The sequence below is a fragment of the Macaca thibetana genome, chromosome 1 (assembly GCF_024542745.1).
Source record: "Macaca thibetana thibetana isolate TM-01 chromosome 1, ASM2454274v1, whole genome shotgun sequence".
NCBI classification, from domain to species: Eukaryota; Metazoa; Chordata; class Mammalia; order Primates; family Cercopithecidae; genus Macaca; species Macaca thibetana.
This window is the reverse complement of record NC_065578.1, coordinates 220,181,610-220,324,157: the sequence shown is the minus strand read 5'-3', so window position 1 is coordinate 220,324,157 and position 142,548 is coordinate 220,181,610. Positions and strand designations below refer to the sequence as shown.

At 46.7% G+C, this 142,548-nt stretch overlaps 4 protein-coding genes and 3 non-coding genes across 7 annotated transcripts in view; 3 read left to right on the top strand and 4 right to left on the bottom strand.

Annotated features, from left to right (window-relative positions):
* PGBD2 (piggyBac transposable element derived 2) overlaps nt 1–3,507 on the bottom strand; it is a 5,191-nt gene extending 1,684 nt beyond the window's left edge. The window contains exons 1-2 of the mRNA XM_050771705.1: nt 3,441–3,507; nt 1–854 (exon numbers count right to left, since the gene is read on the bottom strand). The exon at nt 1–854 is cut by the window's left edge and continues 1,684 nt beyond it. Coding sequence (XP_050627662.1) covers nt 1–854; nt 3,441–3,457 — 871 coding nt within the window. The 5' untranslated portion in view covers nt 3,458–3,507. The remainder of the gene's footprint in view (nt 855–3,440) is intronic.
* A 709-nt stretch (nt 3,508–4,216) lies between these two features.
* Nucleotides 4,217–4,319, top strand: LOC126944909 (U6 spliceosomal RNA). Its single transcript, XR_007722222.1, has one exon. It is a non-coding gene; the product is annotated as a U6 spliceosomal RNA (small nuclear RNA).
* A 44,000-nt stretch (nt 4,320–48,319) lies between these two features.
* TRNAE-CUC (transfer RNA glutamic acid (anticodon CUC)) lies at nt 48,320–48,391 on the bottom strand. The gene has a single exon. It is a non-coding gene; the product is annotated as a tRNA-Glu (tRNA).
* Nucleotides 48,392–48,671: 280 nt separating this feature from the next.
* TRNAL-CAA (transfer RNA leucine (anticodon CAA)) lies at nt 48,672–48,777 on the bottom strand. The gene is made up of 2 exons: nt 48,740–48,777; nt 48,672–48,717 (listed from the first exon to the last, which is right to left on the bottom strand). It is a non-coding gene; the product is annotated as a tRNA-Leu (tRNA).
* Nucleotides 48,778–63,682: 14,905 nt separating this feature from the next.
* ZNF692 (zinc finger protein 692) lies at nt 63,683–72,813 on the top strand. The gene is made up of 12 exons (XM_050771778.1): nt 63,683–63,801; nt 64,414–64,604; nt 64,876–64,907; nt 65,235–65,498; nt 66,177–66,225; nt 66,317–66,451; nt 66,796–67,017; nt 67,107–67,184; nt 67,284–67,362; nt 68,855–68,969; nt 72,048–72,147; nt 72,311–72,813. The coding sequence occupies exons 2-12, from the start codon at nt 64,426–64,428 to the stop codon at nt 72,615–72,617; spliced, it is 1,560 nt and encodes a 519-aa protein (XP_050627735.1). The 5' UTR covers nt 63,683–63,801; nt 64,414–64,425; the 3' UTR covers nt 72,618–72,813.
* A 450-nt stretch (nt 72,814–73,263) lies between these two features.
* ZNF672 (zinc finger protein 672) lies at nt 73,264–83,715 on the bottom strand. Its single transcript, XM_050771858.1, has 4 exons — nt 83,400–83,715; nt 78,153–78,306; nt 77,123–77,220; nt 73,264–75,737 (listed from the first exon to the last, which is right to left on the bottom strand). Exon 4 carries the CDS (start codon nt 75,512–75,514, stop codon nt 74,147–74,149), a length of 1,368 nt encoding a protein of 455 aa, XP_050627815.1. The 5' UTR covers nt 75,515–75,737; nt 77,123–77,220; nt 78,153–78,306; nt 83,400–83,715; the 3' UTR covers nt 73,264–74,146.
* Nucleotides 83,716–93,843: 10,128 nt separating this feature from the next.
* Nucleotides 93,844–109,889, top strand: SH3BP5L (SH3 binding domain protein 5 like). The gene is made up of 7 exons (XM_050771972.1): nt 93,844–94,772; nt 95,239–95,852; nt 103,654–103,716; nt 103,872–104,000; nt 105,788–105,949; nt 107,228–107,401; nt 107,979–109,889. The coding sequence occupies exons 2-7, from the start codon at nt 95,670–95,672 to the stop codon at nt 108,447–108,449; spliced, it is 1,182 nt and encodes a 393-aa protein (XP_050627929.1). The 5' UTR covers nt 93,844–94,772; nt 95,239–95,669; the 3' UTR covers nt 108,450–109,889.
* Nucleotides 109,890–142,548: the final 32,659 nt, after the last annotated feature.

Genomic DNA, 142,548 nt, shown 5'->3' with positions numbered 1-142,548 from the left:
GCACAGGCTTCCCCCTGTGCAGCTGCTTGGACCCCCGGTGCCCAAAGTACTCACACATAGACTCGCCAAAGCTGTAGAACTCTTCCAAGGGTGCGTGCTTCTGGAAATTGCAGTTCATCCGGATGATAAGAGGTCTGACCTTGGCAAACCTATCACCTGCATCAAGTTCGTTGTTATCTGCAAAATGTAAGTATGAGAAGATTAGTTCGAATCTGTCCCTTCTAATTGCATCGGCCACAAGATGATGATGTGAGTCAGGAGAGGTTTCCCAGAACATCCTTCTCCTTGGGTAAGAGATGTACCCACTTAAAATCAAAATGCCTAAAACACACTTCAATTCCTGAGCCGTAAGACTCAGATTGACATTTTTCTGCCAAGCATAACGATTGGTTTCATTAACAATGAAATTAATTGTTCCTTCATAAAAAAACAACTCAAAAAGGCCCACAGGACTCAGCTCTTGGCTTTTCAGATCCTCAATATGAGGATCTGATGCCGTCCAACTGCCAAAGTCTGGACGAATATCTCTTTTTGTCCAAATGCGCTGAGGTTTCACAACTGCTTTCTGCCTCTTCTTGGCCGGCTGCAGCTCCAGGTCGTCATTATCCTCGCCGGTGCCAGAGTCCTCACACAGGACTGAAGCATGCAGCACACTGCCAGGCAGGTGAGCACCTCGCTGGCCGTCTTCATCACCTGAGTCCTCATCAGTGAATTCCCCCGCAGCATTGTCGGGAGGTGCAATGAAAATCTCTTCCCTGTTGCTGTTGGACTCTTCCTCTTCCATAGCATTCAGAACCTCGAGCAGCTTTGCAGACTTCACCTTTGAGTGGATACCTCTCCCAGCAATGACATCTCTGTTACGACAGGAAACAGAATCAGGAAGAGGCCACGCCAGAAAGCCAATGCTTCAGCAGAAAAGAGGAGGATGCTCTCTCTCTATAAAACACTTTCATTTGATTGGCTTCACAGATCTGGCACCACAAGGCACAGCATTCAGTAAGTAAATTTTCCAGCTAAACACAGATTCTGCTTTTTGTTATTTTTTTTGAAACGGTGTCATACTCTGTCACTCAGGCTGGAGTGCAGGAGTGCGATCTCAACTCACTGCAACCTCCACCTCCCAGGTTCAAGCGATTCTCCTGCCTCAGCCTCCCGAGTACCTGGGACTATAGGTGCACGCCACCACACCACGCTAACTTTTTTTCTTTTTAGTAGAGATGGGGTTTCACCATGTTAGTCAGGATGGTCTTGATCTCCTGACCTCGTGATCCGCCCGCCTCAGTCTCCCAAAGTGCTGGGATTACAGGTGTGAGCCATGGCACCCAGCCCACAGATGATGCTTTTAAGTGCAGAAGTATTTTGACAATGGGAGACAGAATAAAGAGGTCTTACCTACTTACTTTCCTTCTTAAATGATGTGTTCTAAAACAGAGGATCCTCTTTAGTGATGAATCCAGATGCTGCTGTCATCACCCCAGATAACAGAAACTGGCAACAGGGAGCCCTGGTCAGCTGGAGTGACACCCACTCCTGTCCCCTCAGACTCAAAAGCCCTAGGAGCTCTGCAATTACATTTGTCTTACTATACCTTCCCTCTCTTATTGACAAATGGAAGTTTCCCTCATTCCCCAAATTCTCAAACTCTCCCTACTTGAACTCTCACTACCCAAATTCAAGAACTGAGCAGATGTGGATTTTCAGATAGCTCCCTTGTGGCTATCCTACTGTATGCTAACTGCAATTCAGAAGCCAAATCAATTTGGAAAACATGGAAACTCCGGATACTCTCTGGCCCTGTGGACACAGGAACCAAATGGATGGTGAGTGATATAGGTGCTCCTCGACTTACAATCAGGTTACATCCCAATAAACCCCTCATGAGTTAAAAACGTCATAAGTCGAAAATGCATTTAATACACCTAACCTACCAAACATCGTAGCTTAGCCTAGCTTACCTTAAACATGCTCAGAACCCTATAGTTGGGAAAAAAAGTCATCTAACACAAAGCCTATTTTATAATTAAGTATTAAATAGCTCATATAATTTATTGACTACTGGACTGAAAGTGAAAAACAGAGTGACTGTATGGATACTCAAAGTACAGTTCCTACAGAATGTATCTGGCTTTTACACCATCTTACGTTGAACCATGCTAAGTGGGAGACTCTCTGTACTTGCATTTGAGCACAGACAGTAAGCAGGTGCTGCTCAGGGACAATGCAACAAAGGGGTAGAGCCGGGGGTGCTATTTTGGACAGAATGGTGAGAGAAGGCTCACAGGGTGGGACGCCTGAAGGAGATGAGAGAATGAGCCCTGCACACAGCTGGAGACAAGATGTCCCAGGCAGACAGAAAGAACCACAGGCACATGGCCCTGACACTGAAGGGATTCGACATCTGCAGAACGGCAAGGAGGTCAGCGAGGCTGCAGGTGCAATGAGGACAAGAGAGCAGAGCAGAGCCAGAGAGAACTAGCCGCACAGGACTCCACAGGCCCTGGCCAGGACTTCCAGTGTTCAGCTACCATAGGTAGCCCCAAGGGTGGGGGTAAACCATGGAACAGGGCAGTGAGGAGTCACATCTAGGCTGTAAACACATCGCCCTGGCTGTGAGAATGGACTCAGCAGGGAGGGTAGGCACAGAGGTCCCTGCAGCTTCCCTGTGCCCCTTTGCAGACCCCAACCTCCACGTGAGGACCCTCCATCCCAAAGGAAGGCAACAGGATTTACCACAGAGGCGACATCAGCGCAGACCTGCCCGTGGACTCTGGAGTTCAGGCTGCATTAGAAATTCACTCTAACCTCACTGCCTGGAGACTGACTGTCAGCCGCCATGCTCACCTCCACGAGGTGAGGTATTCACTCATTCCCCCTCTGCATGGGCCAGGACAAGAGACCAGTTTGAAGGGAAAGGAAATTCAAAGCCCATCTCATGGGCCTTGGAGTAAGGTTCTCAGGGGACAGCAGCCATCTTCACACTCTCCTGACCTGGCCTCACCCAGTTCACAGGGGTAGATCCAGGGCTGCAAGCTCAAGGTCTCTACCAGTTTTGACTGCCCAAGCTCCTCCTCACCCCCAAACCCTCAAACAACTTCTGCACATGACTGTTCAAACCCCAGGCATGAGAAAGCCTGCAGGGACTGAGGTGGCCCCAGGAGTAACCATCTGGTGTCTTTATCTTGAAAGATGAGGAAAGTGAAGTCATGGTTTTCTATCGAGTGTACACATTAGTGCTACATGACCACACCCATACCACACAACCATCGGCCTTTTCCCATTTTCCCCATTCTTCTCCCATCTCCTCTCCCTTCTACCTTTATACTTCCTGGACACCAACTGTTATACTGAGGCCGAGAGCTAAAAATGTCATGGACTTGGCCTTTCAAAAACATAGGGGAATAAATTCTTCAATAAAACATTTGATCAAACAGCACTCCTACCTGGATGTTGAAGCCATGATGAACTGGGAAGAGGAAGCTGTCTTTACTCACAGAGTCTAAGAACCTGTAAGACAAGAAAGGTCAATTTAAAAAAATTGTATCTTAAGAAGCAAGGCAACAGGATCTTTTCTACCATTTAAGGGAAAAATATCTCTGACTTAAAATTCACTACCTTAACAGTGTGTGGGTCGACTCGTTATTCAGAGGGAAAAAGAACAAATCCTTCATCTCAAAACTCACACCAAAATACATTCTAAACTAGATGACATTTGGGGCTACATGAGTCTTTGCTTGTGGGGTGGCAGAGGGCCTTCCACTGCATTCTAGGATGTTTATGGCATCCCTGGCTTCTACTAATAGATGCCAGTAGAACATCCCGCTGCACTGTCCATAACAGCTAAACATCAGAAAAACCTAAAAGACTACCAACTGGGAAATGAATATAATTATATTATATAGAAGTTTAAACAAATGAACAACCAAGAAAGCATAAGGATCCTGAAAACAACACTTAATGAAACAAAGCTGCAGAGAGAAAGTGTAGAACACCACTTACGTAACTACAAATACCCACAAGAAATTCCCTGTGTTGTCAACAGATACTATGTGCAGGATAGGAGTATAAAACCAGAACTGGAAAGCTACATGCTAGCTCTTCACAGAAGGGGGTACCCACAGGGGAGGGAGGGAAACTGGAGTGAGGAAGTGGAAGATGGGATGGGGTCGCGGGGAGAGAAAGGCCCACCAGATCTGTTAGTTCTTTTTACACAATCTGAGTGCTCACTTCGGCAGCACATGTACTAAAACTGGACCAATACCGAGATTAGCATAGCCTGTCCACAAAGATGACATGAAAATTCGTAAGTGCTCCATATTAAAAAAAAAATCTGAATCAAATATGGCAAAATGTGTTAATATGTGTTAAATCTGGGAGGTGGGGACATGGATATTGATATATTTTTCTCTGTATTTTCTGTATGTTTGAAATATTTTGGAGTAAAGACATTAGAAACCCTTTTAGCAAGTGAGCATTTAAGTGTGGAGTACTGTTTTAAGCATTTTTACTGATGTCAATGCATTTAATTCCCTTCATAACTTCTTGAGGTTGTAATAACCCCCATTTAACCATTGAGGAAACTGAGGCCTGGAAAGAAGTGACTTGCCTAGCGATGCAGAACAAAATCACGACAGATTTGGCAAGTGTTAGTGTCCAAGGGCATCTACTTAGTTTTCCAGGAGATTAGACAGTCACGCTTGAAACATTTAATGGAAAACCAGTCACCCTGACCCTGTCAACAAACTGATAAAATGCAGTAATACTGGGGGGAAATGCAAACCGAAGTCAGGAGGCATCCCTGTTTATCCAGAGCTCACAGAAATTAATTATAGGAGTAGGGGATTTGCATTTGCACACAATGATGATGTGAGTTCCACAAGGATTCAGGCTATGGAAATATCTCAGCACCACAGGGACCCCATGCCAGTATTTTCAAAATGGTGTGACTGCCGGCAAACCACCTGGACAGCTGATTCAAGTTAACTTCTCATTTTAAGATGTTAACCTTTCTATGCATTTTAATGTGTCTGGACAACTCACTCTGGGCCACTTTTACAACAGCAAGAATAGACCAACAACCCCACTCTGCACGTCTCCAACAGCTCTCCCGCCTGGCGTCATATCCTTCTCGGTCTCCCTGCAGACCCAGAACAGCGGTGGTTAGCGGAGGGAGGAAGCAGAGCACCCAGAAGGTGCTTTAAAATTTGTTGGGGGAGAAGGTTGGTTGTCACAATGGCAGAAGGGGTGGAAAGGGTTACAGCGATCCCACACGTGTGGGTCAGTCCCACAACCACACCTGTCTCATACCCTCACAACTTCCATCTGTCCTGCCAAAACCTATGTGCAATGATTTAACTTGGGCTTAGAACCAAACTCAGATTTACATAAATATAAAACACCTTTTGCACAATTTTAATATAGTATAGTAAACATACTAATAGTAGAGAAAACGAAGATCTTTTTATCAGAACTTTACCAACGCCTGTTGACCATTTTGAAAAATTACGTCACCAATAGTATCAGTCTTTGTGACACAAGTCATCATCAATGCAACACACATAGGTCCTTTTGTACCTGCAGTCATCGCATTCACGGTGGCTTGACATATGCATATGTAACCCTTCCATAAAAATGCCAAATACAAAGAACAAGTGTCAGCACTATTCAGGTGAATGTGGCCTTACTTGTCTAAAATTCATTTTAATTCCTACCTCACCCCCACCAAATGAAGCCCCACCTGGCCCTGAAGTCAGCTCAGTCACACTGCTTCTGACCAGTTCTCGATAACTCAGCCAAGGCTCCCTTTGTCAGCTACTCAGAGCACGCCCTTCACAAACCAGTCTCCTTTTATTGTTTGTGAGACCATTTCATGAATACTATCTGCTCTAGTCTCGGTCTGATCTCCACTATATATCCAAAGCACACTCAGGGAGGCTGAGCCTGATCACAACTGTATATACAACACTTACATAGTAGCTGGGTGTGATCTACATTATACATACACACAGTGCTTGCTTACAGGGTCCAGCGGACACAAGAGCTGGGCCAGTACCGTCAGGAGAGGACTTGAGAATTTTTTTTTCCTATGAGAATCCAAAGGCCTCTCCTGAAGGCTAAAATAAAACCTTCAGCATCATCTTCCTAATCTTCCCCAGGTCTGCTTCCTAATTTTCTCTAACATATTAGACACAACAGGTCTCTGCCCCCTCTGCTATCCCCTAGCTGAGACCGTTTCAGGCAGGTACCACCAAAGGGTCACTTGCCCCTATCCTTAAGACTCAACTACAGAGCCCAGGGCCTTGAATGCAAAAATACTCAGTAAAGTAGCTCCTCGAGTCCATTTCCTCCCATAACAGGGACAGAGCAGGGGAACATTAATGCCTCCAGCCTTTTCTCCTCCATCCACCAGCTCAGTGGGCTGTTCTCAGGGGCCAACCAACAGCTCCCAAACCACAAGGCACATAGACAGTGATAAAGTGAAAATGCTATGTGGCCAGGAAAAAGAGTGTTAGGAGTTGTTTAGTACCCTACACGCAAACCATGGCCCAAATGACCCCATCATCAACTGGTTGTCCTGGTCACCTGAAAATACAATTTCAATGTTGTGTGGCCAGAGCCCTTACCAAAGGACTAATCCCACAGACTCCCCATGCTATCTCAGGCAGCTTTTAAGCCCAGTCTCTCCAATGAACTTCTACCCTGCCAGTCTGCCAGGAAGCTCACTGAACTGTCTACCTACAAACCCATAAAAGCAAACCACACTCAGCAAATTCTGACTCCGTCTGCCCCTTTGCAGCCAATTCTAAGAGTTATGCATGCACATACATACAATCAATCTTGCCCCAACACACCTCCTATGCCCCCTTAGCGCTCCAGAAAGGATGACAAATATTTTTTCCTCTTGATGTTATTCTACCTTCCTCTCCCCAACTACCCAATTTCTAGTCTCTGTAGGTTCACTCTCAAGCTTTTGTGGTCAGGCAGTAACCGTGGCTGGCACGTCCTGGGGGGTGGATCCTGGCCTGGGTTCTGCAGACACAGAAGATAAGAGAACATGTAACTCCTGCAATCAGTGACCTCCACTCCTACGGGCCCCTCGATTCTGCCTCAAGGTGGCTCTCAGCAGTAAGGGGAAGTAGGAAAGACACCCATCAAATGAGACGCCTAAATTCCATTTCCAGAAGTATGGCAGACCACAGACCCCAAAAAAACTCTCCTGATGAAAACTTAAAAGAGCTGGATAAAATTTTAAGTGCTGCATTGACCTGACAAGAAAATATGGAATCTCACTGGGTCAAAAAACAAAATCAATCTGGGAGCCCTAAGGAGCAAGGGAGTCTTCAGTTAGCTTTCACTCTGAGGCATTCTCATGAATTGTGGTGACATTAATCCTCCTATTCTGAACTATATGGAGTATAAAAACTAGAGGAAACTAAAGGCAGGCCAGCACAAAGGGCTAGGAAAATAGGCCTGCACAAAGGGCCTACCAAAGGGCTGCACCCAAGAGACAAGGACAAACGAAAAGTAACCCAACTCTGAAGAAGAGACCAGAAAATAAACATGCTTAACCATACCACTGGATAAAAGTCAGGGGGGTAGTGTCTCCGAAGAATCTGTAACTATGAAGGTTTACGAGGCCAACTGATACTGCTTAATGGGCTCAATAACCTCAAGCAAAAATTTTAACCCAAAGTCCCCTTCATTAGCAGTGCTTCCCCAGGAATAGTGAAAACAGATAAAACCTCTCTGGAGGAATATATCCCCAACAAAAACATTGAAGAGCTCCACTGATAACAGTTCCAAAGATGAATTCACATTATGGAAAAAAAAAAGTCATAAAGTAAACAAGGAAATAAAACAGTAAACAAGGAAATAAAGCACCATGAATGGGAGTCAGCAGAAACAGTGGACAGCATAATCAGACCCACGGACTATAAATGTCATAATTATCATAGAATACAAAATATATATGTTTAATATATTCTAAGAAACAATATGAACAAGAAACATAAAATCTGAAACGAAAAAAAAAGGTCAAGCACACTTAAAAAGAACCAAATACAACAAATAAGAATAAAAACTAAACTACCTAAGAAAAGTTTTAAAAGTCATACTTATAAGGGAAATACAAATCAAAACCATGAGATATCACATTACACCCATTACGCTGGACACTATCAAGAAAACAGAGAATGGTATCAGCAAGGATGTAGAAAAATTAGAACCTTTGGGCCAGATGTGGTGGCTCACGCCTGTAATCCCAGCACTTCGGGAGGCTGAGGCGGGCAGATCAGGAGGTCAGGAGCTCGAGACCATCCTGGCTAACACAGTGAAACCCCGTCTCTACTAAAAATACAAACAATTAGCCAGACATTGTGGGCAGGCGCCTGTAGTCCCAGCTACTCGGGAGGCTGAGGCAGGAGAATGGCGTAAACCCGGGAGGCGGAGCTTGCAGTGAGCCGAGATCGCGCCACTCACTCCAGCCTGGGTGACAGAGCGAGACTCCACCTCAAAAAAACAAAAAAACAGAAAAATTAGAACCTTTGTACACTGTTGATAGCATTTAAAAATAATGCACCCACTATGGAAAAAGTGTGGTAATTTCTACATTTTCTTTTAAACATTTTTTTTCTTTTTTCATATTTAAAAAAAACCACAATTTTTTTTTTTTTTTTTTTTTTTTTTTTTTTTTTTTTTAAGACAGGGTCTCACTCTGTTGACCAGCCTGGAATACGGTGGGACAATTGATTTAAGAGTTAAAAATAAATTACTCAAGCAGTTAGTGAGGGTACAGAAGTCCTCAGTAAGGTTTTTCTTTTAATAAAAAGCAGCTCCCAAATCCTTTCTTTTCTAACAAAAAGCAGCCTGAAAAATCAAGCCTCAAGCACAGATAAGCAAGCTGGAAGCTTGCACAGGTGAATGCCTGCAGGTGTGCCAGAAGCCAGGTATATCCAGCGTGGAAGTTTTCTCCTCCCTTCTCTTTGTCAAAGTCACATGTGTGGGTGTCACAGCCCCAGCAAGGCCGAGACGCCATTTGCCTAATAAAAGATTAGGGTGAGATGGCCAGCCTCTTCGTGGGCGTGGGCTACGTAAGTGGCACACCTGGCCCAACCAATCCCCGAGGCCCTATGTAAATTAGACACCACCGCCGGGCGCGGTGGCTCACGCCTGTAATCCCAGCACTTTGGGAGGCCGAGGTGGGCGGATCACAAGGTCAGGAGATCGAGACCACGGTGAAACCCCGTCTCTACTAAAAATACAAAAAATTAGTCGGGCGCGGTTGTGGGCGCCTGTAGTCCCAGCTACTCGGGAGGCTGAGGCAGGAGAATGGCGTGAACCCGGGAGGCGGAGCTTGCAGTGAGCCGAGATCGCGCCACTGCACTCCAGCCTGGGCGACAGAGCGAGACTCCTTCTCAAAAAAAAAAAAAAAAAAAAAAAAAAAAAATTAGACACCACCTCCTTAAGCCCCTCTGTAAAGTCAAATACATCCCACTGTGAACAGGGAGTTCCATCTGGAACCTCTCTCCCTCTATATGGGGGAGCTTTGCTCTTGTTTATCTTGTCTATTAAACTTTCCGCTCTTAAATGCACACCTCGTGCGTCTACATCTTCGTTTTCCTTAGCGTGAGACAACGAACCTTGGGTATTTCCCAAGACAAGCGACCCCACTTCACAATCATGGCTCACTGCAGCCTCTACCACTCCAGGCTCAGGTGATCCTGCCACCTCAGCCTCCTAAGTAGCTGGAACTACAGGTACATGCCACCATGCCAGCTAATTTTTCTATGTTTTGTTGAGATGGCGTTTCTCCATGTTGCCCAGGCTGGTCTCAAACTCTTGGGCTCAAGTAATCTGCCTGCCTTGGCCTCCCAAAATGCTGGGATTGTAGGTGTGAGGCACTGTGCCTGGCTGCAACTGATTTTTGCGTGTTTATTTTGTATCCTGCAACTGTGCTGTATTCAGCAAATACAATTTGCTGTGAATTTTGCTGCAAATACAAATTGCTGCAATTCTGCAATTGTGGAATCTTTAGAGTTTCCTACATATGAGATCATGTCATCTGCAAACACAGATAGTTGTAATTACTGCTTTCCAATTTGGATGGCTTTAACTTTTCTCAGTAATTGCTCTAAGACTTCCAATACTATGTTGAACAAATGAACTGAAAGCAGGAACTCAGAAATCTATGTCTATAGCGCTTTTTTTTTTTGAGATGGAGTCTCTGTTGCCCAGACTTGAGTGCAGTGGCATGATCTCATCTCACTGCAACCTCCGCCTCCCGGGTTCAAGTGATTCTCCTGCCTCAGCCTCCTGAGTAGCTGGGACTACAGGTTCTTGCCACCATCCCCGGGTAATTTTTTGTATTTTTAGTAGAGACGGGGTTTCACCGTTTTAGCCAGGATGGTCTGGATCTCCTGATTTCGGGATCCGCCCACCTTGGGCCTCCCAAAGTGATGGGATTATAGGCGTGAGTCACTGCGTCTGGCCTATAGTGCATTTTCAAAGCAGCACTATTCACAATAGCCAAGAGACAGAAGCAAGTCAAGTGTCAATTGATCAATGAATGGAATTGATAGATGCAATGGAATATTATTCAGCCTTAAAATGAAGGAAATCCTGTTACAGGCTACAACATAAATAAACCTTGAGGACATTATAGTAAGTGAAATAAGCCAACTACAAAAAGAGAAACAGTGTTTAATTTCACTTACATGAGGTAATTAAAGTAGTCAAAACTGAGAAACAGAAAGTAGAATGCAGATTAACAGAAGTCGTGGAGGAGAAACGGCAAGTCAATGTTTAATGGGTACAGTTTCAGTTTTGCAAGATAAAAAAGTTCCTGGAGATTGGCTGCACAATAATGTGATTATCCTTAGTACTACTAAACTGTACACTTAAATGGTTAAAATGGTAAACTGTATGTTTTTTACAATTAAAAATATAAAAATGAAGTACAACAAAAACAAAAAAATCAGAGAAAGAGGGTCATTTTACAGTGAGAAAAGATTTGCCTAATCAGGAAAATATAGTAATTTTTAAATTGTGTATATCTAATAAGTTCAAAATATATAGAATAAAAAGGACTACTATACAGAATCTACAATGAACTCAAAACAAATTAGCAAGAAAAAAAAATCCCCTCAAAAAGTGGGTTAAGGACAATTCTCAAAAGAATTTACACAAATGGCCAACAAACATATGAAAAACATGCTCAACATCACTAATGATCAGGGAAATGCAAATCAAAACCACAATGCGATACCATCTTCCTCACACAAGAATGGCCATAATCAAAAAAATCAAAAAATAACAGATGTTGGCCAGGATGCAATGAAAAGGGAACATTCTGCACTGCTGGTGGGATGTAAACTAGTACAACCACTATGGAATACAGTGTGGAGATTCCTTACAGAACGAAAAGTAGAACTACCATTTAATCTGGCAATGCCACTACTGGGTATCTACTCAGAGGAAAAGAAGTCATTATATGAGAAAAGATACTTGCACACGCATGTTTATAGCAGCACAATTCAAAAATATGGAACCATCCCAAATGCCAATCAATCAATGAGTGGATAAAGAAACTGTGGTATGTACATAAGACAGAATACTACTCAGTCATAAAAAGGAATGAATTAATGGCATTCACAGCAACCTGGATGGAAATGAAAACCATTATTCTAAGTGAAGTAACTCAGGAATGGAAAACCAAACATCATACGTTCTCACTCATAAGTGGGAGCTAAGCTAAGAGGATGCAAAGGTAAAGAATGATACAATGGACGTTGGTGACTCCAGGGGAAAGGATGAGAAGGGAATGGCTATAAATTGGGTTCAGTATATACCGCTTGGGTGATGGGTGCACCAAAATCTCACAAATCACAACTAAAAAATTTACTCATGTTCGGGCGCGGTGACTCATGCCTGTAATCCCGCAATTTGGGAGGTCGAGGCGGGCGGATCATGAGGTCAGATCTAGACCATCCTGGCTAACACGGATCTCTACTAAAAATACGAAAAATTAGCCGGGCGAGGTGGCGGCGCCTGTAGTCCCAGCTACTCGGGAGGCTGAGGCAGGAGAATGGTGTGAACCCGGGAGGCGGAGCTTGCAGTGAGCCAAGATCGTGCCATTGCACTCCAGCCTGGGCGACAGAGCGAGACTCCGTCTCAAAAACAAAAAAATCATGTAACCAAATACCACCTGTTCCCCAAAAACTTATGGAAATAAAAAATAAAGTTTTCATAAGGTTCGATTTCTTTCTTTTTTTTTTTTTTTTTTGAGACGGAGTCTCGCTCTGTTGCCCAGGCTGGAGTGCAGTGGCACGATCTCAGCTCACTGCAAGCTCCGCCTCCCGGGTTCACGCCATTCTCCTGCCTTAGCCTCCTGAGTAGCTGGGACTACAGGCGCCCGCCACCTCGCCCGGCTAGTTTTTTGTATTTTTTAGTAGAGACAGGGGGTTTCACCGTGTTAGCCAGGATGGTCTCGATCTCCTGACCTCGTGATCCGCCCGTCTGGGCCTCCCAAAGTGCTGGGATTACAGGCTTGAGCCACCGCGAGCGGCCAAGGTTCAATTTCTTAAACTGAGTAGGATAATCAGTTGTTCATTATTCTTTAAACTGTTCCTGTGCATTTTATATATTTTGGTATGTATATTTTACACACTCACACAAACACACACAGGCACGGGGGCACTTGCAAAGAAACACCTGAACAAATACTCTCCAGCTGACCCAGTCAGTGCCTGATGGGAATGCTGCTCTGCAGTGATGAGGGAGTCGCAAGCAAAAGATGTTCATCTGTGATGTTTCAGAACACACACATCTTGCACGGCTAGAAGAAAATTAGGTCATCTCCCCATGTAACAGACTGTGTCCCTTATGAAGAATCTCTTTTTAAAATCCTTATAAAATCGTTTACCTGAATTTCTTCAAAGCCCAGCCAGCCCACATCCCAACTTATCCATACACAGGGCCTCTGACCATCTCTGGTCTGCCTGACATCACACTTAAATTCCTCTATGGCTTGTGCGAAAAGCTCATCTGACCTGATTAGATCATAAGCTCCAGTAATCACGGACATGAGTCCCCATGGGCCTTCAGTAAATCCAAGTGTGTGACTGTGATGTCTGTGGGGCTCCAGCTCCCCTTCTGCTCTGACCTTGGCACTAAGGCAGGCTTGCTGCGGGCAGATGCCAGGTGTGTGAGGTGCGAAGGAAAGACCTCAGTCCCTCAATCTCTCCCGACCCCCTTTCACAAGTCTGTAGCCCAGAAAAAATGTGTAATATGGAGCCACCAGTGATGAGCTGTGTGATTTTGGAAAGTCACTTAGCAAAGAGACTTCCTGGTGCCCTCGTCTTTCACCTGTAAAATGGGATCATCGTGGTACCTACCTTCATTGCATTGTGAAAGTAATAAGAGTCAATGTGTGTAAAGCAGACACAACAGGCCTGGCTTCCCAAGTGTTAACTACAATTTCAGGTCCACAGCCCCTCACCTACAATTCCAAAAGCCAAATATGCTTTAAAAACTGAACTTTCTTTCAAAACTTTGCAACAAACTCTTCGGCAGCAAAACCTGGACTGACCTGAGGCTCTTCATAAAGTCTAATTGTTTATAAATATCCACACATTTTGCTGCAGAAATTATGTTTCATTAAGGGATGCATAGTATGACTGATAAAACTCAAATAGTCTGACTTCTTCCCCAGGTCCAGCCAGGTTTGGGTCAGGAAGCCTGACTTGTGTTACCATTTCACAGTTGCTCCACCTCTCGGCAGTTTACCACCTTTTCCTCCACTGTGCCTTAGGCTGGCCCCATCCACTTGCTAACATATAGACTGACAGCCTCCAGCCATTAGGGCATGAGCCCATCTTCACAGCCTACCAAGAGCTTGCCCTGGGTCACAATCCAACCGAGCTCTGAAATAAAATCAAAGTCATCCACAGCCCGGTCCCTAGCCTTATCCCCACCCAGTTCCGCCTGTAGGTTCAGACCACTCCCGAGGGCTGGTCCAGTCTCTTCTTGTATCCTGTCTTCCTCCGGTTCCCTACTCTGGCCTGACTGCTTTCTTCTTCTGTGCTGTGCCTTTTGCCTGGGTGCTATTCCCTGCCCATGGGATCCCCTGCAATGTCCTTCTCATCCGTCAGGCTTCCAATCAAGTCTTCTCTTATCACAGCTTTCACCACAATAGACTGAAATTAATAATCCATCTTCAGGTCGACCCCACCTCTGTATCCCAAGAAGGTAACATGGCATCTGGCATGCAGCAGGCCCTCAATAAATACTCGCTGAACCAAACTAATCATGCCACAGAGCCAAATGGCCACATTCCAGGGCATCCCATCCATCTCAACCTGCCGCAGACTTTTCATTTTCATCTTTACTATCTGGCTTTGAGACAACTATTTAGAAAAGAACCAGAAGCTCTTGATATATGCTTGACCCTAACTAAAATATACTCCTAAAAGAGTCTCTGAAACCTTGCATAGGAAATATGTCAGTGAAGAGTCTAATAATTACAGTGGACTCAACCAGGACAGAGGGGGATACATAGGTAAGAAGCTCAGCAAAAACCCATTCTACCTTTCAGGAGTCTGCAGACTGTGCTCCCCAATTCTACCTTTCAAGAGTCTGCAGACTGTGCTCCCCAGGCCCTCCATCCTCTCACATGTGGCTCCTACATCTTTCTTGCCCTGCCTGAGACAACCAACAGAGGAAGGGGACATCGGTAGCCAGTGCCCCCACATACCAAGCAAACTCACAAAGGGAATAATGTCTAGACAGAGGCTGTTAGGCAGCCACACTATCACCTTTTCATTCCTTTGGCAAACATCTGAAGTATATACTGGATGCCAGGCATGTATGCATAAAATTGTAACTATGACAGGGCTAAGAAGGAAAGGAGGTGTTGATCAGAACCCATAAAACGGAAACTGACCTAGTCAGGGAGGTCAGAGAATACCTCCCTGAGGAAAAGATAACCTAATGGAGAGCTGCAGAAAGAGTAACAACTCCCTCAGCAGGCAGGGAATAGCACCCCAGGCAAAAGGTACAGCACAGGAGAAGCAAAGCAGTCCGGCCAGGGTAGGGAATCTGTGGGAGACGGTACAAGAGGCTGGACCAGCCCTGCAGAGACTTGAAGGCCCTGTTAAGGAGGCCTGTCTTTATCAGAGCAGTGGGAAGTTTAAAAAAAAAAATTACAGGCAGAGCATAACAGAATGAAGGGTGCATGTTAACAAGCTGATTCTGGCTGCAGTATGGACAACTGAGTATGCAGGGCCCCAACGCTGATGAAGGGAGACGGACAAAAAGGCTATGGCAAAAGGGTGGGGCCTATGGAGAGAAATGGACACACCTAAGGAGGACTCAAAACGTGAAACCATCAAGTCTGGATAATTGGTTGAGGGGGTAGGGCAGGGGAGAAAGCTGATCAGGGAAGCCTCCTAGATTCTGGCACCCTATGGCTGGTGCACAGAGGTGCCACTCACCAAGCCCAGCAGCACTGGGAAGAGGAACGAGCAGCACTGGGAGGAGGAGGTGGTCACGAGCTGCCCAGAGGTCCAACTGGGCATTCTCAACTAAACTGGTCCAGGCACTCGGCAAGAAAAAGCACCTTGGTGTGAGACCTGGAGCTCCCCAGGCCACTCTAAAGGGCCCTAGGGGGTTGGGAGGCGGGAGAGCTGCTGTTTAAAATGTAAATTTCTCCAAGGAAAGACAGGACAACCCAATGCTGTCTTGGCGCCTAAATTACAAAACGGAAATAGGTGAGAGTAGAGAAATTTGAATAAGGCCTGTAGGTGTTAATATCCTGGTTTTGTTGACTGTTCTGTAAAAAAAGATGTTAACCCCTACGAAATCTGGGCGAACCGTACATGAGAATTTTTGTTTGTTTTGTAACACTCTGAAATTCTGAAATTAATTCAAGATAAACATTATTCAAAAGACATTTTATAGATCAGCACCCCAAAGCTCAGCCAGGAGCCTAACAGCTCAGAAGGGCTTTTGTGGGATACGGAGGAACTTCCTCCCCTCTCTTCATCTCAATAGCAAAAGGGAAAGAAGGGCAAACAAAGACCCTCAGAAACCTCAGCGCCTTCCCAGGCGGACGCAAAGTTAAGAACGACCCGGCCCCAGCGCGCCCCGGCGCGGAGCCGCCCCGCCCCGGGACCTGACGCGGCGTTCGCAGCTCGGCCGCCAGCCTCAGGCTGCCCGCCCCATTAGTCCCGCCCACCCCGCCCGAGCCTGACCTGATCCCTCCCACCGCGCCCTTAATCCATCCCCCTTTAGCCCGACCCCGCCCTGGTCCCCACCCACCCCGCTCCGCCTCCTGCTCCGCCTCCCGCTCAGCAGGGCCCTCCGGCCTCGCACCCCCCGCAGAGGGAGCGCCCCCTTGCGGCCCTCGGAATCCCATTGTTCCTGTCCTGGTCCCGCCAGCCCACCGTGGACGCGGAGCAGTGAGGACGAACTCCTCCGGACGCCGTTGAGAAAACGCAACATCAAGGCCAACCGCTCCTGCACTCAAGCTAAGCCCTGCCTGCGGCGCGAGCACAATGATGCCTACTTGCCCTGGCCCAGACGGAGCCTCCCGAGCCCGAACCGGACCATGAGCCGCGCCGAACCGGAGCGCTGCGCCTGCGTTGGCGTCGGGCGTCGCGGCCGCGCAACGTCCGGCACGAGAGCGCCCGCCGCACCTCGGCCCGCCTTCCACGCCACGCCCCCGAACCAGGCCACGCCCCGGCCCGAGCGACCATCGAGACTCCGGGACCTCCGCGGCGCCTAGAGGGATCCCGAAAACGCCTGCGAGGCCAGAACGGCCGAAATAACGTCTCCCACCCCAGCGGGCCGGCTCTTCCCGCGAATCTCCCTTATCCTCCCACCCCCGTCCTCCCTTGGAAACTTTCCTCGCTTCTAATCAGGAGAGCATGGGGACTTTCTAGGGTAGTGGTTCTCAAATGTGGCCCCAATCTAACAGCAGCTTCACCTGGGAAATTGATGGAACTGCAACTCTTGGGGCCCCACTCCAGGCCTTCTGAATCAGAAAGTGAGGGTGTGCCCAGTAATCGGGCTTACCAACCCTGAAGGTAATTGTGGTACAAACTAGGGCTTGAGAACCACTGCTGTATGGCAGGGTTTCTTGACTTTTTGGGCCTGGATAATTCTTTGTTGAGAGGGAAGGAGGCTGTCCTGTGCATTACAGGAGGCAGGGTCACGGATAAAATACAGTTAAATTTGAGTTTCAGGTAACAGTGTTGTTCATCTAAGATTCACATTTAACTGGAAATCCCTGTATTTCATCTGGCTACCTTACCTACCTATAGTTTTACTTCGTAAAAATAACCCTAATTGTAGGATATTGAGCACCCCTAGCAACTAAGTGCCAGTAGCACACCACACTCTCTCCACTCTAGTTATGACAAAAGTGTCTCCCCCTACCCCTTGAGAATCACGGCTCTATAAGGACTTTGTCCAGCTGAAACCTAGTAGCCTATTAGGTATGTAGGACAGTGTACTCCACAGCAAACTGCCTTGCCCTGAAAGGCTTTGAACACAGAAATCCCTGGGACCAGACCCTGTTAACATTCAAAAAGAGGGCCACTTAGTGAAGACTTTGTATTTGCTTCTCCACCCTGACACTTCACAAATGTTATTTGGTCACTGTAAAGTGTGTTCCAAAACACCTGCATCGGAAGAAAAAAAAAATCATGCTCATTTGTGGGATTCTGGAGCAAAGGGCACGTATAAGTTTGTCATCATTCATTCCACATATGAGCAATTTGAGGAGACAGATCATGAGCTCTGGGAAAATGGGAGTGCTACTCTAGGTGAGGTAGAGTAGTGTTTCTAACTTGCTTTGTTCCCCAGATCCTGTGTCTCATTCATTCATTCATTCAAGTGTTAAATGAGTGTCCTCTCTATGACAGTCACTCCTCTGGGCAGTGCTGTTAAAACAGTGAAAAAAATAAAGGCACAAGAGAAAAACCCTCTTGTCATGATGCTTACATTTCAGCGGGAGAACCAGACAATAAACAAAATATATGGTGTGTCAAAGTGGAAAGTGCTAGGAAGAAAATAAAGGAAGCAAAGGGGACCAATAAGACTTGTGAACTCAGTTTTAAATAATTTGGTCAGGGAAGGTTGGTAAGTAAGAAGGTTGTATTTGAGGGAAAAGCCAAAGAATATGAAGAGCAAATTCCCCATGCAGAATTCAAGGGGGAAAATACTTGAAGCAGAAAGAATGGCATGTGCACATGCTCTGAGGCGAAGCAAGCCTAGCACATTTGAGAATGGCTGGAGACAAAAGAACGAAGAGAGTCAAAGAAATGAGGTCAAAGAGGGGGTGAGTTGAACAAGGAGTAGTAAGATACATATATAGTGTGCTTGCTGGCTGTTTCTTCCATACCTTTATGATCTAGAGAGAATTGTTACTGCAATTTGGATACTTGCATATGTAAAGTTAATAAAAAGAGGCCGGGCGCGGTGGCTCAAGCCTGTAATCCCAGCACTTTGGGAGGCCGAGACGGGCGGATCACGAGGTCAGGAGATCGAGACCATCCTGGCTAACACGGTGAAACCCCGTCTCTACTAAAAATACAAAAAACTAGCCGGGCGAGGTGGCGGGCGCCTGTAGTCCCAGCTACTCAGGAGGCTGAGGCAGGAGAATGGCGCAAACCCGGGAGGCGGAGCTTGCAGTGAGCTGAGATCCGGCCACTGCACTCCAGCCCGGGCTACAGAGCAAGACTCCGTCTCAAAATAAAATAAAATAAAATAAAAAGATCAGGACCAAGTGTAAGTGTTTATGGAGCTGCAAAGAGCCCATCTAGACATTTTCAGTGCATTGCTTTGAATAAAGCTACGTTTAAAAACAAAGTCAAATCTTTGAAAACAATGTCAAATTTTGGGTAGAATCGCAGAACTGCATAATAGGAATTGGGAAAAAACAAAACAAAAAACTTAGCCTGTTAAGCTAGAATCCTTTGAGGAAAATATATATTTTGAAGTTGTCTTTGAGAAATAGGCTAAATAAGCTTTAAGGAAAAAATTGGGGGGAAAATATTTAAATTATGTGTATTATGAGTAAATTTCATAAAAGCCTTGCAGCCTAGTTTGTTTATAGATACTATCTTGCTTTAGGGAGTTAACAAATTAAAAAAAAAGAAAAAACATATAAAAAGAAGAAGAAAATGGACTTGGGGAATTAAACATACATTTATTAATTTATGTCATTTAGTTTATTTCACCTGTACATGTTTTTGTGAGTATGTATGGGGTGAGATTTTACATATAAAAATTCTCATGTCCATCAAGCATTGACTAAGTTAACACCTTGTGGTTAATGATGGTGGTACATAGCAGCAATTAAAGCTCAGCTACAAGTTGCTTGATTCCTTCCACCTTTTGACCATTAAGTATGATACTGACTGTGGGTCTGTCATCTATGGCTCTTATTATTTTGAGGTATTTTCCTTCAACACTTAGTTTATTGAGAGTTTTTAACATGAAGGAATGTTGAATTTTATGAAAGATCTTTTCTGCTTCTATTGAGACAACCATGTGGTTTTTGTCTTTAGTTCTGTTTATGTGATGAATTACATATATTGATTTGTATATGTTAAACCAACCTTGCTTGCATCCTGGGGATGAAGCCAACTTGATCATGGTGGATAAGCTTTTTGATGTGATGCTGGATTCAGCTTGCCAGTATTTTATTGAGTATTTTTGGATTGATGTTCATCATGGATACTGGCCTGATTTCCGTTTTGTTGTTGTTGTTGTTGTAGTATCTCTGCCAGGTCTTGGTATCAGGATGATGCTTTTCCTCATAAAATGAGTTAGGAAGGAGTCCCTCCTTTTCAATTGTTTGAAATAGTTTCAGAAGAAATATTACCAGCTCCTCTTTATACCTCTGGTAGAATTAAGCTATAATCCTTCTAATCCTGGGCTTTTTTTTTTTTTTTTTTTGTAGGCTATTTATTATGCCTCAATATCTCATTATTGGTCTATTCAGGGACTCAACTTCTTCCTGGTTCAGTCTTGGGAGGGTGTATATATCCAGCAATTTATCCATTTCTTCTGGATTTTCTAGTGTATTTGCATAGAGATGTTTACAGTATTTTCTGATGGTTTTTCATATTTTCATGGCGTCAGTGGTGATATCCCCTTTATTGTTTCTAATTGTATCTATTTGATTCTTCTTTTTTTCTTTATTAGTGTAGCTAGTAGTCTATCTATTTTACTTTTTAAAAAAAAAAAAAAAAAAACCAGCTCCTGGATTTGCTGATTTTTTGAAGGGTTTTTGATGTCTCTATCACCTTTATTTCTCCTCTGATCTTGGTTATTTCTTGTCTTCTGCTAGCTTTGGGAATAGTTTTTTATTTGTGATGTTAGGGTGTTGACTTGAGATCTTTCTAGCTTTTTGATGTGGGCATTTAGTACTATAAATTTTCCCCTTAACACTGCTTTCGCTGCATTCCAGAGATTCTGGTATGTTATCTCTTTGTTCTCATTGGCTTCAAAGAACTTCTTGATTTCTGCCTTATTATTTACCCAGGAGTCATTCAGGATCAGGTTTTTCAATTTCTATGTAGTGGTGTGGTTTTGAGTGAGTTTCTTAATCTTGAGTTCTAATTTGATTGCACTGTGTTCTGAGAAACTGTTATGATTTCAGTTTTTTGCATTTGCTGAGTGTTTTACTTAAGATTACATATTCAACTATAGTAAGTTCTGTGTGGTGATGAGAGCAATGTATATTCTGTTGAATTTGGGTAGAGAGTTTTGTAGATATTTATAAGGTCCACTTGATTCAGATCTGAGTTCAGGTCCTGAATATTTTTGTTAATTTTCTGTCTCTATAATCTGTCTAATATTGTCAGCGGGGTATTAAAGTCTCCCGCTATTATTGTATGGGAGTCTAAGTTTCTCTGTAGGTCTCTAAGAACTTGTTTTAAGAATCTGGGTACCCCATTATTGGGTGCATATATATTTAGGATAGTTAACTCCTCTTGTTGAATTGAACCCTTTACCATTATGTAATGCCCTTCTTTGTGTCTTTTATCTCTGTTGGTTTAAAGTCTGTTTTGTCAGAAACTACAAAAAACCCCTGCTTTTTTCTGTTTTCCATTTGCTTGGTAAATTTTCATCCATCCCTTTATTTTGAGCCTATTTGTGTGTCTGCATGTGAGATGGGTCTGTTGAATACAGCATACTGATGGGTCTTGACTCTATCCAGCTTGCCATTTTGTGTCCTTGAATTGGGGCATTTCGCCCATTTACATTTAAGGTTAATGTCGTTATTTGTGAATTTGTTCCTGTCATCATGATGCAGTGGTTATTTTGTAGATTGGTTTATGTAGTTGCTTAATAGTGTTCTTGGTCTGTGTACTTCAGTGTGTTTTTGTAGTACCTGGTAACAGTTTTTCCTTTCCATATTTAGTGCTTCCTTCAGGAGCTCCTGCAAGGCAGGCCTGGTGGTGATGAATTCCCTCAGCATTTGCTCATCTGAAAAGGGTCTTATGTCTTTTTTGTTTATGAAGCTTAGTGTGGCTGGATATGAAATTCTGGGTTTGAAATTCTTTTCTTTAAAAATGTTGAGTCGGGTGGGGTGGCTCATGCCTGTAATCCCAGCACTTTGGGAGGCCAAGGCAGGTGGATCACAAGGTCAAGAGATCGAGACCATCCTGGCTAACATGGTGAAACCCCATCTCAACTAAAAATGCAAAAAATTAGCCGGGCGTGGTGGCAGGCACCTGTAGTCCCAGCTACTCGGGAGGCTGAGGCAGGAGAATGGCGTGAACCCGGGAGGCAGAACTTGCAGTGAGCCAATCTTGCCACTGCACTCCAGCCTGGGCAACAGAGTAAGACTCCGTCTCAAAAAAAAAAAAAAAAATTGTAGAATATTGGCCCCCAATCTCTTCTGGCTTGTAGGGTTTCCACTGAGAGATGCACTGTTAGTCTGATGGGCTTCCCTTTGTAGGTGACCTGGTCTTTCTCTCTGGCTGCCCTTAACATTTTTTCTTTCATTTCAACCTTGGAGAATCTTCTCATGGAGTATCTTACTGGGGTTATCTGAATTTCTGAATTTGAATGTCGGCCTGTCTTGCTAGGTTGGGGAAGTTCTTCTGGATGATATCCTGAAGTATGTTTTCCAATTAGCATCCATTCTTCCCATCTCTTTCAGTTACCCCAGCCACTTGTAAGTTTGGTCATTTTACATAATCCCGTATTTCTCAGAGGTTTTGTTCTTTTTTTTTTTTTTTTTTTTTTTTTTGTTCTTTATTCTTGTCTGCCTGTCTTATTTCAGTAAGATGGTCTTCAAGCTCTGAGATTTTTCCTTGGTCTATTCACCTAGTGATACTTGTGATTGCATTGTGAAGTTCCTGTGTTGTGTTTTTCAGCTCCATTAGGTCATTTATATTCTTCTATAAACTGGATTTTCTGGTTGTCGGCTCCTGTAATGTTTTATCATGGCTCTTAGCTTCTTTGCATTGGGTTGGAACATGCTTCATTAGCTCAGCAAAGTTTATTATATCCCACCTGCTAAAGTCTACTTCTGTCAATTCATCCATCTCAGCCTCAGCTCAGTTCTGTGCCCATACTGGAGAGGTGTTGCAATCATTTGGAGGAGAAGAGGCACTCTGGCTTTTTGAGTTTTCAGTGTTTTTGCTGTGATTCTTTCTCATCTTTGTGGGCTTATCTACGTTCAATTTTTGAGGCTGCTGACCTTTGGATGGGGTTTTTGTGGGGTCTTTTTCGTTGATGTTGTTGTTGTTGTTTTCTGTTTGCTTGTTTATTTTTCTTTTAACAGTCAGTCCCCTCTTCCGTAGGGCTGCTGTGGTTTGCCAGAGGACCACTCCAGACCCTATTCGCCTGGGTCCCTCTCTCAGCTGGAGGTATCGCCAGTGGAGGGTACAAAACAGCAAAGGTGGCAGCCTGCTCCTTCCCAGAGGAACATTGACCTGATGCTCCTGGAGGTGTCTGGAGATCCCTGTTGGGAGGTCTCATTCAGTCAGGAGGAATAGGATTGGGGACCTGCTTAAAGAAGTAGTCTGGCTTCCCCTGGTGGAGTTGGTACACTGTTGGGGAGAACCCCCCTCATCTGGACTGCCCAGACTCTCCAAAGCCAGCAGGCAGGAAAGGCTGTCGGCTGAACTGCAGAAACCGTGGCTGCCCCTCCCACAAGGGGCTCCATCCCAGGGAGATCAGAATTCTGTCCATAAAACCCTGGCTGGAGTTGCTGAAATTCCCCAGGGAGGCCCCACCTAGTGAGGAGGAATGAGTTGGGGTCCCATGTAAAGAAGCAATCTGGCCACAACCTGCCATAGCTGCTGAGCTCCACTGTGGGGAATTCCTCCCAGTCCAAACCACCCAGTCTCCCCAGCATTAGGAGGGCAAAATAGCCAACCGGAGCTGCAGAGATGGCAGCTGCCCCTTTCCCCAAGAACTCGGTCATCTCAGGCAGTCTGCAGTCTGTTGCCACTGGCCCACGGGGATTTCCAAGCCAGTGGGTCTTAGCTAGTAAGGTTTTGTGGGACCGAGCCCACTGGCTTCGGTCCCCTTCCTACAGGAACAGACAGATCTCCTGCCTCACAGGAATTTTCAAGCTTGAGTATGCAAAACCTCCTGCATCTCTGTGCCTTCCTGAGCAGCTGCTGACTGAAGCAGCCACCAGGTCTGCATAGCTCTGTGCATGGGACCCAAGGCCCTGGTGGCATAGGATCAAGAGGGAATCTCCTTGTTTGAAATGCTTGTTCCCCAGTGCTGTAAAAATAGCACTTAAACATAAATTTAATTTACTCAGCAAGGGCCATTTTTACTTACTGCGAAAAGGGTGCACTTGCCAGCAGTTTTGCCACGAGTGTACATCAAACAAAGAAGACAGGGTCATTTATAACCGAACGTGTCTACCCTACTGCTGTGTCCGGTTTCCATTGGCTGGAACCAGACCTCACGTTCTGTATTCGTTCTGATCAGCTGGCAACTTAGAACTTTTTTAAAGAGGCAAAGGCAGAGGAGAACAAAGGAAGAAGGAAGTAACTTGTGGAATGCTGAGAAAGGTAAAAACACCTTCACATAAGGAAGAGGAACAGGCTATGACCTAATACTTGCTTGGACCAGTATAAGCACGCCAGGGCAAATATTTAGGCTAAAGTGTGGGAGCTAAGGACATAAAGTACATTGATTTCTTTACCACGGCTAGCAGATATTTAAGAATGTTAGCACAAGTCTTTGAATAAATTTTGCTTCTAAGAGAAGTTACTATTTATTCCTAATTAAATGGGGGAGAATGGGGAGGAAAGTCTTTGAAGAGGAACCTCTACTTTACTTTTTACATCCTGATCTATGGGTTGCAAAGATCCATGGGAAAAGCGTGATTTCCTGGGTGGGGTGGCGCAATCCCTCACCGCCTCTCTGGGCCGGGAGTGGGAGATCCCTGTGCTCCATGCAGCTCCCAGGTGGGCTGTCGCCCCGCCCTGCTTTTCCTTGCTCTCCATGGGTCACTGCCTAGCCAGCATCCAGTATCAACTGGATACCTCAGTTGAAGGTATAGAATGCACTCACCGTTTTCATTCTTCTTGGTGAGAGCTGAAGAGTGCAGCTCTTCAGCTGCAAAATCAGTAATTTTGTCCCTTCCCTCTAAAGGTTTTTTGTAGGAGGGAGGAGCCAAGATGGCTGATTAGAAGCAGCTGGAGCTACAGGTGTGCTCTACTCAGGTGGCTGAGGCAGGAAGATTGCTTGAGCCCAGGAGCTTGAGGCTACAGTAAGCTGTGATCGTGCCACTGCACTCCAACCTAGGTGACAGAGCAAGACCCCATTTCTAAAAGAAAAAGAATATCCATAAGGAATGATAAATGTATGCACGATTGTGTGAGTTACAGTTTTCCAGAGAAAGAGAATCAAGAAAGAATATATATAGATATATGAAAAGATTTATGAGAAATTGGCTTGTGGATTATGGAGACTAAGAGGTTTCACAATCTACTGTCTGCAAGCTGGAGACCCAGGAAAGCCAGTGTTGTATCTCCAGTTTGAGTCAACGGCCTGAGAACCAGGGAGCCTATTTAAAACTGCATAAAACTGTAAGCCTTACATTTGCAGCAACTTGGATGGAGTTGAAGACCATTATTCTAAGTGAAGTAGCTCAGGAATGGAAAATCAAATATTGTATGTTTTCACTTATAAAGGAGCTAAGTTATGAGGATGCAAAGGCATAAAAATGATATAATAGACTTGGGGGACTCGGGAGGTGGGGAAGGGTCAGAGGGGCATGAAGGATAAAAGACTATACAGTGGGCCAAGCGCAGTGGCTCACGCCTGTAATCCCAGCACTTTGGGAGGCCGAGGCGAGTGGATCGTGAGATCAAGCGATCGAGACCATCCTGGCCAACATGGTGAAACCCTGTCTCTACTAAAAACACAAAAATTAGCTGGGCATGGTGGTGCGTGCTTGTAGTACCAGCTGCTTGGGAGGCTGAGGCAAGAGAATCGCTTGAACCTGGGAGGCAGAAGTTGCAGTGAGCCAAGATCACGCCACTGCACTCTAGCCTGGTGACAGAGCAAGACTCTGTCTAAAACAAACAAACAAACAAACAACGACAAAAAACTATACATTGGGTACAGGGTACACTGCTCAGGTACCAAAATCTTAGTGCACCAAAATCTTGGAAATCACCACTAAAGAGCTTATCCATGTAACCAAGAACCACCTGTTTCCTCCAAAATATTGAAGAAAAAAAAATACCCTGCAAGCCTTCAATATCATTAAGATATTTAATTCCTTAAATGTCTAAGAGCACCAGACATGGGATGATTGGATTGAGGAGCAGAACAGGAGCCAATTTTTAAAGGTAGTCTTGCTTCCTTGAGCAGCAGACCCCTTGCTACTCAGATGTTCTTCCTCTTCTTTGTCCTTCCTCCTCTTTGTGTGCCAGGTTGGGCTGCTAGTATAGCCACATATGGGGGCCACTCACCACCAAAGAGGAGAGCTAGCACTCTGTGGGCAGGACTGGTCTCTGTGAAATCAGAGGAAAACCAGACTGTGGCCACAGTCAAACTCCTCTGGCTTCTTTCTCTTTGTTAAGTTCCCAAACATTGGCCTGTTGTTGGTTGACCCAGAGACCACTCTCAGGTTCAATGATTGGCTGGAAGGACTTACAGAACTCAGAAAAATTGTTATAGGCTGGGTGTGATGGCTCAAGCCTATAATCCCAACACTTCGGGAGGCTGAGGTGGGAGGATAGCTTGAGACCAGAAGTTAGAGACCAGCCTGGACAACATAGCAAGATCCCATCTCTACAAAAACTAAAACAACAACAACAAAACAGCCAGATGTAGGCCATGCACACCTGGAGTCCCAACTACTCAGGAGGCTGAGGCAGGAGGATCACATGAGCTCAGGAGTTTGAGGTTGCAGTGAGCTATGATTGTGTCATTGCACTCCAACCAGTGACACAATCAGAGTGAGACCCCATCTAAGAAAGAAGAGAAAGAAAGAAAGAAAGAAAGAAAGAAAGAAAGAAAGAAAGAAAGAAAGAAAGAAAGAAAGAAAGAGAAGGAAAGAAAGAAAGAAAGAAAAGAAAGAGAGAAGGAAGGGAAGGGAAAGGGAAGAAAGAAAGAAAAAAGAAAAAGGAAAGAAAGAAAGAGAGAAAGAAGGGAGGGAGGGGGAAGAAAGAAAAGGAACAAGAAGAGAAAAGAAAATGTATATACTCATTACAGTGAGTTTTGACTTATTAGAGTGAAAGAATACAGGTTAAAATCAGCAAAGGTACCCATGCATGCATCGTCAGCTGATGTTTAACAAGAGTGCCATGAATACACAACAGGAAAATGATAGTCTCTTCAATAAATAAGGAAAATCGTATATCCACATCCAAAAGCATGTAATTGGAATCTTATCTTACACCATACACAAAAATTAACTCAAAATGGATTAACCACTAAAACATAAGTAATATAACCCTAAAAATCCTAGAAGAAAACATAGAGGTAAAGCTCCTTGACTTTTCTAGGTCCAGGCAATGATTTAATATATCTGACAGCAAAAAGACAGGCAAAAATAAAAAAGCAAAAATAGACAAGTGGGACTATATCAAACTAAAAAGTTTCTGCATTACAAAGGAAACAACCTATGAAATAAAAAGACAACCCAAAGAATGAGAGAAAATATTTTCAAATAACATGTCTGATGATGGGTTAATTTCCAACATAAGGAACCCCTATAACTCAATAGCAAAAACAAAAATAACTTGATATAAAAATGAGCAAAGGACCTGAGTACACATGTTTCTCCAAAGACCTACAAATGGCCATGGCCAGCAGATATATAAAAAGATGCTCAACAGCACTAATCATCAGAGAAACAGGAATCAAAACCACAATGAAATATCATCTCATACCTGTTAGAATGTCCTTAATCAATCAATCAACAAAAAAGAAAAGAGTATTGTCAAAGATGTAATGAAAAGGGAGCCCTTGGCCGGGCGCGGTGGCTCAAGCCTGTAATCCCAGCACTTTGGGAGGCCGAGACGGGCGGATCACGAGGTCAGGAGATCGAGACCATCCTGGCTAACACAGTGAAACCCCGTCTCTACTAAAAATACAAAAACTTAGCCGGGCGAGGTGGCAGGCGCCTGTAGTCCCAGCTACTCGGGAGGCTGAGGCAGGAGAATGGCGTGAACCCGGGAGGCGGAGCTTGCAGTGAGCTGAGATCCGGCCACTGCACTCCAGCCTGGGCCACAGAGCGAGACTCCGTCTCAAAAAAAAAAAAAAAAAAAGAAAAGGGAGCCCTTATACATTGTTGGTGGAGATGTGAATTAATACAGCTATTATGGAAAATGGAATGGAGTTTCCTGAAAAAAAGAATTAAAATAGAACTGCCAAATAATCCAGCAATAACACTTGTGGGTATATAGCCAAAAGAATAAAAATTATAATCTTGAAGAGGTATTTGCACTCCCATTGATTGTAGCATTATCCACAATAGCCAAGATAGAAACAACCCAAATGTCCATTGAGAGATGAATGGGTAAAGAAAATGCACATATGTATACACAAACATACGAACAACAGACTATTATTCAGCCTTTTAAAAAGAAGGAAATCCTACCATTTGCAGTCATTTAGATGGACTTGAAAGACATGATACTAAATGAAATAAGTCAGTTACAGTAGGACAGATACTGCCTGATTCCTCTCATATGAGGTATTTAAAATAGTCAAACATATAAAAGTAGACAATAGAATCCTGGTTACCAGGAGATGGGGGAGAGGGATATGGAGAGTTGTTATTCAATGGGAATAAAGTTACAGTTACATAAAATAAGTTCTGAAGAACTGCTGTACAACATAGTGCATAAGTTAACAATAAGGTATTGTGCACTTAAAAATTTTAGAGGATTTTTCTCATGTTAAATGTTCTTATCAAAAACAACAACAAAGGGATAAAAGGAAACTTCTGAAATCGATGGATGTGTTCATTACCTTTATTGAGGTGATGGTAACATGAGTATGTACCTATGTCCAATTGTATACATTATGTGCCATTTTCTGGATACCAGTTATACCTCAATAAAGCTGGGGAAAATAAATTAAATGACCAAAGGTAAAACATATATAGTATCCAGAAAAGACCACAACAGACTTCCAGTTGTCTTTTCCCTGTGCAGTTGCATGGACAGTGCTTAGTTCTCCCAGCAACAGTGTATGACTATACATATAGACTATTGTCAACCAGGGAAGGACACTCAAGCCTGGGCGTCCAGAGTTTCTCTCAGAGGTGAGTCAAATAGATATGATTGACTACTGGAGTGGCTAACCTGAGTCTCCAACCCATCCGAAGGCCAAGCTGGTACTACATGAGCCAAGACCCACACCATAAATCATATTGTTCACATAGACTGTCTGTGGTAGCCCAAACCCCAAGTAAATAAAAACACTTTTATCAGGAAGGATATTCCAAGGGCTTAGACGTAGCCTCTTAATAGCCAGGTGTGAAAGAAAATAAAATTTCAGGACCCTGTAAATGTATTATGCCAAAGGAGAAGTTAAGTCCTGGAGATTGAATCACATAGAATGTTTACAATTGTGCTTCTTAGATTATAGCTTGACTCTCTTCATTTTTGTTCTTGTTCTGTAAATGACTAGGAGACCAGAAACCAAACCTTCACCCCTCCTTCCAATCACTGATGTTTAGATTAACTGCCTCCTTTATTGTCCTGTACCTAACTCAGACCAGATGACACCTAAGTCCCTCTATGACCGTTACATCTTCAGTGTAGAATGCTAAATATGCCTTTCCAAGAAAGAAAGTAAAAGGAAGAAAGGAAAGAAGGAAGGATGGTAGGAAAGGAAGGAAGGAAGGAAGGAAGGAAGGAACAAGACTACCTTGACCTACTCAGATTGCCATAACTATGCATTAACCCTTATATAGAAAGATGTTGAAAGTCTGTCACACTTCTGCACGCTTTGTCTATACAAGCAATCTCAAATTCTACACTTTGGAGCAGTGACTTCCATTCTTTGGAATCTGTGCTTCCCAGGCAGGCCTATCCTCAACTTTGTGCTTGAATAAACTCTCTTTAAACTAGATTCTGATCCTTTTGGTTATTTGGGGTTGACACAGGCAAGGCCTTTTTTTCTGCTGAATCAACCCTTTACTGCAAAGACCTCATGAAGAGCTTAGTTTTCATTGTGTTAGTCATTACCTAGAAAGTATAAATTAGCTATAAAGACTTTATTTACAAGAGATTGGACTTTTCTTCAAAAACACTTTTTTTTTTTCTTTTTTAAAAAGACAGGGTCTCATTCTGTTGCCCAGGCTGGAATACAGTGGCTCAATCTTGGCTCACTGCAGCCTCGACCTCCAGGGCTCAAGCCATCTTCTTGCTTCAGCCTCCCTAGTAGCTAGGCACAGGGCATCTGTGCCTGGCTGATTTTTAAATTTTTAGTAGAGATGAGCTCTTGCCATGTTGCCCAGGCTGGTCTTGAACTCCTGGGCTCATGCAATTCACCTGCCTCAGCCTCCCAAAGGGCTGGGATTACAGGTGTGCACCACTGTGCCCAGCCCAAAAATATTTCTTAAAAGTATTTTAGACATTCTCTTGTGGCTCTTCATCAAAGTGTGTATCTCTTATTAAGCAAAAGTGATGACAAATCATTGAATCAAGCATTCTCAAAATTTATATCATGAAACCCAAAAAGTATAACCCACATACCCCACTCACAATCACAAATTTTCTCAAAAATGTCTACAGCACAGCCAGTCTACACTGTTCCCACCCACCCAGGTCCCTCTGTTGTCTGGCCTCAAATTGGATACATAGAGAAGAAGCTAATACTGTTATCTCAGTCTAGTTGGCTACAGGTAGGGTTGCCCCCACTTGCGAGAACCATTAATGTAGTGGGCAGTGTGCAGCATTCTAGAAAATAAAATGAAAGACAAAACAAAATCTTGGAGCATCACATCTGACAGAGACAAATTTTGTTTGCATAACTTTTCTTCAGAGTATGTCTATGTTACTGTGCATGTGTCCGTGTGTGAGTGTGATTTGTGAGTGGTATGTGCATGACTGTGTGTGTACTGTGGGTGCGTGGTGGGTGGTGAATGTGTGTATCTGTGATGTGTGATGTCTGTGGTGTGTAGAGAGGTGTTGGTGTGTGGGGTGTGGGAGTTGTACTGTTTGTGAGGTGTGTGTGTGGGGTGTGGGGAGGTGTGGTGTGTGGTACATCTGTGTATCTGGGATGCATAGCATCTGCAGTGTGATGGGGGGCTGTGGATGTGTGGGGAGGTGTGTGGTGTGTGTGGGTGTGTGTGGTGTATGTTGCGGTGTGTGTGGTGTGTGGTACGTGTGTATCTGTGATCTGTGGTGTGGGGGTGTGTGTAGTGTATGATGTGTAGTGTATGATGTGTAGTGTGTGTGGTCTGTAGTGTAGCTGGGTGTGGGTGTGTGTGGGGGTGAGTGGTGTGTGTGGTGCATGTGTGTATCTGTGATGTGTGGTATGTGTGGTGCGTGTATAATGTGTATGCATGTAGTATGTGTGTGGTGCATGTAGTGTGTGGGGTGAGTGATTGTAGGTGGGCTGGATCCTTTCATGACATGGATTACTTCTGTAGCCCTTGGGCTGTTAAGAGGTCACATGATTTGTGTGGAATAGTCAGGAGCCAGGCAGCCTAAACTTGCATGTTGACATTGGCTCATAGGAACTTTGTGACCTTGGGCAAGATTCCGAATCCCATTGCATCTGTTTCTTCACATAAAAACTGTGAACACAATAATAGTACCTGTAAGAATTAAAAAAAGAGGAGAGAAAGACGAAGGGTGGCTCGACAGTAGACAGGTTTATTTCAGAAAACAAACCCGTGAGGGACTTCTGACCTAATTAGGTCAGAAGCTGCCCTCTCTTACAGAGTAAGAGTTTTTAAGGATTCAGGCCTGGTACAGGGGCTCATGCCTGTAATCCCAGCACTTTGGGAGACCGAGTCAGGTGGATCACTTGAGGTCGGGAGTTCGAGACCAGCCTGACCAACATGGAGAAACCCATCTCTACTAAAAATACAAAGTTAGCTGGGCATGGTGGCACATGCCTGTAATCCCAGCTACTTGGGAGGCTGAGGCAGGAGAATCACTTGAACCCGGGAGGCGGAGGTTGTGGTGAGCTGAGATCACGCCATTGCACTCCAACCTGGGCAACAAGAGTGAAACTCGTCTCAAAAAAAAAAAAAAAAGAAATAAAAGGATTCGGGGTGGGAGAGTTTATCAGAGGCTTGGATTGCTTCTGTGACTCTTTGTTTTGCTTATCTGGGAGGGACAGTTGTGTGTCTGTTCCCATACATTTTTCTGCAGCTGCAGGCATATCCCCGAGTCTGCCTTTAGCTTCCCTATCTTAGAGCACCTGAAGGGAAGTGAAAGGAATGTGCTTACTAAGGCCCGCTGTTTTACTGGGGCTCCAGTGTATGAGGGTGAAGTTTGGCAGCACCTAAGAGACTTCCGCCCCGCCTTTCCCTGTCCCCGAGCTGTCTTATCTGTGTGTTACCGTCTGCTCTTTTCTGGTTGCTTGTAGTTAGAAGTGATTTCCTTGAAATGCATGAAGCTAGAAAGGGAGCTGGAACTTAAAGTGGCAGTGTTTGTTTGAGATGACGGTGCTCCTGCTCTCTCAGTACCTATCTCATAATTTGTCGTAAGAATTAAATGAAAACAATATTAAACGGAAAACATTTAGTACAGTGTCCGGCTCAGTAAGTGTTATTTATTTATTTATTTATTTATTTATTTATTTATTTTCTTTTTGAGACGGAGAAGTCTTGCTCCGTCACCCAGGCTGGGATGCAGTGGCGTGATCTTGGCTCACTGCAACCTCTGCCTCCCAGGTTCAAGCGATTCTCCTACCTCAGCCTCCTGAGTAGCTAGGGTTACAGGTGCGCACCACCACACCCAGCTAATTTTTGTATTTTTGGTAGAGACGGGTTTCACCATGTTGGCCAGGCTGGTCTTGAACTCCTGACCTCATGATCTGCCCACCTTGGCCTCCCAAAGTGCTGCGATTATAGGCATGAGCCATTGTTCCCAGCCTATGTCTTTTATTTTTTATTTTTATCATTCTTGCTATTGTTGTTATTGTAGGTCATGGTCAAAAGTAAGAAACACTTAGAATGCATCAAAGCCAGTGCTTATGGGAAAAGGACTCCCTATTCAATAAATGGTGCTGGGAAAACTGGCTAACCATATGCAGAAGAATGAAATTAGACTCCTACTTCTCACCATATACAAAAAATAAGATGAATTAAAGATTTAAATGTAAGACCTCAAACTATAAAAAATCCTAGAAGAAAACCTAGGAAATACACTTCTGGACATTCGCCTTGGCAAATAATTTATGACTAGGTGCTCAAAAGCAATTGCAACAAAAACAAAAATTGGCCGGGCGAGTTGGCTCACGCCTATAATCCCAGCACTTTGGGAGGCCAAGACGGGCGGATCACGAGGTCAGGAGATCGAGACCATCCTGGCTAACACGGTGAAACCCCGTCTCTACTAAAAAATACAAAAAAGTAGCCGGGCGAGGTGGCGGCGCCTGTAGTCCCAGCTCCTCGGGAGGCTGAGGCAGGAGAATGGTGTAAACCCGGGAGGCGGAGCTTGCAGTGAGCTGAGATCCGGCCACTGCACCCCAGCCTGGGCGACAGAGCGAGATTCCATCTCAAAAAAAAAAAAAAAAACCAAAAGTTGACAAGTGGGGCCTAATTAAACTAAAGAGCTTCTGCACAGCAAAAGAAACTATCAACAGAATAAACAGACAACCTACAGAATGGGAGAAAATATTCACAAACTCTACATCTGACAAAGGTCTAATATCCAGAATCTGTAAGGAACTGAAATAAATCAACAAGCAAAAAAACAAATAACTCCATTAAAAAATGGGCAAAGGACATGAATAGACAATTTTCAAAAGAAGACATAAACACAGCCAACAAATACGTAAAAAAAAGTTCAACATCACTATCAGAGAAATACAAATTAAAACCACAATGAGATATCATCTCACACCAGTCAGAATGAGTATCACTAAAAAGTAACAATATAACAGATGCTGGCAAGGCTGTGGAGAAAAGGGAATGCTTATGTGGGAATGTAAATTAGTTCAGCCCCTGTAGAAAGCAGTTAGGAGATTTCTCATGAATCGCATTACTGGTACATATTCAAGGGTAAATATATTGTTCTACCAAAAAGACACCTGAGCTCATAGGTTTATTGCAGCACTATTCACAATAGCATGGACATAGAATCAACTAGATGACCATCAACAATGGATTGCATTAAGAAAATGTGGTACATATATATCATGGAGTACTACACTGCCATAAAAAGAGAATAGAATTATGTCCTTTGCAGCAACACGTATGCAGCTGGAGGTCATTATCCTAAGTGAATTAACACAGAAACAGAAAAGCAAATATCATGTGTTGTCACTTATTAGTGGGGGCTAAACTCTGGGTACACATGGACATAAAGTTAGAACAACAGACACTGGGGACTCCAAAAGGAGGGAGTGAGGGAGAGGACCAAGGGCTGAAAACCTTCCTATTGAGTACTATGTTCACTCTTTGGGTAATGGGATCATCAGAAGCCCAAACCTCAGCATCACACAATCTGCCCTTGTATTAGGTTAGTGCAAAAGTGTTTGTGGGTTTTGCCATTGAATGTAATGGCAAAAATCGCAATCACTTTTGCACCAACCTAATAATAAACCTGCACAAGTACCCCCCCTGAATTTGAAATTAAAATTTAATTTTTTACAAAGCTATTGGCTTCCATCAAGCCAGTTTCTTGTCCAGGCTGGAGCATTCTACCAGTTTGGTGTGTTTCGACCCCATCATCTCCTAACTGAAAACTCAGTTTTGCTAATTAAGATTAACATCATTACTAACAAGATGGATTGGTATTATATGCCTCCTGATATAATGCTCTAGGAAGCATACAATATAACTTCTGTGGCACTTTTGCCAAATGCATGTCCTCTATTTAATAATGAACAAACAGCCAACAAACTCAAACGCAGGGCCATTCAACAAGACAACTGAGTAGAACTCCTAGCAAGTGTCAAGGTCTAAAAAGACAAGGAAAGACTGAGGAACCATCAGAGATGGAAAGAGATTAAGAAGCTGTGACAATCAAATGCAGTGTGGGATCCTGGATTAGACATGAGTGAGAAAGCTGGGGAAATCTGAGTAAGGCCTGTATTTTAGTCAATTGTGTGGTATCAATGATAACTTTCTGGTTTTGGAAACAATACTATGATCAGGTAAAACGTTAGCCTTAGGATAAGCTGAGTGAAGCCTATTTTTAAATAATTTTTGTAACTTTTCTATAAGTCTAAAATATTTTCGGCCGGGCGCGGTGGCTCAAGCCTGTAATCCCAGCACTTTGGGAGGCCGAGACGGGCGGATCACGAGGTCAGGAGATTGAGACCATCCTGGCTAACATGGTGAAACCCCGTCTCTACTAAAAAATACAAAAACTAGCCGGGCGAGGTGGCGGCGCCTGTAGTCCCAGCTACTCGGGAGGCTGAGGCAGGAGAACGGCGGGAACCCAGGAGGCGGAGCTTGCAGTGAGCTGAGATCCGGCCACTGCACTCCAGCCTGGGCCACAGAGCGAGACTCCATCTCAAAAAAAAAAAAAAAAAATTCAAAATAAATAGTAAGCTTATGTGTGTATAACATATACACATATACATATGCATGCATAAAAACATATATAAATATTATATATCCTGTAATCCTGAGTACAATATATATCATAATTGGCAACCAAGTCACCGGCATGCTGCAGAGTTTTACCCCCTTGAGATTTTCTAATTAGCTTGCTCTCTGGAAACCTGTGATCCTTTCACTACAGGTTTGCTGTTGACCGCTCTATCAGAGGAAGTAAATGTTTTTAAAGTTTCTTTTTGAACCCGCCAAGGAGAATCCCAAGAGACATCAGTTAATAAGAGCTTATTATGGTGATTCCTCACCTCCTGCCAACACTCCTCATTCCCAGAAGACCAGGCTGGGGCCACACAGCTGGAGCATGCATTCACAGAGTGCTGTCTTCCCAGGTAGAGGAAGCAAATGGCAAGAGTCCAGGATGAGTCTGACGGGAGCTGGGCAATTTAAACTCCATAAATGCAATTCTCCAACATGAAAATCAGATTCCCCAACCCCCACCTTTTATCCCAATGCCTAGGAAGATATTTTTCTTCTCTTCAGCTGCTTTTTGTTCAATATCTGAGTGGTATAATTTGAATTCAAACAGATCAATCTTTCAGATGGAGTAGAAATGATCTCTGAAGGAGCCCTGAAAGTAATTAATCTCTTGGTACTAAATCAACAGTCATCTTCACTTCTCAGCACAAGAAAGCAATTAGTCTCAGAGGTGAGAACTCATTTAGGTGATCACATTAAGATTGATTTAGATAATGATATTTCACTCAAGTATCAGACTGGTGATATTGATAATAATAACTCATACATGCCTGTTTTTATTTCCTGTCTTTATAGTAACAAAATTTAAATCTTCCTGAAAAAAACTAGCATGTAGCAGCCACTGAGAGATCTGTCTTGGTCACTTTCCTAGTTTGGACATGGGGCAAGTTGGTGCAAACTGTAGTTAATATCAGCAAGGCCTTTCTTTGGCAACCATTATTTGCACAAAATATCATAAGACAAGATTTTTTTTTTTTTTTTCATTCATGATTTGTATCCTTGTCACAACTTAAGACAAATTACTGAGGAGTAAACTGACAGGGTAGGAAAGTTTGCTTTGTAGAAGGAAGACATTATGTTCTAATAGCAGATGTGAAAATATGACACATAGTTCAGTCTCAAGGCCTGCAGGTGTTTATTTAGCAACTACTATTTGCATATGTAGCAGGTTATTAAAATGCAGCTCTGCTCTACTTTGAATTGCCAATTTAGATACATCAGATACCACAGATCTCTCAATGCAGAATTTAGGAAGGAAATGGCCAGGGAACTGGTCCATAATTCCTCCCTTATGGTCAGCTTCAAATATATAAAGAACAGGATGAGTGTAGGGGTTATAGAACTGGTAAGATTGTCTTTGTCAAGCACTGTTTCTCCTGGGCGCCCTACCCTCACCATCTTCAAGTGGGATAGAGTTGGTTGGAGGGTGCATTCATTAGTTCCATGTCTAATTCGAAGGAGGTCTGGCTTCTGAACCAAGACTGGGTTTTGAAATTAAAATAATTGTAACTGTTGGGTACTATATTAATTTTCTATTCCTGATGTAACAAATGTAAACTAAAAATAAATTTTTTTTTTTTTTTTTTTTTTTTTTGAGACGGAGTCTCGCTCTGTCGCCCAGGCTGGAGTGCAGTGGCACGATCTCGGCTCACTGCAAGCTCCGCCTCCCGGGTTCACGCCATTCTCCTGCCTCAGCCTCCCGAGTAGCTGGGACTACAGGCGCCCACAACCGCGCCCGGCTAATTTTTTGTATTTTTAGTAGAGACGGGGTTTCACCGTGGTCTCGATCTCCTGACCTTGTGATCCGCCCGCCTCGGCCTCCCAAAGTGCTGGGATTACAGGCGTGAGCCACCGCACCCGGCTAAAAATAAAATTTTTAGCTGAGCATGGGGTCACACACTGTAGTCCTAGCCATGCAGGAGGCTGAGGTGAGAGGATAGCTTAAGGCTAGGAGTTCAAGATCAGCCTGGGAAAGAGCAAAACCCCATCTCTACAAAAAAAATTAAAAATTAGCCAGACATCGTGGCTCATGCCTGTAGTCCTAGCTACTCAAGAAACTGAAGTGGGAGAATCACTTGAGGCCAGGAGTTCAAGGTTACAGTGAGCTATGACTGTGCCACTGCACTCCACCCTGGGCAAAAGAGTGAGATCCTGTCTCTAAAAAAAATGATAATAAAATAAAATCCTAAGCCCTCCACTGACAGAAGAGACCCCTTGTGGCCAAGGGGTCTGCAAAAAAGTCTGCAGTCTCACTTAAAAAACAGTTCTGGCCACTATGAGGAGGGAGGTAGGACACACCTCATTTTACCCTCTTACTTTTAAATTAAAGGCACAAAAACTGACCAGGATTCATCTGAAAATAGAGATCATAAGATTGACAAAACAGACTCATTGTGGTAATGAGATATCAAATTATAAACAAGACCTGGGCCGGGCGCGGTGGCTCAAGCCTGTAATCCCAGCACTTTGGGAGGCCGAAACGGGCGGATCACGAGGTCAGGAGATCGAGACCATCCTGGCTAACACGGTGAAACCCCGTCTCTACTAAAAAATACAAAAAAGTAGCCGGGCGAGGTGGCGGCGCCTGTAGTCCCAGCTCCTCGGGAGGCTGAGGCAGGAGAATGGTGCGAACCCGGGAGGCGGAGCTTGCAGTGAGCCGAGATCGCGCCACTGCTCTCCAGCCTGGGCGACAGAGCGAGACTCCGTCTCAAAAAAAAAAAAAAAAAAAAGACCTAAGACCATGCCAGGCATGATTTAAGTCACACCTGCAGGTCATCAATCTTGTTACATAGCATTATTATCCTAACTTAAAACATTTCTTTCTGCTGATTCCAAGTTTTAGACAGAGTTTTACTAATCCAATTGAAATTAAAGAATCTGTGAATATGTCTATAACCTATAAGACCCTGCTTCAAGATAGCCCACCTTTTCAGGCCAAATCAATGTATACCTTCCATGTATTGATTTATATCTTTGCCTGTAACTCTTGCCTCCTGAAAATGTTTTAAAAAGCTACAATGAGGGGGTCAGATCACGAGGTCAGGAGTTCAAGACCAGCCTGGCCCAAATGGTGAAACCCCCGTCTCTACTAAAAATACAAAAAGTAGCTGGGTATGGTGCTGCGTGCCTGTAATCCCAGCTACTCAGAAGGCTAAGGCAGGAGAATTGCTTGAACCGGGACCCAGAAGGCGGAGGTTGCAATGAGGCAAGATGGCGCCACTGCACCCCAGCCTGGGCTACAGAGCCAGACTGTCTTAAAACAAAAACAAAAACAAAAAACTGTAATCTGATCACCTCAAGGGCACTTTCCCAAGACTCCTTGAGACTGTGTTTCCTTGGGCTGAAATCACTTATCTTGGCTCAGAATAAACCACTTTAAAATATTTTACAGAGTTTGGTTTTTTCATAACACAGTTTAACACAAATTTGGCGCCTTACTAGCCATATGCAGAAAATGAAGCTGAACCCTACCTTTTACCATATGCAAAAATTAATTCAAGACGGATTAAATATTTAAATATAAGACCTCCAACTATAAAAATCCTAGAAGAAAACCTGGGAAATACTCTTCTGGATATCAGCCTTAGCAAATAATTTATGACTAAGTGCTCAAAAGCAATTGCAACAAAAACAAAAATTGACAGGTGGGACCTAGTTAAACTAAAGAGCTTCTGCACAGTGGAAGAAACTAGGGCCGGGCGTGGTGGCTCATGCCTGTAATCCCAGCACTTTGGGAGGCCGAGGCGGGTGGATCACGAGGTCAGGAGATCGAGACCATCCTGGCGAACACGGTGAAACCCCGTCTCTACTAAAAATACAAAAAAAGTAGCTGGGCGTGGTGGCGGGCGCCTATAGTCCCAGCTACTCGGGAGGTTGAGGCAGGAGAATCACTTGAACCCGGGAGGCTGAGGTTGCAGTGAGCCGAGATCGTGCCACTGCACTCCAGCCTGGGTGACAGGGCAACAGGAGCTAGACTCTGTCTCAAAAAAAAAAAAAAAAAAAAAAGAAAGAAAGAAAAAAAAGAAACTATCAGCAGAGTGCACAGACAGTTTGGGAGAAAATACTGACAAACTATACATCTGACAAAGGTCTAATATCCAGAATCTATAAGGAACTGAAACTGAAACAAATCAACAAGCAAAAAACAAATAACTCCATTTAACAATGGGCACAGGGCAGGGTGCAGTGGCACACGCCTGTAATCTCAGCACTTTGGGAGGCCGAGGCAGGCAGATCACCTGAGGTCGGGAGTTTGAGACCAGCCTGAGCAACATGGTGAAACCCCGTCTCTACTAAAAACACAAAATTAGCCAGGCGTGGTGGCGCACGCCTGTAGTCCCAGCTGCTGAAGAGACTGAGGCAGAAGAATCACTTGCACCCGGGAGGTGCAGGTCGCGGTGAGCCGAGATCCCGCCATTGCACTCCAGCCTGGGCAACAAGAGTGAAACTCCGTCTCAAAAAACAAACTCACAAACAAACAAAACTCTTTAAAAACTAGAAACCCTCCAGGTGCGGGATATAATGCTCGAACCTGGGGATAACAGACCATATGGACAATTAGCTATATACAAATTGACAAATATATACATACATACCATTTTTTTAAGGCTCTGGATCACAAGTAAGCTTTCTAAAATACAATGCACCACATTCTGACATAAACATTCATACAGAAGGACTCAGGGGTAAGTCAACTTGAGGCTTTCTTGCCTCTTCTTCTGTCTGTTCTGTGGCTCTAAAGCTATACCCTGCACTTTTTACTGCTTGTCCAAATTATAAGACATTACAGAAACGAATCTTATTCCAAACCTTTTTAACTTATAATGGTCTATTAAGAAACTAAATGAAGTAAAATTTTCTAACCTAGTACAAATGAAAATGAAGTCCATAACACTGCCTACACCACAGCAGGCTACATGCACCAAACAGTACTCATTAAAGAAAGGACTTAAAGAAATAACAACAAAGATTGTAGAACTACTCGAGGAAGACATTATTACAATTGTCATTTCAAATAACTTTAATAGTTCAGTATGGCCTGTCTTAAAAACAAACAGGAGCTATCGATTAACTATTGACTATAGAAATTTAAATAAAGTCTCAACTAAAATGCTAAGAGCATTACCAGATGTAGAAAAGCTCATTAATAAGATCATTAATCATAGTGACAAATTCTATACAATCATAGACATGTCAGATGTGTTCTTTGCCACACTAATAAATAAAGAAAGCCAGGAATATACCAATTTTACATGGGAAGGTAAACAATACCAATTCAAAAGATTACCACAGGGATATCTAAATAGTTTAGTAATAGTTCACTCCATGTTATCATCACACATAGACCAATCAAAATATACATCTGGCCGGGCGCGGTGGCTCACACCTGTAATCCCAGCACTTTGGGAGGCCGAGGCGGGCGAATCATGAGGTCGGGAGATCGAGACCATCCTGGCTAACACGGCGAAACCTCGTCTCTACTAAAAATACAAAAAATTAGCCGGGCGTGGTGGCGGCGCCTGTAGTCCCAGCTACTGGGGAGGCTGAGGCAGGAGAATGGCAGGAACCCGGGAGGTGGAGGTTGCAGTGAGCTGAGATCCGGCCACTGCACTCCAGCCTGGGCAACAGAGCGAGACTCCATCTCAAAAAAAAAAAAATATATATATATACACACACACACACACACACACACACACACACACACACATCTATAACAAGAAAAACTTGGGACTGTGACGTGCATCCCCCAAACTGGAAAGAAACCAAGAAACCAAAGAATGACTTGGACAAGTCTAGTTCGAGAAGTAAATGAATGTATTAGGACTTACATACAGGGACTCCTGGATGGTGGTAGGATAGCTCTGGAGATCCACACCACCTCTCATTTCTAAACTGCTTAAGCTAATTTTCTGGCTCTTTGCCCGCTGTGTTTAAGCAATGAGACTGTTTTCTCGGAAGGTTGTCAGATACTCCACGGGATGTCTGGCTCTCAGGGACACCTGCTCCTAGGCTGGGCACCCTGGCTTTGGCTCACTGCTCAGCCTTCAGGGTTCAGGCAGCAGACGCACACCCTTAAGTAACCCAGTGGTGGACACATCGTGCTACAAGTCACTAATAATATTATACACAGATAACATCATAATGGTAAATAACGACTAGGAACAAATTAAACAGGAAAAAATCCCAATTAATAACACATTTAAGATTTTTGGGATGGACTATTAATACAGATAAAAACACAAGCCCAGGCAGCAACTGCAAATTTTTAGGAGTCTGATGATTATCAGAAGGGAGAAAAATCTCAGCCACAGCAACAGATAAAATAAAAGCCCTTAAGCTGTCAAAAACAAACAAGAAGCACAAAGACTAACAGTTTTATCTGGATACTGGAGACGGTGTCCACCTTACTTAAACATCATCTTGGAACCAATATACCTAGAAAATCCCAAGACTTCACATAGGGACAAGAACTAAAACACTCAAAGACTACATTAGCACATTTCAAATACTGCATTACCCATCTTCAGATTCACAACTTGGGTTGAAAGTCTTGATGAATGATGAAAATAGAACGTGATCATTATGGACATAGAAATCAGATTCTCAATCTTCTGTCTGGTTGGATTTCAGACAGCAAAATTCCCATACTCGAACAACAAATACAACCCATTCAAAAATACGTACGGCTTATACATGAAGCCCTAACAAACACTAAGCATCTGACTGGCAACAACATTACAATAAAATGCCATATGCCTTTTCTCCACTGGATAAAACTGAGTCCTGGAAAACCAACAGGTATCCAAATTGATCCAAAACTGCTCACACGGAATGGATACATCCAGGGTGGAGACACCAGCTTTAAGGGTCAACCAGTTCTTCTCAGGGAGCAGATTCACAAGACTAAAATAGATTTGCCAGAATTTATTCTGCAGACAAGAAAAATCGTGACAATATAGGAAAATGTGTCCTGGTCGGGTTTAATGTCTTGCCTAACACCTGGTTGACGGAAGGATCAGCTTCCATGACCCAAAAGGCCAGACCCAGTGAATAGCAGCAGCACTCAGACTCCAGGACCATATAATCCTGAAGGAGTCAAATGAATTACTCTCTCCACAGCATGCAGAACTGATTGCAGTCGTTACAGCAGTTGGACACTCAGTATCAGAAAATCGAAGGAATGTATATATGTGTATATACTCACAAATTCATGAGGAGTCACAACGAAGTAGCCCCATAATCACACAAATGGAAACAAAATAATTTTAAAATTAATGACAATGACATATGGTCCAAATCTTACTGAGAGGAACTATATCAATCATCAAAGAGAATTAAGATATTTATGACACATATCAGCATACCAAAAAGATAACTGAGGCTGGGCACAGTGGCTCATGCCTGTAATCCCAACACTTCAGGAGGCTGAAGTGAGAAGATTGCTTAAGCACAGGATTTGGAGACCAGCCTGGGCAACACAGCAAGACCCCTGTCTCTACAAAAGATAAGAAAAAAATTAGCCATACGTGGTGGCACACACCTGCAGTCGTAGCTACTTGTAAGGCTGAGGCAGGAGAATCGTTTGAGCCCGGAAGGTTGAGGCTGTGGTGAGCTGGGACCATGCTACTACACTCAAGCCTGAGTGACAGAGAAGGATCCTATCTCAAAAAACAAAAAACAAAAAGATCATTCAAAGGCCACCAATTTAATAGATAATTAGATGAATTAACAAGGAACATAACAATTGACACACAAAACGTACCCAAATTAAAGCTATACAGAAATCCACACAACTCATGAAGACGTTCATTACCACCTCTATAACTCAGAAGAAAATCAGACTATGACTGGGACATACCCCAAGTACCCCCAGGAACTATAATAAAACAGAAAGATGAATTTAAAAGTAAACAGACGCTGTGAGCAGCTTACACTCCACAAACATTCATATAATTACGTAAGCAGAAAGGACATTTAGGCACACACTCACTGTTCAGATGGCTGTTAAGACAGAAATCAAAAGGTGACAAGACATCAAATTTAAAAGGTTATATAGCTAATTGTGAGCAATGTAAAACTAACCTGGAGAAATATGGATACACTAAACCATAGATACATACAAACCCAACACCTTTAACTTCTGCCCACAGATAGATTTTTTTTTTTTTTTTTTTTTTTTTTTTTTGAGACGGAGTCTCACTCTGTCGCCCAGGCTGGAGTGCAGTGGCCGGATCTCAGCTCACTGCAAGCTCCGCCTCCCGGGTTCACGCCATTCTCCTGCCTCAGCCTCCCGAGTAGCTGGGACTACAGGCGCCCGCCACCTCGCCCGGCTAGTTTTTTGTATTTCTTAGTAGAGACGGGGTTTCACCGTGTTAGCCAGGATGGTCTCGATCTCCTGACCTCGTGATCCACCCGTCTCGGCCTCCCAAAGTGCTGGGATTACAGGCTTGAGCCACCGCGCCCGGCCACAGATAGATTTTATAAGACCATTAAATCACCCCAACCAACAAAAATATGCGGTAACAACAGTGGATACATATACAGAGATTGGCATAACAATAGTGGCGAGCCACCTGTTTGCCAAATACACCATCTTAGCCATAGAAAATTGGGCAGTGTACTGTGGAGCTTCCAAAATAATTTAAAGTAACCAGGAAACTAATTTTAGATCAAAGACTACAGAAGCTTTAGCAGATAAATGGGTTATACGATGGAATTTCCAAGTGCCTTTTAATTCCAGTGCAGCAGAATATAAGGAGAGATTAAATGGACTACCGAAAAGAGAACTTAAAACCTTAGACAAAATGAGCACATTCCAACAAGCTCTTAACCTGGGATGTTTTAATTTAAATAAGAAAGAAAGACTTTATAAGAGCAACCCCCACTCTTACCTTAATCAACTGCCTTTAATGGTCACAAAGGATATAGAGGCTGGGCGTGGTGGTTCACGCCTGTTATCCCAGCACTTTGGGAGTCCGAGGCGGGCAGATCAGGAGGTCAGGAGATCGAGATCAGCCTGGCCAACATAGTGAAACCCTGTCTCTACTAAAAATACAAAAATTAGCCGGGTGTGGTGGCAGGCCCCGTAGTCCCAGCTACTCAGGAGGCTGTGGCAGGAGACTCGCTGGAACTCGGGAGGTGGAGGTTGCAATGAGCCGAGATCCTGCTACTGCACTCCAGCCTGGGTGACAGAGCGAGACTCCGTCTCAAAAAAAATAAATAAATAAATAAATAAATAAAAATAAAAATAAAAAAAGATATGCAAAACAATGATACAAAGAGTATAACTCATAAGGTGAGAACTAAACTAAATGACAATACTATCTCCCAACAGAACATCATGGCCAATGGTCACAGAAATACTTACTGGACTAGAGAAAAAAGAGGAAAGTTACAATTCCCCATTCTCCAACCTTTCTCCAAATTCTACTAGACCTAGATTTGTTACCACACTTTCTGCAATATTGGTGCTACACTGTTTTAGTCATTGCATTAATACTCTCCATAAAATTAATGGAAAGTGTACTTCAGTTCAATTTTACTTGCCACTAACCCCATATTTTTAACCTCAACATCACTTCTAGCCATCAGCAGAATAATCAAATACTTTACTCACTTGAGACAACGTGCCTACAAATTTGTGTAGTTTCTCGACTGATCTTATCACCTTTCTCATTCACCCTCTATTAGCCATCATAATAACACACCCTTTCTCAAGATAATGACTGTATCCAAGGATTATTTAAATTCCAAAGAGAACTATTTCCAAGTTAATTTCTGTTCCCTGATCCAATCAGTCTCCCTAGTAATCATCTATTGCCCCTTAAATAGAATCCTTCTTCTCCCCCTCCCATAACCTGTTTTACCAGGATCCAAGCCCCCATTATTTCTGTAACCTCAAGATGGTACATAAGCTTCTGTATGGCATTGGGAGGCTGGGTCTTTATTCTGAAGGCTCCTGTGGATATATATTAAATAAATTTGTGTGCATGCTTGTAGTCCCAGCTGCTGGGGAGGCTGAGGTGTGAGGATCTCTTGAGCCTCAGAGGTCGAGGCTGCAGTGAGCCATGGGAAACTTGGCCACAATGTATACAAACCACATTTAGGCCAAGACTTTATAGAAAACATAGACAGATATGTCATCATAACTGGAAACTTCACTCTATGATGGCGTGTAACAGAAACTAAAACAGGCTTATTTTGGACATAACCATGAAAACCACACCAATTCCTAATCATCACAGTAGCTACAACAACATACAAAATTCCTACTAAATTTATTGTTTGCTGGGGGTCAGCATCTTCCAGAAACTCATGGTGGTCCTGGACACCGCTGGATACAAGTATTGTTTTAATAAATTACAACCAAACTTTTGTTTGTACATGTGAATATTACATATGATTTTTGGGGACAATTAATATTCACATGTACTCACAGACTAGAGACCTATAATCTGCTACAATCTAACTCACCACAGTATTTGGACCATTTACAATCACATACAAAATGACAGAGATTATCAGCACATTATTTACATAAAAGAACCAAAAAATATGACTATATTAGACAAATTTACTAGAAAAACCAAATATGTACAAAATCAAGTTGTTTTTCCAATGCGCCCAATGGAAATTCAGAATGATCCAAACTTTTATTTCAAAGATGTAGAGATAGCATACAATTTAAATCAGTTTACTGGTGGGAAACACTAGGAACTAAAATAAATATGGATAAAGTCACAAGAACAGACCCAGGTATGTCAAATTAGTTTTTCTCCATGACCCAACCATCCAGTGGGTCATGGAATATGGTTACATGGTCAGCTCAACTCCCTATTCAACAAAATAGAACAAGACTAGTCTCCATTTACCTATATTTATAGCTAGAGACATCTCTTTTACAAAGTGCAAGATTAAACGATGGGACCCTGAACCTTGCATAATGCTGGAATAAGACATTATTCTTTTTTGGGTCAGGATGGTCTCAATAAGACAGGATGCTAGAATAAGACACATTGCTTAAGAACACAACACTGGAAACCACAGCGGACCAAAGGAATAACAAACCCTCCACCTAAAGTATTAGAACCTATTCTAATTAATCTATTAAGATTAATTTACAAATCAACACCTAGGAGAGTCAAAATATTTTTGATAAAAGAACAGTTTAGACTGGGCTTGGTGGCTCATGCCTGTAATCCCAGCACTTTGGGAGGCCGAGGCAGGCGGATCACCTGAGGTCGGGAGTTCAAGACTCAGTCTGACCAACATGGAGAAATCCCATCTCTACTAAAAATACAAAATTAGCGGGGCGTGGTGGTGCATGTCTGTAATCCCAGCTACTCCAGAGGCTGAAGCAGAAGAATCGCTTGAACCAGGGAGGCAGAGGTTGCTGCGAGCCGAGATCACGCCATTGCACTCCAGCCTCCGCAACAAGAGCGAAACTCCCTCTCAAAGAAAAAAAAAAAAAAAAAAAAAAAGAACAGTTTAAAGTCACATATATTCAAGCACAATGTATACAGCTCTAGGAACAAGGATGTGACAAACAGCTCATTTTACCAGACTTACCACCACTAGATAAATAGATAAATATTATTTAAGAAAATTTCTATAATATTTGTAGCAATTTGAATTATTTGAAACTAGTCATTTCAGCAGTACAAGAAGCAGAAATTCAGGAAGTTAAAACAGGCCTATTTGATTTTAAACACTGTGTAAAACACAAACGTGCATGGACCTGGTTCTGTCTGATCGTGTAGAGTGTATGATAACACAGCCTTTGCCTGGAGATCTGAAAAAGGTACCCAGAGAGAAATAAAACTTCGGAAAACAGTAACAAATTAGGAGTATAGGCTCATAATATTACAAAATGTTAAGAAGATAGAACTTAAATGTGATTTAGGAGTTTTTAATTATTAAAATAATTTTCACAGGCTTCCCAAATTTGAAAAAATGGGCAATAAAAAACTTAGAATAAAAACTAAAAGCATCTATAAAATACATTTTAAGACCGGGGAAAATTAGAATGTAGACTAGCATATGATAGCATGTTAATGTCAATTTTCTTAGGTGTGACATGGAGTAATGTCATATCTGCGATTTGTAAGTTGGGGGTAAGGTTTCACAGATCTCAACTTTCTTTTTTTTTTGAGACGGAGTCTCGCTCTGTCGCTGGGAGAGCAGTGGCGCGATCTCCGATCACTGCAAGCTCCGCCTCCCGGGTTCCCGCCATTCTCCTGCCTCAACCTCCCGAGGAGCTGGGACTACAGGCGCCGCCACCTCGCCCGGCTAGTTTTTTGTATTTTTAGTAGAGACGGGGTTTCACCGTGTTAGCCAGGATGGTCTCGATCTCCTGACCTCGTGATCCGCCCGTCTCGGCCTCCCAAAGTGCTGGGATTACAGGCGTGAGCCACCGCGCCCGGCCATACAGATCTCAACTTCCAAATGGAATAGAGAAGTTCGTTCTCTCTCTCTCTCTCTCTCCTATCTGTCTATCTATCGAGCGATCTATCTATCATCTATCTATATCTATCTACCTATCTATCTATCTACCTTGCAAGAGAGAGAGAGAGAAGAGAGAAGAGAGAATGTGACAAAATATTAACAGGTAAAGAGAAACCAGGGTTGGTTGTGGCATTATTTCAATTATCTTTACTTATTTAAAAAATGAAAAGATAGATGCTGGGGTGAGGGAGAAGCACCTAATCTCTTTTCATAGCGACAATTACCCAAGCGTCGTCGTTAAGGAGCTAGGACCGGCCCTGACCCGCCCCTTTGGGCACCTAGAGAGACTTTTTGAAGCCTGTGACATAATTTTAAGACCAGTCATTTTTGGCATCCCCAGAGCTATCTTTCTGGATCATTTTGTGCTGCTGGCATTCTTTCTCCGTTCTTAAGATATGCATGAGTAAAGACATTGACTACACAGACTGCACTCATAAACCGTAGTAGAGTCCATTTCAGGTAACTATTCTGCAAAATAAGGAAACCAGATGCATTTTGCCCTTTGTTTAGACATCGTCACAGCTGACTCTAGGAGAATTGCCTATTGGTTAGCCCTAGAGTCTTTGAAACAATTTTAAAAAGCTCTCTTTCCCTGACCGGGAATCGAACCCGGGCCGCGGCGGTGAGAGCGCCGAATCCTAACCACTAGACCACCAGGGAAGCCATGGCAAGTGGCTTAGCAACATTCTATACTAAATAAATACGCTGTGACGTATATCCTATAGAGACGTACAATTGGACGCGGTTTTCTCGCGATATTTGGGAATACGCTGACCGCGCTTCGCTCCCGTTGGTAGTACCCCCCGCTGCGGCAGATAGGGAAAACTAGGCAGCAAAGATGAGTTGTAACCTTCGTCCTGGAGAAGAGAATAAAATACCAACAGAGTCAGCGGAAATTCTGGGGTTTCTTCAAAGGAATAAAATATTACTAAAATGAATGTGTCAGAAGTGGGATTCGAACCCACGCCTCCATCCGGAGACCAGAACGCCCGCAGGCAAGGTGCTTACCTTGAGTCTGGCGCCTTAGACCACTCGGCCATCCTGACACTCGGAAGTGAGGCGCCTGTCACTTACACTCGTAATTGTGCTCACTGGTGTCGGCCTGTCGCGTCACACCCGTGTTGCGGCCGCGGGAATCCTGCTGACTGGTCGCGACTTTTCAGCGCTTCCTGTTCCCGGCGGAGCTCTGGAGAAAGCCGCGGCTGCAACGCAGCCCGGTGTGGCCCATAGCGCTCTCCCGGCCGGGAATGGAAGCTAACGACCGGGGGTTAGTGACCGTATGCCAGCGCCTGGCCCCGCAAACGCAGGACGATGCCTGAGAAAGGCAAAGCACCAGCTTCCGCCTCACACTCCGGCCCTCGCTGGGGAAAGTGTCTGACAAGCAGTTACTACTTGGAAAGTCGTTGGAAAAACGGTTGCCACAAAGTGACAGATGGATGCTTTTGTTTGTCTTCATTATCATCATGATGATAGCGGCTTTCTGCTTGATTGTTCCTGCGCATACCCTCCCCTCAAGGTCCACGGCGCTTCCTCCAGGAAACCACACAGATACGGTTGGCGATAACGGCGGGATCGGGAAGTCCCAGGTCGGAGGGGCCTGGCGGGCCTGGGCTGAGGTGAGGGCAGTCAGGCTGCGTTTACACAGCAGTGAACGGGGCTTCAGCGTCCAGTGGGAAGGCCCGGGACTCGCACTGCAGAGCAGCTCTGGCAGGGTCCTCCCGGTTGGCTGTGAGGTTACCTGTGAGCCCGGATACCACTCATCCAGGCACTCGTTCCTTGAATCTTAACACTGAGTGTCCACAGCGAACACAACGGTAAATAGACAAAGCCCCTACTAGGTGAGCTGACTTGCTAGGGAAGGAGATAACTAGCACAATCACATGTACAGAGTGAGGAAAAAACAAAAGCAATGAAGCGGTGGAGACGTTCTATTTTTAGACTGGGCAGTTAAGTAAGGCCTCACTAAACTGACTTTTGCTAAAATATTTTTCAAAAACTAAAATATATGTCATGCAAATATAAAATCCACATGTGTCAAGATTTTATTCCATTAACTAATGATGAAAGATAGTAATTTTAAAGAGAAAAATTATTCTGATACTCGTTCAAACAGCAAGGGAGAATTTTATTCAGACTGTTACAATAGGGGTGAGAGATTGGGCTCAACTCCAAATCAACAAAGACAGCTAGAAATTTAAAGCCAAGGAGCAGAGTGTGGGGGTATCAGTGGATGGAAAATTACTAAGAGAATGGGCCAAGTGGGGTAGCTCAGGCCTGTAATCCCAGTGCTTTGGCAGGCCTAGGCAAGAGGATCACTTCTGCCCAGGAATTTGAAACTTCAGTGAGCTATGATCAAGCTCACTTTCAAAGAAATTTGAAATTTCAAAGAAAGAAAATTACTAATAGAAGATATTAAGGGTAGGGGAGAAGGAAAGAAGGAAGGAAGGGAGGGAGGAAAAATTACGAATAGGAGTAGGGGCTATAAGCTAAACAGGCCTTAAAAGATTCTTACTTAATGGAGGCCAAAGACTTAGACATCAAAGGTGAGAAATGAGTAACTTGATCAATATCAAGGCTGGCGGAATTCACACTAAACTGAATAGCAGGACTGTTTGCTAAGACTAGACTTTACAGGCCAAAGACAGGATAGGGGCCAAAGTGGAGGCCTAATCAAAAAGAGGAATCAGAGGAGTCTGACTAAAATTTGGTCAAGGAAGGTTTTTGTCAGTGACCTATACAAAGTTATCAATGTTACAACTAATTAAAAGGAGAATTTCAAGAGACTTTTAAAATAATAATTCAGCCAAATGAAGGCTGAAAAGAGGTTGGTAACAGATTAAAGTTGGGTTAATATCCTGAGTAATAAACTGTGATATTGGAAGTTGGGATTTCTTTTTTTTTTTTTTTTTGAGTCGGAGTCTCGCTCTGTGGCCCAGGCTGGAGTGCAGTGACCGGATCTCAGCTCACTGCAAGCTCCGCCTCCCGGGTTCACACCATTCTCCTGCCTCAGCCTCCCAAGTAGCTGGGACCACAGGTGCCCGCCACCTCGCCCGGCTAATTTTTTGTATTTTTTAATTTAGTAGAGATGGGGTTTCATCGTGTTAGCCAGGATGTTCTCGATCTCCTGACCTCGTGATCCGCCCGTCTCGGCCTCCCAAAGTGCTGGGATTACAGGCTTGAGCCACCGCGCCCGGCCGGAAGTTGGGATTTCTACTTCAGGGTTATCTTTTCTTTGCCAGAGATAAATCAGTTGTGTCTCTTGACAAATTTTATTTGTATTGCTATCCTTGGTCTTGCTCTCAGACAGAAACCATTTTCCTTACTATTAGTTTTCTAAAAGTTAACCTCTACCTCATACCAAGCTGCAAAATAGCCAAGTCAATAAAAACTAATAAAGGTGCACATACCAATGGAAACAATCCCACAAAGGGATTGATGGCTATTATGGTTATTTCCATATCTTACCCATGTGAATAATGCTGCAGTAAACATGAGAGTGGAGGCATCTCTTCAACACGATGATTTCAATTACTTTGGATATATACCCAGTAGTGGGAGTGCTGGATCATATGGTAATTTTGTTTAAATTTTATGAGGAGCTTCCATATTGTTGTCTATAATAGCTGTACTAATTTACATTCCCACCAACAGTGTGCAAGATTTCCCTTTTCTCCTCATCCTCACCAATGCTAGTTATCTTTCATCTTTTTGATAATAGCCATTCTAACAGATGGAAGGTAATATCTCTTTTTTTTTTTTGAAACAGAGGTTCGCTCTTGTCACCCAGGCTGGAGTGCAGTGGCAAAATCTAGGCTCACTGCAACCTCCACCTCCCGGGTTCAAGCGATTCTCCTGCCTCTGCCTCCTGAGTAGCTGGGATTACAGGCATGCCCCACCACACCTAGCACAATTTTGTTTTTAGTAGAGATAAGGTTTCACCATGTTGGAAAGGCTTGTCTTGAACTCCTGACCTCAGGTGATCCACCTGCCTTGGCCTCTCAAAAGTGCTGGGATTTATGGGCGTGAGCCACAGCGCCTAGCCAGAAGATAATATCTCATTGTGGTTTTAATTTGCATTTCCCTGATGAGTCCTGATATTAAGCATGTTTGCATATAGCTGTTGGCCATTTGTATGTCTTCCCTAGAGAAATGTCTATTCAGATTCTTTGCCTATTATTTAAGTGGGTTATTTGTTTTCTTATCATTGAGCAGTTTCTTTTTGATTCTGTACAAATTTTGGGATTGTTTTTTCTTCCCCAAATGTATTTAAGGATTGCTTTTTCTATTTCTCTGAAAACCGTCATTGGAATTTTTATAGGGATTGCATTGAATCTGTAGATTGCTCTGGTAGCATGAACATTTTAATAACTTTGATTCCTCCAATCCATTAACATGAAATATCTTTCCATTTACTCATTTCTTCTTCAATTTCTTTCATTAATCTTTTATAGTTTTTAGTGTAAGCTCTTTCGCTTCATTGGTTAAATTTATTCTTAAGTATTTTATCTTTTTTTAGCTATTGTAAATGAGATTGTTTTCTTGATTTGTTTTCGGGATAGTTTACTGTTACTGTGTAGAAATGCTACTGATTGTGTATATTGATCCTCCAACTTTACTGAATTAATTTATTAGTTCTAACAGACTTTTTCAATGTAGTCCTTAGGGTTTTCTATATATAAGATAATGTATTCTTCTGCTGTTGGATGGAATGTCCTGTGTACATGTGTTAGGTCCATTTGGTCTAGAGTTTAGTTTATGTCTGATGTTTCCTTATTGATTTTCTGTCTGAATTATCTGTCCATTGCTGAAAGTGGGGTGTTTAATTCCCCTACTCTTATTATATTGCAACCTGTGTCTCCTTTTACCTCTATTAATATTGCTTTCTATATTTAGGTATCCCAATGTTGGGTGAATATATATTTACAATTGTTGTATCTTTTTGCTGAATTGATCCCTTTATTTTTTTTTTTTTTGAGACGGAGTCTCGCTTTGTCGCCCAGGTTGGAGTGCAGTGGCCGGATCACAGCTCACTGCAAGCTCCGCCTCCCGGGTTCACGCCATTCTCCTGCCTCAGGCTCCCGAGTAGCTGGGACTACAGGCGCCCACCACCTCGCCCGGCTAGTTTTTTGTATTTTTTAGTAGAGAGGGGGTTTCACCGTGTTAGCCAGGATGGTCTCGATCTCCTGACCTTGTGATCCGCCCGTCTCGGCCTCGCAAAGTGCTGGGATTACAGTCTTGAGCCACCGCGCCCAGCCTGATCCCTTTATTTTTATGTAGTGACCTTACTTGTCTCTTTTTACAGTTTTTGACTTAAGGTTTTAAAGTTTATTTTATCTAAGTATAGCTGCTCTTGCTCTCTTCGGTTTCCATTTGCCTGGAGTATCTTTTTCTATCCCTTTACTTTCAGTATATGTGTGTCTTCACAGGTGAAGTGAGTCCTTTGTAGGCAACATACAGTTGGGACTTCTTTGTTTTTTTAAATTTATTCAGCCACTTTATGTTTTTTAATTGGAAAATTTAATCCATTCATATTCAAAGTATTTTGAATTCTTTTTAAGCAATTTATACATCTCCATCTTTTTAGAGTCAGTCACTGGTGCTTTATTTTGTCCCCTTGGTGATGCATATTTTTTTTTTTAGAGATGGAGTCTCGGTCTCTCACCCAGGCTGCAGTGCAGTGATATGATCTCGGCTCACTGCAACCTCTGCCTCCTGAGTTCAAGCAATTATCCTGCTTCAGGCTCCCGAGCAGCTGGGACTACAGACATGCACCACCACACCCGGCTAATTTTTGTATGTTTTAGTAGAGATGGGGTTTCACCATATTGGCCAGGCTGATCTTGAACTCCTAACCTCAAGTGATCCGCCCTCCTTGGCCTCCCAAAGTGCCGGGATTACAGGCGTGAGCCACCACGCCCGCCCGGTGATGCATATTTCTAATTGTTCTTGATTCTTCCATGCATTGGTGTGTGCATATTTGAAGAAGTAGCTACTTATTCCCGTTTTTGAAGACTTGATTATCTAAAAACACCCTTTATCAGTCAGCCTGTCCAGAAATTCTGGGCAGGCTGCCTGTTGTGGTCAATGGGTGAGCTTGCTGCTTAAGTCCTCGGGTTGGCTGGTCTAGTGACTGGATGAACGGGCGGGCAGGACTGAAGGCTGGATCCACTAGGGTGGACCTGTTGATTGGATTTGCTGGGGTGGACCTGGAACCTGTGTCCCTTGTGGCAAACCTGAATCCCAGGTCTACAAGGGCTGACTTGCCACTGGAGTGGGCCTTGAGCCTGAGTCTGCAGGGACCAGCCAGATACTGAGATGGGCCTGGAGTCTGTCCTCTGGAGCCTAAGTCCACAGGAGTAAACCTATGTCCTGAGTTCACAGAGGCTGGCTTGGAGGACTGAATCTGCAGCAGTATCACTGGATCCTCTGTCCACGGAGGCTGGCCTGGCTCCAGGGTCTGCTGGGGTGGCCTGGACCCCGACTCCACTGGAGCCTGGGATTATACGTACTTACCAGGTACCTAGATCCACGGGGGCTGGCCTGAAGCCTAGGTCTACAGGGGTTGGCCTGAAGGCTAAGGGGGTGTGTGTGTGTGTGTGTGTGTGTGCTCTTTTGGAGACTAGGTCTTTAAGGTCTAAGGGTGTTGACCTGGTGCCTGAGGCTAGATGTGCTAACTTGGCTCTGGGGTGGGCCTGCAGCCTGCAGCTGCAGAGGCAGGCCTAGGACCTTGGGCTACCGGGGTCAGCCTGACTCTGGGGTATGTCTGGAGACTGAGTCTATAGGGCCTGGCCTGTTGCTTGGGTGAGCTTCAAGGCCTGTGCCACTGGTGCTGACGTGGGCCCAGAGGCCAGAGACTGAGTCCCTGGTCTGGAACCTGGGGATGCAGGATCCAGCCTGGGGCCAGGGACGCTTGAAGGCTCAGACCTCATGTACTGGCCTAGAGTCTGGGGATATGGGGGCCTTCCTGGTGCTGGGTTTGACTTGGGTGGGCCTAGTGTTAGGGTCCAAGGCAAAGTCTGGTGCTCACTTCTCTCTTCTTTCTCCAAGTGGAAAGTGTCTCTCTGCTGCGCTGCTTGAGGTTGGAGAACGGGTGACGTAGGCAAATGTAAAACTGTCCTTCCTGCCATCTTCGGTGCTTGAGGTTGGAGAACGGGTGACGTAGGCAAATGTAAAACGGTCCTTCCTGCCGTCTTCGGTGCTTGAGGTTGGAGAACGGGTGACGTAGGCAAATGTAAAACGGTCCTTCCTGCCGTCTTCGGTGCTTGAGGTTGGAGAACGGGTGACGTAGGCAAATGTAAAACGGTCCTTCCTGCCGTCTTCGGTGCTTGAGGTTGGAGAACGGGTGACGTAGGCAAATGTAAAACGGTCCTTCCTGCCGTCTTCGGTGCTTGAGGTTGGAGAACGGGTGACGTAGGCAAATGTAAAACGGTCCTTCCTGCCGTCTTCGGTGCTTGAGTTGGAGAACGGGTGACGTAGGCAAATGTAAAACGGTCCTTCCTGCCGTCTTCGATGCTTGAGGTTGGAGAACGGGTGATGTAGGCAAATGTAAAACGGTCCTTCCTGCCGTCTTCGATGCCCCTCTTCCTTTTTGTGTTTTTTGTTTGTTTGTTTTGACAGTGTCTGGCTCTTTCACCCAGGCTGGAGTACAGTGGTGCAATCCTGGCATCTTGACTCACCACACCTTTGCCTACCAGGCTCAAGCCATCCTCCCACTTCAACCCTTTGAGTAGCTGGAACTACAGGTGCACACCACCACACCTAGATAATTTTTGTATATTTCTTGTAGACATGGGGTCTCCTGAACTCAACCAGTCCACCTGCCTCAGCCTTCCAAAGTGCTCAGATTACAGGCATGAGCCACCATGCGCGGCCAATGCCGCTCTTATTTCTTTGCTATACCCAGGTGCTGTGGTCCGTGGTCTCTCGTCTGGTTTCCTTACTTCTTTTTTTTTGAGGCAGAGTTTTACTCTTGTTGCCCAGGTTGGAGTGCAATGGTGCAATCTCGGCTCACTGCAACCTCCGCCTCCCGGGTTCAAGCAATTCTCCTACCTCAGCCTCCCAAGTAGCTGGGATTACAGGCATGTGCCACCTACACTGGCTAATATTGTATTTTTAGTAGAGATGGGATTTCTCCACGTTGATCAGGCTGGTCTCGAACTCCCGACCTCAGGTGATTCCTCCTGCCTCGGCCTCCCAAACTGCTGGGATTATAGGCATGAGCCACCATGCCGGGCCATGGTTTCCTTACTTCTTGTGAAAATATTTTCATCTGTGAATAGTAGTTCAAATTGATGTATCTACAGGGGGATAGGAAATGGAGAATCCTGGACTGGGCACGGTGGCTCATGCCTGTAATCCCAGCACTTTGGGAGGCTGAGGCAGGAGGAATCACCTGAGGTCAGGAGTTTGAGACCAGCCTGACCAACATGGTGAAACCCTATCTTTATTAAAAATACAAAAAATTAGCTGAGTATGATGGCACTGGCCTGTAATCCCAGCTACTCGGGAGGCTGAGTCAGGAGAATTGCTTGAGCCCGGGAGGTGGAGGTTGCAGTGAGCCAAGATCGCAGCATTGTACGCAAGCCTGGGTGACAGAGCAAGACTCTGTCTCAAAAGAAAGAAAGAAAGAAAGAAATGGAGAATCCTTTTCTGTCATCTTGTTCTATCCCTAAGGTGGTCAATTTTTTATCACTTTGGAGTCCTGTCTGAAGGGAGAAAGTGAAAAATGGAGGAGGGTTGTTTTCTATTACCCTCATATCCTAATGCTTCTGGTGGCCTATTTGGCCTTCAGACCCTTCTGGCCAGCCTGACCTCACCTCCCTGTCTCCCATATGCCCCAGCAAGCTTGGTGCCTTTTCCTAAAGGTGCTTGATCTGTCTTTGTTCCTTTTGCCTTGCCCAGAAAACTCCCTTGCTCTAGCTGAGCCCCATGGACCAGGGATGCTGCAGAGAATAAAACAAATTATCTGTCCTCAAGATGCTCAGATTCCAGCAGAAAGACCTAGAATAAATAAAATAATTATTTGGTGGGGATGGGTAGTGATACGTACTGTTGAGAAAAATAATGCATAGAAAGAGGTTAGGGAGAGATGCAAGTGGTTCAGAAGGTCTCTCAGTATGTGGCATTTGAGCAGAAATTTCAAGAGTCAAGGAGTGACTAGATAAAATATCTGAGGGAAGAGGGCTCTAGGGAAAGAGAAGAGCAGAAGAAAATGCCAACAAGGAATGCAAAACAGACAATATGCTGAAACTGAGTGACAGGGCCTGGTGCTAGCCTTTGGATTGACAATGAGCAAAAAGGAAGGTTTTGAGCTGTGTGATAAGATCTTTCCTGCTTTTCAAGGATCCCCTGGGCTGGTTATGGTGGTTCATGCCTGTAATCCTGACTCATGCCTGTAATCCCAAAGCTTTGGGAGGCCAAGGAGGGAGGATCACTTGTGCCAGGAGTTTGAGACCAGCCTGGACAACATAGCGGGAGGCCATCTCTACAAAAAATTTAAAGAATTTGCTGGGCATGTTGGCACATACCTGTAGTCTCAGCTACTTGGGAGGTTGAGATGGGAGGATTGCCTGAGCCAGGACTGCAAGGATGCAGTGAGCTGTGATTGTGCCACTGCATTCCAGTCTTAGTGATGGAACAAGATACTGTCTCAAGAAAGAAAAACAAAAAGGATCCTCTGGCTGCTGTGTGGAGGGTAGACTATAGAATACAAGAGTAAAGCAGAGAGAACAGTTGAGAGGTGCTGCAAGCCACATTGGTCTGGACTGGATGGAAGAAGGCTGGGTGGTGAGCAAGATTTGAATTCTGGGTGTATTTTGCAGGTAGAGGTAATAGGATTTGTTGATGTGCAAGAAGTAAATGAGCCACAAAAAGGATTTTTTGGCCTGAGCAATAGAAGGAAAAACCTCATCAGTTACTGACAAAGGGAAGGCTAAGGGGAGGCAGATTATGGAAGAGAGAGTTAAGTTTCAGACCTTCCAGTTTGAGATACCTAATAGATATGTCAAGTGAGCAGTGAGGAACAATCCTCTGGAGTCCAGGGCAGAGGTGATGCTTTGTGATCAAGTCCTGTCCATTTAGTTTTCAAGGTAAAGCATCTTTCATTATGGTCTGGCCTAGGGGAAAAAGCATGGTGTAGTTAGCCTCTGCATGAGTACCCAGAAAGTCTAAATATAGTCCAAAGGCTTGAAATACATATAGGCTTGAAGCCCAAGGCCCTAATCTAGTGGATCACAGTCTCTGCTCAGGGCTCCAAATGGGATGTTTAGTCACGAGCTGTTTTAGGTGCTCCTGGAGAGAGTGAAGTGAAGACTAACAATGAGGAAAGGGGAGATAGAGAATTCTTTAGTCCCAACCATGTTTCCCAGTTCTCACTGGTGGGAAGGGCTTCATTTCTAACCAGCTGAATGAGCAGTGTGAGGAGGGTAAGATCTACCAGGTCCTGGTGGGTGGAAGCATGGAGAGAGAGCAAGGGAACAACCCAAAAATAGTCTGGTGAGTGGACTAAACAGGAGGGGAATGCAGCAGGAGTAGAACTAGAAGAAATGTCTTCAAATTGTTGGTAGCTCACAAACTCTTCTGTATTAGAAGCTTAATGCTGGAAGATGGCTGAAGAGAAATGGTTGGGTTCATTTTTTAGCCCAAATGCAAAACTTTTTAGGTACAGAGGGAGGAAATGAGATGAGGCAAGAAAAAGGGGAGAAGATGAAGGAGAGAAAGAGGGGGCAAAATTATGCAATGAGAGAGTCAGAGGGGAGGAGGAGGAAGGGCAGTTAGAAGTAAAACAGAAGGAACAACATTAGAGCACCCAAGCTGTTCGTGCTTAGGGGCACCTGCAGGTCAACGCTGGTTTGCCCTCAGCCCTCATCTCGGCCTCCCTCCTGTGCTCATTGGCGCCCGGAAGTCCAGAGGGGGCCGAGGCAGCAGGGGGCTGGCACGTCAGCGCTGCCCGAGTGTGCGCACACCTGGCCGGGTTGCAGTAGCGCTGGCCTTGGCCTCAACTTTGCTCTGAGATCAGACTGGGCACTGGGAGCGGGGAGCCACCAGGCAGTGGGAGCAAGCATTTCAGAGCCCGTGGAGCAGGCACCAGGAGCAGGGAGAGACCAGGCAGCACAGCCAGGCATTTCTGAGCCTGCGCGGGCAGACGGGCCGCCCCTGGAGAGTGAAGAGATGCCTGGGTCCGCAGCCACAGCTTGAGCCGCAGTAGCTCTGCCTGGGAGGGCGGGGGCTCCTGGCTGCTTCTGGCCCCCAAGAGCACAGGGAGGCCTGGGTCCGCAGCCACAGCAGGGCGGCAGCAGCTGCACCCAGGAGCGCCAAGCTCCCACCCAGTCAACTCAGGAGCGGGCGGGGCTTCTGCCTGTTCCTGGCTCCCACTCGCTTCCTGGAGCGGGCCGCCTCCCCCACCGCAGCCAGCATCAGGGCAGTGGCCACGCTAGACGGGCTGCTGCTGCCATCAGCACAACCACAGCGAGGGGCGCAGGCACTGCTTGAGCACCAGGAGCAACGTGTCGCTCCGCGGCCGGCGTCGCGAGCTCCGCAGCGGCAAGCACCCCTGTAGCCGCCAAATTTCCCACGGCCAGGCTCTTGGCGGCTGGCTTCCTCCTCCTTCATGTCGTCTGCCCTCCGGCCCCGGAGCCAAAGCTAACAGCACCAACCCAGGCAGCTGGGCCAGCCAGGAGCAAGGGCAACGGCATCTCTTACGTACCACCCCGCCCTACCTGGGCCACACGGCATCACAGAGGGCCCAGGTCCCCCGCACCAGGGCGTGATCAGACTCAGGGTAGAGGCGTCACCCTTAAGTTGTCAGGAGCTCAGGAGAAACGGAATTGCACTCCCAGCAATGATGACTGGTTGGAGGATGAAGACACCAGTCACTGAGAGGATGGGAGCTGAGAGAGAGAGAGAATTCATGCAAATACTTGGAGCCTGGGCTGGGCGAAGGGTGTCTGTGGGTCTCGTGGAATTTGGGGCACAAAGTCCTGAAAGAGTGTTCCTCTTCCCACTGGGAATACGTCTCAGGATTTGAGGGCAGTGGGTTGACTCAACTTCTGTAGCAATTTGGCTCATTCTTCCTTGGACCTGGGGAATGGAAAGTAGTTTTTCTCTTTGGAGAGATGATACTAAAAGTTCAGAGGGTACAGCAATATTAGATTTGGCTATGCCAAGACAGGAGATAAGAAGAGCGCTATGGTGCCATGTGTAGTCCAGGAAAAATAAATGTTATGAAGATAAATGTGTCCTCCACATGGAGCCTTTGATGTGTATAAAAGAACTGGCAGTTTCAGCAGTCTGCAAACTGTATAGCTCAACGGTGAAAACATTACCAATAGCTTGCATTTAATCTTAGCCTTTGTAATGGGATGCTAAGATGGAATTCAAGGTCTCAGACTGCAATGAGGTCACTAAAGGCAGAGAACCAATGTTTACAGATAACCCCTCCTTAGAATGTTAGCACTCCTTTGCAGCACTTACAAAGGAAGGGGCTGATGACTGTTTTTGAGAGAGTTGGCTCATTCCTTACCTAGATGATATAAGAAATTAAAGAGAGGCTGAGAGATTTATTTGGAGAGGGTTATTGAAGAGCTGGGCATTGGCAGTAGTTTCATTTTATTATTTTAAACAAGATCAAACCAAGAGAACCAAGAATGTTCTTGGACCTCAAAGTGAGACCCAACATTCTAAGAGTAACCAAGAGTTATAAGACCTTTCATTCCCTTTGATGAAATCACAATGATTTTGCAGATATCTTTTAGGGACCTTGAGGAAAGGATAAAGTTTGTTCTCGATGGAGTCCTGCTCTTTTGATGTAAAAGTTACACTTTCATTAATGAGTAAAGTAGCTGGGACATCTTCTTTCCTACCTTACACTAGTCAGACAAGTAGGCTGAGTCACTGATACCACAAATCAAAAGGAATATGCACAGGACACACTGGGCTCATCCTAAGGGTGTTCATGTTTGGACACCATGTCATTTGAGATATTTAGGCTGCAGAGGAGAAGGCTGGGCTAGTCAACAATCATTATATTACCAATAACAAACACACAGGGCTGGGCGCGGTGGCGCAAGCCTGTAATCCCAGCACTTTGGGAGGCCGAGACAGGCGGATCACAAGGTCAGGAGATCAAGACCATCCTGGCTAACACAGTGAAACCCCGTCTCTACTAAAAAATACAAAAAACTAGCCGGGCGAGGTGGTGGGCGCCTGTAGTCCCAGCTACTTGGGAGGCTGAGGCAGGAGAATGGCGTGAACCCGGGAGGTGGAGCTTGCAGTGAGCTGAGATCTGGCCACTGCACCCCAGCCTGGGCGACAGAGCGAGACTCTGTCTCAAGAAAAAACAAAAAAAACAAAAAAAAACCCAAACACACAGATAAGTCCCTGAGATGATTTCAGAAAGTAAGTGCCACAAAGAAGATACAATAGGGCACAGTGAAGTACAGCATGACTGAAGAAAGGGAGCTTTCTGAATGAGGGGTCTCATAGCTGAGTGGGTGATCTTATATAGAGATTCACATGACAATAAGGGAGCAAACAGATGAAGAGTTGGGTGGTGGGCTGGGGGACAGGGCGGGGGCTGTGGGGAGAAATGAGTGCTGCAGAGACAAAATAACTCCCTCCAGCATACATGGCACACTTGAGAAATAGCAAAAAGGTGGGAGGACAAAGTGGGAAAAGTTGGGGGATGATGCCAGAGAAGAAGCCAAGGGCCAGATTAAGTTGGGCCTTGAGGCCACGATAAGGGTTTTGGATTGCACTGGAGACCACTTACAGATTTTAAGTAAAAGATTTGATCTTTGAGGAAATCATCCCTGCTTTGTGAGGGTACAAGTTAAAGTAGGAGGCAGATCCATTAGGAAGATGTAGCCATAGACCAGGTGAGATGATAGTGGTATCGTAGGCTTAAAAATAGTCCTGGAAAAGATATCTGTGTCCTAATCCCCAGAACATGTGGCGATTACTTTTATTTTATTTTAGATGGAGTCTTGCTCTGTCACTCATGCTGGTGTGCAGTACCACAATTTCGGTTCACTGCAACCTCCTCCTCCCGGGTTCAAGCAATTCTCCTGCCTCAGCCTCCCGAGTAGCTGGGATTACAGGTCCATGCCACCATGCCCAGCTAATTTTTTTTTTTTGGTATTTTTAGTAGAGACAGGGTTTCACCATGTTGGCCAGGCACATCTCGAACTCCTGACCTCAAGTGATCCACCCGCCTCGGCCTCCCTAAGTGCTGGGATTACAGGCGTAAGCCACCATGTGCAGCCAATTACTTTATATGGCAAATACTTTACAGAAGTAATTGCTTTAGGATACTGAGATGAAGTGATTATTTGGATTATAAGGATGGACTCTAAATGCATTCACAAGCATCCTTGTAAGAGAGAAGCAGAGGGAGATGTGGCACAGGAGGAGGCAATGTGACCTCAGAGACAGAGATTGGAGTGATGTGGCCACAAGTCAGAGAATGCTGGCCACCATTAGAAGCCAGAAGAAGCAAGGAAAGGGTTCTCCTCTAGAGCTCTTATATGGCCCGTGGCCCCGCTGATGCCTTGATCTGGATTTCTGGCCTCCAGAACCATGAGAAAATAAATCTGCCTAAAGGGAGCAAATTTGTGGCTGAAAACAACACAATTTATTACAACAGTTACAGAAAATTAATACCAGTGGCTTGGAGTAGGGTTTTAGCAATTGAGAGGGTCGGAAGTGATGGGATTTAAGATAAATTTTTGGAGACAGGACCAACAAGATTTGCTGATGTATATAGTTTAGGTGTCATAAAAGGCAAATAATCAAGACTGATTCCCTTTTTTTCTGAGCAAGGGGGTGGATGATGCCTTCGTTTACTGACATGGTGGAGGGTACAGGCATTATTGTTACATGTTTGCCATATTTATGTGGGAGAAAATATCAGCTATCATGTGTCAGTGCTCTCTACATGCCAGGCACTGTCCTAAATTCGTTACATGTGTTAGCTCAGTTAACACAGGTAAGTCAAGCGGGCAGTAAGATATATGACTGGAGTTGAAAGAAGGCTAGGCTAGGAGCCATCGTGTATTTAAATCCACGGACCTAATTACATCACCCAAGAGAACATCTGCAGACGAGAGAAGATCTGGTTCAAGGCCTGAGCCAGGGCACACTTCATCTTTTGGCAGAACAGAGGGAATGGATCCAAAAAAAGGAAAGAGGGAGCCAGTGAGGAGGGTGGAAAACCAGGAGCATAGGAAGTCAGAGAAGTAAAACTGGGGCCAAAAAATGTAGAGGGAGCCATAAGGTTGACGAAGACGCGAGCTACATAGTCGCGCTCTTTCTAGGGCAGGGAGGCGGACAGAACTGACAGCTGCTATGTGGCAAGATGACCGTCGCCAGTGACCCTGTGGAGCGCCACTGCAGTGGCTGGGCGGGGAGGAAAGCTCCGTCAGAGCCGTTTGAAGAGAAGAGGATGGGAAGCGAGAGTCCACAGAGAATGCCGGCGACTTTGAGGAGGAATTCTGATGCTAACAGAAGTGGGCTGTGGCTGTGGGACTCTGCGGTCCAGAGGGCTCCGCTGGCTTTCAAAGTGACTGGTTCTGCATCACGTTTGCGGGCGGCAACTGTGAGGGGAAATGGAAGGTGAATACAAAACGGCAAGTGAAGAGGCAACGCCCCCAGACAGGCCGATGGGCTGGGGCTGGAGCGCAGGAGGCCTGACCCTGTCTCTTCCACTTTCCCTCAAACCTTTGGTCACCAAGCGCAGACGCTCACCACAGAAGCGACGCAACCACAACTGCCGCGGGGCTCCGTGACACGCGCGGGCGACTCGAGTCGGGGAACCACGGTTCCCGGCGGGCGTTGCGCGGGGCACCCAGTGCGCAGGCGCACGCCGTCGGCCTCCGACTCGCCCCTCCCTCTGGGGCGCGGGCCTCAGTTCCGGGATACCGCAGCCGACGCCGAGAAGCACCGTTTCTTCTTAAAAGAGAAACGCTGCGCGCGCGAGGTGGGCCCCTGTCTTCCAGCAGCTCCGGGCCTGCTCGCCTCGCCCGGGAGGCGCAGGCGCAGGCGCAGTCGGGGTGAGGGCGCTTGGGGGCGCACAGGTGAGGTCGGGGTGGGGGTGGGTCGCGACGGGGTTCTGGGCAACCTGGGAGCTGCAATTGGGATTGGTCCGCTCCACTCACTGCCAGCATTAAGTGGGGGTGCCCAAGACGGGGTGGGGGGCGCCCTCTAGACCTCTGACCCCGGCCCCCACCGTCACTCGACCCAACTGTGAAGAGCGACCCCAGCTGCACGCCAGGACGCGACCTTTCCTTCCCCTACAAAGCAGTAAAGGCCGCTGCCCTCTTCAAGATGAAATGTGTGGACCCCCCCAGCCCAGTCGAAATTTGCCGTGAAAGTCTATCGCTCCTTCCCCACGGCTACACTTCAGTGGACTGGAGGGCGCAGGCCTTTGTTCTGCCTGCTTGTGTCTGCCGGCCTCCCCCCCGACGACACCCACATGGTAGCGCTGAGCTTCCACACCCTGTATCGCAGAAGGACGGGGTTTGCTCCACACCTGCCACTGCTGTTGAAATAGTTTAGTCTTGCCCCGGAATTGCATAGATCAGTGAGTCTTCCTCACTGATGAGGAAACTGAGGCCCCAACGACAGGTGGAGCCGGGTCCTCGAGCCCCCGGATCGGCTGGGCGCTGAAGACGTCTTCCACCCTCCAGCCTCTGGTGCACATGGCTTCCTCCCCGGCGGTGGACGTGTCCTGCAGGCGGCGGGAGAAGCGGCGGCAGCTGGACGCGCGCCGCAGCAAGTGCCGCATCCGCCTGGGCGGCCACATGGAGCAGTGGTGCCTCCTCAAGGAGCGGCTGGGCTTCTCCCTGCACTCGCAGCTCGCCAAGTTCCTGTTGGACCGGTTAGGGGCCGGGAGAGGGGCTTGGGGGAGGGTACCCAGGCAGCAGCCCCTAGCCTCCTCTCCAGGGCCTGTCCTGCTGCTCTTTTCCACCCTCAGGTTTCTCTCTGTACCAGGACGGCCTGTGTGACTTGTGGCCTCCCAGGGTCCTGCTCCCCTCCTCATGGTCTCAGCGAATAGCGGCCCTTAGGGCTGGCCCCTTACATGTGTGGGTGCCCAGGGCCGAGGGTGGCTGGTCACCTGAGTCCTGACCTGCCTCTTCTCCTCCTGGCAGGTACACTTCTTCAGGCTGTGTCCTCTGTGCAGGTAGGTAGGGGATGGCAGGGGGTGAGAGCCAGAGGGAAGAGGGGCCACAGGGTGACCCAGAAACACCCTCCTTTCAAAGGGAGCCCTGAGTGAGTTTGGGAAGGGTGGGGTAAGTTGGGGAGCACGGAGTAGTTTGATGGGAGCAACCTCTGGGTGGGGAAGGGAGCAATGTCTCAGGATCTAGTGTGTCTAGGTTCTGAAGAATGATAAATTGGACTGTGGCTGAGGTTGCCCTGGGGTTTGAGGGAACAGGGCTCCCTGGGTATGGCTCTCCAGGGTGAGAGGAGACTTCCCAGTTCAGCCTGACTGCTTCCCCCACCCCTCCAGGTCCTGAGCCTTTGCCTCCAAAACGTCTGCAGTATCTGGTGCTCTTGTCTCATGCCCACAGCCGAGAGTGCAGCCTGGTGCCCGGCCTTCGGGGGCCTGGCGGCCAAGATGGGGGGCTTGTGTGGGAGTGCTCAGCAGGCCATACCTTCTCCTGGGGACCCTCTTTGAGCCCCACACCTTCAGAGGCACCCAAGCCAGCCTCCCTTCCACACACTACCCGGAGAAGTTGGTGTTCTGAGGCCACGAGTGGGCAGGAGCTTGCAGGTAGGCTGGGAAAAAGCAGAGTTGTGGAGAAAAGGGAGGAAAGAGGTTTCCCATTTTCTGTAGCTCAGAACCCTGTTCTCTAAAAATCATCCTTTTTCAATGGAAAAACTCTATGTTGACAAAGAAATATATCATCAAATACATTGTTGGGCACGAAAAGCAGAACAAAATACAGTGTATGGTATGCTATCACTGGTGAAAAATACAAATAAGGGGAAATGAGTGTGTGTGTGTGTGTGTGTGTAAGTACTTGTGAATGTATAACATATCTCTGGAAGGCACATAGGAAACCAGGTTGCCTGTGGGAAGAAGTAGGCGATGGGGGGACAGTATTGGAAAGGAGATTTTTGACTGTATAGTTTTGTGAACTGTGTGAATATCATCTCTGAAATAGAACAACGCCTCCTACTCCAATAGCCTCTGCTCCCTCCTCCTCAAGAGTCTCTGCCTGGGTGCAGTGGTTCACACCTATAGTCCTAGCACTCTGGGAGGCTGAGGCAAGAGGATTGCTTGAGCCCAGGAGTTTGAGACCAGCCTGGGCAACACAGTGAGACCCCATCTCTATTTAAAAAAAAAAAAAAAAAGAGGAGTCTCCCATCACTTCAGACCTTAGAACTTTACATGTCCTCATCCCTTGAGTCCAGAGTTCCTTCCCTTTTGACTTTGCCTGTCCCACAGATTTGGAATCTGAGCATGATGAGAGGACTCAAGAGGCCAGGTTGCCCAGGTGAGGATGTGAGTAGGAGGGAAAGGGCGGAATTGCATAGATGGTAAGATGAGGGAGCAGGACCTCAGACTTGCTTTCTTTGGGACTGCAGGAGGGTGGGACCCCCACCAGAGACCTTCCCACCTCCAGGAGAGGAAGAGGGTGAGGAAGAAGAGGACGATGATGAGGATGAAGAGGAGATGCTCAGTGATGCCAGCTTATGGACCTACAGCTCCTCCCCAGATGAGCAAGTTGGGGTTGAGGGAGAATGCTGAGCAGAGCAGGAGAGGGAGGTGGCTGGCTTGGCAGTTCATAGCTTTGCAGACTAGAGGGAAGGGCTTGTTGGTGTGGAGGGAAGGGTGGGTTTTGGGGAAGGCAAAAAGAACTAGAGGCTTTGAACTGCGTGGGTGAAAAGGGGTGAAGTCAGGCGCAGGGAGATTGAGGGCTGAAAGCAGATATGAATGGGGAGCCTAGGGTGGGGGTAGGGTTGTTTCAGGTTTGAGGTCTTTTCAGTTTAGGGGCTAGGGTCGGGCTGGGGCTAGCTGACTGCCCAGAGAGTTAATGCCATCTTCCTCTTTGTTCTCCTTTCAGTAGTGAGCCTGATGCCCCCAGACTCCTCCCTTCCCCTGTCACCTGCACGCCTAAAGAGGGGGAGACACCACCAGCCCCTGCAGCACTCTCCCCTCCTCTTGCTGTGCCATCCTTGTCAGCATCCTCACTGGGTTCCAGAGCTCCTCCACTTGCAGAAGTCGGGGTGCAGCCAGAGCTCAGCAGGACCCCTCAAGCGGCCCAGCAGACCGAGGCCCTGGCCAGGTAACCTGACGGCTGAGACAGAAAGGGCAGGGGCGTTCTGGGATGTGGCCCCCCCTCGAGGCCCTCTGCTCCCTCTTTGCTGCCCATAGCACTGGGAGTCAGGCCCAGTCTGCTCCAACCCCGGCCTGGGATGAGGACACTGCACAGATCGGCCCCAAGAGAATTAGGTAGGACTTGGGGAGATGGGGTTCTGGGGAGGGCCGACAGGAGGGAGGCAGAGAAGGGCAGGCAGGAGTCATCCTGCTCCTCTCCATTCTTCTCTCCAGGAAAGCTGCCAAAAGAGAGCTGATGCCTTGTGACTTCCCTGGCTGTGGAAGGATCTTCTCCAACCGGCAGTATTTGAATGTGAGGGGCACAGGTTGGGGCCTGTGTGGCTGCTGGGGTGGGGGGAAAAGGGCTAAAAGAGAAACTGAGGAAAAGGATCTTAAGGCATGGGAGGATTCAGAACCGGGAAGCAGAGGGTTAGGATGGATATGCAGAGCTTTCCTATAATTAGTAATCATTGAATCAGACAACTGGTAGATGAAACCATGCCTCAGGCGCACAGAGCCACGGCCCTCTACTGCTTGTTGCATGGAGGCCACACAGAGATGACAGTGGCATGCATCAGGCTCCCCTGGAGGTGCTAATGACAGTCCTGGGCACTTGACGTGTGTGAAGTCTTCTGGTTCTCACAATATCCCCATGGATTAGGTGCTGATATTATTCCCACTTTGCAGACAGAAAGGTTAGGCGTTGCTCAAGGCTCTTCAGCTAGTGTGTCTTAGTGCTAGGGTTCTGAGCCTTGTGGCCTGGCTTCAGAGTCCATGCCTGGGCTGCCTCATATCCTGGCTTGAGAGGATATTCCTAGAGTGAAGTGGGCTAGGAGATGGTCCTGTCCCCAATCTCACTCACTGGCTGAGAAATTTGAGGCACAGGGGGAAGGGTCCAATCCCTACAGTCAGCCAGAGCACTTGGAACAGCAGGTGCCAAGGCTGGGGAGGGCCACAGACACTGGGATGGTGAGGTGAGGGTAGAAGACGGAGAGTGCTGCCCACAGAAGATGACAGAGGAATCAAGTGAAAAGGGAGAACGACCGGGATGACAGGGAAGCTCTAGGCTGAGAAGAGCATTCAGCAGGGCATGTCAGACCTTCTGGAGTCTGTTATGGAGGAGACCAAAGCAGCCCCTGGAAGTTTAACTGTGGAAAAACGGGATTCTAAAGAAGGGGACAGCCCATGCAATTTAGTGAGTGAGGATGCCAACTTAGGCCAGTGAAAAGAGAAATAACTTCCATATTTAGGAGTTAAGGTTGAAGAGCCTGTTACCCTTAATAGTGTTCTAGGTTGAGTGTGTGTGTGTGTGTGTGTTTCCAAAGCAGATTTAGAAGAAAATCACAAATATCCATGGCGAAGTATTAAAAAGCAGGCAGTTGGGGAGATACTGTTGCACGTGAATATTGACATCAAATGGGATAATCATACTTACCCAAACCGCTTTCCCCTCCACAGCAGATAGTGCATTCATGATTAGGTGAACCAGGGGTGTCACCCAGAGTGATACTTTGTACAGGGAACATTGCAGGGTGAGAGTGTGACAAGGAGCTGAGATCATGGAAGTCAAGCACAGAACAGGGTGACAGGAGAGTTGAGTGGTCAGGATGGGATGGGTATGGGGCTCATGGTGGAGGTAAGGACTGAGCCTCAAGGAAATGAGCCATGACAGGGAGAACTGCTGGAGCACCGGGGCCAGGAAGGGGACAGAGGAGCATGCCTGCTGGGTCAGCTCAATTGATCTCCCTGTGGAGGGTGGCTATCCTTTTGCCTCTTCTCTCCCTACCATCCACTTCCTTCTCTAGCACCACAAAAAGTACCAGCACATCCACCAGAAGTCTTTCTCCTGCCCAGAGCCAGCCTGTGGGAAGTCCTTCAACTTTAAGAAACACCTGAAGGAGCACATGAAGCTGCACAGTGGTGAGTGGTGGAGCTCCACCTTCCTCTGTGGGCCCCGTCACCCCGGGCTCTGTGGGTTTCTTCACCTCCCCCTCTACGGGGTCCTGTCAGCTCCCACTCTGTGGGTTTCTTCACCTCCCTCCGAGGGATGACTCTCACTCATCCTGCATGCCCTGTGTGTTGAACACCTGCTTGTTTTAAACTGTTCTGGGTACTGGGTACAGCAATGAACAGAGTAGGCAGCGCTAACCCTCTTGAGACATCCACTTTAGTGATACAGGGCTATGAAGAAAAGTGGAAGCTAGGGAAAGGAGGAGAGCATAAGGAGGAGTTGCTATTGTAGAAAGAGAAGATGCTTTGAGCAAAGACTTAAGTGAAGCGAGGAGTGGAGACCTGCACCTTATAGACTATGGACAGCGCCTGTGGGAAGGCCCTTAGGTGGTATCTGGGTGACATGTTCCAGGAATAGGAAGGCCAGGAGCTGAGAAAGGAAGAGAAGTCACATAGTTGGTGGAGGCCTCTGAGACCATCCACAGGACAGTGTGATGTCTGCTTTAAGTGAGATGGGTGCCATTGCAGTCTTGAATGGCAGAGGGACGTGGCTGACTTTTTAAAAAACCACATTGTGGCTGCTGTGTGAACAGGGGGACCTCAGATGAGCAGAACCAGGCACTCAACTGTGAGATGACTGCAGAGATGCGCAAGAGGGCAAGGTGGTGCCTGGATTTGCTGGTAGCAGCTGAGTCAGTGAGGAGTGGCTGGACGCCAATGTGTGTGCAGATGGAGCCAAATGGGCTGCTGTGGGAAGGATGGGTTGGCTACAGCCAAGTGGGCAGGGAGGAGTTGGGTAACTTGGAGGATTCCAGCCTCAGCAACCATGCCGAAGGTGATGTGATTTTTCTGAAAACAAGGGAGAAATGGTCTTGGGAAGGGAAATTTGATTTGAAACGTGCTAATTAAACATCCAGGAGATGTGAATGTGGAGATCAGGGAAGATGTCCGACAAAAATATAAATATAAATGTGTGGGTCATGAGCATATGGGTGGTATTTAGAGCCATGAGGCCAGAGTGTCCCTAGATAGAGGAAGTGAGTGTCATGGCACTCCAGCCATCAGAGGACAGGCCAGGTGAGTAGTGAGGAAGATGGAGAGAGTGGTATCTGAGGAGCTGAGTATAGAAAATGCTTCAGGGAGGAAGGGGAGATGATTGCCAGTGCGACAGGCCAAATGTGAGCTGAGAACAGGTGACCAGATGTGCGTTCAAGGCAGAGTGGAGACAGCAAGTATGGACAGCTCTGTGTTTTGCTGTGAGGATGGGCAGAGAAATGGAGCCTTAGCTGGAAGGCTGTGGGCTCAGGGCACAGAGATGGGAATGATTCCATAGAGAAAGGCTTGCTGCTGATGCTGGAGTGGAGTGGGGGACCTCAAGTGAGAAGGGGTCAGTCTTGAGGGGCACAGTGGAGGGCTGCCGGGGGGAACAGTTTGAGTAGTTGTTTATATAGGCACAAATGCAAGTTGAATAGTGGATTTGGTGGGCAGAAGATGTGGGTGTTCTAGTTTCTTGGTGACTTTAGAAACGAGCCCCGCTGAATAAGGCTGGTAGGCTGGGGGTGTTGGAGGCTGGTGGAGAAAGGAGGTGGTGTGAAATGTCTTCTGTATTTCTAGAAAGTTGGAAAAGTGAACTGATGAGGGAAATGCAGACGCAGTAGGGCAAGAAGGGGGCCTTAAGATTTGTGACTAGATGAAGAGAGTGGCCAAGAGGCAGACTGTGCCCCCTACAGTACACACGTGCAGGCCTGGAGCAGACCAAAAGTTGTGTTTATCCTGAGTTGGGCTTTAACCAAGCAAGTACAGTGGACGGAGAGAGGGACAGGAAGATTGGTAGCGTGAATGAAAGAAGGCAACAAAGATGGCTGTGGAAATGCAGGTGAGCGGGGAAGGGGCTCAGAGGGAAGATGGTGGGGCCAGTGGACTGGCCTGGAGTCATGGGATTATCATAGCAAGAGCACAAGCTAGGAGGCCCTGACAGGAACCAGGATGTTTGAAATCACACTTTCTTTTTTTCTCCCCCCAACCCACTGTATCTTAGAAGAAATAGCAATTTCTGAAGTGGTGCAGTGCACGGGTGTGACCTGAGACTGGTGACTAAGGAGGGTGGGCAATGAGGTCAGCGAGGTCAGGGAACAGAGGGCTGGAGTGCTGATCGACAGCAGGAGTAGTGGCTGACAGGAGTAGAGGGGCTGAACCTAGAGTTACGTGGATGGGGAGTGATGGGGCCGAAGGAAGAGGCTGCAGGTGTGTGTGTGTGTGGTCTGATGGTGGGGTCTTCAGAGAGGTGGTGATGTTAGAGGTGGTCTAAAGGGCACCATGAAAAGCAGAGATGCCTTTTCTACTTGTAGACCCTGAGGTTTGGTGGGTTAGAGAAGCCACAGCAGCCTGTGAGAGCTGCTGGCAACACTGTGACCATGGGCAACAGACAGGTGCTATTGGAACAAGCAGGGAGTGCAGTTTCAGGAAAAAAAAAAAAAGGACAGGGGACTGGCTGCCTGCAGACAGGTAGTTCCACCGGGCACTGATAGGGTCTGGGACAGGTGGGATATGCAAGCCTGAATAGGTGGTAGATGATTCCAGGTGCCAGAGTCTGTCCTTGGGCTTTGAGCTTCAATCCTAATTCCCATTGTGGACTCCCAGCTTCTGCTTGGCTGCTGCCCAGGGCCTTCAGTTCATACATAAGGACCCAGCTCTCCATTGCATGGGTCTCCTTTGAGAAAGAACCAGCCTAGAGGCTGAGGTGGGGTGGTGCATCTCCATCGGGAGTTCCTTGGTTTGAGTGTGATTGGCGGGCAGGGGGTGGGGTGGACAATAATGAGGTCTTTTAGCTGGGTTCATGTCTTACTTGACCCATCAGGTCAAGGGACCTCATGACCCGTCAGGTAAGGGAGGTCCAGACGGGCTCCATGATCAGATAACAACTGATTAGAACCTGAGCCTCCTGACCTCTGATACTGGTGCACTCCGGTGAGGGACAGTGGGTGGGGTGGGCCAAGGAGGGGCCACAGGGTGGGGGCAGATGCTGGAGTGTTCCTCATATGCCTGCAGACACCCGGGACTACATCTGTGAGTTCTGCGCCCGGTCTTTCCGCACTAGCAGCAACCTTGTCATCCACAGACGTATCCACACTGGAGAAAAACCCCTGCAGTGAGTGCTGGATTGGGGTCTGAGGGTTGGGGCCAGAAGGGAGGAGGTGGAGTCTGGAACCTAGGAATATAGGACACCTAGGCATTGGGGAGCAGGAGGAACCCCCTAGGGAAGTCAAGATGGCCTGAGGTCTGTTCCTTCCCTCCTCTGTCCCTAACTCCAGGTGTGAGATATGCGGGTTTACCTGCCGCCAGAAGGCCTCCCTGAACTGGCACCAGCGCAAGCATGCAGAGACGGTGGCTGCCTTGCGCTTCCCCTGCGAATTCTGCGGCAAGCGCTTTGAGAAGCCAGACAGTGTTGCAGCCCACCGTAGCAAAAGTCACCCAGTCCTGCTCCTGGCCCCTCAAGAGTCACCCAGTGGTTCCCTAGAGCCCTGTCCCAGCATCTCTGCCCCTGGGCCTCTGGGATCCAGCGAGGGGTCCAGGCCCTCTGCATCTCCTCAGGCTCCAATCCTGCTTCCTCAGCAATGAGCTCTCCAGCTTTGGCTTTGGGGAGCCAGACTCCAGGGACTGAAAAGGAGCAATGAGGAGAGGGTCTGCTTGAGAAACACCAGATGCTTGGTCCCCAGGAACTAAGGCGACAGAGTGTAGGGTGGGGACAAGACTGGGCTGTAGGAGAGCTGGACTAGTCTTCCTAAAGGACAAAATAAACAGAGTATTTTATGCAGGCATGTGTGGGCAGAGCGAGTGTTTTGGCACCTGAGGTGCAGAAATCCTGGATCCCTTTGAAACCATGTACCAGAATGCAGCTTAGGTGCAGGCCCTCACTGCTGACACTTTCCAGACTCACTTTGACACTTTGCAGCCCTTTCCTGTGGAGTAAGACACCCACCCTCACACTCAAATAGAGCAGGCAGAGATAATCTGGAGAGTGCTGGGTCACTCCTGGCAGACTGGCTGGAACAGAAAGACATCATTCTGAGCCATCTTGTACTTGCCATTAACAGAGAAAACCCGATGTGTAGGCCTTGAAGTCTCACCTTTTAGTGTGGAATCAGTGGTCCTCCACACAAGATGACTGAGCTGCCTTGGGAAGGTATGAGAGACCTTGGAACTGAATGGATCACTTCCAAACTCTGGTCAGCAGCCTTAGGTTTGACAAAGGGGGCGCTTGGCATCTAGAACTCAAACAAACAACTTTATTTCACTAGCCATAAGCAAAAAGTTGTTGACCAGCTCCAGGGGATTTTCCATCCTGCCCTCTCCCTACTGGTGGCTCCCATGATTTGGAAATAACCTCATGTTCCACTAGGCAGTGCCTGGCTTTGTGGACCCATGTGGTTTTGGCCTGAGTCCCAGTGAAAATGTTCCTCACCTGGCTGGGGAACATTGTTCCGAGAGGCCCCTTGATCTGCCTGGGGGACGTGTGGCCATGCTAAGGGCCTTGCCCACCTTCACGTGAGTGGCCACCTCTGCCAGGGTGCAGGCAGCTCCTAGCATGGAGACATCCTGCCTGGAAGTGAGCTTTCCCACCTCCATACCCACATTTCTCAGAAGCAGAGTTAACAGGGAACCAAGAGTTAAGAAGCCACAGGGCTGGTAACGTGACTACAGCCAAATCTGTGACCATTACCTGAAGAGGCAGGACAACAAAAGTAATCCGGAAAGGAGAAGATGCGGGTTGGAATAAGGAGATGGGACAAAAGAAGACAGAACAAAGGCAGGAAAATCGGAAACACCAGAGAGCACAGTGGCGTTAAAGGGACACACCAACACCTGGGCTCTTGCACTCAGGGGAGTCCGTTTCCTGGACTCCCTGCACCTACACCTGAGGAGAGAATCCGAGTTATACGAAGACAGGATGGCAAAAGGGCCGATAGGGAGTAGGTGTAGAGGCGAGGCAGGAGGCCAAGTGAAGGGCGGCCAACAGAAACTGGAAAGGCGGGAGGCCACATCGTCTTTTCCCAAACCTCCATCTACAAGTTGCCTCAGCTGTCCCCGTGGTATTATACAGGTGCTTCCCAACCACCTTTAGAGAAGCCTCAGCAAGCCTCCCGCAACTAGGACACAAAGAACCCTGGATTTTCCTGTTCAGCCGGCCCCTCGAAGACCAGAGCAGTGCCCACTGCGGACTGGATGGCAACGGCGGCAACGGCGGCAGCGGTGCGGGCGCGCGTGTGGGCCCGCTGATGCTGCGACAGCGAGCGGCTGTGGCTGAAGCACTTGCCGCACTCTGCGCACTCCGCTGGCCGTTCGCCCAGGTGCGTCTTGCGGTGTAGTGCAAGCTTGGAAGCCACACTGAAGGTCTTGCTGCACTCGGGGCATTTGTGTGGCTTGTGGCCGGCATGGTTGCGCCGATGCACGTTGAGATTGGACACGCACGTGAACCGCTTGCCGCACAGCTCGCAGCGGTAGGGCTTCTCGCCGGTGTGCGTGCGCCGGTGCTTGGTGAGGTCCGAGCGGTCGCTGAAGCGGCGGCCGCACTCGGGGCACGCGAAGGGCTTCTCGCCCGTGTGGATGCGCTGGTGCACCACCAGGTCGGAGCGCTGCCCGAAACCCTTGCCACAAGTGGCGCACGCGTGTGGACGCTCGCCCTGATGGCTGCGCCGGTGGCGCAGCAGCGTGGAACTCTCGCTGAAGCAGCGCCCGCAGTCGCCACAGGCGTACGGCTTCTCGCCAGTGTGTGTGCGCTGGTGGCGCACCAGCGTGGCGCTCTCCAGGAAGCCCTTGCCGCACTCCGGGCACTTGAAGGGCTTCTCCCCGGAGTGCGTCTGCAGGTGTCGCGTCAGCGTAGAGCTCTTGCCAAAGCACTTGCCGCACACGCCACACTGGTGGGCGTCGGAGGCACGGGGTCGCACGGGGCTCCGGGGCACGTGGATGCGCGCGTGACTCCGCAGCCCGGCGCCGCTCCGGAAGGCTCGCGGGCACTGCGCGCAGCGGTGGGGTGGGGCGGCAGGGTCAGAGGTTGTCCCCGGGGGGTGCGCCCGCGCCTGGTGGAAGCGCAGCGCGCTCTGTCGGAAGGTGCGGGCGCACAACGGGCAGCGGCGGGGCCGCTCTGGCAGGTGCTGACGACGCCGGTGTAGCAGCAGCGCCGGGAGGTGCGGGAAGCGGCGGCCGCATGTGCGGCAGGGGCAAGTGCGGCATCGCTGCCGGTGTGCACCCAAGTGTAGGTCAAGGCGGCCGCTGTGGCGAAAGCTTTGTCCGCACTCACTGCAGATGTAGAGGGTCTGGCCGGCATGGGTGCGCCTGTGCGCTCGGAGGTCGGCAGCCCGTGCACAGCGCTCACCGCATTCTAGACAACGGAAGCGGCCGTCACCGCCGTGAGCTCGTTCATGTCGCAACAGCACTGAGCTGTAGCAGAAGCTCTTGCCACACTCGCTGCACGCGTAAGGCTTCTCCGCTGCCACTGCCCCAGATGTGGCAAACATGGTGAGGATGGGTTCACAGGGAACCGTGCCACTCACATTCGGGGGTCCACCTCCTGACGCTGCGGCTAAGTTTTACTTCTCTTAAGGCCTGGAAAGGGCACTGTAACAGAGAGGAAACGGGGAGGCCGCAAAAACGGGTCTGATTTCAGGGTTCTTCTCTAAGGGCAGACACTGCGGCTGTTCCAGAGATAAGCTGTGGCCAGGTTCAGCCTGCACCGTGAGCCTGTGGGGAGAAGGTCATTGTGAGCCTCTGCAGCAGCTCCTAAGGAATGGAGAGGGGAACATGAACTCCCTATTTGTTATAACTTCTTTAGGTAGTCCATCTCCAGGATTCCCTTCCCCAAGACAAAGCAAAGCCATGGGCATCCCGGAAATACGGAGGGGGTGTCCTTGAACCACTTGGAAGGGCAGGAGGGAAACTACAAGTGTCCTGGAGAACAAACAGGAATGGATTCAAAGGGGAGCTTGCATTAGCATGGGAACCATCAACACTGCTCTGAGGGAAGGGAACGCCAAGCCTGTTTGCCGGCCTTAGATGGGGATCCTTGTCTGGGGATACATTAGGAAATGACCAAGGTGGGATGGGGCAGTGAGAAGTCCCCTGCGTTTAGACTATACCAACGCCTTCCTCCAAGACCCAGCTTTCCTGAGTCACTGACATGAACCCAGCCAGGCTTGGGCTGGAAGAACAAAGCGGGTAATGTGATGAAGCACAAACAGTCACAGCCTAAGCAAAGGGTTCAGACCCTGAAGTTACAGAAGGGGCTGGGGCCTGGCCAAGGGAAGGTATTTGAGAAACTCCAAAATATTGTTCCTTGGCTTTGGACAGCACTTGATAAACACACTACCCCATGCCAGTATACAGCCCCAAAGTTGAGAAAGCAACTCAGGACCCAGGAAAGGGGTAAAACGGGAGCATAGATAATTCACAAAAAACATTATTAGAAGTTGGTGGCATTATCTGAGAAACACTTTTCCCATTTTCAGGAAAGGCTGGAGAGAAGGAAGGGGCATCCTTTCTATAATTAATTGTCAGGATATCCAAGTTGTTTGTGAAGGTTTGAATATGATGAATCTGATCAAGAAAAACATATTGTTTATGAACATTCTGCAGCATTTCCTCACTGTCCCAGCCACAGGAATCTGAGAATCTGGAGTAGCAGAAAAACTCCTTTATGGAGATCAAATCTGCTCTATTATCCTATTTGTCTCACATGATATCCCTGAATTCTTCTGACAAGTTGCTCCGGGCAGCTGTCTGGGAGCAGGGTCAGCCTTTGTAGTATGTGCACAGAACCTCACCTGCCCTCTAGTCAAGAGCACAATGTGGCTGCCCTCCTCACCTGGCTAGCCTCAGCACTGACTACTTCTCTCAAGGCCCCCGGGTCAGTCTCCAGCCTTACTGGAGATTAGGTCTAGTTGCTAGTACAGTATAGCCCCTTGTTGCTCAACAGATCAGGGAGAGGACGCAAAATAAATTGGTCAGCTGTTACTTTCTTCTTAGCAGATGAAAGTTCATCATAAATACTCAGACCTTTGGTTAAAATACCCCCATAGACAGGGTCCTTATGTTTTGGATACAAATGGGGTAAAGTGAAAACAGCAAACCTGCAAGTCTGGGCTCTGGAGCTTCTGCTCCCCCACCACGCTGGGCAGGAGTAGCCAGCATGGGATGTCCTCCTCTTGTGCCTCTGGAGTAGGATGTGCTGTGCCCAGCAGAGATGAAGTAAAAGGGAAAATGTGAATTACAACTGAGCAGGGGAAGAAAGGGAGGGAAATATTTTCAGGAGGAGGGTATTTATTTAATGGACATTTTAAAATACAAAAAACTGAATAGTACACAAATCACTCACCATTTTACCATTCTTGTTTCATCCACACCACCACTCCACTTTTTTTTTTTTTTTTTTTTTTGGTTGGGGGAAGCTCTAGAGTATTTTAAATTCCAGACATCTTATATAAAGAGTATGATTAGTATGATTTTTAAACAAAAAATGCAAGCAGGAGCTCTGGAGTAGACTTTTTGACAGTCTTGCCCTGTCGCCCAGGCTAGAGTGCAGTCACCCAATCTTAGCTCACTGCAACCTCCGCCTCCCGGATTCAAGGATTCTCCTTGCCTCAGCCTCCCGAGTAGCTGGGATTATAGGCGCATGACAGTGTGTCTGGCTAAGTTTTGTATTTTTAGTAGAGATGGGGTTTCACCATGTTGGCCAGGCTGGTTTTGAACTTCTGACCTCAGGTGATCCACCCGCTTCGGCCTCCTAAAGTGCTGGGATTACAGGCGTGAGCCATCACACCCAGGCTGAAGTAGACTTTAGAGATTCTTGGTTCCTCCAGAAAGACTTTCAATCCAGACACTGGCTGCTGATTCTGGTTAGATGTCAGTTCAGAGGAATGTTTGCCCTCCTGAAAATAAAAACTTCCCTGGAGACTCAGTGGCTGATCCCAAATGCCAAAGAAAGCAATGCTCATGTCCCACTGAGTATTCTGCCTCCTCCTTGGGTATCTGGAGACCATGGCACCTCTCAAACTATGTTTCTAGGAGCCCACCCTCTCCCAGGGCACATGCCCAAGGAAGACAAACGCACACATACCAACATGCACACTTAACACTTAAACGGCATATACACAACAGTACCATTTCCTTCCATTACGGATGTGGAGTAAGACACTTGCTAGGGTACAGGTTTGGCGCTTAAGTCCCAAGGCAGGCTCTTCGAGTCTCTCTTCTGTACCTCACCCCATGCTGGAGCTCATCCCACAAGCAAAGGGATCACGCTTGAATTAGAAACCTGAAAGAAAAATTATTCCTGTGCAAAAAAAAAGAGTGACTTCTAGATCATTGTAATCCCCACTCTCCTGACTGAATGTGAGTTTTAAAGTTGCTATACCACCAAATTTCTTTCACTTTGGAAAAAAAGTACAGGAAAGTTCGGAAAGAGGGAAGGGGGAAATATGTACAAATAGGCGAAAATTCTCATTGTTGAATAATGTAAGTACCTTTCAAGCATTTAATACAAATACTATACATATACTAAAAAAACAAAACAAAACAGGTACTAAGAAGGAAGATAAGCTAATGGAAAAACTATTATTTACAATAGGGGCAAGATAAACTTCTGAGTTTCATATGTCATTTTGTTTCTGAATAATTGAATAATAATTGAAAATCTTTATTTTCAATCAGAATAAAGATGTTTCTTCCCTGGTTATCTGTTCTGCCATGCCAGCATTTCTGGGGTGGGACAAAAGACCTCAAAAAGTCAAGATTCACAAGACACCGTGGTCATCTTGAAGTCAGAGTTGGTAAACCTGGTCTGGGCAGCAGGGAATAGGGCCGAGGGGAACTGTTCCATGCTATGCTGTCTACTACAGTAGCCCAGAGCCACTTGTGGTGACTGAGCACTTGAAACATGGCTGGTTCAAACCGAGTTGGTTTGTAAGAGCCAAATACTCTCCTCATTGCAAAGACTTAGTATTTAAAAAGAATGAAAATGCCTCATTAATAATGTTTAGCATTGATTATATGTTGAAATATTTTTGGATATATTAGGTTAAATGAAATAAATCACAATACATTTTACCCATTTTTAAAGAAAAGTTAAGATGATAAATGTGGCTTATATTTTATTTTTATTGAATAGTGCTTGTCCAAATGGCCTTTCCAAATCCTGGAACATTTGAAGGGAGGCTAGCCCACCTCAGTCCTTGGAGGGCTTTAGTTGAGAAAAGGTCACTGACCCTGTCTGACCTTACCTTCAGTAAGCATAGAGGAGAGCTGTTCCTCTCATTTTCCAAGGCCCTAGTTCCTAGCCACCCTCTCCAGAAAAGTCTACCTGCTGTTTTGGAAACTGGACATCTAGACCTGGTAGGGACTTGGGGTTGTGACTTATGCAAAACCTTCTCTCACTGCGACTCTCAGAAGGTGAAACCATACCAGTTGTTACTGGTATTAACACACAAGAACTCTCACATGTTTGTACATGTGTTTCCCTTTTGTCTTCCCAGTAGTCCTTTGAGGCGGGTGTCATTAGTAACCCCGATGTGACCTGGGCTTCCTATACAGGCTTGTCCAGTCATCCAGCACAAGTGGGCAGGTGGGTCTGGGGACAGGAGTAAGTCAGCAGGCCACGTAGCCCATCTCTCACTCTCCCTAGGGCAGCCCCACCCCTTCGTAAAGGCCCCAAGAGGCTTGCAGCAGCTCACTGAGCAGCAGGGAAAGACCTGGCTGTGAAATTCACAGGGAAGCACCAGGCAGCCAGGGGACAAGAGGGTAAAATGCCAACCCCAAGAACCAGCACTTGGGGCCCCAGGGAATGCTCTGTGTGCACTGTGTTCATCTTGGGGCCCTGACCCAGGAATGGAATGGTCTCCATGAGAAGAGGGGCAGGAACTGGCGGTGGGAGGGTGGGAGTTGTAGCTGCATCAGGAGCGGTGATTCTTCTGCTGGCTTCTCCTTGTATTCTTACCCCTCAGGATCTGAGTGATGCTGCTCTCTCCAGGATTCTGTGATACCCCTAGACTGCCCTGAAATCTGGATGAGATAGAAGCAAACTATCCATTCCCCACTCTAGATAGGTGTGGAGTAGAAGTTTCCCTGGCTTTCAGGAGGCAGTTTTGGGGCCTTGCCACTTACAGTTCCTTCTACTGGCAAAGCCCTCTCACTCCTTCATTCAGGACTCTCTACCCTTTCTCAGAGAGGCTCCCCCTGCCTCCAGACCTCCCTCCTACTCATTGCTCAGCTTTATTCTCCCTGATCTGGGGTGCTGTGACCACTCTGGGCTTCAGCATTGCCCATGTCTCAACGAGACAGGATAAACTCCCACTATGTATGTTCTCTCCCTGTTCACATCCATACCTTCTCTATACTCCCCAGATTTCACAGGAAAATCTTTGTGAAACCAAAACTTTCAAAAGAATGTATTTGGATCATGATCAGACTTAGGCACTTGGGGTAGGAGCGAACTGTTATTCCTGTCTCCACCAGCTCCTTAGACATGTCAGACTGAATCTGAAGCTGGAAGGAGCATATATTAATCAGTGAATGTAACAGGAAAGAGGGATTCCTGTCGACTCCAGAAAGATTTAAGTCCTATTCTAGGAGGTGCGGATGGGGAATGGAATTCAGAGCACCAGAACTGCCACTCCCTGCTTCCTTCCCCCATAAACAAACAAAATCCAATACTTCAAAAGAAGTTGCTCCTTCCAGCTTCAGATTCAGTCTATGTCTAAGGAGCTGGTGGAAATAGGAATGACAGTTCGCTCTCAGCTCAAGTGCTCAAGTCTGATCATGAGCCAACACATTCTTTTTATTTTGGAGGCAGAGTCTCGCTCTATCTCCCAGGTTCAAGTGATTCTTGTGCTTCAGCCTCCCAAGGAGCTGGGATTACAGGCTCGAGCTACCACAGCTAATTTTTGTATTTTTAGTAGACACAGGGTTTTGCCCTGTTGCCCAGGTTGGTCTCGAACTCCTGGCCTCAAGTGATCCTCCTGCTTCAGCCTCCCAAAGTGCTGGCATTACAGGTGTGAGTCACCATGCCCAGTCCAAATACATTCTTTTGGAAGTTTTGGTTTCACAAAGATTTTCCTGTGAAATCTGGGAAGTATAGAGAAGGTATGGATGTAGACAAGGAGAGAACATATATAGTGGGAGTTTGTCCTGTCCTTTTGAGACACAGGCAACACTGAAGCCCACAGTGGCCAGAGCATCCCCGATGAGAGAGAATGGACTATAAGATCTTTTGCAGCTTCCCTGGGCCTAGCAAGGACTTGGGCACACAGAAGGTATTCAGTGCTTTTTAAAAGTGATGTATTAGTCCGGAATCCAATTTTCCCAAATGTTAGGTCCCTGGAGGAAAGGACCTGACTACAGTCGTCCTATCCTCCATAGCATTACCCACTACATATACAAATACTCTGCTTTGGTTTACTGAGTTGAGCCTGCAACCTGTGTAGCAGAACCAGAGAGGCAGGCCTCCAAATTCTGGTTCTTCCCATTACTAGCTGTCTGATTTTACGATAGCAGACTTGGAGTGTCTGATCCTCCTGGTTGGGAAAACTTTAGTAAAGAAAGTTGGCCAGGAGCGGTGGCTCACGCCTGTAATCCTAGCACTTTTGGAGGCCGAGGGGGGGGCAGATCACCTGAGGTCAGGAGTTCGAGACCAGCCTGGCCAACATGGTGAAACCCTGTCTCTACTAAAAAAACAAAAAATGAGCCGGGCACGGTGGCACGCACCTGTAGTACCAGCTAACTTGGGAGGCTGAGGCAGGAGAATCACTTGAACCTGAGAAGCAGAGGTTGCAGTGAGCCGAGATCATGCCACTGTACTCCAGCCTGGGCGACAGAGTAAGACTCCATCTCAAAAAAAAAAAAAAAAAAAAAAAAAGGTATTATTATAGTGTTTCATATGGAAAGGCCAAACTATTGCTAAGTCTCGCCAGGCGCAGTGGCTCATGTCTGTAATCCCAGCACTTTGGGAGGCCAAGGTGCAGATCACTTGAGGTCAGGCGCTCGAGACCAGCCTGGCCAACATAATGAAACCCTGTCTCTACTAAAATACAAAAATCGGCCGGGTGTGCTGGCACCCGTCTGTAGTCTCAGCTACTGGGGAGGCTGAGGTGGGAGGATCACTTGAGCCCAGGAGGCGGAGGTTGCAAGGAGCCGTGATTGCACCACTGTACTCCAGCCTGGAGGCCAGAGCAAGGCTCCGTCTCAGAAAAAAAATAAAAAAATAAATTGCTAACACTGAGAAATCCGGTGCTTAGGATTTACTCTCCCTAGGACAGTCCTTCTTGTTGTTTGTTTTCTGAGACAGGGTCTTGCTGTCACCCAGGCTGGAATGCAGTGATTTGATCACTGTCCCACTGCAGCGTCGCCCTCCTGGACTCAAGCAACCCTCCAGCCTCAGCCTCCTGCGGAGCTAGGACTATGAGCAGGTGCTATCACACCCGACTAATTATTATTATTATTTTGTAGAGACGAGGGTTCTCACCATGTTGCCCAGGCTGGTCTTCAACTCCCGAGCTCAAGAGAGCCTCCCACTTTGGCCTCCCAAAGTGCTAGGATTACTGGCATGAGCCACTGTGCCCGGCCCTGAACAGTTCTTCAGAGGGACTCTGAGTAAAGGGCTTAACTCCCGTCTCCACTCCAGGCATCCTAAACAGTCTGCAGCCCTTTTCAGTCCTTCCCCGCTCAACCCCTAAGAATCCCTCACAAGATTAGAGCAGCACAGCATGGGACTTCCATAGCTCCACTTGCGCGAACTGTGCGCTCCAAAAGAAGGGAAGCTGGCCACTCATCTGGGACTTGGTGCCTGGTACTTAAGAGCGGGGCACAACTATTCGCCGGAGGAGGAACACAGCACCTGAACAGGTCGCTTTCCGTGACCCACAGCAGCGCAGCCAATCCTGGGGCGCCTCAGGCGGCGCGCGTCACAAGTTGCTGGGCAAACTTTCTTCGGGCGAGCCCCTCCCCAACCCCGAGCCTACCCTAGCCCCTCGCCTGTGGCGCCCGCCGACTCGGAAGGCGAGACCGGGCCCCAAAGACGTAGTGGGGAGCGTCTAACGCTGCCAGAACCCGGTGCCGGCCGTTGCCCCCTTAAGCCGGCTCAGCCTGGCGACGCTGGGCATGGTGACGCCAGCCCCGAAGGTCACCCGGGGAGCACCGGTGAGGACAGGCGGAGGGGAAGGCCTGGGAGGAGCAGGCCGCGCGGACGTGTCCGGCCAATCGCTCGCTCCGCAGTGTCTCCGCGTCACTCGTAGCCCGGGCGGCGCTCCCGACCGCCGCTGACAACAGTCGCCCGAGGCGGGTGGGAGGAGAATAGCCACAGCTGAGGACCGCTGCCCCGCGCCACCCGTGCCCTCCCCTGCCCTTCAGTCCCCTCACCGGTCGCCGACTGGCTCCTCAGACACCGCGCGGTTCCCACTCAGCCGGCGCCGACCCCCGCCTCCCGGACTGCGGGACTGGGGCGGGGGAGCGAGGAAGGGGCTAACGGCGCGCGCGGCCTCCGAGTTGGGGGAGCGGGGAGGCGCCCGAGCGTCCGGCCCCTCGGGATGGGGAGGTCACGCTCCTGTCCCTCTCGCCCGCGCCGGCTAGTGGTCAGCCTCGCGCGGGCAGTGTCACCGGTTGCTGGGAAGACTGGGAGGCCAGAGAGCAGCGTAGCGGCCACTCAGCCTCGCCCGCCCCAGCTGGAGCCGGGAAGGAGGCGGGGCTAAGAGAGAAAGCCCGGGGGACTCCACTGCCGCCTCCCGCGCGCGCCAAGGCGCCGCCCTCTCTCCGGACTTGACCAATTCCTGCCTCCCCCTTTGTCTGTCGGCCCACCCCTGGGCCTCGTCCCGCCCAATCAGAGCAAAGAGCGCCGAGCCCGGCGCGCGCTTCAGCCGCCAGCCGCGGAGTTCCGGGAGCCAGGCGGCCCAACCGTCTAGTCTTCCAGCAGCTCCTCCCGCGGCCGCCGGCGGGACCCGGACAGGTGTACCCTTCGGTGCTGCCGGCGCGGTAGCCAGTGCCCGGCGCGGACGGGGCCGCGGCAGCCACCCCCGAAGTTAAGTCAGCGCCTTCTTGTAAGCGAGGCCGGACTGGATACCCATTATCTCTCAGACCTCACCACAACCCTGCCAGGGGAAATATGAACGTTTATCCTATATTTTAGGTGAGGACCCCACAAGTTAATGATACGCCCAAAGTCGCAATGGCAGGGATAGGGGTTACTCCTGGTCGGCTTGCCAGCTGCCTCTCCATGAGCTTGCTGGTTTAACTGCCTGTCCAAATGTTGACCCTAATGTCTTCTAGTAGGAAATGCTACTAGTGGTGTTTTCCGGAAATGCATTTTGGGAGCCTAGCCGTCCTTTAGTGTGCCTATATCATCAGAACAGACGCCCAGGGATGGCCCTCAAGGTCCTTCCTTACTGCTCTGATCTTCCTTTCAAGGTCACTTAGTACCAGTCTTCCTGTTACACATCCTGAGCTCTGCTCAGGGGGTCCCCTAAATTAGTGTACACTTAGACCTGCCATGCTTGGACTGGATAACTCTTACCCTCTTCTCTGTTTTAATTTGTAAAAGCTTAGTCAAATGCTATCTCCATAAACCTATGCTAGAATGCCCCTCTCTGTCCTCAGTCCTGGGGATATATCCATGCTGCAGCGCAACCTCCTGCATGTTGTTACTGTTGTTATAGTCAGATGAATACTGTTTCCCCATAGCTTAAGGGACAGGCCTTGTCCTACTCATGAACAATTGATCCCTTGAGGCATGAGCGCAGGGCCAGCACACCACAGATGATCAGTGAGTGTTTGCTGACCTGCATATGACAACACGGATTAAGGAACACAAATCTGGTAGCAGCAGGCAAGAAAGCTGAAAAGCAAGACACAGGATGCAGGTCTGGAGTGATGAGGGCCTGAACCAGGAAGCGATAACATTGAGAGAGACATGGAAAATGTGCTTGAAGTATATATATTTTTTATTGTAAAGAATCATACACAGATAAGGTAGTATTATATAGAGAATGATTAGTTGAGGATATTTCCAGAGTCTTTAAGCCAGAGAAATGTACTAATTTAGACATTTCTGGACTCATTGCTCAGAATTGATGTCATGTTTTTAAGGGCACTGACACACTTGGCTAATCCCAGAGACATGAAGAGGATGGTGACTAGGATGGTCACACGATTAAAGGGGCTGGGGATATTTAACCTAGAAAGAGAAATCTTTTTTTGTGCACATAATGACTGTACACAAATTCTAACAAACTTTCACGTGAAAGAGGCCTGGATTAGATGACTTTCTTCTGTGTAGCTTTGGAGGGAAAAACTCAAATAACGTGGGGAAAGAACAGGAAGCTGGATTTAGGTTTCCTATGTTATGGAAATCATCACAGTGGGGGATGATAATTGTAACAGGAATGCCAAAAGTAGTGAAAGAAAGGTCAAGGACGAAGTTATGTGTATATCTGTCAACTAAAAATATCACATCCAAATAGTTTTATTTCTCTACACATCTACATCAATAAATGACAACTCTTAATGTGGTTCTGTAAATATTCAAAATATTTATGGAAGGTCTACTATATGCCAGGTAGTATTCTAGATGTTGGAGATAACAGCTGTGAACCTTCTAGATGAATCTCCCTAAAGATCTGATTGCATCACACTCCTGCTCAGTAACAGTCAAAAAAATCTGTACAACCACCAAATGAAGTTTACTCTTCTGGTGTGATAGTCAAGACCCTCTTTCACCTATTCCAACCTGTCTCTCCATTCTGTTCTCTTAAACTCTTCATTAAACCGGATCACTCCCCACCTGCCTTCTACATTTCTCTCAGCTTGGCATACATTTCTCCTATTGCTCCACTTTTTCTTGTCTGCCAAAGTCCTACTTATCCTTCAGGCTTCTGTTCAAACGCCAACCCACTCTCAAAGTGAAAACTGTATCTTCTTTCTGAAGACAACTAGTATTGTTCATCCAGAAATTGTAAAAGTATTTATTGTCTTTGCAAGCCACAAGACACATAAGACACTTTCTCTGTTATTTACATCCTTTACCATGTACTTTAAGATAGAGTCTTGCTCTGTCACGCAGGCTGGAGTGCAGTGGCATGATGTCGGCTCACTGAAACTGCTTCCCGGGTTCAAGTGATTCTTGTGTGTCAGCCTCCCAAATAGCTGGGACTACAGGCACGCACCAACATGCCCAGCTAATTTTTGTAATTTTAGTAGACATGGGGTTTCACCATGCTGCCCAGGCTGGTCTTGAACTCCTGGCCTCAAGTGATCTGCTGTCTTCGGCCTCCAAAAGTGCTAGGATTACAAGCAAGAGCCACCATGCCTGGCCACCGTGTACTTTAGAATAATGTGCGTACTTTATTTTTCCTACTAAATTATAAGCTTCTGGGCAGAGTCAGTCAGAGGCTGGGTGCACATTTCTGAACACCTGGTATGTGCAAAGAAATGGGCTAAGTATTGGAGACGAAATGGAGACTTGAGTCCTTTGAGGACATGCTGAGGGAGGGCAGACCCCACCACAGACCTTGCCATCCCATCATGTGCAAAGTACCAAGTGGTGTAAAGGCACAAGAGGAAGAATAGGGTAATTCTGCAGTAGGTCATCAGTAAACTTCATTGGCTCAGCACGTAGCCAGGATTTTGTATAGGGGTCTGTGGATGGAGGTGACAATGATTTTCACCTCCCAACACACACCCCCACTGGGAGATTTCTGCAATATAAGTGATGGGACTGGGTCAGGCAGAGGGATTAGATGAACAGGAAAGGAGTAAGCATGCACTCAATCCAGACTGAGAGAGTGAGTTGGGGGCAACTGAAAGGCAAGTAAGTAGGGCTAAGGTATACACCACTATTTCAAATCCCTGTCTGAAGTGTGAGCCCAGTGGATATTCACAATGCCAAAAATCAGATGCTGAAGCCTTACCATGTTGTTAGTGGTATAAGGACTGAGAAGACTGTTTCAGTTTCATTCATCTTGTTCCTATATTGCTAAATACAATGTTTTCCATTCTTCAAACATTCTAATTTCAGTTACAATAAAAATATTGGCTTCTAGAGGACGGTAGCTCCCAGTTCTTCCCCGAATAACTCCACAGATGTCAACTGACACAGTTTTCAAATAGAGGAAAGAACCAAGCACAGAAAAGTGAAATCTAACAATTTAGAATAATAAGAACCGGAAAGACTGTACTGATTAAATCCTGAAATGAAGGTTTTATTTGGTGTTTAAGGAATAAGGGTTTGTATTAATTTCAAGTTGCAAACATATTGTAAAGCCATATCAAAATGGATTTCAGGAAACAAGAAGATAAGTGAAAACATAAATTGAATCAATAACACACATATTAATCTTAATGGGTTGACACAGAGGATTTAATGTCTTTTAAATTAAACAGTAACCTTAATAGAAAACTATTGGAGTTTGTGCTGCTTACAGTCTGTGGTCAACTTCAAGGACTCAAACACTGATTCCATCGGAGAGATTGCTACTTTACTTATTTTTACATTTGTACAGGTAAACTAGTGGTGAAGAGCTACAGTAAACTAGATAAAATTGAAATAGCACAAAAGTAGAATATTTGTTGAGAGGACATTTGAAGATCAACTTCCTTTAAAATACAAATTGCTGGCCGGGCGCGGTGGCTCAAGCCTGTAATCCCAGCACTTTGGGAGGCTGAGACGGGCGGATCACGAGGTCAGGAGATCGAGACCATCCTGGCTAACCCGGTGAAACACCGTCTCTACTAAAAATACAAAAAACTAGCCGGGCGAGGTGGCGGGCGCCTGTAGTCCCAGCTACTCGGGAGGCTGAGGCAGGAGAATGGCGTAAAAACCCAGGAGGCGGAGCTTGCAGTGAGCTGAGATCCGGCCACTGCACTCCAGCCCGGGCGACACAGCGAGACTCCATCTAAAAAAAAAAAAAAAAAAAAAAAAAAAAATTACTTCTTAGTCCTTAATGACATTTTTTTTTGAGTTATGTTCTATAAAAAGTATGTTCAAAAGTCATATCTAGACTCAGTGGTTCACAAAATAAAATACAGAAAATGAGCTTAAAATCACAAAGCAGAACTCTCAGGGGAAAAATCAGTTTCAAAGTAAAATGCAAGGTAGGATAAAATCAGTTTTTATAATTCAAACCACTTTAAAAGGTTAAGAACAGTAGTATAGGGGCTGGGCACCATGGCTCACGCCTGTAATCCTAGCACTTTGGGAGGCTGAGGCGGGCAGATCACAAGGTCAGGAGATCGAGACCATCCTGGGTAACACGGTGAAACCCTGTCTCTACTAAAAAATAGAAAAAATTAGCCAGGCATGGTGGTGGGTGCCTGTAGTCCCAGCTACTTGGGAGGCTGAGGCAGGTGAATGGCGTGAACCTGGGAGGTGGAGCTTGCAGTGAGCCTAGATAGCACCACTGCACTCCAGCCTGGGCGACAGAGCGAGACTCCATCTCAAAAATAAATAAATAAATAAATAAATAAATAAATAAATAAAATAAAATAAATAAAAAAGAACAGTAGTATAAATAACAATGGTATCACATGCAAACCTGTCAGATCTTTAGAAAGAATTTTGATTTTGGTTATTTTCACAAATTAGAGCATTTAAAATGTAAGTAGATACATTTAAACGGAACATATGATGTGTCGCTATAAGTTATTTTTAAAAATCTTAAATACTTTTGTCTGTATTTAAAGACTGGTTCCACCACTTAGCAGCAGTATGACCTTGGATAAGTTATTTAATCTCCTTGTCTGTCAATTTCCTCAATGTAAAATGAAGGTACAATTTGCTGTAGTTGGTTTTTGTGAGGATCAAATGAATAAACCAGAACAGTGCCTGGTGCAAGGCATACACTGCCTAAGTGTTTGCTGTTTTTATTATGACATGTAATGAGCAACTCGGGGAAGTAATTTACCTCTGGAAAACTCAGCAGATTTAACAAGGGTAAAAATAAAGATTTTTATTCATATAGGTTCAGGGCAAGCATGGGAGCTCACGTCTGTAATTCTAATCGTTTGGGAGGTTGAGGCAGGAGGACTGTTTGAGCCCAGAAGTTCACAACCAGCCTGAGCAAAATAGCAAGACCCAATCTTTACAAAAACAAAAATCAAAACATTATCCAGGCATGGTGGTGGAGGCCTGTAGTCTTCGCTACTTGGGAGGCTGAGGCAAAAGGATTGCTTGAGCCCCGGAGTTGGAGGCTGCAGTGGGCTATTATCAGGCCACTGCACTCCAACTTGGGTGACCGAACAAGACCCTGTCTTTAAAAAGTTAAATAAACAAATAAGTGTAATACAGGCTGACCCTTTCATTAACATTTATTAGTAGATTTTACATTATATATTTCTGGGAGCAAGTTTTCAACTGGAATTTTTTTTTTTTTTTTTGAGACGGAGTCTCGCTCTGTCGCCCAGGCTGGGGTGCAGTGGCTTGATCTCTGCTCACTGCAAGCTCCGCCTCCCAGGTTCACACCATTCTCCTGCCTCAGCCTCTGGAGCAGCTAGGACTACAGGCGCCTGCCACCACGCCTGGCTAATTTTTTGTATTTTTTAGTAGAGACGGGGTTTCACTGTGTTAGCCGGGATGGTCTCGATCTCCTGACCTTGTGATCCACCCGTCTCGGCCTCCCAAAGTGCTGGGATTACAGGCGTAAGCCACCGCGCCTGGCCTTCAACTGGATTTTTAAAAAAGTTTTAGGGAGGTATAATTGATACACAAATTACACACTGAAATGTACAGTTTGAAAAGTTCTGACATACATATATATATCCTCAAGAAAGCCTCACTACAATCAAGATGGAGAACATATCCACTACCCACAAGTTGCTTCATGCCACTTTGTAATCTCTACCACCTCCCCACCATGCAACCACTGATCTGCTTTCTATTACTATATATTTGTCAACTCCAATATGTTTAATCAGCAATTAACGGTGGTATTTATTAAATATATAACTGACAGTAGGAAAAAAGTTAAGAACTATAAAAAGATAGCTTATATTGGTAGGCAAAAAAACCTAAAAAAGGTAATTTTTAATGATGGAGGCAATTTAGGGTACTTATGTGAGAAAATTAGAAATAAAAGTTGCAAGTAAAAATTTATGAAAAAATTTAAGAAGTAAAGTTGATTTGTGATATTACATTGTAACTGACGGTGTTGCTAACATCTTCATATGGCTTTCATATTTTTACATTTCACTCACTAAGTCAGGCTACAGGGGTGGATTGCTTGTTTATTAATACCAGGAACTAGGAGGGATCCTTGTGACAGGATCCATATGTGGCTATTTAAACCTGGAAAAGAGCTACACATGACTAGTAGCTACCATGTTGGACAGTGCAACTATAGTAACTTCTGTCATTGCTTAAGTGCGACCTTAAGCGCTGATTTAGAAGACTTCGGAGGTTGTGACCTATGACGGAAATGAGGAGAGTCTAAGCTGAAGCTACAGCAATGAGATGAACAGAAGGCATCTCTCTGAGATACTCAGTGTGATGAAAAGCAATGTGGGGGGTGCCTTCTAGGTTTTTCCCTAGAGTAAAGAGATGGACTGTAGAACCATTTACCAACATTAAATGTCAGAAGAGCAGGATCTGGGAAAGGGGATGAAATCAGATTTGGATCCACGACAGGGAGGCAACTCTGGGACAGGCCAGCTGTATCTCAAAGGCTGACGGATCTCAGAATGTGATCTGTGGAAAGTCTGTGGAGAAAGAGCTCCAAGGAAGGAACAGTAGCCATGGGTAAGGACTACAGCCATGCACTAGGGTAAGGGCACTCAGGGAAAGTAGGCAGCATGAGATGGTCAGAGGCTAACATCAGGGCCTGGGGCACAGTAACATTTAGGACAGGGTTTTCAAACTGTGAATAGGTAATGAAATCAAAAAAGAGATCTCCACCAGCATTTAAAAATAGTATAAAAATATTAATGTGCTTTACATATAATTTGGGTAAAGATCTTTTCTTGTACCTTTTTAATGAATATATTTACACACACATATATGTATACTGGGTTGCAAGGTAAAACATGTATCTGGGTTGTCTTCCAATTAGTTTGAATCTCACCAGTTTATAAAATGAGCACCATCGGCTGGGCGTGGTGGCTCACACTTGTAATCCCAGCACTTTAGGAGGCCGAGGTAGGTGGATTACTTGAGGTCAGGAGTTGGAGACCAGCCTCACCAACATGGTGAAACCCTGTCTCTACTAAAAAAACAAAAAAATTAGCCGGGCGTGGTGGCATGTGCCTGTAGTTTCAGCTGCTCAGGAGGCTAAGGCAGGAGGATCACTTGAACCTGGGAGGCAGAGGTTGCAGTGAACCGAGATCGCTCCATTGCACTCCATCCTGGCGACAGAGTGAGACTCCATCTCAAACAAATAAGTAAATAAATAAATAAAATAAAATAAAATAAAATAAAATGAGCACCATAGACTATCAGCTACATGGGAACTGAGATAGTGTCCTTTTTCTCAACACTGCCTGAAATTCTGGCACATAATAGGCACTCAGTAAAGACATATTGCATAAAGGAATGAATCAACAAGCCAGAGAAGAGGAAACCCAGTATAAGGGTGACTCGGAAGTTAAATAAGAGCATGGATCACCTTATCTTTGTAATTCCTATGAATTGGCAGCATCCGGAGCCAGACTGTAGAGGTGAATGGGAAGGGAGAGGAAGTGGAGAAAAGACAAATGAGAGTGGAGACTGAGAGGCTGTTTTGTATTGAAGATGTGAAAGTTCAGTATGTGTTCTGAAGAAATTATATAGAAAAGGCAGGTTCTACAAATGTGCTGCCCAGGAAAGGAGCCACTAGCTACACATAGCTATTTAAATTAAAATAAAAAATAGAATTTCTTAATCACACTAGCTCCATTTCAAGTTCTAAATGACCACACGTATCTAGAGACTACCATACTGTGCACAGCTGATTAACATTTCCTTCTTTGCCGAAAGGTCTTTCGGACAGTGCAGCTCTAGACAAAAGTTTTAATTCATCATGTTTGTGGCTGGCTTCAATAAACAAGTTTAGGTTAAATCAATGCACAGCATCGCCCAATCTCTTCCTACCTAAAACATTATCCAAACCCAGCAGAAAAACTCTTGTGGGATTATATTACAATCTATACATGATAGATTCACATCTGGTCTCAGTGGGTGAGAGTCAACCTTGGAAGAGACCAGTGGAGACTTTAAAGGGGATGCTAAAGCTCAGGACGTGATCTAGAGGTCTGGGCATTCTATGTATTCATGTTTTCCCACCAAAGATCTGTAACAAGTGGCAGCAGTTTGTGATTGCTAAGCATTACACAGAGAAAAGGAGCTATGCGATGGGGTATAAGAATGACAGGTACTGGAACAGTGCTGAATAACAAAGGTTGGAGAATTCAGGCTGGGGTAAACAGAACATCTTGGGTAAAATGAGGTTATTACAGTGAAATTCTAGTTCTACAAAATTAAAGTACTGGTAGAGAACAAATAAATCATGTTTATCACCTTATATTTAATTTTTATAGTTTCTGTATGGCACTTTAATAACAAAAAGGACTGTAGTAGAAGACTGAGGCGTTATTATCCATCAAAGCTGTCCACTTAGACAATGTTACTCAAGGTCCTGCTGACTTACTGAAATTAGAAAAATCACTTTTGTAATTTTAAAAACAAAACCTCCAATTTAATGGAAAATCTGTTTTCAATCACCTCTTTTAAAGGAATATATTTTGCTCTGCTCAATTAAAAAAATCGTTATTCATGGGATGAAGGGGTAGAAGAAATGGACTGAGAACTGTAGAACTCTTGGCACATGACTCCATCCAAACCTCTGAGTTACTAAGAGACAAACTTTAGCGTGCCTTCTAGCAGTGTAAGATCACGTCCCTAGGATAACCCCAGCTCCCCCATGAAAATGCCTGCCTGAGAAAGCTCAATGCTAAGACAGGAGAATTTACTGTTTGTTCTAGCCAACACCCGATGATAGGCTCCTGATCTCCCTTTCTCAGGGCGTTTATTAAGGGCTTACAATTATGAATCCTTCTTTCTTCTCTTTAAGGTGTTTCATGTGTCTGCTACAACTCAAGAGGTCCTTTTAAAGGACCTGAGAGCCATTCCTCTGAAATGGATCGTCAAGAAGGGCAGAGCCTCTACCTCCCAATATCAGTGCAACAATAGCACTGTAGGCTGGGCGTGGTGGCTCTCGCCTGTAATCCTAGCACTTTGGGATGCCTGGGCGGGTGGATCACCTGAGGTCAGGAGTTTGAGACCAGCCTGGCTAACGCGGGGAAACCCCGTCTCTACTAAAAATAGAAAAATTAGCCAGAGGTGTTGCCATGCACTTGTAATCCCAGCTACTCGGGATACTGAGGCAGGAGAATCTCTTGTACTTGTGGGGGTGGGGGTTGCAGTGAGCCAAGATCGCGACATCGCACTCCAGCCCGGACAACAAGAGTGAAACTCCGCTCTCAAAATAAATAAATAAATAAGAGTAGCATTCTAACTTCTACAGCTGCTAGCCAGCAGACACATCTGGCCTAATCGCATCTATGCCAATCAACTCTAACTTTTCACTTCTCTGACACTGTTGAGCCCTGATCACCTTCCTTCCTTCATTCTCCCTTTGACATGCCCAATCACTTCTGTAGAAATCGGAACAGAGGTCAGTTCTTTCCCTTTCTGTAAGTGGTTACTGAATAAAGTCTTTTTCACTGCTTCAGTGTCTAGCTGGGTTATCTTTGCCAGGATCCAAAAAGAAGGGGAACTCAGCCCATTTGCCTTTTCCATCTGCAGGGCAAACTTTGAGTTGACTCCGAGGAAGTTACGCCTTTTGTAATAACAAAGCATGCCACGCTGAAGCCCTTCCCCTTAGGCCTAGGCCCTCGCCTCACCAAGCGACAGGTAGAGGTGACAACCGGGTCGCTCGTTCATGGACCCAGGTAACGACACACAATGCCATGGAACAAACTCCTGCTCATCGAGGGCATCTGACCCTGGGTGCACGAGTGAATTAACTGAGTTAATGTTGACTACGTTCCTGATCAGTATTCACGGAGTAATTGGTGACCACACCAAAATGTCGTTCAAGTGCGAGGTCCAGAGGCCTCGAGGGCTGGGATTTACCCATCGGAGCCGTCCGCTCACACGCCGTTAGTAAGGGTTCCGCCGCCTTCACTGGAGGGAGGAAAGTCACTTTTGGAAATCGACTTTGCCTTCGCCGGCGAAGTCCGCCAGGGTCCGGACTGGAGTCGCCCCAGCAGCCGCTACCGGAACTTGACCAGCTCCCTTTCGGCGTCGCGCCCGCCTTCCCGGACCAGGCCGGAAGTGGCTTCCGGACAGCCGCCGCCGCAGCTCCGTAAAGCAAGATGGCACTTCTCTCTGAGGCTATTATCTCCATTTTATAGCTAGTATTGCTCTTCTCACCAGTTACTCTCGACTTCCATCCCGCGCCTGAATTTTCGTCAGCGCCACATTCATGTGTTTCTTTCATTCAGCCTTGGTAGAGGATGGTCTGGAGGCAACCTAGGACCAGCCTGAGCAGCGTGGGGCGCCATTTTGTACGGAAACCGAAGGCAGGGCGGGGGCGGTGAGGCCTCCCGAGGAGGCCCGGCTTGAGCGAGAGCGTGGGGGGGAGGGCGTTGTTCACCGATGACGTATTTCCGCTTCTGGTCGGCCTGGTCGTTTTTGGTTGGATCGGCTTGTTGCGGGGAGGGAGGGGGAAGATTGTTTGCTGCCTAGAAGCTCCGCGGACGGGAATGTAAACTGAGGTAAGGCTGTGAGGGGGGCTTTTGCGCATGGCTGGGTAGAATGGCCGGGAGTAGGGTCCTTGGGATTGCAGAAGAGTGTGGAATTGGAGACGGGAGGCTTAGATCGTCTCTGGGGTTGGACAGAAAAGGTGGGGTGGGGCTCGGGGTTACAAGGTGAATCGCAAAGCCGGGCGGGGGTGGAGTGGGAAGAGCGGGGGACCGCAGGAGATGGAGGAAAGCCTAGGGGTGCAGAGGAAAGTCTCGAAGGCGCTGGCTGGGGAGGGGCTGGGTCGAGAGCAGCTGGGATGGAGGAAGAGTAGAATCTGAAGTCCTTGAAGGCTAAGGAGAGAAGTTGAGGTAGGGACTGGTCGGAATACATGGGTGGGGGCGTGGTGAGAGTGTAGCTTTTGGGAGGCTATGTAGAGTTGGAAGGGGCTGGTGGCCGCGGTTTTGATGCTGACATGACCTGGCCTTTGTTTCTCTGCAGCTCTCCAGAGACGCTCATCCTACAGCCTCAGTTCGGGCCCAACCTTCTCTCTCCAGCTGCCACCACAGCCTGGAGGCGCCTGCCTCCACCCTCCCGAATGGTGCTCCTCCTAGCAGGCCTCGGCCCAGGATCCAAGCCCCCTTTGCCCCCCGCCTTGGAGCTGTTGCTCCGGGTTTCTCATAGTGGACTCCCTGTGGCGGGAAGGGAAGAACTTTTGCACAGACAAGGCTTCAGCTCTAAGAACCCCACTGACAACTTGAATGTCAACCTCTAACCTAGTGTGAGGTTCTTCCTGTGCCCACGTTTTCTGCCTTTTGAGAAGAGAAACCCTTCTCCTGGCCATCTAGAACCCAGGAAGCCCCAAGCTGGGGCCCTGGTCCCAGCATGTCAGTCCTCTCTTGTGCATAGGGCTCTGCCCTCTCCCTGTCAGCATGGCCGAGCTCAGACAGGTTCCAGGAGGGCGGGAAACCCCACAGGGGGAACTGCGGCCTGAAGTGGCAGAGGATGAAGTCCCTAGGAGCCCAGTCGCAGAAGAGCCAGGAGGAGGTGGAAGCAGCAGCAGTGAGGCCAAATTGTCCCCAAGAGAGGAGGAAGAACTGGATCCTAGAATACAGGTGAGAACACTGAGAGCAGGGAAAGGAGGAGAGCCCTGATTCCAGCCTCCCTAAAGAGTGTCGGATGAATGAGAGCTTAGACTTATTCTGTCCCCAGTCAGCTGGGGCAGGAAAGGAGAACAAGTTTGTCAACAAATCATTGCAGAGTAATGTGACAAGTTCCAAAAGAGTTGTGTGCCTGAAGTGCTGAGGGAGTGCAGAGAAAGGCCTGGCCTGAGTGCTTGGCAGGCATTGCTGAAAGCTTCACTGAAGGAGCAAAGTGTCACTTGGCAGCAGACGGAGGAGGCACACTTTAGGTCAGTGGAGGGTAGGAGTGTTGTACTTTGCAGAGAAGCAGAGGGGCTGCCACCTTAGTTAGGGATGCTGTGTGAGAGGAGATGACTTTGATATTGGGAGGCAGTTTTGAGGCTGCGTGAGAGAATCTTTTCCCCTTTCTCACCTTCTCAGCAGTACCTTCCAGGGATGTGCAGCCCACATTGCTCTGATAATGTGTTTCACTCTGGTAAACAGACCTTTCCAGTGTTATAAAGGTAGCATCAACTTGAGATCTATAAAGAAACCCCATATGTTCAAGGATTTGTAACTTTTGTTGTGGCCAATCCTTAGTAACATACACACCTGGCCCTCAGGATGGTGGGTCTCCTAAAGGAATGGAAGAGCATTTATTGCCTTGGAGTGTCTACAGTCTAGTTAGTAGGACAGGCAGATCTTTGTGTAGGAGACCTGGGGAAGGTGAGGAAGTGAGGAAGACCAACTCCATGTGGAAGAGATGCCTGGCCAGTCAAAGCTGGGTTGCAGTGTTTCAGGAGATTGGCTGAGAAGGACTTCCTGAGGAAGCTTCTTGGGCAGGTGATGACGAGGATGCTTCTGCATGTTTGGGTCTTGAGTCTGCCATTTGGTCCGGTCACATCTCCAAGACTCTGATGTTGTGGAGGTGACTCTTCCATGGGTGAGCAAGAACATACGAAGGCTCAAATTCCTAGGCTTACCTGTCAGCAAACCTTTATGGGATTACTCCAGTGAGTTGGGAAGAAATCAAAGCCAGTCCTGGCATTCTTCCTTCTCTCTCTGTGTGGGTTCCTGGGATATGTGTGTGTGTGTGGGTTCCTCTTCTGCTGTGTCCATGCTTATAATGGAGCAGTGGTGAGCCATTCGTTTCTGGCATGAGTCAGTAATTTATTTCTGCTGTGCCTGACATTGCATTGAAAACAGCCAGTTTCTCTTGCTAATTCTACAGATTTATCATCCTCTGAGGAAATCAGTTGTAGTGAAAAAAGCCTTGGGCTGAGTTTCATGCTACCTCCAACCCCATGATTTATGATTTTTATGGAAGTTTCTTTACATTTGTGAGCCTCAGTTTCTTCATCTGTAAAGTGAGCAGTTGGTCTAGCTGATTTGCACAACTCATTCTTGCTCTGCTCTGACACAAGTCTACAGTTCTTTCTCAAACTCTTTTTGCTTGTTCCTTGGTGATAGTTTGTAGATACCACTTTGGGAAAGAACTCTCACTCTGTTGCTTGCGGAGGAGGGCTGTGTAATGAGCATTATGTGCCTCCCTGCAGCCTTCCTTGCCCTGCTCCAGAGGAGGTTTCTGCAGAGGAGAATCGACTGTGGTCTCTTTACTTGGCCTCTGCCACTCCTGTGTATTTTTCCAGTGTCCGCAATGGTAGTAGTAGGAAGAGTCATACTTGCGCTGTGCTGTTTAATAGGGTGGACTAGCTGCATGTGGCTACTTAAACACAATCAATTAAAATTAACATGTAAAAATGCAGTTGCTCGGCCGGACGTGGTGGCTCACACCTATAATCCCAGCACTTTGGGAGGCAGAGGCAGGTGGATCAGTTGAGGTCAGGAGCTCGAGACCAGCCTGGCCAACATGGTGAAACCCTGTCTCTACTAAAAATAAAAACAATTAGCCGGGTGTTGTGGCGGGTGCCTGTCATCCCAGCTACTTGGGAGGTTGAGGCAGGAGAATCACTTGAACCCAGGAGGCAGAGGTTGCAGTGAGCTGAGATTGTGCCACTGCACTCCAGCCTGGGTGACAAGAGCGAAACTCCGTCTCAGGAAAAAAAAAAAGCAGTACCGACAGTGCAGAAATAGAACATTCTGTCATCACTGACTCTTGTATCAGATGCGCTCTGTGAGAGTTGGAGTACACTGAGCTGGCGTAAGGTTTACTTTGCCTCCAGTGAGCTTGTGGTGTCACTGGTGCAAAGAGGGTAAACCAGACCCTGGTCTCTCTTGCTAAACTGCACAGTACGTTGTGGAGTGTTGTAGGTTGTATAGGGAGGGAAGGTCTAGTAATAGCTTCCCTCATTTGATGACACAGGTGTGGCTAGGCCAGTGCTCTGCCCTCAGCAGGGAGTTCGTGTCTTCTTGCTGTGGGAGAGAGGTAGCCCTTCCTGGAGGAGGCCGGTGGCATTTTGCCTTTCTGTGGTTGGGCTTTCAAGATGAGGAGGAGATTGGGGTGTTCGTCTTTCGAGGTCCCTTTTAGTGTTGACAGTTCACCAGACCGTGCACATTGCTCTGATCACGTGTTTCAGTGCTTTAAGTGGGTGTTCATTTCTCTGGATTCTCAGTGCGTTTACTGGATTTCCATCCAGAGTCCATAAAAAGTCACCAGGGAGCTTCCAAAATACCCTTACCTGAGCCTTTCTAGACACGTGGATTCTCTTAGTCTGGGTGGGGTGAGAAGGGATTCTAATGTTGCAGTCAGAGCCAAATCCACTGGGCCAGGTATATCCCAAAGGTAGGGCACCTGTTTCGATATTTTCTGAACCTCCCAGAAAGGCTGTCCTTAGGATGAGGCCCTCTCTGACCTGGGGCTGGGGATCCTTCGCAGGCAGGCAACTCCATGGCCATTTATGGTGGAATTCCTCTGGAAGTTGGAAGAAAGTCAGCTGGTGCCTACCTGGAGTGTGCTGTCCCTCCAGGGAAGGCTGCTGACTGTGTCTGCATGTCACGATCTTAGTGGAGTTCTTTTGAGTCCTCCAGGCTCATCCTCAGACTTCCGAGAGGGCTCCAGTGGAGGGAAGAGGAAAGGAGTGTGGATCTAGGATGGACCTGGGTCTGTTCTGTGACTTTTGAGCCTCCTCTTAGTGGTTGCGTTCTTTCCTCAGCTGTGAGTGCACTCGTTTACCTGCTCCTTTCCAAACTCTTTAGGGTGACTTTGCAACCTCTGTGACCTCATCTAGAAGTATGGATTTAGCTTTCACACGACAGTCATCACCCTGGCCCCAGTTACCATTAGCTTGAGTCTTTTGATGGTCTGCACAAAAGACGAGGTGGGGTGGGAGCATCTGTAGCCTGAGTCCCCATGCCTTTGATTCAGTGTCCTGGCATCCTGGGAATTTGACTGCTGTGCCCTGGGAAGGTCACCCTCCCTGCTGGCTGCTGGCTCACTGATGGATAATGCATGCTGATTCAGACTTTGTCCTCCTCGAATTCCATTTCAGCTGAGTGCCAGGAGTCCCTGGTGAAGCAGGCCAAATGGAATGTGTTGCTGACTGCCCAAAACCGTCCCAGGTCCTCAGTGGATTCCTGCTCAGCCTTTCCCTGGGTATCCCCAAGGCGGGCTCTCTCCCTCCTTCCCGTGCTGACCTTGTCCTCCAGGCTGCTTTGCTCCCCAGGCATCGTCTTGTCCTGTTAGATAGAGCTTTGTGACTCTGAGGGGACAGATCCCATCAGCAGATGGCTTTTTGTAAATTGTTGGAGGTGCTGTTGGGATGCTAGTTCCCATATGGAAAGATAATGCCCACTCCTGCCACTTGCAAACAGCAACAGCTCTTCCTGTCCTTTTTCCAGTAGTCACAGCCGATGCTGAGCCGTCCGGTGCGTTGATTGTCTTGTCAGGAGCTGGAAGTTGGTGACTGGGAGCGTTTTAGGCCATGGAATCCAGTGAGGGTCCAGTCTTGGACTTTGATTTGCCACATGAACATTGCAGGGTGGCCTTTACCAACTGAACTCCCGCAGTCAATGTTTGCTGCATTTCCAAGCCCTGCCCTTTTCCTACCCAGGCTGTGGTTTTCCTAGATGACAGCACTTCCTTCTGTACTGAGATGTCCTTCCAACGGTGTCCTCAATCCCAGGACGGTGGTCACAGTGGAAGGAAAGTGAGATCAAAGGTTGGTCCTGGATCCAGACCCAAGTCTGTCACTAATTTTCTGCCTGGTTGTTTCTCATCTATCAAATGCGAAGGAGCTGAGAAAGAATATTCCAGAGGAGGTGCTGAAAGAACTGGTCACTCGTCTCCCAGATAGCCTAAAAGCCCCTGTAGGCCACGTCAAGCCACAGGAAGCTGGGCCCCCAGGGAGATAGGTTGCCTTTCACCTTGACAGACATTGCGTTGTTAGGGCCAGTTAGGGTGACCATGTCAGTTGATGGTGACGTCTCTGTTAGGAAGGCTGTGAAACCTGGAGTTCTATGTGTCTGGTAGTGCTGGTGCTGACCCTGTGCCTCCTCTGGGGTCCTGAGCTGTGTTGGCTGCCTGTTCTTCCAGAATAGTTACTTTATGGACACTGCGTTGTGTGACACTGTAGATGCATCTACCCAAATACAACAACTTTCAGACCTTCGCCATCCCACACAGGAGCCACATGCCACGGTCTAGGTTGAGATGTGTCCTAAGAGTCAAGTGCATATGGATTTTGAAGACTTAGTTTAAAAAAGTGTAAGTATGGATAATAATATTATTTTATGCTGACCGCAAGTCGAAATGGTATTTTGGATATATTGGGTTAAATATATTTTTATAATTTCACTCATTTTGTTTTTATTTTTTACTTTTAAAAAATGTGGCTTCTAGAATTAAAAATTCCACGTGCAGCTCCTGTTACATTTCTGTTGAGTAGGTCTCTTCAAGAGAGTCGAGAGCAAGCTTGTTCAACCAGTGGCCTGCCGGCCGCATGCAGCCCAGGATGGCTTTGAACACCGCCCAATACAAATTTGTAAACTTGTCTTAAAACATGATGAGATTTTTTTGCGATTTCTTTTTGGAGACAGTCTTGCTCTCTCACCCAGGCTGGAGTGCAGTGGCACAGTCTCGGACCACTGCAACCTCTGCCTCCCAGATTCAAGTGATTCTCCTGCCTCAGCCATCCCAGTAGCTGGGACTACAGGTGTGCACCACCACACCCAGCTATTGTTTTTGTATTTTAGTAGAGATGGGCTTTGCATCATGTTGCCCAGGCTGGTCTCAAACTCCTGAGCTCAGGCAGTCTGCCCACCTCGGCCTCCTGAAGTGCTAGGATTACAGGTGTGAGCCACTGCGCCAGGCCACGATTTTTTTTTTTTTTTTTTTTTTTTTAGTTCATCAGCTATAGCTAGTGTTAGTGTATTTTATGTGTAGCCCAGGACAGTTCTTCTTTCAGTGTGTTCCAGGGAAGCAAAAAGATTGGATACCCCTAGTTTAGAGCCAGATTTGTGGCCCTCCTTAGGCAGGGTCTACACTGTTGCAGGTGTGTGCATTTCATATCCTCATCCTCATTCCATGACAGGTTTCTACCTTTGTGTTCTTCCTTTTACTGTAATTAACATGTTACACTGGTTTCCTGTATTCTTACCTGCTGACCCAAATCTTTGCAGGATCAAGGCAGGGGATGGGGGGAGGATAGAAGGGATAGAAGGGACTAAAAGGAAGATTGTGCGTGTCAGCCTGACTCCCGCACTGGGTTGCTGAAAGGCCTGAATGAGGTGAGTGGGGGCCAACATCACAGCCATGTGAATGGGAAGTGATTGTGGGATTGCTGCCAAGTGCAGGTCATGGGTCTGGGCAGCAGGCACTTGCTGGGCTGGGTCCCTCTGGCCTGTCTAGTCTCCTGTCCAGAGACAGCAGGGGCTGGTGAAGGCAAATCCTGTAGCTCGGCACCAGGTATTTCCTGGCACAAGGCCCTTGGCACAGACCAGCACTGCTCCTCAGTAGTGTCCTTGGCTCACCAGGGGCTCTGGGAACTTTTGTGTTTTCTCGGGCAAGGGAGGATGACTTGAGGCCAGTACCCCTTTCAGCTCTCTGCCATTTCATGGAAAGCCCTGGATGGTTCTATTGCTTCTCTCTCCAGTCCTTCCAGGGGCCAGGGAGACACTCAAACCAGCTTGTCCAGCGACTTCTCCCCAGGTCTCTCCTTCCCACAGGATCTGCTCTGCAGGGACCTGCGGTCATGGTCACCCATTGCCCAAGCAGGCCAAAGGCTTCTTGGACTCTATACACTTTCCTAATCTTGACCTTAGTCATCCACCAAGCCCCTGTGATTCTGCGTCCTGCGTTTCCTTGGGATCTGCCCTCTCCTCTGCCACCTGGAATACTACAGACAGCCTCCACCTTTTTTGTTTTTTCTTTGAGATGGAGTCTCACTATGTCACCTAGGCTGGAGTGCGGTGGCACGATCTGGCCTTGCTGCAACCCCTGCCCCCCAGGTTCAAGTGACTCTCATGCCTCAGCCTCCCAAGTAGCTGGGATTATAGGTGTGTGCCATCGCACCCAGCTAATTTTTGTATTTTTACTAGAGACAGGGCTTCACCCTGTTGGCCAGGCCAGTCTTGAACTCCTGGCCTCAAGTGATCCACCTATCTCTGCCTCCCAAAGTGCTGGGATTACAGGTGTGAGCCACCACGCCCGTCCCAGCCTCCACTTTTTTCTCCCTGGCTCCCCCAGGCTTTCGTTACATTGGCACCAGGCTCTGAGAGACCCTTTTGCCATTGCAAAAACGCCTGGTACTACCTCCCATGGTGCTGTAGCCTTACTGACCTTCTCAGCTGCCAACTTGTCTGCCCAGGGTACCTGCTCCCCTTTGGTTCCTTGGCCCTTTGTTCTTCACTGGCATTTAATTTTTTTAGACAGTCTCGCTGTGTCGCCCAGGCTGGAGTGCAGTTGCGCGATCTCGGCTCACTGCAGCCTCTGCCTCCCAGGTTCAAGTGATTCTCCTGCCTCAGCCTCCTGAGTAGCTGGGACTAAAGGTGCACGCTGCCACGCCCAGCTAATTTTTGTGTTTTTAGTAGAGACGGGGTTTCACCATGTTGCTCAGGCTGCTCTCGAACTCCTGACCTCAGGTGATCTGCCTGCCTCGGCCTCCCAAAGTGCTGGGATTACAGGCGTGAGCCACCGCGCCCAGCCATCCCTGGCACTTTTGTGTCTATGAAGCCCTCCCAGCTGGGGAGCAAGTGTTCCAGGCATCCTACCCTGACCTGCTGCCACCCAGGTGGGTGACCTTGCTGCCCAGAGGGCACCCACACCCACCCCTCACAAGGCTGCACATACTGCCCAGGGCCTGCGGCTGACCTGCTGGGTTTCCTCACAGGCTGTACGCTGCCACCTCTATGTCCTGAATTCTCAGGTGTCAGGGTCCCGAGAGGTGATAAGTATTCAGTAGACATGTGTTGACTGAGTGGCCCTGCCCTGGTCCAGGTGGCCATCCTCTCGCAGAGAGAGAGCCCTCAGGTCCAAGGAGACCCCTCCATTTGAGGAAGTGCCGCAATCTGATGGAGAGCGTGAGGACTCACCACAACTGCACGCTGTGCATATTGGTGTTGCATTCTCCAAACCTCAATTTCTTCATCCTGAAAAGTGGGGTTTTACTACCCAAAACAAGGTAGAGTTGTGAGGATTACGTGAGATTGTATATGTCAGCTCCCAGATAGACAAGAAAGTATGTGGCAATCTCCATGTCTTCTTTCCTTTCCTGAGTGCCTCACCTCCTTTCCCTGGGCAAGTGGGGCGCTCTCTCTCTCTCTGTTGCTCCTGCCTTGCACAGTTCACTCAAGGCTACTTCCTTCCACCGCACTAATTTGCCACCCCTCTCTGTGGCAGGAGGAGCTGGAGCACCTGAACCAGGCCAGCGAGGAGATCAACCAGGTGGAACTTCAGCTGGATGTGAGTGTTTTCTTCCTTGTGTGCTTGGGCTGGTCCTTGGAAGCATCTCTGTGTCTTTCCCAGATTGAGGCAGTGGCAGTGGGAGGGGTGTGTCTGAGAAACGAGAGGAGCTGGGACCCAAACATGTGCCTTTCCTTTGCCTTGTTCCTTTCCAGGAGGCCAGGACCACCTATCGGAGGATCCTGCAGGAGTCGGCGAGGAAACTGAATACACAGGGTTCCCACTTGGGAAGCTGCATCGAGAAAGCCCGGCCCTACTATGAGGCTCGGCGGCTGGCTAAGGAGGTATGGCTGGCTGACCCATGTTTGCGGAAGGCTACATGCTGAGCCTGTCCCTGGATTCTTCTGTCTCTATGTGAAGTGAGAGACAAAGCACCAGACCTGAGGGTAGAACCCTGGGCTAGACCTGCTGGTCGGGACAAGCTCTGTGGGCTCAGAGGTTCCTTCACCACCGTGGGCCCTGGGCTCATGGTCTATAAAATGGTGAGGGAGGGTGTGGGAGAACATTTAGTTCAGCCCTGCTAATATTTAAGTGCCTTCTGCGTATCAGGAACCAGGCTTTAGGGTATATCAGATATGTCAGTTCTAACATCCTGCTGTTTTCATCTACTGCCATTTCCTCTTCCCTTTGGTTCATGTCTCTCTTCTGAATCTTTTCTTTGCTTTCTCCTCACTCTTTTCCCCATCCCACACCCCTTTTTTCTGTAACAAATTATTTTTAACAAATAGTGTGTGTTCACCTTTGGAAAAACATAATAAAATAAGAAGGAAACAAAAACCACCCAAAATCCTACCATGCACGTTTCATGCATTTTGTTTCCTGGGATTTGTTTTCATCCTGCATGTTGAGGTGACAGATACAGAGACAACTGCCTTGGAAGAAGAGTTTGTTCCCAAGAGGAGGGGACATACCATGCCATGCAGGGCCACACTGGGAAGCAACTGGGGTCCTTCAGGAGGCAGAAGAAGTGAAGGAGAAAGCATAGCGTGGAGCCTTATTGTGATTTTTGTGGAAAGGAGTAGGTGAGGCAGGGTAGACAAGTTTGGATAAGCTTAGGAGTGGATAGTTGGAATAATTTTGCTAGGCCCTGGGCTATAGGGGTGGCCTCTAATTGTCTAGTACCTGGCCCTGGGATGACTTGGGGCAGAGGAAATATTGGCTTGGTGGGTGAGAAGTAGGTAAAGGAGCTAGTTGGGGATCCAGGCTTTGGATTGGTTGGTTGGTTTGCATGTGAAAGGCACACTTACAGGGGAGGTTATATATATATATATATATATCCGCCAAAATGAGATTACACGGTGTGTGCTGTTTCGTTCTTTTACTAGCATTATCACATGGTTCCAGGTCAATCACTATACATCCATGCTGTCATTTTAAAGGACTGATTAGTGAATATTTCTTTTTTTTAAGAGATGGGGTCTTGCTCTGTTGCCCAGACTGGAGTACAGTGGTGTGATCATAGCTCACTGTAACCTCAAACTCCTAGGCTCAATAATCCTCCTCCCTCAGCCTCACAAGTAGACGGGCTCACAGGCAGAAGCCACTGCGCCCAGCTTATTTTCTTATATTAGATGTACTGTTATTTATTTAACCAATGTCCTGTAACTGAAAAGTTAGGTTTGTTTCGTTTTTTGCTGGGTTGGTGTGGCTGTGATGACTGTCTCTGAACTTGTCCGATTATTTCCTTCAGCTTGCCTGCTGAACATGGAATTGATGGTCTCAAGGTCATCTTTTCTGTAAGACTCTGTCCATGGTGCTAACCACCTTACACTAAAATGGTTTGTATTTTCCTTTGTTTTCCCTAGGCAAAAGGCTAGCAGCCTTTGGGAGTGCTGGATTTCACACACCTACCCTCCACTGGCAAAATTTTTATTTCTTCTAGTCCATATCCTTATGAAATATTCTTTATAGAATGTTGCTTCCTTGGCATTTATCCTCAGCACAGTTTGGGAAATGAAGCCGACATTGCTAGTAGGCCTTCCTCCTTCTCTTATCCTCACATCTATTACGGGTCTCCATGGGCAGCTGGGGTCCCTCGGGATTCCCCGTCCTGATATCCCTCTCCCCCCAGGCTCAGCAGGAGACACAGAAGGCAGCGCTGCGGTATGAGCGAGCCGTGAGCATGCACAACGCTGCTCGGGAAATGGTGTTTGTGGCTGAGCAGGGCGTCATGGCCGACAAGAACCGACTGGACCCCACGTGGCAGGAGATGCTGAACCATGCCACCTGCAAGGTGAGGTGGGCGGTGCCAGCAGGTCCCCTTCGCTGGTTCTCATCCATTCTGTGCTATGTCTTTATCACCTAACCTCCTCACACTTTCCTCCACTCTCGCCTTCTTTCAACTTTGATTCTGTTTCAGGCAAAACCTGGTCCTCGTTTTCTGTCCTGTTTGGCCTCCAGTGCCTCCCATATTCCATCTCCCTCTGACTTAGAATGTCATCCTGGGCTCTCGAACGTTCGCCTCCAGGTGTGGGACTAACCCAAACAATTCATCCCTGGTGGATACTCTGGATTCAACATTCACATTTTGTTATGTTTAGCTGTGTGACTCCTCGCGTCTGTTTTCAGAATCTGCTCCCTTTCCTGCTTTTGAGCTCTGACAATACACTTCGAGTTTTGAAGTATAATTTATGTATCATTTCCAAGCTCCTGAAAGGGGACTGGGGAGCGGAAGGATCTCTGCCATTGGCCCTGTCTGCCACCTTCAGCTTGCACAGGGCAGGTGTCAGCTCCTCAGGGGGTGTTTGTGGCTTGTGATTCTTCATCTGCCCCTCGCACAGAACAGGCACCTCACTTCTACTCTAGAGCTCATGCAAATGAGAGCACACAGCACTGGGGGAGGGGTTAGGGGATGGTGAACAGTCTAGAGCTACCCCGGAACAGGGAGCAGGTGAGGGCTCCAGCCACTTTGTCTACTAGGACAAGTGGGCCAACTGTCCAACACCCTGAGCAGAAGCACCCCAGAGCCCCATCCAGCCTTGGCCCACGTATCCTGGATGGTGCCCACATAGGGTGTGGAAACCTGGAGAACCCAGTGTACAGCTGTGGCTCCCCACACGGGCTCTTCTCATTCCCAGATCCCTAACCGTTGGCACTGAGGGCTCCCTGAAGAGAGTGGCTGCTGCAGATGTGTGATGTGCTGACACATTCCCTTGATGCTCAAGTGGTTGAGTGGGCGCCAGCGTCCCTTTCCTGGCAGCAGCAAAGCTGAGTAGCCAGTGGTGCAGGTGACAGGAGGCAAGAACATGGGAAGAGGTGGCTCAGAGGCATGTGCCTGTGATGTGGTCCTCAGTGGTCAGGCAGCAGATCCAAGAGACACAGAAATAAGCTCTCTGGAGGCTCACAGATGCTCTGTTCCCCTGCGTGTCTCGGGCTCTGTACACAGTTGGGGGTTTGCAGAGGATGTTCCTGTTTGGGTTCCCCCCAGGGCATTGTTCAGGTTGGCAGCCTGGGGCAGATGCCAGAGACTGAAGCCTGGGTCCCGGCTCAGTGATGTGTCCCTCTGGGCCAGGTGAACGAGGCGGAGGAAGAACGGCTTCGAGGTGAGCGGGAGCACCAGCGAGTGACTCGGCTGTGCCAACAGGCTGAGGCTCGGGTCCAAGCCCTGCAGAAGACGCTCCGGAGGGCCATTGGCAAGAGCCGCCCCTACTTTGAGCTCAAGGCCCAGTTCAGCCAGATCCTGGAGGTAGCTGAGTGGGTGAGGGGGAGGAGGAATGGCTAGGTAGGGGTGCAGGCAGGGGCAGGCATGGAAAGTGAGGGCAGCTGGAGGGGATGCTGGTCGGCCTCTCTGGGCCATCTTGGTGAAGTGGCCAAGGTGAGGCCAGCGGCCAGTGGTGGGGAAGGGTGGTGGCACACATGTTCCAGATGACCTTGCGGGAGTGGGAGGCAGGGATGGGGGCTGGTGACGGCGCGAACGTAGTTGGAAGAAGGGAGGTAAACGAGGAAAAGAACTGGTGGAAACCCAGGGATGGGGAAGAAGAACCAGCCCTGGGGTGAAGGGGAACAGTGGGGAGAGGATGAGCAGGAGCTGGTGGAGAGGAAGGCCCTGGAAGGTGGGGCCCAGGTCAGGAGCAGGATTGCTGGGAAGAACAGCCCAGAGAGCGAGTGGAGCTGGGAAGGGTGTGGTGGGTCTGTGGTGGGTGCTGAGCCAGCTGTCCAGGTTCTCGGGGTGGGGGGGAGCAGGCCCTCAGACCTCAGTGCAGAGTGCTGGGTAAGGTGGGGCGTGCATCACCGGTCGCCTGACTCTGTTCTGCCCTCTGCAGGAGCACAAGGCCAAGGTAACAGAACTGGAGCAGCAGGTCGCTCAGGCCAAGACGCGCTACTCAGTGGCCCTTCGCAACCTGGAGCAGATCAGCGAGCAGATTCACGCGCGGCGCCGCGGGGGTCTGCCTCCCCACCCGCTGGGGCCTCGGCGCTCCTCCCCCGTGGGGGCTGAAGCAGGACCTGAGGACATAGAGGATGGAGACAGCGGGATTGAGGGGGCCGAGGGTGCGGGGCTGGAGGAGGGCAGCAGCCTGGGGCCCGGCCCCGCCCCCGACACCGACACCCTGAGTCTGCTGAGCCTGCGCACGGTGGCTTCGGACCTGCAGAAGTGCGACTCCGTGGAGCACTTGCGAGGCCTCTCGGACCACGTCAGTCTGGACGGCCAAGAGCTGGGAACCCGGAGTGGAGGGCGCCGGGGAAGCGACGGCGGAGTCCGTGGGGGTCGGCACCAGCGCAGTGTCAGCCTGTAGTGGAGGGACCGGCGTTCCTGGCTTGAATCTGCTGTCCTGGGCCGGTCGGCGCCCCCAGGCTTCTCACGCCCTCTCCTCTGGGGCCTCGGCTTCCCGGAGGTCCCCTTCTCCAGTGCTTCCCTGGAGAGGCCAGCTGTGTCGAGTCCTCTGTGCCTGCCCTGGCGTTCTCACAGCCTCCCCCTTCCCTTCAGCAGGCAGCTCTGTTTGCCTTACCCGTCCGGAAGGCTTGCCCTCGGCGCTCTGCCTGCCCCTGCTGCTGGCTCATCACAAGCTGCAGGGCATTGACCCTTTGCTTTCCCTTTCTGCTCCCTCTCCATCTGTTTGGCTTTTTCCCTCAGGGAACTGGGTCTGGAAGGCACTGGGAAGCTCATCAGAGAAAATGGGTGCTGGGCCTGCGTACTCCGGTCGGAGGGGACGGACAGGCACCCCTCGCGTTGGTTTTCTGGCCCCGCCCCCCTTCCCAAGGCAACTCTGGAGGGCACCCTGGATATGCTGCTGCGCCCTGCACCCCCGTCCTGTTCCAGCCCGCGCGTGTGTAACCTGTAAGACGTGCTGTGTGCCTCTGGAAGACACATTTCCCTTCAGCGTTCCCTTTCATGAGCCGAGGCGCTCTGCAATGTGCCCCAAAGCAGAGCTTACAGAACCTGCAGGAAGCTGGTGTCAGGGAGAGAAACCCAACCCCACTGTCAACATAGGGAACATCACCCACTCCAGACTGGCTCCTGTGGGTGCGGTGTTTCCGCTGGGCTGGGTCCTCAACATTGCCAAGGTGCTAGTGGGTCCCTAAGAGGGCCCGTGGTGGGGGTGAAGTCACGAGGTCCTGGAGGCTTAGGCCCGTCATTCCCACCCTCACTTGCTGCACAGTTGTGTTTACTTTTTCTGGGTAGAGGATGCTGAACTGACTTAGCACCCTCCTGCAGGGCGGGGTTAGGGAATTTGGTGCTCAATTGCTCTCCCTTGCTCTTACCCAAACTCAATACCTACCGCAGGATCCCTCGGGGCACACTCAAGCTTGGCTGCCAACCCTCTTCACTACCTTTGTTACAGGGAGGGGTTGGATTGGGGTGAAAAGTCCTGCCCTCCGTGGGGAGCAGCTCCAGCTGCCTGGGACAGTGCTCCCAGTTTGTAGGGAAGCCACACCAGATCTGGGTGCCTTGGGAGAACTGGTCCTTCCTTTTGACCCACCCCAGGATAGTGGAGAGCTCTTGTCTAGGCCGATGTTCTGCCAGCGACTGGGATGAGTGGGCATCTGGACTCCACACAGGGTCTACAGGTCGAGGGAGGTTGGTCACGATGAGAACCTTGGGGTTTGAGGTGGCCATGGGCAGAGAGCAGAAAGAGAGGGAGGGTGTGGGTGTGCGTGCGTGCACGTGCTGGTGTGTAAGAGGGAAAGGGTCTTTACTGGTTTTATTTAAATAAAGTAGTTTATGTAACAGTTAACTTCTACTGTCCTTGCTGGAGGAAGAGAAAAGGCGCAAAGATGAGGCAAGGGTTGGGGGAGGAAAGAGCAGGGTGAGGCGACGGGCTCTTTAGATGGTGTGGTCAGGGAAGGGAGGTGAAGGACCAGATTGAGTGAGCCGCGCTATGCATGCTCTTGGGGACGTGCAAGGCCCCATGGCCAGGGTGGTCATGTACAGGGCAAGTGTAGACAAGCAGGGGAGGAGTTGGTGCCTCGTGGGGCCATGCTGTGTGAGGTGACGGGTGCCAGGAGAGGGTTTGGTAGAAAGGGGCCTGCTGGGTGGAGTGGGCTCTGAGCTAAGAGATGAGAGCGCCAGAGGGGTGGGATCTTAGATGTGTCTGGATGTGAGCATGAAGGCAGAGGAAGGACAAAAGTAGTGATGCCAGATTTATCCATATAGTGTATCCACTTAAATTTCAGATAGGTGGTATTTTTGTCCACTGCAGTGTTTAGGATGTAAGTGACATTATGAATTATCCATTGTTTCTCTGAAATTAAAACCTAGATAAAAGGTGACTTCCAAGTCAGGGCTTGACTGGCTGAGGGGTGGGAGGGGTTTGAGGGCACTTGAACTCACAGGTGGGAGATCGGATAGGGATGTGAACTCCAGGAGCTTTGAAGAAGAGCAAAAGGCTTTGTTTAGCCTGAGCTGCACTTGGGGTGTGCCAGTGTTTGGCGTTTTGTTGAGAAGAGGTCAGCCAAGGGAAGAAGAAGGTGCTGGCAGGGAGGAAGACCGGAAACCATGGAGGTCGGGGGCAGGATGAAGGCCAAGGATTGGAGGCACACCATCAGAGCAGTGGCCCTGGTGGCTGTGGGCGCCATCCAAGGGGCCATTTGGGCCACCGTGTACTGAGCACTCACTGAGCCCTCGAACGGGTGCTGTCCGGGAGTTTGAGCCTGCCTTCCCTGACTTGGCAGATGGGTATCATAATATTTTATTACTAGAGAAGCTGCTATGAAAATGCATGGCTTATGTTTTTGGGTGAGTGGGCTTTAAATTTTTTTTAATTTAAATCTCCTATACATCTCCTATGTATAGGAGATGTACACCATGGTATTTTGATGTACGTAATGAAATAGGTATCGAATCGACACATCAATCATTTTGCACAGTTACCTTCCCCCTTTTTTTGTTGTAAAACCACCTAAAATCTACTCTCAGCTAATTTTCAGTCTATGATAATGTATAGTCCTAATGAGGGGCTTTCTGAGATGACACACAGTGCTGGACTTCCCTACCCAGTCTGGCAGGCAGGACCTATGAGGCTCCTGGTGCAGAAGAGCCCCAGAAAAGAAGGGCTGTGCCATGCACATGCTGTTTCTCCTTGCAAAATCACCTACAAGATAAGGCAGGCGGGAAGAGAGACCAGGAAGGTTACAGCCAATGGTAACCTTCTAAGGAGAAGAAAACAGAAGCCACAGTGCTCCCTTGCTCCCATCCTTGTCATAGTAGCTTGTACTCACCCAATGCATTTCACGTACCAGGGACACCCCTAATTAATCTCCACAAGACTGTTATGGAACAGATAAACACTATTATTTCCTTTCCACAGTGAGAAAATAAGGCACAGTGGGGGTACTCAGCCTTGCTGAAGGTGACGGAGGCAGCTGCTCTAGGCGCTTGGATTCTAGAGTCCAAACACTTGAGCCCTTGAGCTCACAGGAACAGGAGGTAGGGAAGTGGGTGTCATCTCCGAGGAGGTTCTGCTGGGAAGAAGAGCTGAGAAGTGGGAGTACTGTTTCTTAGCTCCTTCTCCCAGCAAAGAGGGTCCAGAAATTTTGTTTAAGGTGAGGAAGAGATGGTCAAGGTGTGGGGGACGTAGGGCCTCATGCCCCATTCCTGTACCGTGTCCTGTTACACGTCATATTGGCTGGTTGGTAATGAATTGTTCCGATCTTCATCTTCCTTAAGTGTGGGGCTGGGGCCTCAGTCTATCCAATACCTGACACAGGCCCTGCACCAATAGATGCTCAGGAAATGTGCTTTGGCTTCTTGCCCCTTCTCTTAGCCCACAGCTGTATCAGGTGAGTTAATCAGCACAGCAGTTCGGAGGTCAGGACCTGGTGATGTACAATCCCAGGGTCACATCTCTACGGGAATTTTCACATTTCGTGACCCTGCAATTTTATCGCCTATAAAATGGGAGCACGGAGCACCTGTGGCACGTGCTGCGTCAGTGGATCTGAGGTGCAGCGATTGTTGTCAGCACCTCTTTGCAGCCTCAGGGCGCTTAACTTACGGAGGCTTCATCCCATCTTGCCCTAGGCACGTGGAATCTATAAAAGGGTTGTGTTTCCCTCCTTGTCTGGATGTGATTTTTGACAAGCATGACAACCCCACTGCCTTTTTAAAAATTTTAATTTTTAATTTTTATTTTATTATGAGACAGGGTTTTGCACTGTTGCTCAGACTGGAGTGCAGTGGTGCAATCATAACTCACTGCGGCGTGGAACTCCTGGGCTCAAGCAATCTTTCTGCCTCAGCTTCCCTAGTAGCTACGACCACAGATGCACACCACCATACCCCGCTAATTTTTAACTTAATTTTTTTTTTTTTTCTGTAGAGACGTATTGCGATGTTGCCCAAAATGGTTTTGAGCTCTTGGACTTAAGCAGTCCTCCCGCCTTGACCTCTTAAAGTGCTGGGATTAGAGGCGTGAACCCCTGTTCTTTGCCTTTGTGTGTGCGTGTGTGTGTGACACTCGTTCTAGCCCAGGCTGGAGTGCAGTGATGTGATCTTGGCTCACTGCAACCCCGACCTTCCCAGCTCAGGAGATCCTCCCACCTCAGCCTACCAAGTAGCTGGGACTACAGGTATGTCCCTCCCACCACGCCCAGCTAATTTTTGTATTCTTTTGGAGGCGGGGTTTCCCTGTGTTGCCCAGGGTGGTCTTAAACTCCTGGGCTCAAACCATCCACCTACCTCGGCCTCCCAAATTGCTGGGATTACAGGCATGAGCCACCATGCCTGGTTATGCTCCCAGCCTTTAGACATCTTTTAAGATTGACATATTGTAGTTGCACGTGTTTATGGGGTGTGGAATGAACGCACCTGTAGAGGATCCTACTCCGCCTGGCAGAAAGAGCCGCCGGTGGCCTTCCTGGGCTGTCAAGGTCTTGCTGTGTCGGCAGGGGGCAGCAGCTGCCAGAAAGTGCGCCGAGCCTTGCTCTGCGTTTCTCTGCGCGCGCTGCGCGTTGACCGTCCAAGCCTGCGTGGTCAGCCTCATGGGCACTTTGCAGAAGGGCCTGAAAAACTGCACATAGAAGGGTGGGGGTGTGTATACATCAGAATGGAACCCCATGTGTACTTCCCCGGGGCCTCTTGCATTCCCATGTGTCCTCGGAATCGCCTACTGTGTGTGAGAGCTGGCTGGAGTCTGCAGCGCAGCTGGTCTTTGGAGGTAAGATGTTCCACGTCTGCAGATGCGCCCTGTTCTCCTCAGAGCTCACTTCCTTCCTGGGCCTCCCTAGTGTCTTTTCCCTCTCCCTTTCCACAGCCTCTTTATAAATTTCTCCACCCATGCCTGCTCACCATTCTTGAGCCCCAGGCTGCACCGCGTTGCTCATGCCCTGGGATAAGGGAACCAGGAGACCATACACTGATTGGCAAATGGATATATGTAGTTTACTAAGAAATGTTCACCAGGATGGTTCAGTGTACAAACACTGTGGTAGGTCTTGTTAGGAACACTATAAACTATAATGCCACAGTGGGTCTTCCAGGTAAGGAATGCAGGTGTGCACAGGTGGTGCAAGGCAGTGAAAAATAGATAACCAGACCAGGAATGATGGCTCACAGCTGTAATCCCAATGCTTTGGGAGGCCAAGGTGGGAGGATCATTTGAGGCCCAAGTTTGAGGCCAGCCTCAACATCATAGTGAGAACCCGACTCTACAAAAAGTAAAAAAATTAGCCAGGCGTGGTGGCATGCACCTGTAGTCCTAGCTACTCCTGAGGCTGGTGGGAGGATCTCCTGAGCCCAGGAGTTTGAGGCTGCAGTGAGCTATGATCACACCACTATTCCAGCCTGGGTGACAGAGGGAGAACCTATTTCTAAAAATAAGTAGATAACTAATGAGGGCTGCAGTCAAGGAGAAATCCGGGGGGGTTACAGCCGGGCATTGCTCTCCGAAGCTCTGAAGCAACCCCTTGGTTTCAGACTGGAGAGGTGGCCCCTAGCTCCAGTCCTCGTTCTTCCCAAATCTGTCTTGAGCTCCCAGGGCCTGTGTCTCACCCATCTTGGTGTTCTCAGGACCTGGAATGTGGAAATTTTCACCGAACAGCTGTCTACTGACTGACTTCTGCTTGTGCTACCCTTGGCACAAGTCTCAGCCTGTCAAACTGCTGCCTGTGGTTTGAGGACCAGATCATGTGGTCAAAAGTCCACATGAGCTGGGATTCAACCACAGGCAGCTCTCTAGCGTAGTCCGAGTTAATCCTTATTACTCTCAAGTTCCCCATGGCTCTTTTGACTTACTGAAGAATGGGCCCGATGTTGTAGACATGTCTCTTGTTGGTCCTGAGTCCTCAGAAGAAGGGGTCAGTATCATCCCTGACTCCATCTCACTCAATACATAACACAATAGACATATGCACAGAGACCATATGTGATGTATAGTCTAAACTGGGACAGCTGAGTGTGAAAGGGGACAGGTGTAACCTGGGATTGGCTTGGGTGATCTAGGATATATGGTCACCCTCATTCTAGGTACTCAGTAAACATTAGTTCATTTGAGAGCTTAGGTGTTAAAAACACCGACCACACTATTCAGAGAGGGTTGTCCTTGGCCTGCCCCTGCCACAAGGGGTAGTGTGCACAGGGAAAGTTCACTCAGCTCCTCTGGGCCTCACTGTTCCAATCTGCCGGAAGTGTGGCCAGCCTCAGTAGATAATCTCTAAGGTTATCTAAAGCACTAAAATTATACAGCGGGCAGTGGAGGCTGGGCCATGCGAGGAGTTTCGATGGATGATGTGAAATGGTGCATGTGTTTGCAGAGAGGGTTAGGGGTTGGAGCATGAGTCCTGAGCAAGTCCAGAGTTGGTTAGGACCCAGGCTGGAGGCAGCAGAGGGCTGCTGGATTTTTCTGCTTGGGTGTGAGATGATGATCGTCCACTGAGGTGGAAGAGCTCAGAGTGCTGGGCAGTAGTTTCTCCTTCTCCAGGCAGGCAGGTGGCTTTCGCTGCACAGTGCAGATAAACTTGTTGACTTATTCAAACCTAGGAGGAAGGGAGTGTCAAAATGAGTTTCTTCTGCATTTAGAAAAGAGGAACCATGGCCGGGCGTGGTGGCTCAAGCCTGTAATCCCAGCACTTTGGGAGGCCGAGACGGGCGGATCACGAGGTCAGGAGATCGAGACCATCCTGGCTAACACGGTGAAACCCCGCCTCTACTAAAAAATACAAAAAACTAGCCGGGCAAGGTGGCGGGCACCTGTAGTCCCAGCTACTCGGGAGGCTGAGAAAGGAGAATGGCGTGAACTCGGGAGGCGGAGCTTGCAGTGAGCTGAGATCCGGCCACTGCACTCCAGCCTGGGCGACAGAGCGAGACTCCGTCTCAAAAAAAAAAAAAAAAAAAAAGAAAAGAGGAACCTTCTTGGTCTAGGATAGAGTGGAGGAGCAGGGCTGCCTTCTTCCTCAGCTGCTGCTTCATCTTACATGCTCCTTCTAGGCCACCCCGTCCTGTTTCCTCTCTCTTTGTGATTTCTGCAATAACATGCAGAAGGGCTGGATCCTCTTCTCATCGACACAAGGAAATCTAAGTTGTGCCAGGGCCTGCTTTTTTCCAGCAGGAAGTCTTAAGGGACTGGGGGCCTGGGGCAGGAATGAAGGCTGGAGGAGGCTCAGGGAGCTGTACAGGTTCTCAGGGGCTGCTGCGGTTTAGGGAAGAAGGAGAGGATGTTGCTTAATGTCATGTCCCTTCTGTGCTAACCTCAGTGTTGTTATGGTTTCAGCCTCCCACTCAACTTGGAAAGAGTGGCCAGGAGCCCACCTGCCTCTGCAGCCCAGGGTGGGAATGTAACAGTTCCTGCTGTACTCCCATCTGACCTGTCTCCAACTGATCTTCACCCCTTTTACCAGATCCCCTCTCTCACTTTGGGTAGAATTTCAGAAGCCTCAGATTACAATCCTCTCCCTTCAAACAGTTGCATTTGGCAATAGCTACCATGGCTGCCCCATTGGAAGGGACTGTTAACAGAAAAGGGCATGAGGCCTTAGGATGGTCTCCCTTAGGAGGAGGGGAGCTACGTGTTCATAACACTAACAAAAACAAACCCAAGGTTAAAGAAAGTGAACCAAGTATTTAGTTCACCTGCCACCTGGGATATACTTTTTAATTTTTTCTGAGTTGGTTAAAAATATATTTAGGGCCAGGCGCGGTGGCTCACGCCTGTAATCCCAGCACTTTGGGAGGCTGAGGCGGGCAGATTGCCTGAGCTCAGGAGTTGGCAACCAGCCTGGGAAACACGGCGAAACCCCTTCTCTACTAAAATACAAAAAATTAACTGGGCGTGGTGGTGGGCACCTGTAGTCCCAGCTACTCAGGAGGCTGAGGGAGGAGAATGGCATGAACCCGGGAGTCAGAGGTTGCAGTGAGCTGAGATCATGCCACTGCACTCCAGCCTGGGTGACAGAGCAAGACTCCGTCCATCTCCAAAAAAAAAAAAATATATATCTATATATATCTATATATATCTATATATATTTAACAACACATTCAGAGAGGATGTGACAGAGATAAAGGCAGAATAAGAACGAGAGGAAAATTGACCTGGAACCATAAATGATGAGAATGAGAGAAAACTGCAGCTAGACAAACCCAAAAGAATTGGAGAAAGTGAAAAAAGTGAAGCAGCAGAGAAGAGAGATGTGAAAATTCATGCTGGAGGGAGGGACATCAGAGATAAGAAGAGGAAAGCCTCCGCAGGTGACCGAGCTGGTAGCACAAATGATACTCATACGTGCCAGGACTCTAACTGAGCCCGGGTTAGATTTACAGCCCTCCTTATCTTGACCTGTCTCCAAGTTCCTAGGTGAAGTGGCCATTCCCAGTGCTACCTGAATCCTTCAGCTGACTGCCGGCCAGAGGTTTATGACTCTGATGTCAGGAAGCTCACTGATGAGTCTTGTTTCAGCACGTCCCACCCTCTGTTGGCTCCAACAGTGTTTGATATCCAGCAACAGGAAACCAGATGCTGGGAGTCAGCTCAAGCTCTAGGCAGGACCCATGGAAAGCACAGGGAAAGGAGTTGGAACTCCTAGGAACTCCTTGAATTTCCCCCGGGAAGTAGGTATCCTATGTGCCAGGTGGGAGAAGACTGAGGAGAATGTGCCCTGGGATATGGCTGAGAGCCTCTCTGCAGCTCTGCACCATTAATTCCATGGGGATTACTAAAGCATGGGGAAAACTAAAGCCACTCGAATCAAAATGGTGTTGCTTTCTTGAGGACCGGCTGGTTGTGAGAGATTTATGCTTCTGTGTGGGATATGTTCTTTCACCTATAAACATCAAAATCCCACAATGAAATGGGAATAGAAAAAATGTTTATTTCCCACCCAACCTTCATCTTAAACATGGTTCAATAGGAAGGCATCACTCAGAGACCCTGGCCCAGAGAGGATCCTTCTATGACTCTAGTTCCTAAAATGTGTTCTTGAGATCAACAATATAAACATCACCTGGAACTTGTTAGAAATGCAAATTCTCAGCCCCCCACCTCCACTCCTCTGCCCACAGCAATATTGCATTAGAAATTCCTGGAGTGGACCCCAGCATCTGTTTAACAAACCCTTAGAGTGATTCTAGTGTTCCCTGGAGTTTGAGAACCTCATCGTCCAGGCAGGTAGAAGGGATGTGGTAAACAGTGCACATGGCTCCTAAGACTTGTCCCTTCACTCACCTTTCACTGGCCAGAGCAAGTCACCTGGCCTTGCCCCCCCCATTGCCTTCTGCCATGATTGGAAGCTTCCTGAGGCCTCCCCAGAAGCAGAAACCACTGTGCTTCCTGTACAGCCTGCAGAACTGTGAGCCAGTTAAAACTCTTTTCTTTATAAATGACCCAGTCTCAGGTATTTCTTTATAGCAATGTGAGAACAGACTGGTACAATGTGCAAAAAAATTGAAAACAGGCTCTTGAAATATTTGCACACTCATATCGAAGCAGTATTATTCACAATAGTTAAGAGGTAAAAGCAACCCAAATGTCTATTGACAGATAAATGGACAAACAAAATATGGTATATACATACAATCGAATATTATTTAACCTTAAAAAGGAAGGAAATTCTGACATATGCTACAACATGGACTACCCTTGAGGACATTTTTCTAAGTGAAACAAGCCAGTCACAAAAGAACAAATACTGTATGATTACGCTTTTATAAGGTATCTAGAATAGTCAAACTTATAAAAGCAGAAAGTAGAACGGTGGTAACTAGAGAATTTGGGGAGAGGAAAATGGGGTGATGTTGTTTAATGGGAAAAAATTTCCAGTTCTACAAGATAAAACATTTTGGAGATTGGTTGCATAGCAATGTAAATATTTTTAGCAAAACTGAATGGTGGCCAGGTGCGGTGGTTCATGCCTGTAATCTCAGCACTTTGGGAGGCTGAGGCAGGCGGATCATGAGGTCAGGAGTTTGAGACCAGCCTGACCAACATGGTGAAACCTCGTCTGTACTAAAGATATAAAAATTAGCCAGACATGGTGGTGCGTGCCTGTAATCCCAGCTACTCGGGAGGCTGAGGCAGGAGAATCGCTTGAACCTGGGAGGTGGAGGTTGCAGTGAGCCGAGATCATGCCACTGCCCTACAGCTTGGGTGACAGAGCAAGACCCTGTCTCAGAAAAAAAAACAAACAAACCAAAAAACAAAAAACCCCATAATGATATGCTTAAAAATGCTTAAGATGGTAAATTTTATGTTATCCACTTTTTTTTTAACCATAATAAAAATAGTATCTTGACAAAATTAATAGAAATCATACAAAGTATATTTTCTGACCATATGGGATTAAACCAGAAATCAATAACAGAAGGCTGGAAAATTATAATATATTCAGAAATGAAACAAAACCTGTTCTAAATAAACAACGAATCAAGAAGTCTGAAGAAAAATTTTAAATATTTAGGACAAATGAAAATGAAAATGCCACTTGTCAAAATGTGTGGGATGCAGCAAGAGTGCGTAGAGGGAAATTTTTAGTAACATGCATATATTAGAAAAGAAAATGAGCTAAAATCAATAACCCAGTGTTCCACCTTAGGAAACTAGAGATAGACAAACAAATTGAGCCTAAAGGAAGCAGAAGAAAAGGGATAATAAAAATTAGAGCATAAATGAATGAAATTGAAGACAAGAAACAATAGAGAAAAATTAAAATCAAAAGCTGGTTCTTTGAAAAGACTGGTAAAATTAATAATTCAGTCTAACCAAGAAAAACGGAGAGGAGACAAATTATCAATTTTATAAATGAAAGAGTGTTAATCATGCCTTGGACATTAGAATAATAATAAAAAGATAATATGAATAAATCTATGCTCACAAATTGGATGATTTTGATGAAAGGACTGATTCCTTGAAAAATACAAATTGCCAAAATTCACAAAGAAGAAATAGGTCAGCTGAACAGTTCTATATATTAAATAAATTAAATCATTAATTATTAACCTTCCAAAAAAGAAAACATCAGGTCCAGGTGGTTTCACTGGTAAATTATAGCAAACATTGAAAGAATAACTAATACTAGTTTTCCACAATTTCTTCCATAACAGGGAAGCAGTGGAACACTTCCTAGCATATTCTATGAGGCCAGCATTATCCTAACCAAAATCAGATAAAGGCACCAAAGAAAGGAAAACAATGGACCCGTATTTTTCATAAGCATAAATGTAAAAATTATCAATAAAATATTAGCAAATCATAGCAAACTGTGTGTAAAAAAATTTTACACCATGACCAAGTGGAATTTATTTCAGGTATATAAGACTGATTCAACATTCTTTCTTCCTTTTTTTTTTTTTTTTGAGACAGAGTTTCACTCTTGTTGCCCAGGTTGGAGTGCAATGGCGTGATCTCGGCTCACCGCAACCTTCGCCTCCCAGGTTCAAGCAATTCTCCTGCCTCAGCCTCCTGAGTAGCTGGGATTACAGGCATGCACCATCACGCCCGGCTAATTTTGTATTTTTAGTAGAGACGGGGTTTCTCCATGTTGAAGCTGGTCTAGAACTCCTGACCTCAGGTGATCTGCCCATCTCGGCCTCCCAAAGTGCTGGGATTACAGGCGTGAGCCACTGCATCTGGCCGACTGATTCAGCTTTCTAAACTGAGCAATATAATTTAGCACGTCAGCAGACTAAAGAAGAAAAACTGTATGATTATGTTGATTCAGAAAAAAAGTTTGACAAAATAAAACACCCCTTTATGATAAAAATTCTCAGCAAATTATGAATTAGTAAAACTTCTTTAACATAGAATTGCTGCGGAAAACATACAGCTAACGTTACACAGAATGATGAAAACTGCATGCTCTTCCGCGCTTGGAAACAAAGCGGGTTGTCCTCCATTACCACTCCTATTCAACACTGTATTGGAAATCTTAGCTAGTGCGATAACACCAGAACGAGAAAAAAGTTACAGATTAGAAAGGAAAAAATTAAACTATTTGCAGAAGATACAATTTTCTATGTAGAAAATCTCAAAGAATTGACAAACAAAACAAAGCAAACCAGTTTATGGAAGTAAGTTAGCATTGCAAGGTCATGGGATACAAGACTAACATAAGAAGTCAATGACTAACTTGAAGAAATTGTACTAAGTGAAATGTGCCAGTCACAAAATACAAATACTGTATGATTCAACTGACATGAGATATCTAGAAGACAAATTCATACAGGCAGAAAGTAGAATGATGGTTACCAGAGAAAAAAGGTGAAATGGGAAAGTCTTGTTTAGTGGGCATAAAATTTCAGTTTCGCAAAATAAAAATGTCCTGTAGTTTGGTTGTATGCTAATGAGAATATATTTAACACCACTTACTGAACACTTAAAAATAGCTAAGATGGTAAATTTGGTGTAATGTGTATTTTACCATAACTAAAAATAATTTTTAAAATGGAACACAGATTTTCCCTGGCTTTTTTCAATGCAGTCCCAATCAAAATCCCAGAAGGTTATTGTAGATAGCAACAAACTAATTCTAAACTTTATATGAAAAGGCAGGAGATCTAGAGTAGCCAACACAATATTAAAGAAGAACAAATTTGGAGGAATGACACTACCCAATTTCAAATCTTATTATACATCTATAGTAATCAAGACAGCATATTACTAATTGAAGATAGTCACACAGATCAGTGAAATAGAATATAGAGAAGAGAAATAGATCCACATAAATATAGTCAACTGAACTTTGATAAAGGGGCAAAGACAATTTAATGGAGAGAAGATAGCCTTCAGTAAAAAGTGCTGGATAAATTGAACAACTATATGCAAAAAAATGAACCTAGACAGAGACATTACACGTTATACAAAAGTTAACTTAAAATAGCCATACACGTAAAGTGCCAAACTATAAAGCTTCTTGAAAAAAAACAGGAGAAAATCTACATGACTTTGGGTTTGATGATGTGTTTTTCAGTAGCACTATCCATGGAATAAAAAATTAACAAGTTGGACTTGCTAAAATTGAACACCTCTGATCTGCTAAAGACATGCTTCAAAGGAAGGAAAGATAAACCACAGATTGTGAGAAAAATTTGAACAATAGATATCTGATAATATCAAAATGTACAGAGAACTTGTATTTAAAATATACAAAGAGCTCTTACAACTCAACAAGAAAACAACCCAGTTTAAAAATGGGCAAAAGATTTGAACAGACACCTTACAAAAAGATACACAGATGAAAAATAAAAATATGAAAAGGTGTTCAACATGATAAGTCAGTAGGGAATTGAAAATTAAGATGGCAGTGAGATACCACTATACACTTATTAGAACGTTCAAAATGCAAATAACTGACAATACTGACTGGTGGCAAGTATGCAGAGCAAAATAAACTCACATTCATAGGTAGCGGGAATGTAAAATGGTACAACCACTTTGGGAGATAATTTGACACTTTCTTGCAAAACTAAACATAATCTTACCATGTAATCCAGCAGTCATGCTCCTAAATACTTACCCAACTGATTTGAAAATGTGTGTCCACTCAAAAACCTGCATGTGAATATTTGCAACAGATTGATTCAGAATCACCCACAACTGGGCGCAAGGAAGGCGTCTTTCAGTAGGTGAACAGATAAACAAACTTTGTTGCATCCATACAATGGAATAGCTTCTTATCGATACAAAGAAATGAGATATCAAATTATGAAAATAAAAGAATCTTAAATGCATATTATGAAGTGAAAGAAGCTAGCCAGAAAAAAGCTGTGTGATATATGCTTCCAATTATATGACATTCTGGGACAGACAAAACTTAAAAGACCTTAAACACTTTAGTAGGTGCCAGAGGTTTTGGGGAAGGAAGTGAAGGTTAAATAGGTAAAGTACAGGAAAATTTATAGGGCAGTGAAACTTCTGTGTGGTCATGTAATGGTGAACACAAAACACTAAATATTTGTCAAATTCTATAGAGTTTTAGAGCACAAAGAATTACCTTAATGTATGCAAAATTTAAAAATCATTTATGAGGTGGGGAGAATCACAAGAAGAAATGAACACTGTGACAAAGTAATCTAAATGTTTTATGAGGTAACCTCACTCAAGGGGCTGGAGGATTAAGATGCGGACCTATCTAAGCTATTTTTTGTTTTGCTTTTTTTGAGAAAGGGTCTCATTCTGTTGCTCAGGTTGGAGTGCAGTGGTGCAATCTTAGCTCACTGCAGCCTCAACCTCCTGGGCTCAACAAGTTCTTTTCTTTTCTTTTTTTTTTTGAGATGAAGTCTTGCTTGTCACCAGGCTGGAGTGCAGTGGTGTGATCTTGGCTCACTGCAACCTCCGCCTCCCGGGTTCAAGCAATTCTCCTGCCTCAGCCTCCCAAGTAGCTGGGATTACAGGTGCCCACCACCACGCCCAGCTAATTTTTGTATTTTTAGTAGAGACAGAGTTTCACCATGTTGGCCAGGATGGTCTCGATCTCTTGACCTCATGATTCACCCACCTTGGCCTCCCAAAGTGCTGAGATTACAGGTGTGAGCCACCGCACCTGGCTGGGCTCAACAAATTCTCCCATCTCAGCCTTTTGAGTGGCTGGGATTACAGGCATGTACCACCACATCTGGCTAATTTTTCTTGTATTTTTTTGTAGAGATGGGGTTTCACCCAGTGGCTGAAGCTGGTCTCAAATTCCTGGGCTCAAGTGATCCTCCCGCCTTGGCCTCTCAAAATCCTGAGATTACAGGTGTGAGTCACTGCACCTGACCCCTAAGCAACTTTGGAAATTAGTAGAATCTGTAAGACAAAAGGCAAAAGAAATTGTTCATAAGCACTGAACTCTAGTAAATAAAATTGTTTCCCATGGAGGTAACAATTCTGATACTGCTCTACATGTATGCTAGAATTCAACAATTAAGTAAATGGATGGCAGATAGTGAAAGCCAGGTTTCTCTGTTGGACTGGGAGGTTACAGATAAGGAAGGGGAGGAGGCTAGAAGTACTCACATGTTAATGGATTAAAATTGGAGACAGTGGTATGAATTAATGTTTAGCTTAATATGGATAGAGAGTTACATATAAAAATATTTATAAATATGTGTATACATAAGTGTTAATACACACTCATATATCTCCTCGATCAGTAAGCTGAGAGGGTTTAGAAGCAATGACACCCTGGTATCAGTAAAGCAGAGCCACTCATCAGTGAAACTCCAGACTCTGACATGCAACTTCTGATACTTTGGCTACTCCTGGGGTGTACGATGTAGAACTTAACCTATGCCCCCACAGAAGACTCCTTGTCACATCTTCCCCAGCAAGCTCTCTGCCCTCAGTGCCAGTCACACGTAGTGAACGTCTGTGCCCCATTGCTGCTTAGGGAGACTGCTGCTTAGACACCTCGTCATTACCTTACAGAGAAATTCCGGGAAAAGCAGTGAGAAAGGTCCTCTCACCAACTCGAACAGTGCCGACTCGATAGCAGAAGGGGACTACTCGGTGAGAGTTTCTTTACTCATTTCAGCTGAAGCAACGATGACAGCAGCTGTCACAGAACAAAGAATTTAGAAGTTTCAGGTTTGCTGATGCAGAAAACTTCTCATAGTATTTAAGTAACATTTTCTAACATCTACCAATTAAGGTTAGAGGAAATCTTAGGGCAAAGTTTTTGCAGGCTACCCACCATAGACATTCTGCAAAGAGCTCCAAACTATTGATTTTTAAACAAATGTGTAATGATATTCCAAAGTCCAAAATGTGTAAGGTAGACCCAAGGAAGAGACAGTTTGTTGAGAGAGTTTCCTTTATATGTAATGTTTTTCAATAAATGTGGGAAGTTTTTAGTCATTATTTCTTTGAATAGTCATTACTGCTCCTTTCTCTTCCTTCTCTATCTCTCTCTTTTTTTTTTGGACTTCCCCCCTGTTGCTCTGTTCATTTTTTTAATCCTTTATTCTGCCAGTTATTAAGATTGTAAAATCTCTATCAATCAGTCTTCAAGTTTGTTCTTTCTTCTGCAAATTCAAGTCTACTGTTGAACTCCTCTGCTAAATTTTTTATTTCAGCTGTTGTTCTTTTCAACTCCAGAATTTACACTTAAAAATAATTTATATCTATTGATATTCTCAATCTAATGTGACATTATCATCATACCTTCCTTTAGTTGTTTAATCAAGTTTCTTTTAGTTCTTTGAACTACTTTGGAGATTTTTTTTTCTTTTTTTGAGATTCAGTTTCACTCTTTTTTCCCAAGCTGGAGTGCAGTGGCATGATCTCGGCCTACCACAACCTCTGCCTCCTGGGTTCAAGCGATTCTCCTGCCTCAGCCTCCTGAGTAGGTGGGATTACAGGCGTGCACCACCATGCCTGGCTAAATTTTGTATTTTTAGTAGAGATGGGGTTTCTCCACGTTGGCCAGGCTGTTCTCAAACTCCCGACATGTGATCTGCCTTCCTCAGCCTCCCGAAGTGTTGGGATTACAGGTGTGAGCTATGAAGACTTTGTCACTTGTGAAGGTGAATTTTATGTGTCAACTTAGGCCACATAGTATCCAAATATTTTGTCAAATATTATTCTAGAAATTTCTGTGAGGTTATATACTGGATGAGATTAATATTTAAATCTGTAGACTGAGTACAGCAGATTACCCATTATGATATGGGTGGGCCTCCTCAAATCAGTCGAAAGCCTTTATAGAAAAAGACTAACCTCCTTGGAAGAAGGAATAATTTTGCCAGAAGACTGCTTTGGACTCAAATGACAATTCTTCCCTGGGCTTTCAGCCCTGCCAGCCTACCCTGCACATGTGAACCTGCCAAGCCTCCACAACTGCATGAAGAAATCCTTTGAAATGAACCACCCCCCCTCTCTCTCTCTCTGTCTCTAAACATCCTGTTGATTCTGTTTTCCTGAACAATCCTGACTAATATATCGTTCCTATAGGCAGTTTCTGTTTCCTGATTTTTCTTTAGTTTATGGGCCATATTTTCTGTTTCTTTGCATGTCTCATAACTTTTGCTGGAAACTGGACATTTTGGATCACGTATTCAAGCAACTCCGGGTGTGCCCGCCACCTCTGGTGGGCTTGTGATTGTTATTTCCTGCTTATTTGTGTAGTGCTTAGCTGGATTATTTTCATGAAGCCTATTCTCCCACCACCACCCTCCTCCTTCCCCATCCCCTGCAGTGGGAAGCCTCTAACGTTGCTCCTCGTAGCACACAACCTTTGGTACGCCCACAGTCACTGTGCGACGACAGTGGTTTTGGCAGATTGCTTTTTCACTCTCTGTTCCTGACCTTACTCAGCTGTTAAACTCTCTAATTGGAGGCTGATTACTCAGCTGTTTTTAACAATGCTCTGGGCATACATTGCCTTATAGGCTTAGCTAATCAAACTCAGGCTCCTTTGAGGGGACAGTTGCCAAAGTTACTGAAATATGTTCTGACTCCAGGAGGGCTCTTTGTAGCTGTCTTGTCTCTTGTTTCTCTCCGGCAAACTAGCTGGCCTGCAGTTCAGCCTATATTTCTGTCTTAGTCAGCTTGGTGTGCTATTACAAAATATTATAAACTAGGTGGCTTATAGACAAAAGAAATGTATTTCTCACAGTTCTGGACACTGAAAGTCCAAGATCAGGATGCCAGCATGGTCAGGTTCTGGTGAAGGCCCTCTTCAGGTTGCAGACTGTTGACTTCTCATTGTGTCTTCACACGGTGGAAAGAAGGTGAGAGAGCTCTCTGAGGCCCCTTTTATAAGGTCACTAATCCCATTCACGAGGGCTCCACCCTCAGGATCTAATGACCTCCCGAAGGCCCCATCTCCTAATATCATCACATTGGGAGTTATAATTTCAACATACCGATTTTGGGGGAACACAAGCATTCAGTCCATAGCAATCTTCAATGAATCTACTAATTGCTTCCCAACTGTCTTTCACCACAACCTCCACTGCCTTATCCCCCCTATATTTAGAGGACTCTTAGACTTGAACTTCACACTCAGTTACAAGTGACGTTTGTTCCTTTGAGTTTTCCACTTAAAGAAACAAAGCTGGAGCTCTCTGTTCTATAGCCTGCTTCTGCCCCTGGGTAAAAATCTCTGAGCCATGGCTCTGGAGACCATGGCAGGCTTCTCCTGAGTGACGCCTCTACTTTAGGAGCTGAACACTTAGTAGAACAGTGTGCAGCAGCCCTAGAATTTCTCAGATTGGCTTTTATTGGCATGGGGCTGCTTCCAGTGAACCAGGGTAATGGTGACTGGGGCCTCAGTATTTGCAGTATGTGCAGTGTTCTCAAGGTCGAGCCTCTCTATCCCATGACTAGGAGTGGCAAGGAAGAAGGGAGTCTTCACCTGTCAGCCATACTCGCCTGGAATTTATTATCCTCAGCAGGAAGAAGCTGGGGGTAGGGTGAGACATGCTAACTTCCTACTCCGGAAAGTGTGAAAGTTACCAGAATCAAAACAAGTCCCTTGTGTGAAAAGCTCTGACAAAAAGAGCCAGAAAATTCTGTGAACAGAGGGTTCTCATGCAAAAATGCCTGACAAGAAGAACTATTACAAAAGGCTCTGCAAAAACCACAGCCTTGCACAAAGGCCATCACAACCTTACACAAAAATATAATTCTGCGTGGACGTCTGCCCAGCAACTGCTTGTCCAACCTCAGACTGGCACCACCTTTATTATTTGATTCTTGTAGCCAAGGACAGTTAGCTCAAAACAATTATGTAATCCTCCTCACTTTTGCTTTAAAAACCACTGTCTTCTGTTACCTCCCTGAATACACACATAGTTTTCTATGACACATATATTCCCATTGCAATTCTATTCCTAAATAAACATCATTTTCGTTAGAGAGTCTCCCTCTCTGTCAATGTAGGTTGACAGAAATGTGCCCCCGGACTGGGAGCACTGGGGAGATGAAGCCCTGTGTTCCTGGCTGTAACAGTCTAGAGAGTTTCCATCTTGCTGAGTTGGGCGAGGTGCAGGGCGTGGATCTTGGTTCCCCTGAGGAGCCATTTCCCAGGAGGTCGCAAGGACGGTGGCTGTCCTGAAAGGGCAGAGTCACCTTCAGGGATCCCTGCTGGACCACAGAATGCTGGGCACGTTTCTGAGCACTTCTTATACATCTGCCATTTTACCGACGCATTCAGCATTCCAGGCCCGACTTAAATAATAAAGTTGCTAAGGCTCCTCTCCTGGCAGTTTAGATCAGAATCTGTGAGGATAAACTGGACATGGATATATGTTTAAAGATCCACATATGACTTTAATTCATAGTGAGGGCTGATATTGACAGCTATGGCTCCAGACAGTTAATTCCCAATAACTCCTCTGTAAATCAGCTATACTAAGGAAGGATAGGTCTTGGAGCCATTTGTTCTGCTAAACACATGGCACCAATAAATGAACTAAGATAAGAGGGCGTGCAGATTGCTCAGATAAGGCTATCTAAACCTCTCTTTCAGGTTTCAGGACCCAACACAAACCATTGCCCCGGGGCATTCTTTAACCAGAAGAGGCCCATCCAGTCTGAATACCCTTTATCGATCTCCCGCCTTGCCCAGTGGGAGGCCCTGCTGCCCTCTAGGCCTTGGGGTTGACAGAGATACTGGAGCCATACCACACGTTCTCTTTAACACACATTCCCTTTATTTAACTCCCATTGAATAAAATTTATAGCAGGCCATTGGTTTAGACTAAGCCCCCGCCACTGAGCCCAGAAGACCAAACCGAAGTAGTCACTCATGCTGAAGGTCCTCAATCCCAGCCTCAAACTAAGCTGTTGATCTGACTTGCCAGGAAATCAAGAGAGAGAGATAATAGATCCTCAAACAAGCCAATTTTAGCTAACATGATAAGAAAGTACCCTTTGCTTTAACTTTTACAAGGGAAGTATCTTTGAAATGACCAATGCTCTTTTAGTTCTCTCTTCTGCTTTCCGGATCCCTTTTCCGTTTATGAAGCTGTAAGCCAAAAATAAAATTCTAAGCCCCCAGTCAACTGAACAGACCCCTCCTCTTGGACAAGGGCGTTGGGAGGTTAACCTGAAAAACTAGTTCAGGCCATCGTGGGAGGCGGGGGTTGGACATGCCTCACTATAACATACTCTCTTTGGAATTCAGGCACAACTGACCAGCATTAACATTAAAACAGAGACCTGAAGACTGACATAGTAGCTCTTTATAGCAATAACATACCAACATAACAGATAGCAGGCCCTGAAAGACATCAAATTATTTTACCCCAAAATATGTATCTTTGACATATTTTGAAAAGGCCCTGTATAGCTATTTTGTAGGGAAAATCTATATTCTGTCGAGAATCTCCTACCTGGAGATTTTATCTGCATGATAAAAATCTTGGTCTTCATAACCCCTTGTCTCTTTTTTTTTCTGGAGATGGTGTCTGCCCTGTTCCCCAGGCTGGAGTGCGGTGGTGTGATCTTGGCTCACTGCAGCCTCCACCTCCCAGGTTCAAGTGATTCTCCTGCCTCAGCCTCCCAAGTAGCTGGGATTACAGGTGTGTACCACCATGCCTGGCTAATTTTTTGTATCTTTAGTAGAGATGGGGTTTCACCATGTTAGCCAAGCTGGTCTTGAACTCCTGACCTCGTGATCTGCCACCTCGGCCTCTCAAAGTGCTGGGATTATAGGCGTGAGCCATATGCCGGGATCATAACCCCTTATCTTAACCCAGATAGTCCTTCCTATTGATTCCAGGTCTTTAAACAACTTAATTTTTCAACCAATTGCCAATCAGGAAATCTTTGAATCCACCTATGACCTACTCCTTCCCCCACTCTTCTCCCCCAACCCCACCTCCTGCCCCACTTTGAGTTTTCCACCTTTCCGGACTAAACCAATGTACATCTTACATGTGTCGATTGGTGTCGTACGTCTTCCTAAAACATATAAAGTTGAGTTGTAGCCCAACTACCTTGGGCAAATGTTCTCAGGACTCCCTGCGGCTGTGTCATGGGTTATATGTCTTATATTTGGCTCAGAATAAATCTTTTCAAATATTTTACAGAGTTGAACTCTTTTCATTAACAAAGTCAATCTCCCCTGCTCAGGTCATGGGAACATTCATTCTATTTTATAGAATGAGGTGTTGCCTATTTTAGAATTGCAAATAGGTTGGGGGAGCAGCTCATGCCTATAATTCTAGGACATTGGGAGGGTGTGGTGGGAGGATTGCTTGAGGCCAGGCGTTTGAGACCAGCTGAGCAACATAGCAAGAACCTGTCTGTACAACAGCAACAACAAAATTAGCCAGGTGTGGTGGTGCACACCTGTAGTCCCAGCTACTCAGGAGACTGAGGTGGGAGAATTACTTGAGCCCACGGAATTCAAGGCTGCAGTGAGCCATAATTGCACCACTGCATTCCAGCCTGGGCAACAGAGTGAGACCCTGTCTCAATAAAATGAAATAAAATTAGAATTGTAATTAATAGCCAGTTGAGATCTTCAAACTAATGTGTTGTAATTTTTGACACTCCCTCATTTCTGGCTAAGCAAATATAGGCCTCAGGATGACACCTCACTCCTGGTCCTCCAAGTTGTGGCTGTTCAGTTCCTACCTCTTGAGCCAAACCAAAAAAAAGCTGGAACTCAGGTTTGAGATCGTCGTGCTTCGTCTGGTGGCTTCTCCACACACAACATCTGCCTTTTTCTTTTCCCTCTGGGCTCCTGGAAGTGAGAGTTCCATAGACCAGAGGCCCGTAGCCCCATCTGAATTTCACTCATTTTTCAAGTCTCAGGTTTGGACTACCCCTAACATGTCAGTGCTTTCTGGCTACAAGCTCCATGGAAGTGATGGGTGGGAGCATTGTAGCAGCAGCAGCTGAAACTTATTCAGAACCTGTCATGCCACATCCTGTTCCAGGTGCTTGGAGCTCAGGCACTTTGGCTTTAGAATCTGCATAAGAAAACTCTAAGCGTCATACTTCCCTTATGCACAAGTTCTTACCAGGACCATAGCAGATATTGATGGGTCCATGAGGAACCTGAGTCTGATGAGGAGCTGCGCAGCTGGTGCCTTTCTCTAGGATGGGCTCTACCACGGGCACCGCTCCATGCTCAGCCTGATTCTCTAGGATGGGCTCTACCGTGGACACCGCTCCATGCTCAGCCTGATTCTCTAGGATGGGCTCTACCACGGGCACCGCTCCATGCTCAGCCTGATTCTCTAGGATGGGGTCTATGACAGACACCACTCCATGCTCAGCCTGATTCTCTAGGATGGGCTCTACCGTGGACACTGCTCCATGCTCAGCCTGATTCTCTAGGATGGGCTCTACCGTGGACACTGCTCCATGCTCAGCCTGATTCTCTAGGATGGGCTCTACTGTGGACACCACTCCATGCTCAGCCTGATTCTCTAGGATGGGGTCTACAACGGACACCACTCCATGCTCAGCCTGATTCTCTAGGATGGGTTCTACCACGGGCACTGCTCCATGCTCAGCCTGATTCTCTAGGATGCACTCTACCGTGGACACCACTCCATGCGCAGCCTGATTCTCTAGGATGGGCTCTACCATGGACATCGCTCCATGCTCAGCCTGATTCTCTAGGATGGGCTCTACCGTGGACATCGCTCCATGCTCAGCCTGATTCTCTAGGATGGGCTCTACCGTGGACATCGCTCCATGCTCAGCCTGATTCTCTAGGATGGGCTCTACCACGGACACCGCTCCATGCTCAGCCTGATTCTCTAGGATGGGGTCTATGACAGACACCACTCCATGCTCAGCCTGATTCTCTAGGATGGGCTCTACCACGGACACCGCTCCATGCTCAGCCTGATTCTCTAGGATGGGCTGTACGACGGACACCGCTCCATGCTCAGCCTGATTCTCTAGGATGGGCTGTACGACGGACACCGCTCCATGCTCAGCCTGATTCTCTAGGATGGGCTGTACGACAGACACCGCTCCATGCTCAGCCTGGTTCTCTAGGATGGGCTCTACCGTGGACACCGCTCCATGCTCAGCCTGATTTTCTCCCAGCCAGGCTCCTTCCTGGCCACTTGAGCTTTGACCTGTTATTTTGCACCCATTTTACATGTCCAGGAAGGGCAGAATTTTGATGAATTGGTCAGCTGCCAGCTATACAAATGGGTGTCATAAGTGGGGATTAAGTATGTTTGCAGAGTCTTTATTTCCTCCTTCACCTTTGCATGACACGGGTCTGTCCTTGAAAGAGATGCAAACACCATCTGTCCCTGGTCAACGTGAGCACGAACCCGCAGACACCCCACGAGGCCTGTTATCCTGGGTGGCTGCCTGCCTGGGGTAGTGAAAGTGGCGGGTGATCCCAGGCTGGGGACTGGATGACTGACACCCTCACATCTCTTCATCTCTTTGACCCGTGTCTATCCATATATTATTAAGGGTAGGGTAGCAATAAAACTTCTTGCCTGGGATGAGAGTGATTAAGGAACAGCTTTGCCCCTGCCCAGGCTTCTCTTCCTTCCTGCCGTTTTCTTTAGACGGAGAAAATTGGATGTACCACCCTTCACTATTCTAACCTTTCTCAAAAGACCCTTCTGAAGAAAATTATCCATCAACAGCCCAGAGGATTAGGCCATTTGAATGTGCCCCACGTCGATGAACGCACCTGCTCAGTTGTATTCCACCTTTTTGCACTCCTGGTCTGTGTTGCACATCTTGAGGTTTTAGAGAGTAGAAACATACCTTTACTTTTGTGTAAGGTACATGCTGTGGCATAGAACCTTTACAGTCTTTAGCCAACACTGCCGACAGCAAGTGAGAGACAACAGCTGTGCGGCATTTATCAGTCGGGATAGGCTAGGTAACGGTGCTATCACAAGTGACCCAAGGTGCAGAAGCTAAAACCTTAAATACTTATTTCTTGTTCATGTTATCCGAGGAAGCTGCATTTCTGCTCTGTGTCATCTTAACCTGGGACCCAGCTGATGGAGAAGAGTCTGTATGAAGCATCACTGGTTGTCATGTGGAATGAAAAGGGAGCACGGCAAACCACACACTATTCCTCAGATCTTTGCTGCAGAGGAACACACATCACTGCTGCTCACGTTGCACTGATTGGAGCAAGTCATTTGACCAAGTCTGACATCAATGAGGCAGGAGCGTATAATGTTCCCCAGGGAGGGTCAGTGACTCTCTGGATATATTAATATCTTCTCCCCGACCCTGCATGGATAGAAGGGCACACTCCTGGATATTCATCTCAGAACTGGGGAGATGGGACAGTGGCCAGGGATGGCAGTTGGTGGGGGTGAGGGCAACAGGCATTAGAGAGAATTAGGAAATCCAGATCAATTGTCATTCAGTTTCAGCCAGATTTTGTACCTTTGCTGAGCCTCAGATTTCTTATCTGAAAAAGAGGGGATTGGATTAGACAAGTGTTCATGTTGGTGCCAGCTGGAGCTGATTACAAGTATGTGGAAAACCCAGATCCATTAGGAGGATAACTCCAGATAGCACAGCATAACTGAGAACTGTCAGAAACTCTTCTCCAGGCCCTCACCGCATGTGATGTAGGGGTCCCTCCCCCGGACCCTGGAATCTCAATCTGTCTTTATACCTCAGCTTATTCTTCACCCTAGCTTGGTGTCCCCTATTCTTCCTTTTCTGCTTTCTCAAAACCTGTTTTTATTCTTCCTCAGAGTTGCCACAGCAAGAAGAATATCTTACAGTTTTCTGCATTCATGTCTTATCTTCCCAAATGCCCATATCCTTCTTGAACGTTATGTCTACGTCCTTGACGTCTTCTCTTGAGCCTCCCTGCCTATTCTTCCCCACCTCTTACTGTACCTTTCACAGAGCTGAACTCGGTTGTAATTATTAAAGCACCAGCTATTGTTTGCATAGATTATCTTGTTTAGTTTTCATGACATTGCCATTAAAATATATTTTCCTCATTTACCCTGTAAGTTTTCTGTCAATCCAGTGAAATGTCAAATGTTTAGTACACACAATAAGGGAGTGGTAAGCAGCAGCTACTATAATTTTTGCTGCGATTACTGATGAGGAAACAGATTTGAAAGGCCAAGCAATATGCGCATGTTGCACAGTTAGTAAGTGGGCACTGAGTTGGAATCCATCAGAGCAGTCATTGGAGCTAGTCACTAAATATTTATTTCTTTCCCTCCTGAACGTGTGTTGGATTGCACTTCCCCACCCTCTGTGTGTCGCAAAATGACTTTGACACTCACTTTGGCAAGAAGTGACATTTGTCACGTTTCAGGGAAAGCTTCAGAAGCCACTTTAGAAGGTTCACCTCATCCTCTTTCTACTGCAGTGTGAAAATGAAGTCATATGGGAAGGTAAAGTTCTACTAGGCGGAGGTGCTGAGATGGAAGAAGGATGAGCAGCCTGCTTCTGTCAATGCCCATCAGACATGGCGTGTGGGGGAGACACTGTTAGGCCACTGGAACTTAGGGTATGAAGGTTTCTACTGCAACACAATCTAATCCATGTGACTGATACACCAAGATATGATTATACAATTATTGACATGTTCTTTTGGAGATCTGTGGCTATTAACTCCCATCTCATGCACCAATCAGAGCTGATGGATGTGTTTTTTTATTTCTGTCAATATTGACCTTTTCATTAACGAAACCCTTTAACATCGGGTAGCCGTTGTCAGCAGGGAGGTGCAATCCCCTGGGAAGTGTTTTGCTGATTTATGGAGGTGTTTTAGCATGATAACAATTATTATTGGTGGCAGTGGTGATTCGTGCCATTTCATGGGCAGGAAATAGGGACGTCAGACCTCCTGTAACTTTGGGAATGGTCTTGAACAACAAAAGATTGTCCCAATCTCTCATAGACGGTAGAACGTCTAGGTGGACAGAAGTTATAATGATTGGGGCTTAGAATCTAAACCAGTTTTACATACAAAGGCAAGGCATTTGGCAACATAGCTTTTGGACTGAATTTTCCAAGAATGCAGCTATCACGTATGTACAGACAGGATTGACTTTTTTTTTTTTTTTCTCTTGTTTACTCTGCACAAGCTGCCAGCAAAGGGTGCATAAGGCAGCTGCAGATGCAGTCACCTGACTCGGTGAGGCGTGTGCCCCAGGCAGTGGTCGGGGGCTGAGCTGAGAACTGATGCCCTCTGCTTCCAGGGTCCTGGGCCATCCCTGTGTGTCTCTGGTGTGTCCGCCTCACGGAGCACTGCTACATGCTGGCCTGGATCAGTCTTACCTGGAGGTAGAAGAGGGCAGCCCGTCCCCCCAGGAAACCCTGAAGTTGGAAGTCCACAGTGACAGCTGAAGCATAACCTGAGACAGTCTCTCAGAGTACAACAGATTGATATATGTAGACCCTGCGGAAAGACTAAATCAAGCTAATTAATATATCCATTACCTCATACACTTACTATTTATGGTGAGAACATTGGAAACCTACTCTTTTAGCAGTTTTCTTTTCTTTCTTTTTTTTGAGACAGAGCCTCGCTCTGTCGCCCAGGCTGGAGCGCAGTGGCGCACAGTCTCTGCTCACTGCAAGCTCCGCCTCCCGGGTTAACACCATTCTGCTGCCTCAATCTCCTGAGTAGCTGGGACTACAGGCGCCGCCACCACGCCCAGCTAATGTTTTTTGTATTTTTAGTAGAGATGGGGTTTAACCGTGTTAGCCAGGATGGTCTCGATCTTGTGACCTCGTGATCTGCCCGCCTTGGCCTCCCAAAGTGCTGGGATTACAGGCATGAGCCACTGTACCTGGCCGAATTACGATAATTTATTTAAAATTAAAGACTTTTTTTTTTTTGAGACCGGACCTCACTCTGTTGCGCAGCCTGGCCACAAACTCCTGGGCTCAAGGGATCCTCCCTCTTCAGCCTCCTGAGTAGCTGGAACTACAGGCACATGCCACTGTGCCTGGACAAGGACCACTTTGTTTTTAGAGCAGTTTTAGGCTCATGGAAAACTTGAGAGGAAGGTACAGAGGTTTCCCATATGCCCCCCACACATGCGTCGTGGTGCATTCCTTACATTGTATCATCATTTTCACCCAAAGTCCGTCGTCTACTTTGGGTTTCAGCCTGGCGCTGTGCATTCTATGGGTGTGAACAAATGTACAAGGGTCTGTATCTACTACTATACATTACGTCTCTGCATCCTTCTTAAACTGTCAGCCCTTTAAAGTTGCGGGCTGTGCATTCTTATTCCTGGGGCTCCCCATGTGACTTCTGAATGAGGAGTGACATCTCGGAATGTGTGTATCCCCTCCTCTCCGAGGAGCTAGAAATGTAAAGGTTGTGGGGATAATTGGGAGCACAACTTTGTTGTATAAATGAAGAGTTTGAGGTCCAGAGTGGACCAGTGGTAGTTCCAAGGCCGGATAGTGAGGCAGAGCCTGAGCCTGCAGGGAGAATGCCTTTCTTCAGGTTTTCCAGAGCGCCTGTAAATTACTAGAGAGTGGTCCACAGCAAGCCACCGAGTGGCATCCAGGGTGTGGGGCCCGGAGTTTGGCGTGGTGGGGAACAACCAGGTCTTCCCTAGACCACTGCTTTGTGAGAGAGATGCAGGACTGTCCTAATTGCTCTTAGTAAAGGGCTGGGGGTGGGCAGGAGTCACTTCCGCTTGCAGGCGTTGGAAACGGGCATTGCCAGAGGCTGAGCTCACCGCCACCAGGCACAGGGTTAGGCAGGCTTTCTGGTGTCATTCCTGCCCCTCACTCAGCACTGCCCAGAGCCCCTGGCCCCGTCTCCGCTCCACTGCTTGACCTTTGAACGCTGATGTGGTGCTTTTCCTTTTCCTGCCCTGGGAAGACCACATCTTTGAGAAGTTGCCAAGTGGAGATTCAAGTCAGTGGCAAGAAGGAGGGACAGCACCTGGGACCTGTGACTCTCTCCCCACTGGCTTTGCCCAGACAGAGAAATAAAACCAGTGTTCCACACTCCTGCCCTACCCCAGGAGAGACTGATTCTGGTTCTGGGTCTCTGTCCACCCAGCTACAAGAGCCATTGCTTCGCGTGGTGCTGAGAATGGACAAGCCTCCCCTCTCCATCTGTTCCCCGCAGGACTGTGGAGTCTCCCTTCCACCTGTCCTCTCTCTCCTTCTGAGAAGGAAGAAGTAGAACTGTGTATCACACCTTACAGCCCCTGGAGTTTATCACTGGTGATGATTTTGTAATTCCTGAGATCTCCCACGTGCTGTTTCATCGCCATTTCACTGATCTTAGTAAACCATCAATGATCCTCTAAATATCTGCATATGGATTTAACAAATTACAATTCCCCAAATGTATACACACCTCTAAATATTTAATTAGAATCCAAAGCCAAATGTATTAGTTTCTAGTTAAATACTTTAATCCCCTTTGCACACAGAGACAACACACACAGTTTTACATGATTCCAAAGCCCAGCCTGCATTGATGTTACCTGGTGGAATGCCTACGTGTCATAGCTGAATTTCTATGCTTCCCTAACTCTGCTTACCTTTAAGAAATAAGATGCTTGCAGTGAAAATTTACCTTTGTAACCAGACCAGCTGAGACCTTTGTGCAAAGAGAAGTCATGTTCAGTTCACACTTTACTTGTTCTCTATTGCAATCATATGTTACCAATTAAAATTTGTACTGACCCTGGCACAGTGGTGCGAGCATATGGTCCCTTGTCAGGTTCATGACTCTGCCAAATGTTATGCTTGGGGTCTGGTTCCACTCATGCTGAGGTCCGAAGGGAGAGGGTGGATGAGCAGATAGCCGCAAGAACACTTGGGGGGCCACAGGCAGGTGAAAGGTAGTTTTATTCAGCAGCTCTCTCATCAGCACCTTACTCACAGTAGCTCTCACACTGTTCGCCCTGTCTCAGCTGCTTAATCCGGCAGCTCCCACACACAGCTGCGTGGCCAGCTCTCCCTTCAGGGTCAGCAGCTTCACTCTTTCTCTCTCTGGGCTAGAGTGAACTAAGCTGTACCCACATCATGGCCAGTGGGCACTGTAGATTGGTTCCTTTGTCCTTTCTATGTTGTTCCTGACATTTGAATTGAAAATCCCTGCTCGTCAGGATAACAGGTGATTTCAGAGTCTTTATGAATTTTCTTGCCTCAACCCATGGACTCAGCTACTGATATGGCTCCGCTCTTGGCTCTGTGTCCACATTGAAATCTCATCTTGAATTGTAATCCCCATGTGTCAGAGGTGGGGACTGGTGGGAAATGATTCGATCATGGGGGCAGTTTCCCCATGCTGTTCTCATGATAGTGAGTGAGTTCTCATGAGGGCTGATGGGTTCTCCCCTCGTTTTTCACTCTCTACTGCTACCATGTAGGACATGCCTTGCTTCTCCTTCATCTTCCGTCATGATTGTAAGTTTCCTGAGGCCTCCCCAGCAATGTGAAACTGTGAGTCAATTAAACCTCTTCTCTTCATAAATTACCAGTCTCAGGTGGTTCTTTATAGCAGTGTGAAAACAGAGTAATACAGAAAATTGCTACCAGGACAGTGGGGCACTGCTGTAAAGACACCTGAAAATGTGGAAGCAACTTTGGAACTGGGTAATGGGCAGAGGTTGGAACAGTTTGGAGGACTCAGAAGACAGGAAGATATGAAAAAGTTTGAAACTCCCTAGAAACTTGTGGAATGGCTGTGACCAACCTGCTGAAAGTGATATGGACAACGAGGTCCACGCTGAGGAAGTTTTACGTGGAGATGAGGAACTTATTGGGAACTGGAGTAAAGGTCACTCTTGCTATGCGTCAGCAAAGAGACTGGTGGCATTTTGCCCCTGCTCTGGGGATCTGTAGAACTTTGAATTTGAGAGAGATGATTTAGGGTATCTGGCAGAACAAATTTCTAAGCAGCAAAACGTTCAATATGTAACCTGGCTCTTTCTGAAAGTGTATGCTTATATGCATTCACAAAGAGATTGGTATTAAATGGAAACTTATGTTTAAAAGGGAAGCAAAGTGTACAGATATGGAAAATTTGCAGCACTCATGGAGAAACTCTCCGAGGGCAGTGAGGAAGGGAATGCGGGGTCAGAGAGCCCACACAGAGTTCCTACTGTGGCACTGCCTAGTGGAGCTGTGATGAGAGGGCCACCATCCTCCAGAACCTAGAGATCTGGATAGCTTGCAGATCCAGTGATAGCTTGCACCATGTACCTGGAAAAGGTGCAGCACTCAACACCAGCTGTGAAAGTGGTCACAGGAGCTGTACCGTGCAGAGCCACAGAGGCTACTGAGTGCCTTGAGAGCCCGCCCCTTGCATCAGTGTTCCCTAGATGCTTGATTTGGAGGGTCTGAATTGATTTTATCCTCCAAAACCCAGCCCTTGCACTCTTACAAACCCACCTTCTATTAGTCCATTTTTACACTATTATAAAGAAATACCTGAGATAGGGTAATTTATAAAGGAAAGAGGTTTAATTACTCACAGTTCCACATGGTTGGGGAGGCCTCAGGAAATTTACAATCACGGCAGAAGGTGAAGTGGCATGTCTTACATGGTGGCATGAAAGAGAGAGAAATGAAAGTGCCACACACTTTCAAACAACCAGATCTCATGAGAAGTCACTCACTATTAGAACAGCAAGAGGGAAGTACCCACTCTCCCTGCCATATGATTCAATTACCTCCCACCAGGCCCCTCCCCTGACACATGAAGATTACAATTTGAGATGAGATTTTGGTGGGGATGTCTCTGGACATCTAGGAGTTTCCATATATCCTCTGAAATGTAGGTGAAGATCCCGAATCTCAACTCTTACCTTCTGTGCACCCACAGGCCCAACACTACATGGAAACCACCAAGACTTGGGCTTACACCCTCTGAAGTCATGGTCTAAGCTGTATTTTTGCCCCTTTTAGCCATGGATGGAGCTGGAGTGGCTGGGATGCAGGCTGTCAAGTCCGGAGGCTACACAGAACAGCTGGGTCCTAGGCCTGGCCCACAGAATCTTTTTTCCCTCCTAGGCCTTGGGCCTGTGATGGGAGGGGCTGCCATGAAGATCTCTGAAATGCCCTCGAGACATTTTTCTCATTTTCTTGGCTGTTAACATTTGGCTTCTTATTACTTACACAAATTTCTGCAGCTGGCTTGGGCTTGAATTCCTCCCCAGAAAATGGGCATTTCCTTTCTACCACATGACCAGGCTGAAAATTTTCCAAACTTTTATGCTCTGCTTCCTTTTAAACAGAAGTTCCAATTTCAGATCATTTCTTTGTGAACACATATGACTATATGCTATTAGGAACATCCAGGTCATGTCTTGAATGTTTTACTGCTTAGAAATTTCTTCTGCCAGATACCCTAAATCATCTCTCTCAGATTCGAAGTTCCACAGATCTCCAGGGCAGGGGCAAAATGCCATGGGTCTCTTTGCTGAAGCACAGCAAGAGTGACCTTTAATCTGGTTCCCAATAAGTTTCTCATCTCCATGTGAGACCTCCTCAGCCTGGACTTCATTGTCCATGTCACTATCAGCATTTTCATCACAACCATTTGACAAGTTTCTAGAAAGTTTCAAACTTTCCCACATCTTCCCATCTTCCTGTCTTCTTCTGTGCCTTCCAAACTGTTCTAACCTCTGTCCATTACCCAGTTCCAAAGTCACCTCCACATTTTCAGGTATCTTTATAGTAGTGCTCCACTCTCCTGGTACCAATTTTCTCAATCAGTCCATTTTCACACTGTCATAATGAAATACCTGAGACTGGGTAATTTATAAAGAAAAGAGTTTAACTGTCTCACAGTTCCACATGGGTAGGGAGGTCTCAGGAAACTTACAATCACAGTGGAAAGTGAAGGAGAAGCAGGACACATCTTACATGGTGGAAGGAGGGAGAGAGAAGAAGGAAGTGCCACACACTGTAGAACAACCAAATAATCATGAGAACTCACTATTATGAGAACGGCAAGGGGGTATCTGCACCATGATTCAGTCATCTCCCACCCGGCCCCTCCTCTGACATGTGGGGATTACAATTCCAGATGAGACGGGGGTGAAGATGCAGAGCCAAGCTGTGTTACATCTCCTCTGTAATAGTCCCTGGGCCTGGAGGGATTGAACAGTTTTAGATTTTTAGAGGTAAAACAAAATATAAATAATTAGCAATGTTTTAAATCAAAATGTCATAAGCCCTGCCTAGTTCTGAGAATGGCAGAAAAGGAAGCTTAAAGGTAATTAAACATTTAAGTTATTTAGTATCAAGACATGGAACAAATTATATTATTTTAGATAAAGGCAAAATTATTAAATGAATCCTAATGATTTTGAACACTGGCCTATTCCTATGTCTCATAAAAGCTGTTTACTTTGGTTGTCACCTTTGATTGGGTCCAGAGACAAGGCTCTAATGAACTTGAGTTGGGGTGTCAGATACTGGCAGGAGTCAATGTCTTCTTTGGATAAGATATGTGCGCCCATGAGTCAAAGCTGTATAATTTAACAGCACAAGGATTAGTTAATAGCACCTGATAAGGACCTTTTTAAGGGGTTGGAGATAGTGATACTGGAGTCCACGACCTGACTGGAAGCTGCAAAAAGATCTTGTAATCTTATGGTGTTTAATTTATATAGCTTTGGGCAAAAGGTCAGACACAATTCTGGATTCAGTTTTAAAGACGTCTGTCAAAGATGTTAAAATACTCAAAGGATTTGATTAAAACAGAATCACAGGTCATGGTAAAATAATACTCATTTAACCAAAGTGATCATCAGAAGACATTAAAGGCAATATAGAAGGTTGCAATGGATATAAAAACTTTAACCCTTTTAGATTTGTTTTTTCTAGGCAGTTGAAAACCCAATAAAGACAACATAGCTTGCTTAGCCAACATAGTGAAATCCCATCTCTACAAAAAATACACAAATACCCAGGTATAGTGGCACGCTCCTGCAGTCACAGCTACTTGGGAAGCTGAGGTGGGAAGATTGCTTGAGCCTGGGAGGTCGAGGCTGCAGTGAGCCGAGATTGTGCCACTGCACTTCAGCCTGGTAGACAGAGTGAGACCCTGTCTCAAAAACAAACAAACAAACAAATAAGCCAACAAAAAAGCATCATAGGAATTATTTTGACAAAACATAACATGCTGTTCTCCTTATGGGAAACCCATTAGATAACCTGGAAGTTAAACCTGATGAAAGAAATTACTTCAATTTAATCGGGAAGAATGTGTTCAAGGTTATGAATATAACAAGGAATTACATAATTCTTAGTAACTGTATGACAAGTGTCCTGATCACACTGCAAAATTTAGACATATCAAGAAAAGCCCAGAGCACAGAATCAAGTTATACTGGAGGAAAATATTGCTTTTCTGGTCCTTTAAGATAAAACATTTTAGCATTAGGCCACAACAATAGTTATAAGTGGAGGAAAAAAGTTACGGGAGCTGATGAAAAAGGTAAAGGAGAGTTTTAGGCCTTCGTTTTAAGCCTTCTCAAGGGGAGAACAAGCTGAAAGCAGTGAGACACAGCAAAAGTTGAAGCTCTGAGATATGAGTCTGAGGAATTAAAAAAAGAGGTTATAAAGTTAAAAAGAAACATTTTGTAATTCATTAAGAGCAAATGAGTACCTTAAGAAAACCTTGTTGTAACATAGGGGACTAATGCTAGAGAGATTATTATAAATAATTCCCTTTTAATTATAGTCAACTTAATCACATACAAAATTCCTTTTGTAAATTCTCCTTCATAAACCTTATTACAACTTAAATAGGCTGTCACATGCTTAGACCGTCTGACTTGTCTTACGTTTCTCTCTTTCCTAAACAATCAGCTATTTTACTTTAGGGCAAAAAATTATCATACAAGATTTTCTTTCCATATAAAATTATTTTTGACTGGGTGCGATAGCTCACACCTGTAATCCCAGCACTTTGGGAGGCTGAGGTGGGTGGATCACCTGAGGTCAGGAGTTCGAGACCAGCTTGGCAAACATGGTGAAACCCCGTCTCTACTAAAAATACAAAAATTACCCAGGCATGGTGGCGGGCGCCTGTAGTCCCAGCTACTCGGTAGGCTGAGGCAGAGAA

Bases quoted from the DNA above. Each gene is read 5' to 3' on its own strand.
- ZNF692 (XM_050771778.1), top strand. From the start codon at position 64,426: ATGGCTTCCTCCCCGGCGGTGGACGTGTCCTGCAGGCGGCGGGAGAAG. The intron at 67,018-67,106 runs GTAACCTGACGG...TGCTGCCCATAG, and splicing joins CAGACCGAGGCCCTGGCCAG to CACTGGGAGTCAGGCCCAGT. The intron at 68,970-72,047 runs GTGAGTGGTGGA...ATATGCCTGCAG, and splicing joins GCACATGAAGCTGCACAGTG to ACACCCGGGACTACATCTGT.
- ZNF672 (XM_050771858.1), bottom strand. From the start codon at position 75,514: ATGTTTGCCACATCTGGGGCAGTGGCAGCGGAGAAGCCTTACGCGTGC.
- SH3BP5L (XM_050771972.1), top strand. From the start codon at position 95,670: ATGGCCGAGCTCAGACAGGTTCCAGGAGGGCGGGAAACCCCACAGGGG. The intron at 104,001-105,787 runs GTATGGCTGGCT...CTCTCCCCCCAG, and splicing joins CTCGGCGGCTGGCTAAGGAG to GCTCAGCAGGAGACACAGAA. The intron at 107,402-107,978 runs GTAGCTGAGTGG...TGCCCTCTGCAG, and splicing joins AGTTCAGCCAGATCCTGGAG to GAGCACAAGGCCAAGGTAAC.